General features: G+C 38.0%; 11 protein-coding genes and 2 pseudogenes across 20 annotated transcripts; 4 read left to right on the top strand and 9 right to left on the bottom strand.

Annotated features, from left to right (window-relative positions):
- Nucleotides 1-1,405: 1,405 nt before the first annotated feature.
- LOC110701485 (protein FAR1-RELATED SEQUENCE 5-like) lies at nucleotides 1,406-2,900 on the bottom strand. The gene is made up of 2 exons (XM_021879132.1): nucleotides 2,862-2,900; nucleotides 1,406-2,260 (listed from the first exon to the last, which is right to left on the bottom strand). The coding sequence occupies exons 1-2, from the start codon at nucleotides 2,898-2,900 to the stop codon at nucleotides 1,406-1,408; spliced, it is 894 nt and encodes a 297-aa protein (XP_021734824.1).
- Nucleotides 2,901-4,291: 1,391 nt separating this feature from the next.
- LOC110701369 (4,5-DOPA dioxygenase extradiol-like) lies at nucleotides 4,292-8,177 on the bottom strand. Its single transcript, XM_021879024.1, has 3 exons — nucleotides 7,709-8,177; nucleotides 5,225-5,601; nucleotides 4,292-4,861 (listed from the first exon to the last, which is right to left on the bottom strand). The coding sequence occupies exons 1-3, from the start codon at nucleotides 7,964-7,966 to the stop codon at nucleotides 4,669-4,671; spliced, it is 828 nt and encodes a 275-aa protein (XP_021734716.1). The 5' UTR covers nucleotides 7,967-8,177; the 3' UTR covers nucleotides 4,292-4,668.
- A 1,485-nt stretch (nucleotides 8,178-9,662) lies between these two features.
- On the top strand, nucleotides 9,663-11,063 carry LOC110701484. The gene has a single exon (XM_021879131.1). The coding sequence runs from the start codon at nucleotides 9,663-9,665 to the stop codon at nucleotides 11,061-11,063; it is 1,401 nt and encodes a 466-aa protein (XP_021734823.1).
- A 4,768-nt stretch (nucleotides 11,064-15,831) lies between these two features.
- Nucleotides 15,832-18,561, bottom strand: LOC110701368 (4,5-DOPA dioxygenase extradiol-like). The gene is made up of 3 exons (XM_021879023.1): nucleotides 17,350-18,561; nucleotides 16,548-16,924; nucleotides 15,832-16,294 (listed from the first exon to the last, which is right to left on the bottom strand). The coding sequence occupies exons 1-3, from the start codon at nucleotides 17,605-17,607 to the stop codon at nucleotides 16,090-16,092; spliced, it is 840 nt and encodes a 279-aa protein (XP_021734715.1). The 5' UTR covers nucleotides 17,608-18,561; the 3' UTR covers nucleotides 15,832-16,089.
- A 2,790-nt stretch (nucleotides 18,562-21,351) lies between these two features.
- LOC110701367 lies at nucleotides 21,352-24,689 on the bottom strand (annotated as a pseudogene).
- A 4,601-nt stretch (nucleotides 24,690-29,290) lies between these two features.
- On the bottom strand, nucleotides 29,291-31,841 carry LOC110701366 (4,5-DOPA dioxygenase extradiol-like). 2 transcript variants are annotated; one of them, XM_021879022.1, is made up of 4 exons: nucleotides 31,475-31,562; nucleotides 31,091-31,158; nucleotides 30,112-30,482; nucleotides 29,402-29,644 (listed from the first exon to the last, which is right to left on the bottom strand). In XM_021879022.1, the coding sequence occupies exons 2-4, from the start codon at nucleotides 31,124-31,126 to the stop codon at nucleotides 29,455-29,457; spliced, it is 597 nt and encodes a 198-aa protein (XP_021734714.1). In that variant the 5' UTR covers nucleotides 31,127-31,158; nucleotides 31,475-31,562; the 3' UTR covers nucleotides 29,402-29,454. The 2 variants fall into 2 exon arrangements, with proteins under 2 accessions (XP_021734713.1, XP_021734714.1); XM_021879021.1 differs by lacking the exon at nucleotides 31,091-31,158 and having other exon boundaries at nucleotides 29,291-29,644; nucleotides 31,475-31,841.
- Nucleotides 31,842-32,461: 620 nt separating this feature from the next.
- LOC110701365 (ribosomal lysine N-methyltransferase 3-like) lies at nucleotides 32,462-35,859 on the bottom strand. Of its 3 annotated transcripts, XR_002507342.1 has the most exons (6): nucleotides 35,557-35,859; nucleotides 35,100-35,472; nucleotides 34,203-34,399; nucleotides 33,671-33,947; nucleotides 32,704-33,474; nucleotides 32,462-32,605 (listed from the first exon to the last, which is right to left on the bottom strand). XR_002507342.1 is itself a non-coding variant. In XM_021879019.1 (5 exons), the coding sequence occupies exons 1-5, from the start codon at nucleotides 35,565-35,567 to the stop codon at nucleotides 32,803-32,805; spliced, it is 1,530 nt and encodes a 509-aa protein (XP_021734711.1). In that variant the 5' UTR covers nucleotides 35,568-35,859; the 3' UTR covers nucleotides 32,462-32,802. The 3 variants fall into 3 exon arrangements, 2 of the variants coding, with proteins under 2 accessions (XP_021734711.1, XP_021734712.1); XM_021879019.1 differs by having other exon boundaries at nucleotides 32,462-33,474; XM_021879020.1 differs by lacking the exon at nucleotides 35,557-35,859 and having other exon boundaries at nucleotides 32,462-33,474; nucleotides 34,203-34,403; nucleotides 35,100-35,323.
- A 5,042-nt stretch (nucleotides 35,860-40,901) lies between these two features.
- Nucleotides 40,902-42,775, bottom strand: LOC110701531. The gene is made up of 3 exons (XM_021879165.1): nucleotides 42,252-42,775; nucleotides 41,639-41,921; nucleotides 40,902-41,297 (listed from the first exon to the last, which is right to left on the bottom strand). Exons 1-3 carry the CDS (start codon nucleotides 42,353-42,355, stop codon nucleotides 41,160-41,162), a joined length of 525 nt encoding a protein of 174 aa, XP_021734857.1. The 5' UTR covers nucleotides 42,356-42,775; the 3' UTR covers nucleotides 40,902-41,159.
- Nucleotides 42,776-43,379: 604 nt separating this feature from the next.
- Nucleotides 43,380-44,985, bottom strand: LOC110701364 (4,5-DOPA dioxygenase extradiol-like). The gene is made up of 3 exons (XM_021879018.1): nucleotides 44,608-44,985; nucleotides 43,923-44,296; nucleotides 43,380-43,685 (listed from the first exon to the last, which is right to left on the bottom strand). Exons 1-3 carry the CDS (start codon nucleotides 44,857-44,859, stop codon nucleotides 43,466-43,468), a joined length of 846 nt encoding a protein of 281 aa, XP_021734710.1. The 5' UTR covers nucleotides 44,860-44,985; the 3' UTR covers nucleotides 43,380-43,465.
- Nucleotides 44,986-51,758: 6,773 nt separating this feature from the next.
- On the bottom strand, nucleotides 51,759-58,013 carry LOC110701363 (4,5-DOPA dioxygenase extradiol 1-like). Of its 2 annotated transcripts, XR_002507341.1 has the most exons (4): nucleotides 57,773-58,013; nucleotides 56,099-56,277; nucleotides 54,487-54,562; nucleotides 52,428-52,516 (listed from the first exon to the last, which is right to left on the bottom strand). XR_002507341.1 is itself a non-coding variant. In XM_021879017.1 (2 exons), exons 1-2 carry the CDS (start codon nucleotides 53,160-53,162, stop codon nucleotides 51,956-51,958), a joined length of 813 nt encoding a protein of 270 aa, XP_021734709.1. In that variant the 5' UTR covers nucleotides 53,163-53,386; the 3' UTR covers nucleotides 51,759-51,955. The 2 variants fall into 2 exon arrangements, 1 of the variants encoding a protein (XP_021734709.1); XM_021879017.1 differs by lacking the exons at nucleotides 54,487-54,562; nucleotides 56,099-56,277; nucleotides 57,773-58,013 and adding an exon at nucleotides 52,911-53,386 and having other exon boundaries at nucleotides 51,759-52,516.
- Nucleotides 58,014-91,210: 33,197 nt separating this feature from the next.
- On the top strand, nucleotides 91,211-94,667 carry LOC110701483 (LEAF RUST 10 DISEASE-RESISTANCE LOCUS RECEPTOR-LIKE PROTEIN KINASE-like 2.1). Its single transcript, XM_021879130.1, has 2 exons — nucleotides 91,211-92,039; nucleotides 93,529-94,667. The coding sequence occupies exons 1-2, from the start codon at nucleotides 91,211-91,213 to the stop codon at nucleotides 94,665-94,667; spliced, it is 1,968 nt and encodes a 655-aa protein (XP_021734822.1).
- A 1,277-nt stretch (nucleotides 94,668-95,944) lies between these two features.
- On the top strand, nucleotides 95,945-106,538 carry LOC110701362 (LEAF RUST 10 DISEASE-RESISTANCE LOCUS RECEPTOR-LIKE PROTEIN KINASE-like 2.1). Of its 6 annotated transcripts, none has more exons than XR_002507340.1 (6): nucleotides 95,945-96,351; nucleotides 96,442-96,510; nucleotides 98,947-99,222; nucleotides 99,692-99,724; nucleotides 99,966-102,289; nucleotides 103,663-104,302. XR_002507340.1 is itself a non-coding variant. In XM_021879015.1 (4 exons), exons 1-3 carry the CDS (start codon nucleotides 98,355-98,357, stop codon nucleotides 101,060-101,062), a joined length of 1,998 nt encoding a protein of 665 aa, XP_021734707.1. In that variant the 5' UTR covers nucleotides 98,283-98,354; the 3' UTR covers nucleotides 101,063-101,068; nucleotides 103,663-104,302. The 6 variants fall into 6 exon arrangements, 3 of the variants coding, with proteins under 3 accessions (XP_021734707.1, XP_021734704.1, XP_021734708.1); XR_002507339.1 differs by having other exon boundaries at nucleotides 98,938-99,222; XM_021879015.1 differs by lacking the exons at nucleotides 95,945-96,351; nucleotides 96,442-96,510 and having other exon boundaries at nucleotides 98,283-99,222; nucleotides 99,966-101,068.
- A 102-nt stretch (nucleotides 106,539-106,640) lies between these two features.
- On the top strand, nucleotides 106,641-116,943 carry LOC110701482 (annotated as a pseudogene).
- Nucleotides 116,944-117,780: the final 837 nt, after the last annotated feature.

Here is a 117,780-nt window from a genome sequence, read left to right as displayed (position 1 = left end):
GAATTCAGGATAAATCATTTTTTCTAATTCAGCTGCCAATTTTTTCTTCCTATCTTCAGGTTGATTCAAAATCTCCATAAAATATTGATGTAATACTTTATCAATATCATGTTGACACTCAAATTCAAACTTATCTGATGGCATATCTTGTGAAGAAGCATCATCTATATTAAGCAATTTCCAAAAAGGGTGAATATCAGAAAGTTGAATGCTCCTACCTTCACGTTCCATTGTCATCATCTCATGCGCGCATGGAAGACCATGTGTCTTTCTCAAGTAACACCCACAAATAGTATCATCCACACCAACAGATTCCATCCGTTTATACTCATTATCAAGTAAGCGTAAAGCTTTATGAGTAATTTTGCCTCTTAAAAACATAAAGAGTCGTAAGACTGTGACATGGGGATCTCTGTTTTGCGACCTTTGAAAAGTTGCCTTGATTTCGTGTGTTTGTGACTCTAAAAATGAGTGAATTTTAGGCCATATGGTATCCAAACTCCCAGTCGAGGTCTTCAACCAACATTTTAATGATGCATGCCCACTTTCCCCCCTATATAGTAAGAGAAAAATGATTAAAAAAATATTAATCTACTAGTTTCATGTATTTTCATAAATTAAAAAAAAAAAAAAGCAAGTAATTCTCCACATTTTTCTGAATATGCCTTGTACATAAAAGATGGGAAGAATTGGGAAATACAATGGCAATAGCATTCATAAGAGCCAATTCCCTATCAGTTAGTAATTATTTATCTGGATCAAATAATTGTTTCACATTGTAAGGATTAAAGTGTTCAACTAACTTGCAATCAACCCACAATAGCAATGAACAAACAAGCATAACAATCAAGAACAACTTTGAAGGAATTAAAGCAAGTAAAAAAAGAAGACAATGTTACCGTGGGAAAACCCGAGAACCGGGAGAAAAAAAACCCACCCTTGCACTATGGAGTAATATTGATGATGAATGAACTCAAGAATTACAAGCATGAATTGTATAGAATTCAAATGCTCCTCACAAACCCTCTCAAAACCTCTCTATGTGTTTAAATGTTTGTGAAAATACTCAACAAAGAGGCTTAGAAAAGGTATATATATAGTTTAGGTAGAAAATACAATCCAACGGCTAAGATTAAAGCAAATCGCACAAACCGAAAATGAAGCGACGAAATAGGGAGCAGGGAGGTTCGGCCGAACCTACCCAGAGTTCGGTCGAACCTAGGGTGGTTCAGTCGAACCTCCTTGGGTTTGGTCACTCCTCCTCTAGAAATGAAAACTGGTGCACCTACTGACTTAAAACCGGGTTCGACCGAACTTTTCACAAGTTTGGTCGAACCTTAACAATAAGGCAGCTTCTATGCAATCTCCTTATGTCTCCATGTATTTATCTATCTCCACACTAATCCTAACACACATAACTAAGAGCCCATTCATAACTCCCTCTTTGTTCATCTTTTAACCAAGCAAATCCAATAGCAAAATTTTTACCAGTGGGAACCATGCCAACTATTTCTAAAAAAGGCATTTTATATTTATTTGTCTTGTAGGTGCAATCAACTATCAAAACGTAGTGAAATAAACGCAGCATACTAATTACATTAGGATGTGCAAAAAATATATCCCTTACCACATCTGTGCCTACTTCTTCCCGATGCCACTGAATGTAGCCATTATCAACAATTAGTTTCATAAGTTGTTGCATCACAGATCGACCTCCCAGTGACTCTGTTTTAAACTTTTGACGGGCATTGTATATGTGCTTCACTGTAATCAGAGTCTTTTTATTCACTGTTTTCAAAATATTCATAATTTGATGTGGTTGCACATGAGACTTTGAAAGCTCCTGTACTAATGATAGGTCATCTTTACTCAACTTGCTGATAATTGCACGACCCTCATTATAGTCTGGAAGTTTATGATTGTGTATACCATGGCGGACAAACACACTCCATCCACCACCAACATGCTCTTTTGCTTGAAGTCTGAAAGGACACATCATTTTTTTTGTTCCAGTAAATTTTTCCACATCCACGGGAACTCCAGACTTGCTGAGTCTATATTTTCCGGCTCTCTCACAAGTTAAGGTAGCTTTTATGACCTTAACTTGTGAACGAGCAATGATAATGACCATATTGTGCATTTTACCAACTTCTATGACCCAATCAAGCATGGCTTTTCTAGTAGAAAATATAGTTGTGGTTGTAAAATATTCACTATAGTCAATTGCATTCTCACATACTTTTTCAATGTATGCATCATCCTATCAAAGTTAAACAATTTAAAAAATAGTGTTATATATATGATAAAAATTAAAAAGCCTTTTATTCATGTATGATCTCAAAATTAAAGCATATCATTTCATTAAAATCATATAACATGCCACAACAGATAATCATGCAACTTGTGTCACAACAGATAATCATGCAACTTGTGTTAAAAGAGTACTCATCATAGTTGTTATTCGTCCATAATCTTGATATTTTGGTAATGCATATGAAACAGACAACATGACTTTGTTCAACATGTGCGAAATAAAGTATTATATATTGTTAAATTTATACGAAATTCAGTCAACGGTTTTGATTATCATTCACAATAATTGCTGCTTTATTTAGATTATCATTCACCATAATCTACTCTCACAAACCAATCGTACAACTGAAGTCAAACTTGTAACACAAATTTGTTATTAGGTGATCCAAGAGCTTTCTTAATTGGTCTACATAAACATGTTGTGAAAGTTTAATTTGTACAGTTGTGTAATTGAAAACAGAGTTAGTGTAACCGAAATAGAGCAATTGTTACACTCGTATAGAATAAAGTGTACTCGAAAAAAAATTATTACAAATCGATAAACTTACATTAATTTCAAGATCTTCCAGATCAAATTCATCATCCATTGTAATCCCAATGAGTATTATAAATTGATTTTGGTACTCTTGTGACAAAGAAGGAGAAAAGATAACTTTTTTTTTTTTTTGAAGGGGAGGAGAAAAAGATAACTTTAATATTTCTATTAGGGTTAAAAAATAAGGGAAAAAGGGTGAGGAGAAAAGATAACTTTTATATTTCTATTAGGGTTAAAAAATAAGGAAAAAAGGGTTGCGTCAAGTAAACCTAGGTTGCGTTTAGCATCCCTCTTGTTTTTTTTTACAATTTCAGATTGACTATAAATTATTTTACTCTTTCCGTTCATAAATGATTGATGTGTGTGACTTTTTTCATTATTAGGGTAACTAACGCGAGCGCGTCATAACTAATAATATTTAGGAAACTCTTTCTATTTGACCTTTATTAAAGAGGAAAACTATGTAAAAAATATTAGGGGTATAAATATCCGCACACTGTTCTCAAAAGTTTTTTTTAAAAAGAGCTAATTAACATTAATGGAGACACTTAGGTAAATTAACATTGTAGAGATATAAACATACGCATACTATTTTTAAGAGTTTTAAAAAAGAGTTAATATAATCAACATTAATGGGGAAATTAAAGGGACTGTTCAAATTTACTTAATTTAAGTTCAGTTCAATTCAGCTCCAATAATCATTCAGTTTAGTTCAGCTCCGATCAATTCAGTTCAGTTCAACTTCTAATTTCCTTCTCACATAAAATATTCATTTCAACTGATCAGTTTAGTTCAGTTCAGTAAATATGAACATGCCATTAGTAAACATTTTAGAGGGTATAATTATTCAAGTACTATTAATAAGAGTTATCTCATACTTTTTAAAAAGGTAGGGGTTTATATCCTTACTTTGACCATTATTTGTCACTAACATATAAAAAATAAGTTTTATCGTGAAATATATTGTTAAATAGGTATTAATATACAGTTTTATGATATCAACTATTTATTATATTTTTTTTTACTAATATTTAATCATATGATTTTATGGTCAAACTAATGAATATGTGTCATGTTTGACTGTGCCAATTATTTAGGAATTGTTTATTTATTATCGATTGCAAAATCTTTGGTCATTTTTTAATGTGTTTATCATTAAGCAAATCGAGGAAACATTAATTAAATTTCTAATGGAAAGTAATGTTTGAAGCCTATTAAATGATAGTACATAATAGAGGATTAATGGTTTGAAAACTTGTGATTAAAAGTTCACAAAATGATCATTTTTATTTATATGGATTGTAATATTTAGCGTTCAGGATAAATTTAAAAAGATTGGAGTGTATATATAATTTTTCTTTAGTTAAAATCACTATCAATAGTAAATAGATAGTAGCAGCAGCCAGCAGGTAACAAGTTAATTCAAATGAAACAATAAAAAAATGAAGTAATTACTACGTATTTATTAATACTTGCAACAATAATCCATACACTTTACAGTTGCCCAAATTGTATTTTACAGCATGTTGCTTACATAAGCTTGATTTGTTTACTAAGCTTCAATGATAGAATATGCCCCTAACCTAAGGGCCTGTTCTCATACATTTATTTTCAGTTCAGTTCTATTCAGCTTCTAATTTTCTTCTCTTATAAAATATTCATTTCAGTTCAATTCAATACAGTTTAGCTGAGTTCAGTCGATGAGAACAGACTCTTACATATTATTGTGCTGTTTGTACACTTTTAAGTCAAATTTGTAACAGATAGATAAAAACTGACTGTAAAATTGAGTATTCCGTACTACACATTAAGAATTAGTCTTAGTTGGGGGTGGTGAACTTGTAGGAGGCATACGATAGGGTACCGAGGCTCCAGGTGCGGTGTATGAGCTCCGCTTTTGTATTTCCTCCGGCAGCACCCATGGCTACATGCAGTGGGTAAAAATGATCAGGCGTTGGATGTGCCGTCCTTGCATGGGGCGCCTTTTGTAAGTAGTTATTCACGTCTTCATGCCTGGATAATTATTTTCATATCCAATTTAGAACATGGAAACTTTAATGAAACCTCCATGATAAACACACTAGCTATATTTCAAAAGCATAGTTATGAATTCAATGTGCCAAACTAGATACGTAAGAATTAAATGTGGAAAAAACAAAAAAAAAAATTCTAATCTATTAGGAAACAATTGTCATATATTGAATATCCATATTAAATAGACCATATTTCTACACCATCTTAATCAACCAAGATGAACTATTAAGTAGAGATCAATTCAAGTTTGGATCGGATTAGTGCAAGAAGTTATAACTCAATTTAGCTAGTCAAACCATCACATATCTTAGTTAATGAACCAATATTTTGAGCAAAATTTACCTTCCATTGAGCAAAGCTTCTTCAAGCCATTTATCAAATTCGCCGGCCCATGGAATGACTTCTTGATCTTTAGCATCCCATCTAAGATCACTCAAGTTATGTACGGTGGTTCCGGAACCAATGATGAGAACACCTTCCTCCTTAAGAGGAGTCAATGCTCGCCCCATGTTATAGTGGTATGTAGCATCCTTGTTCATTTGAATAGAGAGCTGTGAAATAGGGATGTTAGCTTCAGGGTACATGAGCATCAGAGGCACCCATGCACCATGATCAAGCCCTCGTTCCTTGTCTATGTGCACGCGATTGAATCCAGAGCTTGTTAGAAGCTCTTGCACACGCCTTGCCAAATCTGGAGCCCCAGGAGTAGGATACTTGAGCTGTGAACTCGTAAGAAGTTGATATTACTAAGAGCACTCACATTAGTGAGCAAAAAAAAAAAGTTCATTCTCTCTCTAGCCACTTTCTCACTCTTCCCAATCAAATTTGCTCATGAACATTTTTGGTGAGGAAATTTTTATCCCACTAGTGATCAAAGAATAATTGAATTGCTCATGAACATATTTTATTTTGCTCATTAATGTAGTAACATTTCTACCATTTTTGCTCATCAATTTTGCTCATGAGCAAAAAAATGCTCACTTATGTGAGTGCTCTAACACTAGCATATATAATGCCTTTCATTATTTGCGTAAGGATAAAATTCCAATTTACACGACATTATATATTATAAATTGTGTAGTATTTATGCTTTTAGCTTCTTATTATTATATATAATTGTAATACAAACTAATGTACATAATTATATATTATAAATTGTGTAGTATTTATACTTTTAGCTTCTTATTATTATACATAATTGTAATACAAACTAATGTAGCTAAGCTAGTTACATATTTATTATATAAAATCCGATCCAATTGTTTATATCTTGATAGCAATTGGGTGATGAATACACCTCAAAGTCTCAAGTCTCAACAAATCTCACCAAACCCTTGTATGAGTATGTCCTAAACATACCAAAACAATAACCTTCGGAGAAGGGTACTTGTAAGTTGTAATTATATTATTGGAGCAAGAAAAGAAGAAAAACATTCCAGCAGTCCATTTTATTATTTAAGGGGTAACTATGAACTAAACGGTATATAAACATTTTTTTTTTAATATTCTAAGGACTATTTAAGAGAAACTATGTAATAAAATCCAAATTTTGTGAGAAACTACCTAATTGAAAAAAAAATGTTGTAAAAAACTACCTAATACTTCCTCTGTTCTTTTTTACTTGACCTGTTTCTTTTATCACGCTTGCAATACAAAACTTTAACGATCAATAACTTAAATTCTCCATAACTAAAAATTATAAAAGTTATATAAAATGATAGTACTTATTGAGACGAATCCAAAAAATCATACATGAATATATTTTTCCTTACATATTATTCACAAAAGACGGTCAAAAGAGGGGTGATGAATAGTGTAAAAGTCAAAGCGGGTCAAGTAATAAAGAATGGAGGAAGTAGAAGGTAAAATGTTGTAAGATATTACCATTGACCGAACTTCCACCGTTGACTTAAATTTACAACGTTGATCCACCTTAAAACACCACTGAAACCTTTGTGAGGATTGGTTTTCAAGGTTGTGTGGTTATTGGATGATATTCCGAGTTGGTGAGGGTAGATTTGCGTCGGGATGATGGTTTGGGGTTGAAAGGTGGTGGTTTTGAAGTTGGAAGGTGGTTTAGATGTGGTGGAGGCGATTTCAAGCAAGTTGTGTCAGTTTTGGAGTAGTTTCGAGAGTATTTTGAGGTCGGGTCGTCAACAGTGGAAATCAATCCGATATAGGTGGTATATATATTACAACATTTTACCTTTTCTTAGGTAGTTTTTGTTATAACATTTTTTTTATATAGTTTATTACAATTTTTTTTTAGGTAGTTTCTCACAAAACTGGGTTTTATTAGTTTTTTTTTTATATAAATCATGCAAGATTATTTCAAGCTACTTTATATTTTGTACATATATATATTGTAATAGCCGGTAATTAAATTAGTCTTAATTACTTGTTAATTAAGATAATAACAACTATAGTCTATAGAAATGAACTAATTGAAATGAAATGAATGGAGTTGATGAATTGATGAAATTAATTGAATTGAAGTGAACTGAACTGAAGTGAACTTACTTTACCTGAATTATAACGGAGCTGGGCAAAGGAACTGAAATTTTGAAATATATGTACGTCTAATGAACTATGTAGTGCTTACTACTCTGAAACTTCTAAAAATTACAAGTCTCAGCCTAAAACCATTAAATTTTGCTCGCTCTCTAATCGATCGAGTTGCATTTAACATTTTCCTTTTGATAACGATTCAATACGATCCCATAAAATTCGAAAGTACCTTATATAGATTTATATATGGAAAGTACAAAGATAGTCGTCCAAACAAAATTATAGAAGCAAGTTCGATTGAGGAGATCGAGAAAGTACCTTATAGAGATCAAGAGGAGCAGGAAAGCCATCAAAATCATAGATGGTATCACAAACATCAACAGAATTAACAGTAGGTTCATTAGTTTCCCAATGACCAGAAATGATAAGGATAGATTTGGGTTTTTGATCAAAGATTTTCTGTCTCCAACTCTTTAAAAGGTGTTTTAGAGGTAGTGAATCCTCAATAGGAAGCGTCGGTGGTCCATGAGATATGTAAAACGTCGGGTTTATTTTATCGGCGCTTATTGTTGTCATTTTTTTTTTGTCGAAAATAGAAAGGTTGGAGGATTTTGGATTTGTTTGAAAATCATGAGAAATAATATGAAGAAGAAGATGGTAACATATGTATGAGGCTATGACACTATGAGCTGACCTTTTAGAAGTGGATAGTTGAGATTTCGCACTATAACGTAGTATTATTGCTTGTACATTGTATGGTTACAATTACACCAAACTAGCAAAGTAAAATAGTTATGAAAGTTATTTTATTTTTAATAAAGATTGATCTATAAATAAATATAATATATAGTATATAGATTATTTTTATCAATTTTATGGGTATCAATGTGCTTCATTTGAAATGACATTAACAAATTGCTAAGTGGATGATTTAACAACTCCCACAGTCCCACAATCCTCCAATTACATGATGAAACCAATTTAATACCCTTTTCCTTCATAAAGTTATTTATTAATAAATAAGTTTATAATCAAAGTTGTTTAATACGGAGTGTAAGTCTTAATTCTCCATTCAAAAATGATAATATATATATATATATATATATTCCTTTTCAAATAAAAAATGTTATCAATTATATCATTATTGATTATTATTTTTATACAAAAAAATAATGTGACAATCACAAACTATATTCTATTGTCTGGTCTAAACATAGATCAAAATATTTATTTTTCGTTACCATTATAGATTGCCCGCTTCTCTCTCCTCTCTTAAATCCTCTGTTCTCTCTCCTCCCATTTCAAGTCCCCCGCCCCTTTTAAAACCCTAGGAGCTCGTCGGAGTTCCGGCGCCGCGGCCGTACTCCAGCGGCCCCTTCATCTTCTTTCCTATTTTTCTACCTCTCTTCTCCTTCCTTTTCAAGTTTCCCTTATCTTTTCATCTTTCTCACACTCGAAAATCCAAGATTCACCTTCTTTATTGAGGATTTTAATCCCTTTGTGAGGTGTTTGTGTGAGCCTAATTATCGAAGGTTTTGAGAGAGTTTTCAAATCATGTCCGACGCCGTCTCCTACCTTTGCGTGAAAGGTTAGTGGTAGTTCAAAGGGTCTCCTGTCGGTGAAACAAGGCCTAAGGACTAGGCCTAACGCCGCCGTCATTGGTCATCGGTAATTTTGACCGTGACGGAAACGGTAAAGTTAGGGTTAGGGTTTCGTGGGTCCTTGCGCTGGAGGGCTAGGCCTAACGTCGCCGTCAAGAGAAGGTTCGTGATGGAAACGGTGAAGTTAAGGCTAGGATTTCGAGGTTCCTTGTGTTCGTGGTCTCAGGTTTCTTGGTTTGAACGGTGCTCTCCTCCGGTTCGTTCTCTTTCCTAAGTATGTTTTTTCTTGTTATTTATCAGAGTTTACTTTTTTTAGTTTGTTTTATGGTAATTTTTTTAGCCCCCTTTGGTCGTTTTCTGGGCTATTAAGTTGTTTTGGCTATAGTATTTTGGATGGTTGTGTGCAGAGGGAGTTAGGATCCTTTGTTAAGGATCGTTGTTAGGAATATTATCATATCTTTGTGATATTTATCGTATATTTAGTTTCCTAGTTTATAGGCACAAGATTTATCTTGAGAATATTATTTTGCTAGACTTTAGGAAACTATGTACTCTATATATTGAAAGATCAATCAATGAATGAGGCTTAAGCTTTGAGCCCTAATTACTTTGACATGGTATCAGTCGCTCAGGATTTCTAAAAAAAAAAAACACAAAAATCTTAAATCACCATGGCTGTCGATGATGTTCCGCCGCCGCCACCACCAACACGAATTGACATCACCTCTCCATACTACCTAGGTCCTCATGACAGACATGGTGATTTCATAACCCCGACTCGGCTTCGTGGTGAAAACTACGATGAATGGGCAGGGGATATTCAAACCGTGTTAGAGGCACGACGTAAATTTGTTTTCCTAGATGGAACGATCTCCTCGCCTTCCTCTCTGTGTACTCAAACAGATTGGAACACCATTCATGCCATGTTGATTTCGTGGCTTATGAACACAATTGACCCCGAGGTCAAGGGTACTCTGTCAAAATACAAAGATGCGAAGCGCTTATGGGACACTCTCAAAATGCACTTTGCCACCGTCAATGGTCCTCGAATTCAGCAATTGAAGGTGTCAATTGCAAAGTGTGAGCAAACGAAGACTATGTCAGTGGCCTCCTATTTTGGAAAATTGACGGCTCTATGGGAGGAATTAAACAACCATGAGCCGCTCATTACTTGTGCTTGCTGCCAGACGTGTACAGCAGGTGTGGAGCATGAAAAACGTCGTGAAAATACTCGACTCCATGAGTTCTTGATGGGCCTATGTACCGATTATTATACTCAGACTCGTACTAATATATTATCTCAAGACCCTTTGTCGACTCTTGATCGGGCGTACCAGTTGGTTGTGCAAGACGAACGTGTACGGATCGCCAAGCAAACCCCTGATGAGCAGGCATCCGAGGCAGTGGGGTTTGCTTTTCGAACCAGCACCGGAAAACAGAGGACAACAGCCTCTGATGAGAAGGCAGATAAGTCCGGTCTTCACTGTAACCATTGCAAGAAACATGGCTATGTAATTTCTGATTGTTTTGAACTTAAAGGGTACCCAGATTGGTGGCCGAACCCTTCAAAACGTGGCAAACCGCAACAGACCAGCTCTAAAGGTCGGGCTCCTCCTCGTGCGAATGCTACAGCAGCTAATAAGGCAGATTCAATAGGGGGTTCCTCTCAGACTTTCACGGCAGAACAGTGGAGGGCAATTGCTGGTTTTATTGGTAACACTCAAATTCCCGATGAACGTTTGAACGGTGAGTTTGATAATACCTTGTGGATCGTTGACACAGGGGGTTCTAGGCATGTAACTTGTGATGACATATGGCTTTTTGATACGAGTCACATCTCACATTGTCCGGTTGGTCTTCCGAATGGCAAAACAGTGAATGCCACGAAGGAAGGCTCAGTTCGTCTATCATCTAAAATTGTTCTTAAGCATGTCCTATTTGTTCTCGATTTACGTTGCAATCTAATTTCTGTATCACAATTAATTGATGATGCTCATTGTACTGTCCAATTTAACTCCAATATGTGTGCTTTACAGGATCAGTCGAGGGAGCTGATTGGAACGAGTGTTTAGAGGGATGGACTGTTGTATTTCAAAGGACGAGCTTCGGTGCAACATGTGGCTGTTTCTGAATCTTCAACATTGTTAGAATTATGGCACAAGCGTATGGGTCATCCGTCGGAAAAAGTTGTGAAACTTCTCCCTCCCGTTCATAATTGTAAGGGTAGTTTAAATAAAGCATGTGAAGTTTGTTTTCGTGCTAAACACCCTAGATCTAGTTTTTCTTTAAGTGAGAATAAAGCCTCTAGAATATTTGAAAAAATTCATTGTGATTTATGGGGTTCTTATAAACATGCATCGTCTTGTGGCGCTCGTTATTTTTTTTACTATAGTTGATGATTTCTCTCGTGCTGTTTGGATTTATTTGCTAGTTGATAAAACAGAGGTTTTTCGTATGTTTATGTCTTTTGTGGCAATGGTGGATAAACAATTTTCACAAACAATTAAAATCGTACAAAGTGATAATGGTACCGAATTTAATTGTTTGCGTGATTTCTTTAATGCAACTGACATCTTATTTCAAACATCTTGTGTTGGCACTCCGCAACAAAATGGTCGGGTTGAGAGAAAACACAAACATATTTTAAATGTAGGTAGAGCTTTGAGATTTCAAGCTAATTTGCATATATATTTTTGGGGTGAGAGTGTTCTTGCGGCCGCACATTTAATAAACCGAACTCCTTCTCCTTACTTGCACAATAAATCTCCCTATGAAATTTTATTTGGCACAAACCCATCCTATTCTACAATATGTACTTTTGGGTGTCTTTGCTTTGCTCACAGTAAAAAAGCTAAGGGTGATAAATTTGCAAGTCGGAGTCGTAAATGTGTTTTTGTTGGCTATCCGTTTGGGAAGAAAGGTTGGAGATTGTTTGATCTTGATTCAAAAGAATTTTTCGTGTCTCGTGATGTTAAATTCTTTGAAGATGTTTTTCCTTTCCTTGATCCAATTTCCACAAATATCATTCCGGAAAAAATTGTTCCAATACATATGGATGTGTCGTATGACGTTGATGATGTAAGTATGGGGTCTCACGAGGTTGGTGAAGGTTGGGGTAATGTGCCTCAAGCAACTCCGCAACAAGTACATGAGTAGCCCTCATCACAGCACCCAGCAGCAGGTACCCACGGACAGCAGGCAGACCAGTCCTCAGGTAGCCCGCGGCTGGATGGTGCTGGCCGCGAGGAGGCCGCGTAGCCTTCTGCTGGGGTGCGGCAGCACACAGCAGGTACCCAAGGCACCAGCCAACAACTTGATGAATGCAGGGGGGGCACGGAGCCCTCTGCAATACCATGGCAGCAACAAGACACACCCCAGCAGCCCTTGAACACCGAGCAACAAGCAGAAATGGGCCGGGGTATGAGGCAAAAATTTCCCAACGTGAAACACCGAGAATTTGTTACTCATACAGTTATTACAAACAGTCCATCTTCATCTCTTTCCCCTAACACTCCGTCTCCACGGCATCCCTCAGGTACTCCTTATCCTATAGCTCATTATACTAATTGTGACAGTTTTTCTCCACATTACAGAAATTATATTGCAGCTATTACTTCTGGCAAAGAGCCTCGGTCTTTTAAGGAGGCCATGAAAGATGCAGGTTGGAGACAATCAATGCAAAATGAAATTCAAGCTCTAGAAAAAAATGGCACATGGACAATGGAAGATCTTCCTCTAGGCAAACGACCTCTAGGTAGTCAGTGGGTGTATAAGATCAAATATAACTCCGATGGAAGTATTGAACGACTCAAATCCCGATTAGTCGTCTTCGGAAATCATCAAAAGGAGGGTATTGATTACACTGAAACATTTGCTCCGGTTGCTAAAATGGTAACAGTTAGAGCTTTTCTTGCTATTGCAACTTCGAAAAATTGGGAGCTACATCAAATGGACGTCCACAATGCCTTTCTTCATGGTGACCTTGCAGAGGAAGTCTATATGAAACTTCCCCCTGGTTTTGAATCATCCCATCCGAATAAGGTATGTCGCCTTCGAAAATCTTTGTATGGTCTAAAACAGGCTCCTAGATGTTGGTTTGCAAAACTAACAAAGTCTTTGAAGGCATATGGCTTTCGGCAATCTTATTCTGATTATTCATTGTTTACTTATACAAAGGGTGTTGTGCAAATTAATATGCTTGTATAATCTCATTATTTCTGGTAATAATTCTGCTGCGTTAAGGGCTTTCAAAGCATATCTTAGTGATTGTTTTCACATGAAAGATCTTGGTACTCTAAAATATTTTTTAGGAATTGAAGTGGCTCGTAGTTCTTCGGGCTTGTTCCTATGTCAGAGAAAATATACTCTTGACATTATTTCAGAAGCAGGTTTATTAGGATCAAAGCCAGCCGGCTTTCCTATGGAGCAGAATCACAAACTTGGTCTAGCAAGTGGTCCTCTTCTTGATGATCCAGAATCGTATCGTAGACTTGTTGGTCGGTTGATATATCTTGCTGTCACTAGGCCTGATTTGGCCTATTCGGTTCATATTTTGGCTCAGTTCATGCATGCTCCAAGAACTGAACATTGGGAGGCAGCTCTACGAGTTGTCAGGTACTTGAAAGGGACTCCGGGTCAGGGTATTCTGCTACGATCAGATAATGAATTAACCTTCAGGGTTGGTGTGATTCGGATTGGGCCGCGTGTCCCTTGACACACAGATCTTTGACAGGGTGTCTAATATTTCTTGGTAAGTCACCTATCTCTTGGAAAACCAAAAAGCAAAAGACTGTCTCTACAAGTTCTTCGGAAGCCGAATATCGTTGTATGTGCGCTACCACAATGGAGTTGAAGTGGTTGAAACGGCTACTTTTGAGCTTGGGAGTGAAACATCCTAAGGCTATCAAATTATTTTGTGATAGTCAATCTGCTTTGCACATTGCAAAGAATCCGGTTTTTCATGAACGGACGAAGCATATTAAAGTAGATTGTCACTTCGTCCGAGATGTAATTACAGAAGGTTTGATTGATCCATCTTATGTTCCTACACATGCACAATTGGCCGATATCTTTACCAAGCTCTCGGCAAATCCCAATTTGATCTTTTACTTAGCAAGTTGGGCATCTTCACTCCACATGCTCCAACTTGGGGGGGGGGGTGTTAGGAAGATTATCATATCTTTGTGCATGATATTTATCTTATATTTAGTTTCCTAGTTTATAGGCACAAGATTTATCTCGAGAATATTATTTTGCTAGACTTTAGGAAACTATGTACTCTATATATTGAAAGATCAATCAATGAATGAGGCTTAAGCTTTGAGCCCTAATTACTTTGACAATTGTGGTGTGGTTTTAGTGGTAAGAGAGTTTACAGGTTTGGTTGTTGGGGGTTTGAACAAGAAGTTGGGCTTGGCTAAGGTGAAGTGTGTGTTTTGTTGGAGTGGTATTGGTTTGGTTTCTTTTCCCTCGGTTGTAATGATTCTTGTGATCATTACTCTTGAAATTTGTTATCTGAAGCAGGGGCCCAAACTTTGTTTTGGGATTTCTCGAGCCTAGACGTTGTCAAAGCTTTCTTGCCAACAAGGAAAGTTATTGATTGGAAGGTCATTAGTTCAAGTGACCCGTTTGATGACCTTACTTGGTGATGAGTTGATCCCGCCAAGTAAGGAAAAGCTAGCCATGGTCAAACAGTTTCGATTCTCTCCGTTGCTCTCTTTATGGTGTGTAGTATGTTTTTGCTCCTTGGTTTGTAAGGAGTCCATTATCTGCGACAGGTTCGGCAAACTCAAGTTTATTTTTATTTTTAATGTCAAAAGTTGTTGTAAAGGCTTAAGTGTTAAAAGCCATGCTTTAAGTTTTAGTTCTTATTCTGTATTTTGTAAACTCTAGCTTTATAAATACATTTGCTCTTGTCAAAAAAAAAAAAAAAAAAAAAAACATAGATCTATAATTCTATACTAGTTTAGTTTAGGCTTACTCCATATTTCTATCTAGTCAAATTCAAGGTGATGGATTGATGGTGTATGTATGTAGATGTCAAGCGTAATTGGTTAAAGTAAGGCTTGATGACTGCTTGAGGAGGATTCGACCAGCTTGTTTGATGGAGATGATTTAGCATGATGTCTCACTGATGGTTCAGTAGCAAATTTGTAGGAGCCATATACATATTGATCATGAGCTCTACCTCCAACTTCAAGGATAGTGTCTTATTAGGGTTCTTAGTTACGTAGACTATAAAAATAGACTTGTTAATATCGGTAGGTACTTAATTATTTGATATCAAAATTTCACATAAAATCTACTTGAAATTACAATAATGTGATTTGACCTAACCAAAAGATCATAATAATTATTGATTAATTAATATTTTATGAGAGATACATTATCTACAATAAAATCGCCCAAGTTGAATTTAAATACAAACCAACTTATCAATCAAATAATATTGAGCTCTAATACAGAGCATATTATTATCAAATAAGAAAAGTTACACAAATTAAAACATTACCAAAAGGAGTAACATGTGTGTAAGACATATCAAGTTATCATACCACCATAATAAGATTACTTTTCTTGCTAAGTTAGTGTCATTTGGAGTTGAACAAGTTTAGATCAATTATTGTGCTAAAGAGATTTCTCCCTATGTACTCTCAAACTTTTTGTCCCTTAATTAATGGATTCACTAGCTCGGCATTTTTCTTTTAAAAAAAATCACTTTTGTGGGTGAGTCTCTCTCCCTTGGGCTAGTCTTATGATACGAGTAGCACATATGATTTTCTTATTCAAATAATTTATTAAATTTAAGAAGGATTACGAAAAAAAAAAAAATCCTTTTTATTGGTTCGTGGTATATTATACTCCATAGTTTATACATAATTCACACTTCACAGTCGCTCGAATTAGTTTTGTTTACGCTAATGCTCAGATGATAACAATTATCTAACCTTGCAAATTATTGTACAATAGAAAGACAATTTTGTACCAACGTAACATGCATAAATGAAACAAGAACCATACTATGGTACATTTCAAAATGAAATGTGACAATTTATTGAGTAATAATATAGCTATTGTAGTACACATTGAGAATTAAACTTAATTGATGAGGGTGGCCGGGGTGGTAAACTTGTAGGAAGCAAATGAAAGGGTACCGAGGCTCCAGCTGCGGTGTATGAGCTCCGCTTTCGTAGTTTCCCCGGCAGCACCCAAGGCTACATGCAACGGGTAGAAATGATCAGGTATTGGATGTGCCTTTCTTGCATTAGGCTCCTTTTCTAAGTAGTTATTCACATCTTCATGACTGCAAGGTTATTTTTTAAGAAGTAAAAGTTATCACATCAACATTGGTAATTATTGAGTTAACATAAATTCCAAGATATAAAATATAACACATTATTTGAAAAGTAGATATGAATTCAAAATGCATGCAAATTAAAACATTTTCAAAACGAGGTATATATAATTGAAGAAAAATGATCCTTTTAATCCGTCCAAAAATAATAGCCACATATACTTAAGGCATTAGCGTTATAGAAGCCTAAAACAATAGTTACCTTCCACTAAGCAAAGCTTCCTCTAGCCATTTATCAAACTTGCCGGCCCATGGAGCAACCTCTTGATCTTTAGCATCCCATTCGAAGTCCCTCAAGTTATGTGTGGCGCTTCCAGGACCAATGATGAGAACACCTTCTTCCTTAAGAGGAGCCAATGCTCGTCCCATGTTGTAGTGGTACGTCGCATTCTTGGTCATTTGGATAGATAGCTGACATATAGGAATGTTAGCTTCAGGGTACATGAGCTTCAGAGGCACCCATGCACCGTGATCGAGTCCTCGTTTCTTGTCTATGTTCACATTCTTGATTCCGGAGGTTGTTAGAAGCTCTTGTACTCGCTCCGCCAAATCTGGAGCCCCAGGAGTTGGATACTTGAACTGTCAACCAGTAAAGATGCCCACGTTATTATTACATCTCTGTAACTCTGTTCCATAATAATGTTTGTACGGTAATGCTGAACTTAACTTATTTTTACTAAACTAACACTGTAATATCTTTACCAAACTTAAATTTACTAAAAACATTATTTTAAATTTTGAACAAGGTGAAGAGATGCGGGCCTAAGTATAGCTTAGGTTACTAAAACAATGTGAACTAAAATACTAAATATAGCCTTAGTGACTTAACTATCTTGAAACTTAAAAAAAACTGTAAGTAAGTCCTTATCTACTACTGAAGTAACGATTATGTTTAACATTTACCTTACGATAAAGACAATAGTTATGTTATACACTCTTCAAAACGATATTTCAAACAAAGAAATACAATAGAATTGAATGAAAGTAAGAGAAGAGAAAACTACCTTATACATATCAAGAGGAGCAGAAAATCCACCAAAATCATAGATAGTATCACAAAGATCAACAGAATTAACAGTAGGTTCATTAGTTTTCCAATGACCAGAAATTATAAGAATAGATTTGGGATTTTGATCAAAGATTATTTCTCTCCAACTCTTTAAAAATTGCTTGAGATAACGTGCACCGTAGAGAAGAAGCGTCGGTGGTCCATGAGATATGTAAAACGTCTGGTTTATTTTTTCGGCACTCATTTTCGTCATTTTTTTTTTTTGCCAAAATTAGAAAGGTTAAAGAATGTTGGATTTGGTTGAAATTTCCACAAATAAATAGGATAATACAAGTAGTCAAGTACGTAGTTGTGAATAGTGAGGAGAAGAAAATGATTAGTGTTGAACTGTTGATGACATATGAGGTGAGTGGCTACCCTTTGGATGTACTCGTATTAGTTAAGCTACCGAGTATATGCATTTCTACCTTCTCTTTTATGGAGTTGTTGCAATAATTTAATGTATAATTTCAATATTTATATAATTATATCTGTAATATATGAAAATATAAAATACAAGTAAAACTTTTTGATATTTGATGTAACAAAACTCTGTTTTGACTAATTTTGAATCTTTGATGATTTAAACTACTCAGTATGTAATTTTAAAAACATTTAATCATATAAAATAATCTTGTTGAATTTGCTTCAATCAAAACTTTTATAATATCACATTTTTATAATATTGATAATTAAAGATACAAATATTTAAAATGATGCATTGGCAATCATATGAAAAGAAGTGTTGCTATTAGAAAAAAAAATGAGATAATATTATTTTACTAATTTTATGGGCTTCATTGCGTTTCATGTGATATGGACATTGGCCACATCGCCAAACTGGTTGATTACGACTAGTACACAACTAAACTACTCCCCAATCAAAAAAAAAAAAAAAAAAAAAAAAAAAAAAAAAAACTTTATATAGAATAATAATTAAATAAAGTTGTACGTATTTTGTGTGCTTGACCACATCATGTAGCCACTTATATAAACAAACAAAATAACCTCTATAACACCGACTGAGTAATTTTTATTGTAATATTGAATGGGTAATCCTTATAACACCGACCATGTAACTCTCATAACAATACCGAAATAACTCCAATAATACTGATCGAGTAACCCCTAAAACACTAACGCATACAATAACCCCTATAATAGCTGTTCACACCCCATACACATATAGGAATTGGCGTTAAATTGAGCTGCTAACCTGCTTCCATTGCTAACAAAGATTTTGCCTCTGATCCATCCTCCAATTATTACACTTTGATAATTACATTCCCTTATTTATTTATTTATTTATTTATTTATTATTATTATTATTATTATTATTATTATTATTATTATTAATACTACTACTAGTTTAGGTCCCGTGCCACGCACGGTAATTTATTAAAAATAATACTACATATCAACTTTTATATATAATTGGTTATTTTACAAAAAATTAATTAATAAATATACACTACTTTGATATGAATTCTAATAATAAATGAAAAATTATTTTTATTAGAGAAAAAATATGAATACTTCCTTGAAGTAGATTAAAATATGTCGCAAATTATGTTAATATTTTCTACTCTAGTCATAAATGTTGGTGTGGCCTGGAAAGATATATTAAATCTTTTTTTATTTAAAGTAATTATCTTTGTTAACTTATAAGATATTAAAGTATAAGATATTGTTTTTGTTAAGATTTTATACTATAATTAATTTTAAAAAAAATAAAAAATTGAGGACACACCAGAAGATGACACGTGTCATTACTGGTGTGTCTTTTAGTATATAGTTATTGATTGATTGATGATTGATTGATATCTCAAAAACAAAAGTCATACAACCTACAATAAATTGGTGGAAGTCGAGATACAATCTTGGCCCCCACTCCTCTAGCTATAGCAAAATCTACCCTAGTAAAAATATGAGCTGCAACATGTCCTCCAATGTCTTGCGTCGCCGAGAACCTCTGAACTCGCTTAAGCAACGCAACAGCCTCATTCTCTAATTCACCAAGTGAAGAAATTAAAAGGAGAAGGGAATGAATCCATATCCAATCGCCCGACAACGAGCCTCATACTTAACCCGCTTCCGATGAGCTGCATCAACCACAACCCGTTCAGGAATAAAGTCAGATAGCCTTGACTGTGTCAAAGGAGAAGATCCTGTCAAATCTACACAGACATCGTGACCACGATCCCAAGAATAAGATAACACATCAGCAGGTCTGAGGGCATCGTCGTTCTCTCCAGACAAAAATAACAAAATAACAAAAACCTACAAAATCTCTTTAAAAAAACAAAGAAAACCTACAAAATCAATTAATTTACAAGAAATTAGTGAGGAGCCGTATACAGGGCCCTTAGTCCTTTAGCTAGAGCAAAGCTAATCTTAATACGTAGTATATTATTATTGTTATTATGTTTGTCATATAGATTTTATTTCCATTTGCACCATCTATTAGACGTATGCACGATCCTATAACATATCTTTAATGTCGCAATAACAAAACTATAAAAGGTGAGATCAATTATGAAATATTAATGTGATTATTTGGTCGAACTTTTTAACAATTCAAGCTGAAAATTATAATGAAAATGAAGACCATATTATGAGAAAGAGGAAGCATTATTTATCAATTTTATTTCAATGCGTTTTCATGTGGAATGGACATTGCTAAATTGCTAACAAGTATACAATTTAACTACTCCCCTAATCAAAAAAGAATATTAAACTTCCATTATTGCTAACATAATTGCTAACTGCTTCCATTAGTTCCATTATCGCTAACAATAATTTTGTCTACCTTCATCTATCCTTTGATTACACATTGAAACGAATTCGATGCAATGCATAGTTAGTTTTTTGTCTGTACCAAGCATGGCACAGACTCTTAATCACCTATGCTTTAAATTCAATATCATCTTCCTTCATAAAGTTATTTATAATAAATAAAGTTTTCTATCAAAGCTGTTTAAGTTTTTAATTCAAAAAATACAAACTAATAATAATAGGACAGGGTATACTCTCGCTTACTTTAGTGGTAAAATGGGATAGATACTAATAGCAGGAAAGCGATGAATATATATGGTTTAAAATGTTTTCCCCAAAGTCTTATGAGATTGGATGGTCTTGATTTGATCTACTACGTAATAAAATAACATGCTGGTATTCGACTTGTTAGATTTTGTGTTGATGCTAAGCCTACTTAGTTAACTTGAGGTGAAACTAAAGATGCTGAATAATTAGGTTAATTCAGAGTAAGATTTTATCTAACGTTTTAAGTTTTTATCTCATATCAGAAAAAGAGTTATACGGATAATAATGGATAAAAATAATAGTGTAACTCTGTGTAAGGGCTTGTTCACATTTACTTAATTTCAGTTCAGTTTAGCTCCAATCAGCTCAGTTCAGTTCAGCTCCAATCAGTTCAGTTCAGTTCAGCTCCTAATTTTCCTCTTTTAAAAAATATTCATTTCAACTCAGTTCAGCTTCAATCAGTTCAGTTCAGTTCAGTTTAGCTCCAATCAGTTCTATTCAGTTCAGTAAATGTGAAGAGACCCTGAGCGTAAAACAATGTAAAAGGCATATGGAAGAGAATTTGTAGGAGCCATTTTATAGTCCATATGATATGCAGATATGTTGCCATAGTCTAAGCTAGGCCTTCCAAATTTAAGAAAAGGCGGATATCCTTAGGGTTCTTAGGTAAAACGGTAGGTACCCCGTACCTAATTGTAAGGCCTCAATGTTTTACCGAATTTGAAATGTACTAGAAATTATTCTCGTATAATGACTTGATTTTGACCAAACCAAAAGATCAAATGATTATCCTATGTATTGAATTTCACCTTAATCAAAGTGTCAACAACAAAATTGTTGAGGACCATAATTATTCAAAATTACATAAGTCAACATATTTATAATCAAAATTATGTATTAGAATAGTAATTAAATTTATAATGTGAGACTTATTTTTATTATACTGCAAAGCATGTAGCTCACATAAGTGTTGTTACACTAAATTTCAATTCCAATGATAGAAATTAATCAGCAAACTTACAATGCAAATTATTGTACAACTGTACTGATCATTGAAAGAAAGAAAGAAAAAAAAAGACACGTAAATCAAAATACATGAAGCAAGGAGCAAACTAATAATAGTACATGTCAAAATAAAATGTGACAGTAATTGAGTACTAGCTAGCTTAGTGGTGTTGCACATCAAGGATTAGACTTAGTTTGGGGTGGTAAACTTGTAGGAGGCGTAAGATCAGGTACCAAGGCTCCAACTGCGGTGTATGAGCTCCGCCTTCGTGGTTGCCCCGGCAGCACCCAAGGCTACATGCAATGGGTAGAAATGATCAGGTGATGGGTGTGCTTTTCTTGCATGAGGCGCTTTTTGTAAGAAGTTATTCACATCTTCATGCCTGCATAGTTTTTTGAAGAGAAAATAATCCCATCAACATTGGTCTAAATACACTAGTGTTAGAGTGGACTAGTAACACTTCCAATTTAACAACACGTACAACATTTGTACAACATAATCACGAATTCAATGTGCAAAACATTTGCCAAACAAGGCATGAATGTGCAAAGATGCTCCCTTTAATTTGTCCAAATATAATTGTCACATTATCCCAACAGGTATGTAAGTTAAAAGCTATAATCCAAGTTTACGAGTATGTCCTTTCAAACTCGAGCCAATTAACATTCCTACCATACTTTAATTCAATCAATCAACATGAACTATTAATTCGAGATGCAGGGTATCTTAGCCTCAATACATACCAAAAATTAGTGCATTAGAATATGAAACACACATTTATGAAAAATGCATATAAGAAGCCTAGAATAATAGTTACCTTCCACTGATCAAAGCATCTTCAAGCCATTTATCAAACTCGCCGGCCCATGGAACAACTTCTTGATCTTTAGCACCCAGTTTGAGGTCCCTCAGGTTATGTGTGGCGCTTCCAGAACCAATGATGAGAACACCTTCCTCCTTAAGCGGAGCCAATGCTCGGCCCATGTTATAGTGGTACGTAGCATCCTTGTTCATTTGGATAGAGAGCTGACAAACAGGAATGTTAGCCTCAGGGTACATGAGCATCAAAGGCACCCATGCATCATGATCAAGCCCTCGTTTCTTGTCTATGTGCACGCGCTTGATTCCTGAGGTTGTCAAAAGCTCTTGCACTCGCTTTGCTAAATCTGGAGCCCCGGGAGCAGGATACTTGAGCTGTGAACACGTGAGGATGTTGATGTTATTAACACTAGCATAAAGCGCTTTTTTTTTTTATTTATTTATTTGCATTATGACAAAATCACACATCATTCGATACTATAAAATATTTAATATAAAATCGAATCTTGTCAAGTAATGTAGGTACGGAGTATTATTTTAGAATCCACTTGTTTATAATTGGATAGCAATTGATTGAATGTCACACTTTACACGAATAATACCATAAGAGTCGTGTCTCAAATCTCACCAAATTCTTATAGGAGTGCAATCTAAACAAAGTTACAAACTATTACAAACTATAACAATTGAATTTAAGAAATTAAGAAAAATCTCACCAACCCCCCAAAGGATATAACACAATGGCCGACCAACATCGATTATTCATTTCTTTTAGGATTGCCACCACCATAATTTTTTGTTATCACATATCCACCAAGTTTCCGCTGAAATTATTTCACTCTAATAATTGGGAGTTTGGAACAAGAAAAAGAGAACATCCCACCCATATTTTTTGTTTGTGCTATTCCTAGATATGAAAATGTGGATGTGACTATAAGTTTGTTTGTAAGAAGATTATGGGCCTATTCACATTTACTTAATTTCAGTTCAGTTTAGTTCATCTCTAATCAGTTCAGTTCAATTTAGCTCTAATTAGTTTAGTTCACTTCAGCTTTTAATTTCCCTCTCTCATAAAATATTCAGTTCAGCTCTAATCAGTCCAGTTCAGTTCAGTTCAATAAATATAAACAGGCCCTAAAAACAAATATTAAGAATTATTAAGCGTTAATAATGTTGATTAATGCTTGATTTTGTTATGAATTCTCAAAATTGTATACTGTATCATTTTAGAAAATATAATATAAAGGTCAACAATTTAGGAATGAAGTTCAAGTTGATGACAAGAAACAGGTATCTAGAGTCTAGACCCACATAATTTTTATTCCAAAGTTTTTATCTTTATTATGGACTTTATTTTGTTAGGAAAAATATAATTTGAACTTATATTTTCCACAAATTATTATTAGAGTTGTTTATTTGTGGAAAATTCCTATAAAAAGTTGACCAACCAATCAAAATTAAGCATAAGAAATATTATTACATGTAACATAAAACTTTCTAGAAAACCCATTTCCAGATTTCCTACATTCACTAAATTAGTATGAGTACTCTAATACATTAAGTTTTTACTATAAAAATAATATCACGTCTTATTCTATACTATCATTGGTCCAATAGTTAAATTCTACAATATTCCAAAAGGGTTGCGTGTAACATATTCCTTTCAACAAAGACAGCAATTCCACAAATATTCACATAAAAAAAATACTGGTATGCCAAATTTCCAAACAAAAGAAAAAAAAAATTAATTAATTAAATGAAAAAATGAGATTTATTACCTTATACATGGGAGCAGGAAAGCCATAAAAATCGTAGATTGTATCACAAACATCAACAGAATTAACAGTAGGTTAATTTGTTTCATAGTGACCCGAAATAATAAGAATAGATTTTGGTTTTTGATCAAATATTTTTTCTTTCCAACTCTGTAAAAAGCGTCGAGCAGGTAACGAATCGTCGATAGAAAGCGCCGGTGAACCATGCGATAAATAAAACGTCTGGTTTATTTTATCGGCGCTCATTTTCGTCGTTGTTTTTATTGAAAAATTGGCTAGTAAAAAGATGGTGAAGGAAAAAGATATGAAATAAATAAGGTGATGAAATTTGGGTTTGAGTTTGGTTGAAAATATTGAGAAATAAAAAATTGAATATGAAGAAGAGTAATTTGGGTTGCGAAACTTGCGTTGTGGAGTCATAGTTTTATAGCTAAAAGAGATGATGACATATAAGCTGACCTTTTCGATATTGCTTTCATTTTCACACTTCATTCATTTGAACGTTGATTTTTATTTTTATTTTTCCTTTTTTTTTTAATTTCTTTTGAAAAAAAAATACATTTTTTATAATCTTAGGTATGCGTTTTCATGTGGAGTAATTTTATATTGACTAGACAATCAATTATTCTCCCAAACTAAATATATATTGCGGTATGCCAAACTTTATTTTTATGGTTAATGGAAAATATATGGAAAAAAAATATATATAAAAATATAAAATATCCTCATTTTGCGTAACATATAAATCATTTTACATGATCAAACAAGTGTGATGAATAGTGCAAAAGTCCAGTTGTTGCAATAATTTTGGAACGGAGGAAATACTGTAGTCCCCATATTATTAAGTACTCCCTCCGTCCCCTTTTGATAGTCACTTATGTCACTTTTGGTGACCCAAAATGTTAGTCACATTTAGAGTTGTCAATTCGGGTAAACAGATCAGGTTAGGGTCGGGTCAACTCGGGTCGGGTCAATTCACATTAATTCCATAACCTATGCGGGTCGGGTTTGGGTTGGGTCATGCTTGAGTCGGGTCACGTCGTGTCATACTTCTTATCGGGTTTGGGTGGGGTTTAGGTCAGGTTAATAACAGGTCGGGTTACATTCAATTCGGGTGAACAGTAGGTAGGGTTTAATTTGGGTTTTAACGGGTTAAAACGGGTTAGGGTAATTCTCGGATTCAGGTCGGGTTTGGTTCAAGTTAATAATTTACGGGTTAGAATCAGGTCAGGTCAATCTCGGGTTTGAGTCGGGTTCGGTTCAAGTCAATAATTTGCAAATTATAATCAGGTTGGGTCATTTTCAAGTCGGATCATTCTCGGGTTCAAGTCGGTTTCAGTTCAAGTCAATAAATTGCGGATTATAATCAGGTCGGGTCATTTTCAAATCGGATCATTCTCGGGTTCAAGTCAAGTTCAGTTCAAGTCAATAAATTGCGGGTTATAATCAGGTTAGGTCATTTCCAAGTCGGGTTATGCTCGAATTCAAGTCGGGTTATGTTCAAATCAATAATTTGCAGGTTACAACAGGCCGGGTCATTTCCAAATCAGGTCATGTTCGGGTTCAACTAACTATAAATAGATAATTATCATTTTTATCAAGCTAATTATTTTCTTTAACTTTAATATATATGGCAATATACTAGGAAACTATAGTCTATAATTTAGGAAGATAATTATCTACTTTGACCATACAATAAATATATACTATATTTAACTCTTAAATTTGAGGATGATGCTCCTTTCTTTTGTTGGCCTGGAACGACTTGGTCTCCCAAGACAAAATTCTTTGATCAATAATAATAAGGTGGTCTAAATTGCATTTAAGGTGATTTGAAATCGGGTCAGGAACAATTTGGGTTGAAATTAGGTCGGGTCAATAACAAGTCGTCTTAATTTCGAGTCGGGTTAGTAACAGATCGGGTTGAATTTTTGGGTTGGGTAAGTAATAGGTTTGGTAAAATTCGAGTCGGGTCAATAACAAGTCGGGTTGAATTTGTGTCGGGTCAATAACAAGTCGGGTTGATTTCGGTTCGGGTTTATTACAGGTTGGGTTAAATTCGGATTGGGTTAGGAACGGGTCGGGTTGAATTCAGTTCAGGTTAGTAACAAGTCAGGTTAAATTCGGGTTTTGACGGGTTAAAACGGGTTTGGGTCAATTTCGATTCAAGTCGGGTTCGGTGCAAGTTAATTGAATTGGTCGTTGTAAGTCGGTAAATCGGTGCAAGTTGTAAACCGGTAAGTTGGCCGTTTAAAAGCAAATTGAATGGTTCCACACACCCAATTGGACTCCCGGAGAATATTAGGGACCATGGTAAACATTTCAGAAATTTTTATTTCTGAATGAAAAAAAAACAAAAAACAAAACAAAAAATTCAAAAATTGAAGACTAATATCCACGCTTTTTGAGAAATTTTGGAGGTTTCGAGACCCGGTGTCGAAAAGTCTTGAAATTCTATAAGATACATCTCGAGGTCATATAATGCCGTTTGGAACCATATATGATCATTATATGTTGTCATAAATGTTCGTCGTAGGCTTGAATTAATGAAATCCGTGCAACTTGTAAACCGGTAATTAAATTGGTCGTTTAAAGGCAAATTGGATGGTTCCACCAACCTAATTGGACTTCCGGAGGGTATTAGGGACCATGGTAAACATTTCGGCAATTTTTATTTCCGAGGGGAAAAAAAGTCAAAAATTTTCAAAATTAAAGGCTAATATCCACGCTTTTGAGAAATTTTGGAGGTTTCGGGGCCCGGTGTAGAATAGAAATGAGATTTTATTAGATACATCTCGGGGTCATATAATGACGTTTGAAACCATAAATGACCATTATATGTTGTCAAAATGTTCGTGGTAAGCTCGAGTTAATGAAATAAGTGCAAGTTGTAAACCGGTAAATTAACCGTTTAAATGCAAATTGGATGGTTCCGTCCACCTAATTGGACTACCAGAGGGTATTAGGAACCATGGTAAAAATTTTGGCAATTTTTATTTTCTGGCGAAAAAAGTCAAAAAATTCCAAAATTAAAGGCTAATATCCACGCTTTTTGAGAAATTTTTGAGGTTTCGGGGTCCGGTATCGAAAAGCTTTGAGATTTTAGGGGATACATATCGTGGTCATATGATACTGTTTTAAACCATAAATTATCATTATATGTTGTCATAAATGTTCGTGATAGGCTTGAGTTAATGAAATCGGTGCAAGTTGTAAACCGGGTAAATTTACCATTTAAAGGCAAATTGGATGGTTCCACCCACCTAATTGGACTCCCGGTGGGTATTTGGGACCATGGTAAACATTTCAGCAATTTTTATATCCAGACGAAAAAAGTAAAAAAATTCCAAAGTTGAAGGCTAATAATATCCACGCTTTTTGAGAATTTTCGAACGTTTCGGGGCCCAGTGTCGAAAAGTATTGAGATTTTAGGGGATACATCTCGGGGTCATATAATGCCGTTTGGATTCATATATGATCATTATATGTTGTCATAAATGTTCGTGGTAAGCTTGAGTTAATGAAATCGGTTCAAGTTGTAAACCGGTAAATTGGTCGGTTAAAGGCAAATTAGATGGTTCCACCGAGCCAGTTGGACTCCCGGAGGGTATTAGGGACCATGGTAAACATTTCGGCAATTTTTATTTCCGGGTGAAAAAAAAGTAAAAAATTCCAAAATTGAAGGCTAATATCCACGCTTTTTGAGAAATTTTGGAGGTTTTGGGTAGAGCTGTCAATTCGGGTAAATGGTCGGGTTTGGGTCGGTAAGAGTGGGTCGGGTCAATTCGGATAAATTCCATAACCTATGCGGGTCGGGTTTGGGTTGGGTCATGCTTGAGTCGGGTCACGTCGAGTTATACTTCTTATCGGGTTTAGGTCGGGTTTAGGTCAGGTTACATTCGGGTCAGGTGAACAATAGGTCATGTTTAATTCGGTTTTTCACGGGTTAAAACGGGTTTGGGTAATTCTCGAGTTTGAGTCGGGTTGGTTCAAGTCAATAGTTTGCAGGTGAGAATCAGGTCGGGTCATTCTCGGGTTTGAGTCGGGTTCAATTTAAGTCAATAATTTGCAGATTATAATCAGGTCGGGTCATTTTCAAGTCGGGTCATTCTCGGGTTCGGTTCAATTCAATAATTTGCGGGTTATAATCAGGTTGGGTCATTTCCAAGTCGTGTCATTCTCGGAGTCAAGTCGGGGTATGTTCAAGTCAATAATTTGCAGGTTACAATCAGGTCGGGTCATTTCCAAGTCAGGTCATATTCGGGTTCAACTAACTATAAGTAGATAATTATCATTTTTATCAAGCTAATTATTTCCTTTAACTATAATATATATGCCAATATACTAGGGAACTACAGTTTATAATTTAGGAAGTTAATTATCTTCTTTGACCATAGAACAAATATAAACTATATTTCACTCTTAAATTTGAGGATGATACTCCTTTCTTTTGCTGGCCTTGACCGACTTGGTCTCCCTAGACAAAATGGTTTGATCAAAAATAATAAGGTGGTCTAAATTGCATTTAAGGTGATTTGAAATCGGCTCAGAAATAATTTGGGTTGAATTTAAGTTGGGTCAATAACAAGTCATGTTGATTTTGAGTTGGGTTAGTAACAGATCGGGTTGATTTTTTTTGTCGGTTTAGTTCGGGTCGGGTCAATAACAACTCGGGTTGAATTTGGGTCAGGTCAATCAAGTCGAGTTGATTTCGGGTCGGGTTTGTAACAGATTGGGTTAAATTCGGGACAGGTTAGGAACGAGTCGGGTTGAATTCAAGTCAGGTTAGTAACAAGTCGGGTTAAATTCGGGTTTTGACGGATTAAAATGGGTCTGGGTCAATTTCGGTTCAAGTTGGGTTCGGTTCAAGTCATTAATTTACGGGTTACATTCAGGTCGGGTCATCTCCAGGTCAGTTTATGTTTGGGTTCGGGTCTCACATACTCGGGTCTAGGGTTGGTTTCAGGTCGTGTCAGATCGGGTTTGGGTCACCATTTTTTCGGGTTCAGATGGGTCGGTTAATAATCGAGTTTGAGTCGGTATTTCGGGTCGGGTCAACTTTTGACAGCTCTAGTCACATTTGCTTTTTTCAAGTACCATTAATATTATTATTTTTACCAAAATTCTCTTCTATTTACAAAAATATTTGTGCAAAGTAAACTTTCCCATGTACTTTAATTATTTTTTTCCTTTTAGTTTTTTGCATACTCAATGTACTTTTACTACTTCTTACTTATGTTTATTAATTCCCATGATTTTCTACCAAAAATGACTATCAAAAGGGCAGGAGGGGTATATATATATAATCCCATAATCTGCAGAATTTTACACTCAGTTTAACCGTTGTTACAGATTTATACGCTGATGTACAGAGTATCAATGGGCTAAAAAAAACAACAGTAGTGTAACAAGGTAAATATCAGCTGGATGTAAACATGTAGGAGCCATATGACATGGTGCCATGATCCCAGCTGTTATGAATGAGCTCTGCCTTCCAGTTTTCACCGGCGGCTCCCATGGCTACATGTAATGGATAGAAGTGCTCTGGCCATGGATGCGCCAATTTCCAGTTAGGTGCTTTGGTTTCACATTTATTCACTTCTTCATACCTGAAAAACAGAGCGAATTATAGTTATATACTCATAGTAAAGACCTATGTTTCGATAGTAAGGTTTTTCATCGAATCTCTGTCTAAGCGAAAGGTGTATTATGCAGTCCTAGAGAAACATACCCTCGGATCCCTAATCACTATGCTCACCAAAATGCTTCTTATTGAGTTACTAAATTTGCACTCATGAAAGAACAATGACATTATAGTTTACAGTCAAGACAAGAACAATAAAGATTGACTCAATTCCTGAGAGGTTTCCACTTTCTACCTCATAAAGCATCATGGATAAAAAAAAAAAAGGCAAGATTCGAGCACAGAACAGGTGCAGATGATGTGCTAAACCGCGACACCATAGCATTTCTGAACATTATTGAATAAACCATGTATAAAATCGTGCCATATCATGCACAACATTCTGTACATGTAGAATTTCAATTAAAAAAGACTGAGAACTAGTGAGGTTACCTTCCATTTGTTATAGCTGTTTCAAGCCAGCGATCAAAATCTGTAGCCCATGGAGCAACTCCGTCATAAAAATGAGGGGTACTGTTCGAAGGGTGTGTTGCACTTCCAGAACCAATGATGAGTACACCTTCATCCTTCAGAGGAGCCAATGCTCGTCCCAATTCGTAGTGGTATGCTCCATCCAAATGCGATTGAACAGAGAGCTGACAAACAGGAATGTCAACCTCGGGATACATGAACATCAGAGGCACCCATGCACCATGATCCAGCCCACGTTTCTTGTCAATGTTTACAGTTTTGAACCCTGATGTAGTAAGAAGTTCTTGTACCCTCTTTGCCAAATCTGGAGACCCTGGAGCTGGATACTTGAACTGTAAACCAAATGAAGGTATGTTAACATTCTAATTCCTCACTCTGTATTGTATTAAATGCTCAGTAAAATATTGCTAAAATAAAACTTTTCACCCTAATAACTGCATTTGTGTAAGTATGCAGTACACGGACATTTGAGTGCATACTAAGTTACTAACACGCGAAATTTGACAAATATAACACCCCGTTTCAGAATGATATATAAGATTTCATGCTCATAACTCTTAAGCCTCATTGCAGTACACAGACAACACAGTATTGAACATTACATAATTTTCATTCCCATTTGAGGTTCGACTGTTGACCATACATTGAATTTACCTTACATAGTTACATGAAACTACTAAGTACAACAAAAATTAGCTAGGGGCAATCTTTACAATATTCCTAACGAATTTATAGAACTTTTTTGGATTTTCTTGACTAGTTGGCCCTTGGGGACATTTGAATACAAACAAGTGATAAACGCGAATTACTAACTAGCATAAAATTAAATGATCATATAAAATCATTTGCAACATAACCCGGTAAATTCTATTGTACAACCAGTTGATAAATGAATAAATCATACAAGAGATTTGGTTCTTAGTACTCCATAGTTTCTTACCGTACACATAATAATAACCTTTGGTTGATCTTTCATCCATTCAGAAATGAAATTTTCTGTCAAATATCCTACTAAAAACAGTTGAATGATACCCTTGAAGAAGTTACTACAAACAGATAAAACTCTAATTTGAGATCCCCATCTTTCACAAATTCCATTTATAACTACCCTGATAATTGCATTATCCAATCTTTTTCCCAAAATTTAAGAACTCACACATTTCAATAACCTAGACAATATTCATTGTAAAATGAAATTATTTCCTTTTATAGAAATAAATAATAATAAACCAACTGCAAAAATTAATAACCCAGAAATTAAAACCCCACAAAACGAAAAAAATAAATAAATCCAACTATAAAAAAAGGGAGGAGAAAGAAGGACCTGATACATGCGAGCAGGGAAGCCATAGAAATCATAGATGGTATCATTGACGTCCACAGAATTTACAGCAGGTTCATCAGTTTCCCAGTGAGCTGAAATTACCAAAATAGCCTTTGGTTTCTTGGAATACACTTTCTCTCTCCAACTTTCTAAGAATTTTCTTGAAGGTTTTGACTCTTCAATAGTCATCATTGGAGTTCCATGAGATACAAAAAACGTTTCTTTGATGTTTTCTTCTCCACCCATTTCTTTCAATTTGGAATTAATCAAGAATTTTAGTGAAGATTTTCTTTTGATTTGTGCAAGTGTGCAACTGTTGAAAATGAAGGAATTTTAAGAAGTTTGGGTGGTTGTTGATATTTATGGCATAAGAAGAGGAACATGTTAGAAGATCATCATTTATCATAAAATCCTGTTGAAAATGATATTTCGCTATTATTATAAATGACAAAGTATTTTGCCAACAAAGCATTCAAAAGTCCACCAATAATCCAAATTTATATGGGTTATAGACTTATGGGTCTTATTATATATGCAGGATAACAAGCATTATTATTTTAGATATTAATATTGTATACAATGTATATTCATTTTTCTTACAATTAGTTTTCTTTAAAATTTCCTCAGTAAATAAAATATCCAATATATGAATAAAATAGAAGAAGAAAAAAAACTAAAAATGGCAATATTATTCTTATTCTATATTAATTTTTTAAAATAGATTTTTGATGGCACAATTAAGTTTGGAATAACATCTTTATACATAGGATTGGACTAAGAACTTGGAAGGGAAATAAAAAATAATTTGAGAGAGATTAGAAAAGGATGGTGACAGGAAATCAAAACTATTATTTCAAAATTAAAATAATTAATCAACCATATTCAACACGATACAGTTTCTTTCTAACAGGAAGACAAATTTAAACTAGCAAATATAGTTGGAACAAATAAGTAATACACAAAGCATGGAATGAAAAACAGAGAACATACAAAATTAACAGGGCTGCTGATATAAATTGAGCAAAATGAAATATCTGAAATCAATACACATCAGGATCACCGGATTTGTCAACCTTCAAAGGTAGGAGTCACATAAGGCTCAAAATTTCACCATTGGTGTGTTCACAAAATCTGCAAGGGCAATTACTTGACTTTCCATTATGCTTCCTCTTAAGTTTGAATGATCATTCACCATAATTTTCAAACCCTTACACAAAAAGAATGCTTACCTAGCTGAAATCAGAATCAATCAAACAATGTATTCAGAAAAACCTTTTCTCTAATTTATGCAACTCAAAATATTCTTCACCCAAGATCAGTGAACCGTATCACGATTTCAATTTCTTCCGCAAATGCGGCCTTGGGGCCTTGCTAAGCGACTTAGCACCCGCTTCAGCATAATTCCTAAGCTTTTGTATGATCCTTCTTTCACTAACACGAAGGACCAACGAATGGTACAACTTCCTATCTATACTACAGTCACATTTACTTAAGCTCTCCATATCATGTTCCAATGAGCTAGTGCCATACAAGCCCTCTCTTATATCAGCAAGGGACATTAGAGCCTTGCGGACACTCTTTGTCAATAACATATCAGTGCTCATTTCAGATATTTTCCCCTGCAGAATTTTTCCTGCCTTAGATGTATTTGAATGATCAGACTCGCTGGGATTTCCTTTTGAGGCTAAGGTGAGATCCAACTTAGTATATGTTTCTTCAGGCAATAAGACTATATAAAGCAAAATTAATAGCTCGAGTTGGGGTTCCCCTTCATATGAAATCTCAAAGTATTCTGAGTTCTGGCTTTCACAGCCAGAATACCCAAGCTTTCTCCATAAAGACAGTCTTGCTCTGCTGTGACGACCAGAAAAGAGAGATGAACTCCATTGAAGCACAAGTTCTAAGTCAATATTGATAATGTCGAAAGGATTATCTAGTTCTGTAAATCCATATCTATGCAGCAATGCTGCATTGCCCACATACCCATACGTGTTAAAGACCTGAAAAATTAAGAGAAGTCAGAAAATCCATGTTTTCATCCATAAATCAATAATGGTCAAAACTTCTCCCTTCATAACTCATTGACAAGGATATTGCCACACATTCAAGAGTGAAAGAGGGCGGGGGGGGGGGGGGGGGGTATTCCAGATGGCAATGCATTATCTAGTGAAAGATATTACTATACAAGATGCTAACCTCTGAACCAGCTTTGACATCCTTCACAAGAATCATTTCTAATACCAAGGGATTGTCTGGTGTCTCTTCAGAATCTAATTTCGGGCCATCTGAAGAACTCTGTACCACTGAAGTACCCGACAAACCATTCTCTTTAAACAAAGATTTTCCACTTGAGATTTTATCACTGCTATCAATCTCATCATCATCAGTCACACTCGAAACACTGTCATCAGATTCATCAGGTGACGAAGAAGTGGTGAAGTGCACATCCTCAGCTCCAGTCTTGTGATTAAAACTATTTATCAGGAGAGAATTTCGCATTCTTATTCATTAAAACTTACAAATATCTAAATTTCTTGTATATATGTAATTGTAATTGAAAATGAGAGAAGATGGATGAATGAGTGAATTTGATTAGCAAGCAAGCGAAGCAAAATGTTATCATTGATTTTGCAATAATATAAACAACTCTCCATTGTCACTCAATTTAGATAACTGCAATATGTCAGAACCAATCATTCATTGGGTGAAGAGGAAGTGCATAACTTACAGGTCTGCTAAAGGAACCATACCAGCACCATGGTAATCATCTATTTGAAAGGATCGAGATGCAATAAGACTTTTTGCAGCAAAGTAATCTTCAACACCAAAAAATCTTGAATCAATAACAAATTTTTCTGAGTGAATCAAAGGCAGAATGCATTCTTTCCAGTCCTCATAGACAAGAGCCTTGTCTTCTTTCATTGTCTGCCTACATGTGACAAAAATCATCACAAACCGAAAATACACCATCTTCAAGCCATAATAGACAGATTTAGAAAGACAAACCAAGAGCTTCAACTAGATTGTATTAAGCAGAAATAATCTATCAGAAGCAAAGTTTCACATAAGTAGAGAATACAGTTGAACTTATCACTCGAAACTAAATGATTTTGTTATTAGAACAATGAGCTTTCCCAAAGAATCTCTAAAGGAAGCTGAATTTGATTAACTATCACTCTAATTAAACAATTCCATTTTCTTATTTCCTTGTTTTCACATACTTGAACACAAAACCATCACAAGTTCTTAAAAACTACCTATTTCATACAGTAACATAATTATGAAACCCAAAGATTCAACACAATTTGATAATGTAACTCAATTAACTAAACAAAAACCAACTTAAATCAATATGTGATCAAATTAGACAAACCCTTAAACATAGCAAACACAGCTGATTAAAAAAAAACGAGCCTTGATAACTCGCTTAGTAGGTTAAAGTCTCGTGGTACAGATACTTTTAATCAAACTCCGTCTATGTAAAAATGTTTGATCCTAACACATTTATATTGCCAAAATACAACATTTCTGAAAACAAATTAAAAACTGAAACATACATTATAACCATTGTAATAATAAATTGACAAATGAAACAAAGTAAGAATAGAGGAGAGAGAAAGAGGACCTTATGAAGCTCAGTACCAGAAAGAAGACGATCAATATCATCCAAACTCCAAACCAAAGGCAACGGTTCAAACTTAGGCAACAATTGAAGGTAACCATCCCAATTAGAGTTGGAACCCAGGCTTCTCTCATACATAACCGCAACACAAAGCCCTAAACACCCATCAAAATCAGCGTCTTCAATAATCGGCGAAGCGGAGGAAGTTCGAATGGTTAAGCAAGCATTCTTAGGGATTGTAGCAATGAGGTCGCCTTCTTTGAGTTCGGATTTCGATTTCACGCAGATTCCGGCGCTTTCTGTGTCGAGAAATTCAAGGGCGTCGCTGAATTGAATGCCGTTTGAGGTCATCCATCGCTTGAATGCTCGAAGACGCCTGTTGAGAGGAGAGAGAAAGTGTTATAGAGGAGTGTGAGAAGGGGAGTGGTGATGGAGAAGGAGAAGGAGAGAGAAAGTTTACCTGGACGCCATTGTTGCAGAGGATGGAGGTTGTCTTTGTCGTCGGCGGGAGTTTTCAGAGCGCCGTTAAACGGGATTGCATGGGTTTGAACTTTAGAATTAGGTCTTTTTCAAGCCCAATTCTATTGAATTTATTTTTTTATTTTTTTAATAATTTCTTTATCATGGCAAATACAAGTTGAAATGCTAGATTAACAAAATTGTTAATCTGGTGTCATTTTTCGTAAATATGTTCAAATATAGTGGTCATTAGTTCACTGATTTTGGATAGCTGTCCATCCATTCATGCAATTATTACTTTACCGTAGTTAGTTGGTCATCCAACGCAAATGACGCATTTACCCTTATAATGCCACTTGAAAAGACTATTAAGCCCCCAGATTTTGTTTATCTGAGGAATGAATTGGGCAGTGCTAGAGGTGGCCAGTGGGCCGGGTTGGACCCAGCCCACCCTAACTCGCACGGCTGGTGGGTCACGTGGGTCCGACCCGGTTTCAATCCGGCACAGCCCGGTACAGCTCGGATTTAATCCGGGTTGTGTCGTGGGTCCAAAATTTTCGACACAACCCATTTCAACCCAGCTCAATTTAACCCGTTTGATTCGACCCAAATCGCACAACCCGTTTTGACTCATTTAATTCGACACACCTAGCCCGTGAACCCACCTAACCCGACCCACCTGGCACAACCCAGCCCGCACGGCCCACCCGCACGAATGACCCACCCAACCCGCACGAGCCAACCCACCTAACCCGCACGCATGACCCACCCAACCCGCACGCATGACCCACCCAACCCGCACGGCCGGCACAACCCGCACGGCCCGCACAACCCGCACGGCCCGCACAGCCCGCACAATTCGCACGACCCGCACGGCCCGCACGGCCTAACATCCATTTTAAAAAAAAAAACGGCTAGTTTTTTGTATCTAACGGCTAGTTTTTTGTATCTAACGGCTAGTTTTTTAAGTGTATGATCATCCATTCTATTTTTCCTATAAATACCAATTCCATTTCACTCAAATTTCCACACAAATTCAAGCTTTCTTTCTCTCTTACTTAAAAATTCTTATTGTTCTCAAATTCTCAAGTGTTATATAGAGTTATATTTTTGTTAAAAAAAATCTCCTTAATATTATTATTAGTATTCTTAAGATTCTAAAAAAAAAAAGTTCTTCTCCATATTATAATTAGTAATCATACAAAAAAAAAAATGAGCTCAAGAGGAGGAATGGGAAGGAGTCAAAGTGGTGGTCGAAGTGGTAGCCAAAGGAGTGGTGGTGCAAATTTTTCGTATGAAATTAATACGGAAAATTTAAACCAATTTGTCAATGAATATGGAGATTATGGTTTAGGAGATAGGCAAAATATTCAAACGTCTCCACCACAACATTTCTCCCACGAGTCCCACCAATCATCAAGTTCAACTATGCCACCTCCATCGCAACCAACATCTCAACCTTCATCTCAAGGTAATTTCTAATTAAATTTTTATTGTTATGAATATTTAAAAAAACTATTATTAATGATTATAAAGTTAGTTTAGTTTCCAATTTTCTATGATTTACAATTAGTTAATTACCATGAAAAATGCGTTTAAATAAGTATAATTAAAATATTTAAAATTTAAAAGCTTATTTTCATGAATAGCATTTAAAAATTAATTTTAATAATTTGATTTATGAAAGGTGGTGGCGGTGAAAGTAGAGGTCGAGCACATTTTTCTTGGGTGTGGAAACATTTTGAACGAGTTGAGGTCACACCCCCGGGATGGCAACCTGGTCAACCAAAGAGGTTCAAGTGTACATGCCTAGTTTGCAAGGCGCTAGGTGCAAATGTCAAGTCATATAATTGGAAAACGGGAGATGGAACCGGAACCTTGAGTCGGCATTTGCAAAATAAACACGACTTGTTCGAAAATGGCCCCCGTCCTTCGGGGGGTGGCGTCCAAACACAATTGGGTGGATACATGAACCAACCCGACGGAGGTACACCTTTCATTTATAATAAAGATAGAATGATTGATGAAATGAGTACTTTAGTTATTGCTAATGAATACCCTTTTAGTTACGGTGAAAATGCAAACGTTGAGCATTTTAATAAAGTTGCATTACAACCTGCATTTACTCGTGTCCCCCGAAATACCCTAAGACGTTATACACAAACTTCTTATTATAAGTATAGGAGTGGTTTGATTGAATTATTTCGTACTTTTGATGGTCGTGTTAGTTTTACAAGTGATACATGGACTTCTAGTTTTGGCGAACCTTTTCTTTGCATTACTGCTCATTGGGTGGATGATGATTGGTTTATTCAAAAACGTATACTATGTTTTCAAGCTATGGAAGAAAGGCATACCGGTTTTAACATCAAAGTTCGTATTTTGGATTGTTTAAAAGAATTTCACTTGAATAATAAAGTTTTTTCTTTGTCTCTTGATAATGCAACTGCAAACACAAAGTGTATTGACTATTTGAAAAATGACTCCGAGTTGAATTTGTTGTTGGGTGGTAGTCTCTTGCATGTTAGATGTTGTGCTCATATTTTGAATTTGTCTGTTCAAGAGGGTCTCGCTGAGTTGCAACCATTGCTAAACCCAATTAGAACAGTTATAAAATGGATTAGGATTACTCAGTCAGTTAGAAGAAAGTACATAGCTATGTGTAAAGAGAGAGGTCTTAAGAAAAGACAATGGTCTATTGATACCCCTACCCGTTGGAATTCTACTTTCAAGTTGTTGAGTGATGCTATAAAGTATCGTGATATTTTGACCCAACTTTACAATGAGACTCGTGTTGATCCTACTGAGTTAATAACCGAAAGTCATTGGACTAATGCTTCTTTTGTTCGTGATGTTTTAAATGCTTTTGATAGTGCAACTCATATTTTCTCTTATATTTATGAGCCTAACGTTCATTTAGTCATAATTGAGTGTGTTAAAGTTGTTCACACCATCGAAGAGCATATGAAGATTGATGGACTTCGTCCCGTTCTTGATAGCATGAAACGTAAGTGGCATACTTATTTTAGTGAATTTCCAATCATTTATGGAATTGCTGCTATTCTTGACCCCGGTGTCAAAGCTGAAGGTTTGGAAAATCTTTTAGAATTTTATTATACAAGTTTAAGTATCGATTATGATGTTAGTGAATATATTAACAAATGCAAATCTGTTTTGGGAGACCTTTATGATCATTATGCATCTATTTATGGTTTTGATTTGGCAACACCAACTACTACTAGCACTTCCGATTCTAGATTTGGTTTTCTTGATAAAGTTATGAAAAAAAAACACAAAGCATCTACATCATTCTCATCATCATCTTCTTCAACACTTGCTATTAATGATTATTTGTCATATCAACATGAGACCAACAACAACTTTCAAATTATAAAATGGTGGCAAGAACATAAAAAAAAGTTTTCCTATATTGGCGAGAATTGCAAAAGATATACTTGCAGTTCCCGCTTCATCTGTTGCTTCCGAGTCTGCTTTTAGTGCAGGTAGAAGAGTGTTAGATGAAAAAAGATCTCGCTTAACTCCGGAAAGCATTCAAATTTGTGTTTGTAAGAAAGATTGGGATCAAGCTGAAAGAAGAACTCAAGGTTTAAAGGAAGACGAAGACGATGAAGATGATCCTGTGATGATATTGGAGTCGTCAACGGATGATGCAGCTTCCGGGGATGATGATGCAACAAACATGGGTGGCTAGAAAAGTCTAAATCAGGTACGCTAAGAACTACGTGGGCTTTGATTCTTTCGGGATACGTAGGCAACTTATTTTTCGAAAATTACAATTTAATTGCAAAATTAAATTTTAGTTTTCTAAAGATAGGTCCAAGCCCCCCCCCCCCCCCAAATTTCAAAAGAAGTACAATATAAGAACTACGCTGGCTTTGATTCCTTATTTTATAATATAAGGATACGTAGGCATCTTAATTAAGAGCAAGCCATCAAATTGTTAATTTTGTAAAAATTAAAACACCACACAACCCACCCGACCCTAACCCACGAACCCACCCGACCCTAACCCACAAACCCACCCGACCCTAACCCACCTAACCCACAAACCCACCCGACCCTAACCCACTAACCCACCCGACCCTAACCCACCTAACCCACAAACCCACCCGACCCTAACCCACTAACCCACCCTTCGACCCACCCTAACTCACTAACCCACCTTGACCCGTCTAACCCACGAACCTAGCTCGACCCACCCATGACCCGTCTAACCCACAAACCCAGCTCGACCCACCCACGATCCGTCTAACCCACAAACCCAGCTCGACCCACCCACGACTCGTCTAACCCACGAACCTAACCCTGGTGTGTCCAACTTCTCCGACCCAACCCACGACCCGGCCCACCCTACCCTACGTGTGTCGTGCCGTGTGTCATGAAACCCCAACCCGCGACCCACCTAACCCTAACCCAGCTCGCACGACTCGCACGGTGGACACCTCTAGGCAGTGCTCATTGGCTGAATGACTAGTAGTATTGACTAGGTGCGTTAAATGTTTAGCGCCTCTTTATCTATTTTCTACTCCGTAGTTTCTAGCTTAATTTATTTCAGCTCTACTTAGTTCAGTTCAGTTCAATTCAGCCCCAATCAATTCAATTCAGTTGTTCTCAGTAGATTGGTACTAGCCCTTAAAGTTTCTAAACTTGTAAACTGCACTAAAAAATGGTCAAGGACTCAAGGTATAAGATGGTAACATGTAAATAAACAAAGGATGTACTTCCTCTGTCTCATAATACAGTTCCTGTTTTCCTATTTTAGAGATTCAAAATATTGTTTCGGTTTCTATTTTTGAATAGTATGAAAAATAATATGTAAAATATCATTATACCCTTAATTTTTTTAACTTTATTTATTGTACTCCCTAATTTAACCTTAAATATTGCATGCCCTGTCAAACTCTCCATGTGGTTTACAATTTACACAACTCTAAGCTTTGTCATACAATGCAGCAGACATGGGTACTAATAAGACGCTATTCAATCTTACCTAAACTCTGCAACTGCATATATCTTCAAATTGACCGAGCTTAAGCACAAATCCAAATGTGCAAGCTTTAAGTTGATCTTGAACAAAAGATGCATGAACCGTGTATACAAAATATTAGATTAGTCCAAACATAGTTTACTCCAAACGTATGGCCAATTAGTATAGCATTCCATTTTGATAAAAAATAACATTACCAAAAATATAAGTTTATAAATCCATTATCATGAGATCAATTTGGTGGCCATTACTCTGTAGTATGACAAGATGATTTTCTTAAAATTACCATGAATAAGAAAGTTTCCGTATATTGCAATTAGGCGAGAAAATTTTCACTGTGAGAGTGATGTGTAATTTTAGCACTTCGATGCTTGTCTTAGTAGTAATTTTAGTATTTATCAGCAGAAATTCATCAACCCCTCAACATCTGAAACCAGCCAATCTGCCATACTATTGTGATATGCATAAATGCATAATACCTACAAGTAACTTGCTATACCTCTTTACAGTTTCTTTATACAAGCCATGATAACCCAAAAAACAAGAAGATGATATCAGAATGTTAAAACTAACCCTAGGGAAAACCACCAAAAACATCACTCGCCTTGCTTCACCGGGAGTGTGGTCTCTCCTTCCAACAGCTCGATCACAGTTTCTTTTGCCAGAAGCCCCAAACCTCCGAGGTACATCACCACGCTCCCAACAACACCAACCCAAACAAATACGACAGGACCCTGCATACAGTTTAGACAGACTTCATTAATAACAAACATTGTTGTATCTTGTTTCTTACATATTGTAAACCAGCAACTAAGGGCTTGTTTGGCACTGTTTTTTGTTTTCACTTTTTTGTTTTTTTTTTTTGCCAAAAACAGGAAACAAGAAAAAGGTGTTTTCACTTTTCAGTTGTCAGTTTTCAATATTATCATAATTTTAATGGGTTTGTCTAATTTTTGTTTTATTACATGACATATATCATGTGAGTTTGAAAACCAAAAAAACCAGAAAACAGAAAATCACAACGATGTCAAACGAACCCTAAGCAATCCAATGGCACAATTCGAAACAAAATTACCTTGGTGACATTGATTGAGAAGTCACCCACAAAGGCAAGAATCGTGCCAAAAAGGCGAGCCACATTAACAGCCACCTCGAAAACATGTAATTCCTTGTAAAACGGTGTTTTGACAGTGAGCATATACACATACCAAAAATTCACCATTGTCATCAGGGCAAAACCAAACATAATCCAAACCATCCCATCTTCTGAGTAAGATGTAAATTGAGCAAGAAACCCCACAAATATCAAAGAAGAACTCCACATATAAGCAAATGCAGCAATTTTCTGACTTAACATCCTGCTCAAACAGTGGGATCAATGTCAATTACAGCAACCAAGAATCGAGTTAAACAAACAGAGGAATCATATTGTTTGTATGAGTTGCAGCAACTAAGAATGATCAAAGACACTAAAGATTAAAGTTGAATTGAAAACAAAAACAAGCATCGTCGTCAAAATTTCTGATGAAACTTGAAAAACTAGGGTTTAACAACATTGTTGATGAATTAAATGGCGTAAATTCAACATTGTTGAAACAATTGAACGTAAAATAAACAGTATATCAGTAATTTCTGATTAAAGCATAATAAAAAAAACCCTAGAAACTATAGAGAGAGAGAAAATGTACCTCAAGTTGATGGCCGTCGTTGGTCGAGCGAGTGATATGATCTCTGCTCTGCTTTGTATTTTTTTTAAGTACAATATTGCTTTTGATGCTTTTGTTATGAACATCTAAAAAAAATTCGGTTTGTTAACCATATATATCCCTGTTTTTTTTTTTCTTTTTTTTTTTCACCAAAAATTTCAAAATCATTATATACCCCTGAGTTATTACTACAATAATTCATCATCACTCCTAATGACAATAAGATAGGTGAAATTTGGTTAATTATTCATCGAAACCACATCCCTCCCCCATCCTCGAATTCACTTCTCTCTGTTTTTCAACCCCCGAAACCATGGTGAATTTATTGATATATGTTGAATAAACAAAAAACTCAAGGGGATGGTGAAAAAACCAAAAGTAAATTATATAAATGCAAGCCACAAGGTTCAATTTTAAAAAAAAATAACTCAAAAAAACACAATTTTGGTATGAGACAATTTCAGTTTTGAAAAGTCTTTTTAAAAAATTTATTGATTGCATGTCTACAACAGGATCAACCCGGGGCAACGAACGCCTGGACTACTCATTAGTTTTTACCTCAAATCATTCATACGTTCAATAATATGGAGTAACACTTCTCATATAACTCACGATCTATTGTTATATTTCAAACAAATGTGCTTCTGAGCATGTATATGGTGGTTGATCGCACATGACCAAAAAGAGGCCCCAAATTTGATATTTACTAATACAAATTAAAGAGAAAACTTGTTAATTAATCATCTATCTTCATATTTATCATAAAATTGCTAATTTAGTAAAATAATTTTGTTAATATCTTTAATAATGATTTAGGGCCCAATTTTACAAAGTTGCGTCGGGTCAATGTCATTGTTAGCATTTGTAGCCCAACCTCTCCTTTCGAAATGTACGTTACCATTGAAATTTGATTTTTTTAGAAAGTGAATTTCTAAAAAATAAAGATGTTTTCCATCAAAACTAATGGATACTTAATGATTGATTATCAAACACCTTAAACCAAAGTACCTAACAATTAAGATTAAGTTCAATTTTGTCTCGAACAAGTGAGATGTATTGCTGACACTTCAATATATTGTATATCCAACATATGCAATGACAAGCAATCTATATATTTCAATGCTTTTGTGATTGAATATTCATTACATATATTGAAGAAAACAACAACAAAGATATTACAACTACATGTCATAAATTTAGCTGGAAGTGAACTTGTAGGAGCCATGTTTTAAGGTACCACTAGACAAAATACCATTAGTCAAGACACCAGAGTACCAACTGCTATGTACAAGCTCTGCCTTACAATCTTCTCCAGCTGCACCAATCGCGACGTGTAATGGATAAAAGTGATCCGGCATTGGATGTGCTAGTTTCCAATTTGGTGCTTTCGTCTCACATTCATTCACTTCTTCATACCTTAAAATCATAATTGTCCAAACCATAGCTAAAAAATATTAGAAGACTAATTATTTAGCATAATCAGATAACTAAATCAGTTCCATAACATGGTATGTATTATCAAATATGTAATTGTATAAGCTTATTAAGCAACATACATAACATATCATAATTAGTACACTAGGTTAGCTAAAAGTACTTAATTTTGTACATGTTGATATTAAACTTATAACTTTGAAGTATCTATTAAGTTACCTTCCATTAGTTAGAGCAGAATCAAGCCAAGAATCAAACTCTGCAGCCCAAGGAGCAACACCATCACCATCATGAGTGGTATCCCATGAAGGATGTGTTGCACCACTACCGGAACCAATGATGAGTACACCGTCGTCTTTCAAAGGAGCTAATGCTAGTCCTAAGTTGTAGTGGTGCATTCCATCCAAGTGTGGTTGAACTGAAAGCTCACATACAGAGATGTCAGCTTCAGGATACATCAGCATGAGAGGTACCCATGTTGCATGACTAAGAACGCGTTTTTTGTCAATGTACACGGATTCGAACCCGGATTCATTGAGAAGTTTCTCTACCTTTTTTGCCAAATTTGGTGCTCCAGGAGCAGGGTACTTTACCTGGTTTTTAATCAATTTAGCAACAACTATATGTTATGCTTCCTATTTAATTATGTACATTAAGTCAACATGGGTAGTGATTAGGAACATAAACTTGCTTGGTTTAAAACGAGCTAACACGGGTAGTGATATAAGATTATATAGACACGGTCTACTTTTGGGAGACTTTCTTTGATGTTGATCTAAATAAGATTTTACCAACTAAGTTAGGTGACATCTACTTACCAATAAAAAAAAAACATATATATATATATACACGCAGATTAACTGAACCGATATACTAGTATTGAGAAGAGAGTGAGAAAACGGACCTGGTACAAGGAAGCAGGGTAAGTAACACCTTCATAATCATAGATTGTATCATTGAGATGAACAGAATTAACAGCAGGTTGATCAGTAATCCAGTGAGATGAAATGACCAAAATAGCCTTTGGTTTCTTAGAATAGACATTTTCTTTCCAACTTTTAAAGAATGAATGTAGTGGATGTACCTCTTCTATTGTCAACTTTGGGCAACCATGTGTTATGAAGAACGTTTCTTTCATCTTTTCTTCTTCACCCATTTTTCCACTTGAAATTAATTGAATTCACTAAAAAAAATTCTTCAATTCCTTTGATTTATGAAGCAAAAATTGTACTAACTCATTAATTTGTTTTGTGTATTAGTTCAAATTAATTTTTTTCAAGTCTTTTTAAATTTGGTTTAAGTGGTAATTATTGTTGGAATGTTAACATCAATTTTATAGTTCTATAATTACATGGAGTCAGTATTCTAGATATGAGCTGTAGAATATTGGGGTGTGTACTATGACAACTAAACAATAATATTGTAACACTTTCCTACTTAAAGTTGACCAAATAATTGTTGGTTTTAGGTAATCAGAAAACTTTAAAACCAAATATAAATCAACAATTATTGGATGCATTATACATTTATACTCCATAGTCTATACGAGATATGAGGCTACAGCAATTAGCTAGTTCGTAACTACCTCGTTTTAAGTTATACAAGCTAAGAGACGCACACAATGCGTGCGTGTGCAATATAAGTAATCTACCAAGCTCGATTTTTTTTTTCCACAATATTTAAAAAAAAAAAAAAATATTAGTAGGTTTAAGAATTGTTGATAAAATATAATTAAAAAAAAATTCTGTTGATGATGTCATGTAGGCTAAACAATAGAATTTGATTTTTCTTGAAAAATAATTTTTTTTAAAAAAAAAAGAAAAAAGAAAAGATGGAAGTTTTTTTTTTTAAAACTAAAGATGGTAGTTTTTTTTTTTTTTTTTTTTTTTTTGAAACAAAAGATGGTAGTTTTTAAAGATAGTAGTTACATTTTTTTTTTAAAGATGGTAATTTTTTTAAGGAAAAATTACCCGGATTAATCCGACCTTTTGCCCGTCCGCTGAAAATAATCCCACCTATCGATTATTTTTTAATAATCCCACCTTTACCCCCCGATCTTTTCTATTGCTCCCAGTTTACATGAAACCGACTAACAGGGTAAACAGTTGTGACGTGGACTTGGGTATTTAATTTTCCCTCTCTTAAACATGACAGGTCATCTCTCTCCCACCCACCCTCTGTTATTTCTGAACTTTCTCCCTCCCTCTTCATAACTTCTTACACAGAGCAATTAAAATTGGGTTTGAAGTAGATCAAAAGCCATAATTGAAGCTTCAACAACTATCGTACCTTGCAGTAAAGTCTGAAACTTCCATTTTTGGCGGAATTGCGACAGTTAAACCCTAAATTTCGCCATTTTAGGTAAGGTACTAAACCCTAACTTTTTCCTGTAATTTGCGATTCATTGCGTCTAAATTTGGAAACCTAATCAATTGAACTGGAAGTTGATGAATTTATGCTTGTAATTGCAATGTATTTGTTCAATATGGTTGTGAATTGTTGTTTTGTTGGCTAAAAATTTGCGCATTATGTGTTTGTTAATGTTAGTGGTGTATGATTCTTAAAGTCTGGGTTTTTATTGCGTGCTTTTGGTGGTTGTTGTATGTTGATTGTAATTTAGTGCATGTTAATTTAGGTATGGGTAAGATTACCTTGAAAATGTGGCATGGAGGTGTGTTTGAGACTGGTAACAATGGGCAGTTGCGCTATAGGAATGGGGAGGGGAGAACATTTAGCATAGACCCAGATGAACTTTGCTCCTTTTATTTGGTTGAGTTGGTTATGAAGTGTGCTAAATATGATGGGAGGATAAAGGGGTTTTTATACTTGGTTCCTGGGTTGAGTATGGTGGATGGTTTGAGGAAGGTGACAGATGATGAAAGTATGAGGGATATGATTCAAGTTGCAGAGAAGTACAGGGGGGTGGAGGTATATGTTATGCATGATGACAATGACCCAATACCCTTCCCCCCACAGTTACAGGCTTCTGCCAAAAAGAATCAACCCAAAACAGTCATGCAAAAAAAACTACCAATAAATAGGGGACCACAAATTAGATGTAGTCCAAGAAAGAAAAGTCAGCCTTTGACAATTAATGAACCTACCCAAAAAGCCCCTGACAGCTCACTAAAGCCAAAAACAGATGAGTTTAAAAAAGATTCCCCCACTGTTGAGTTAAACAAAGATGCTCCCACTGAATCTGTTCCCACTCCACCCACCAACACCTTATCCAACCAAAGCTCTTTTAGAGTTAAATATGTTATAAACCCTAGTTCACCAACTGCAACAACTCTCCCCACTCTCTCTTCTCTCATAGCACCCTCAAACACCCAAACTGACCAGTACAGTCATATGAGTGGGAAGATTCTAGGCCAGATAGCCCCATCCCAATTAATGACCTGATTCCAGATTATAGCACTGAGAGTGACCATGAAGACCCTCCATACAACCCACTGGTTGACAAGGGCAAGGGAGTGAGCTCAAAGCCTTTCTTTGGAGAGGTTTACTCAGATCATAGTGATGAGGATGTGGAGTCAGATGGGGAGCAGGGAGCAGATGTTGATGGTGATGATTTAGAATTAGAGGTTGAAGGTTTAGAGGAGTTAGAGGAGGAGTATGAGAGGGAACATGAAGAGATCTTGGATGAAGATCTACAATATCAGTCTGATAGTGGAGATGAGGAGTACAATATAGCTAGGCAGAGGGTTAGGGATACAACTGCCCAGCTAGTTGACATTGCAAGGAAGATACAATTGGAGGCTGCTAGGGGTTTGAGCATACAAGAAGTTGCTGAGAACAAGGAAGAAGCTGGGGAAAGTGCAGCAACTGGGGCTCAGAGTGATTATGAAGAAAGTGATGAAGAAATTCATACCCCTCCCAACAGTGGTGATGAAGAAGAGTTGATTCCAGGGAGGAGAAGAAGGTTAGGGCTTTTAGTGTCTAAGCATACAGAATTTAGCACATTTGTTTGGAAGGTTGGGCAGAAGTTTGCCAACAGAGAGGACTTCAAGGATGCAGTTGCTAAATATGGAATACTTCAGGGCAGAGATATGTTTTTTGTTGTGAGCAACAAGCAAAGATCTCAGAGATTGGGTGTAAGGTGCATAGAGAGCTGTCCTTTTTATGTGTATGCATCCTGGGATACAAGAAGAGCAACATTTGTGGTGAAGACAGTGAAAGGGGAACACACCTGTCAGAGAAACATGAAGAGAAACAGGCAGCTCAAATCTAGTTGGGTTGCAAAGCAGTTCCTGGATGTCTTCAAATCTAGGCCACATTGGCCTGCAAAGGAGATACAAGAGTGTATAAGGAAAGCTTACAAGATGTTGGTGACCAGAGACTTTGCCTACAAGGTGAAGTACAATGCTCATAGGTTGTTACATGGGTCAATGCATGACCACTACAACAAGCTTGGAAGGTACTTGAAAGAGATTGAGAACTGCAGCCCAGGGACAGAGATTGAGCTTGTAACTGAACCATCAAAACAAGGAGACCAACCTGTATTTCAAAGGTTGTTCATTTGCTTTGAGGGGCTTAAAAATGGGTGGATACAAGGATGCAGGAAAGTGTTGGCAGTAGATGCATGCTTCTTAAAGACTTTCTTAGGGGGTCAGCTGTTGGCTGCTGTTGGAAGGGACAGCAATGACCAAATGTTTCCTGTCTGCTGGGCAGTGGTTGAAGGAGAGAATAAATCCTCTTGGGAGTGGTTCTTTAGGAAGGTAGCAATGTGCCTAAGTCTGGGAGAAGGGGAAGGCATCTCAATCATTTCAGATGAGCATGTGGTATGGACTTAACTTTGTACTCATTTATTGTTAAATAGTTTACATAGGCTAGTTTATGTTGTGTGCAAACTTTGACTTGGTTTTTATATTTTTTTTTGGCTTTTTTTTGTGCAAATGTAGAGTATTGTGAGTAGTGTCTCAATTGTCCTACCTAGGGCAGAACATAGACACTGTGCCAGACATATATTTGCTCACTGGCACAAGAAATATAGAGGAGATGAGATTAAATTGTTGTTCTGGGCTATTGCAAAGAGCTACAATGAAGCTGATTATGAAGAGAACATGGCTAAGCTTAGTTCTCTCAATGTTGATGCTGCCAATGACTTCAAGCTGCATAGGCCTCAGTTGTTTTGCAGAGCTTTCCTCAATCCTGCTATCAAAACAGATGCAATAACTTCCAACATTGCAGAGACATTTAATGGTTTCATCATTCAAGCAAGGACCAAACATTTGCTATACATGTTAGAAGAAATCAGAACTTCACTGATGCAAAGGCTGGTAGTGAAAAGGCAGGCCATGATGAAAGCTACTGGTGTGCTCTGTCCAAGGATTCAAGCCAAGTTGGATTTTGAGAAGACAAAGGCTGCTGAATGTGAAGTGTAGCCTTCTTCTGAAAATAATTTCAATGTTAGCTACATATTGGATCAATTGGTGGTGAGGTTGGAAGAAAGGAGCTGTACTTGTAGAAAATGGGACATGACTGGCATCCCATGCTGTCATGCTGTTGCCTGCATCTATTTTGTGGGAAAGGAGCCTGAGTTGTATGTGCACTCATCATATTTCAAAGACACTTACATGTCAGTTTATGCAGGTACAATAACTGAACCATTTCAACATTTGTGTATTACTTTGTTAGTGTATGTGTATGTGTCACATGTTACTTGTGTATGGCAGGCTCAATTCGCCCAATTCAAGGTGAAAGACACTGGCCTAAAGTGTCCAAATCAATTGCTCCACCACCAATCAAAATTGGCCGAGGAAGGCCAAGAAAAAATAGAATCAAAGACCCCCATGAGAACCCTAAGAAATCTGGTACAATGACCAGAGCAGGGATTGAGATGACTTGCTCACTCTGCCAGCTTAAGGGACATAATAAAAGAAAGTGCCCCAACAAGGACAATGTGCAGCCAACTGAACCTGCTCCAAAAAGGGCTAAAGGAAGGCCTAGAAAGGATGCTCCACCACCAACTCAGCCCTCAATAGCTAGTCAGGCTGTGCCATCTACACAAGCTAGTCAGGTTGTGCCATCTGCACCCCAAGGACCTAATACAAGTCACTACAATCAAACAGCTCAACCCACCATACTAGGTAGAGGGGGAAGAATGATAAATATGAGAAGGGGCTCTAGGGGTGGAAGGGGTAGCGGAGATGGTGCTGGGAGAGGTGTTGTTACTGGTGGGAGAGGGGCTACTGCTGCTGGTAGAGGAGTGGATGCTGGGAGTGGTGTTGCTGCTGGGAGAGGCTCTGCTGGAAGAGGTGTTTCAAGTACCGCAGGCTCCAGCAGTGGTGGTGCAAGTGGGAACAGGGGTGCTGCAAATGGGACCAGAGGAAGGGCAAGGGGTGGCTCAAGGGGCAGGGGAAGGAACCAGGTGGGTTTTTGTTCTCATACATCCCTCAATTAGATCCTAAACTTGTTTATGGTGTGTACTTATTTCCTTGAATTTTTTGTGTTTTGTTCAAATTCCACAAGGTGTAGGTATGTACATTGCACCTGATGGATCAGCCCACACTAATCAAAGAAGGACAAGGTCAGCCATGGACTAGTTTCAGTGCAGTCAAACAAGCCAAACCTCCACTTTGCAACAAGGACCAACTCAATAGTTTCATGTCACTCATTAGACTTAACTATGTTTATATTATACATTTGGATACAGTCTTTTGATCATGTTGGGTGTGCTAATTCCTACAGCAATTACACCCAATTCATGATGTATTTTGTGTATGAATGTTAGGCCAGACAATGTCACCATCTTTTGTTGAACTTATGCAGCTATGTGATTATGCTACATGTCTGAATTTCAAGTATTGTGCAAACAATTGTCAAAATAACTTTCATTAACTCATCAATGCATTGCTCATTACATAACAACTTGGTCTTTGCTCAATACATGTCACAAATGACCACAACACATTACTTAACCAAACTAAACTGACTTCACTTTTAACTACCTACAATCATTTGCAATACATCACAGTCATGCCTTCAAAATCACTATCATGAAAGCAAAGACAATCTAAGAAACCAACAGAGAAATGGAAAAATTCTTTTCATTCCTTGTAGCCTTCATCAATTCAATTCGAGTGTGGCAAAGCTCCATTTTGGTGTCATCTAATTCATCCTCTTTACTTCCCATTTTCTTCTCAACCTTCTTCAATTCTTCTTTAAGGAAATCAATCTCCATTTCCTTTTCAGCAACTTGAGTATCTCTTTCAAACACTTGAAATCGTAGGTCATCAACAACTTTGGGGTTAACATGAGCCCACTCAAAGAAGCCACAGTCACCATCCTGCAAAAAAAAATTAAAAAAACCCCAATTCAATTAGAATGAAAACCCTACATTCAAATCCCCAATTTAATTGGAGCAATTAACCTTAATTAATCACACACATAATGTCGCAATACACCTGGAACTTACAGGCCATCTAGGGCATCCATGGAACTTCAACCCCACGTTCTCACCATTCTTAACCGTGCGTGTAATTGCTTCCAAACCACACCTGCACTTCATTTTTGACGCAACCAAGCTGTAATTCCTTGACGAAGTAGAACTACTTGACCCATTATGCCTCCTACTAGCCATTTTAGATAGATTTAACAAAGAAGAAATTTAATTAAGAGAAGAAAATCAGAGGGGGAGGTGTTTTTTTAGAACAGAGAACGAAGAAGGAGAAAGCAAAATTGTTGACCTGGCAATTTTTAAAAGGATTGTAACCGTTGGTAGCCACGTCATCCCAAAACCGGCTACAATAGGTAAGGTAACCTGTAGGGACCAATAGAAAAGATCGGGGGGTAAAGGTGGGATTATTAAAAAATAATCGATAGGTGGGATTATTTTCAGCGGACGGGCAAAAGGTCGGATTAATCCGGGCAATTTTTCCTTTTTTTAAATGAGAGGGGTATTTTGGAAAAGTAAAATTTATCACCAAAACCCCCTTTTTACGTCCACCATTGAACAAGAGAGTAGTTGTATTAATCTTGAACTAAACTATGTTGAATAATGTGAGAGTTCGTGATGGATCACTCAAAACAACAAATTGATTCAATTCCAACTAACTCGTTATTGATATAAATTACTTAGGATTATCTTCATGCATCAAGAAATACACATAATTTTCTTGTATGTCCAACAATGTGCACCAATCTACTTTGGAGCAAAGTCATGCACTAATTTTATTATTTTTCAACATTGAAGAAAATAGCCAACAAAATTAAAATAAAAATTACAATTACTAAATATTTATACAAGAAAGTTAAATGGAAGTGAACTTGTAGGAGCCATGTTTCAAGGAATTATCAGAAAACCAACTGCTATGAATAAGCTCTGCCTTACAATCTTCACCAGCAGCTCCAATTGCAACATGTAATGGATAAAAATGCTCCGGCATTGGATGTGCTAATTTCCAATTTGGTGCTTTGGTTTCACATTCATTCACTTCATCATACTTTCCATTTATTAGAGTTGTTTCAAGCCATGAGTTAAACTCTGCAGCCCAAGGAGCAACTTCATCATAATGAGGTGTATCATATGCAGGGTGTGTCGCGCTCCCAGAACCAATGATGAGTACACCATCATCCTTGAGAGGAGCCAGTGCGCGTCCCAAGTTGAAGTGGTGTGTTGCATCCAAACTCGGTTGTACTGAGAGCTCACATACAGGGATGTCAGCCTCAGGGTACATCAGCATGAGAGGTGCCCATGTTACATGATCAAGTCCACGTTGTTTGTCAATGTGCACAGATTTGAACCCTGATTTAGCTAGAAGTTCCTGCACCTTTGCTGCCAATTTTGGAGCTCCAGGAGCCGGATACTTCAGCTGATAATTGAATGAAGAATTGTGTTATTTTCCTTACAATATATAACTTTGTTTATAAAGAACAATGAAGAGCATTGTTATCTTGTTACAAATATTTAAAGTTGCCTATATAAGCTTATAACATGACAAGTTTTTTTCATGTTAGATTCACATAATATTCAACAATTTTACCTTTGAGATGAATTTAGTCCAACATTAGCTAAAAGAGAGATGAATTTCTTTAGTTGTATAGCCCTCTAGGAAGAGCTAAGTAGTAACATAGACGAGGTTTGACCATATGTCTTATTCATAACGACTTCATCTAGTATTCAATAGTTTAACTCTATTATCGAAAATAGAGAAAAATAAAACACAAAAATGAAAAATAAGGCAAAAATAGAGAATTGAGAATGACCTGATATAAAGGAGCAGGGTAAGTAATGCCTCCATAATCATAGATAGTATCATTGAGAATTACAGAATTAACAACAGGATGATCAGTTAACCAGTGAGCTGAAATGACAAGAATAGCCTTGGGTTTTTTGGAATACACTTTTTCTTTCCAATTTTTGAAAAATGGGTGTAATGGGTGTAGTTCATCTGTTATTAACAATGGGTTTCCATGAGTTATGAAGAAGGTTTCTTTCATCTTTACTTCTTCACCCATTTTTCCAGATGAAATTATATGATTGATTTTCAGTTTAGTTATGATTTATATACAATAGCAAGTTTTTGATGCCTTCCAAATTATAAGATACAAAATTACAAATTAGCAGGTGGATTAAATGGAATCAGTCTTTAATTTATTTTTTGTTTGTTAATTTTCTTATTTTAATTTGAAATTAAATGTTATTTTTTGCATTCGTTCCTAATTAAATCATACTTTGTATGAAACTTGAATAATACTTTTTCCTTAAATAATAATAATAATAATAATAATAATAATAATAATAATAAAAAAAAAAAAAAAAAAAAGAAAGAAAGAAAAATCTTGAATAAAAACTATTGGAATGTTAACATCAATTCCACAGCAGCATATCATATCAAGCTAGTTGTATAATTCAACTTGATCTTTTTTACTTTTTTAGTAAAGATCGAGCAATTTAATATTGGAGTATGATTTGGACAAGTAATCATCTTGGTTTTGAATAATTATTTCATTGTATTAAAAGGTACCAAATTGGTTAATAAACAAATTCAACGACCATAGTTTTATAAATACAAAGAAAAAGACTTGTTATGAACAACTATCATTTTTATATCCTCTTAATTCAACATTTATTTTCAATTTTTGTAAACAAGGATTCAGTGATTTCAGTCTACTGTATTAGCAGTCATATCTAAACGGCAGAATTTCACTTCAAGGAAAACCCTTCAGATAATCAGATCTATTTACAGCAAACACAGATTGATGGCTCATGGATGAAGAAAACGATATACTCCGTACTTCATACAGGATAATAACAGTTCAAGCTTAAAGAAAGCTATTGTGTACCTAAAATTTTATAATCAATGAAGAATATAGTGTATAAAAATTGAGGAGCAGCACACTGCATAGCTCAATCAACATTACCAGCCAAGGTATTGGCAGTGGTGTCTCTAACTCTAAGGCATACAACGGACCTTTTCTCAATTCACGGTCAATCTTGTAATGGTTATTGATGTGTGGACTGTGGTTGATGTGGACTGTGAAGGGTAATAAGACTACTGCTAAGCAACTTAATGTGAAATGAAGACAAGTCATTCATATCAAGAACTAACTGGGAAGAATACAGCTTAAATACCTATAAATGAAAATCATAAATCATACAGCATGTACCGGAGCACTATTATATCATGATTCATGAATTTTATTCGGAGTAAAATGCCAAACTATAATTTGCTGTGTATAATCCATTTTTTCTCTATTATATTTTGTTGTGTTAGTACTTAGTAGAGTTTCTAACTTCCTATATTATAATGAAGCATCTGTATGGGTTTTCGATAATTACGTATGTACTTTCATACTTCGCATCAAATATCTCTCTCAATCATCTCGCCTTATTTCTGAACCTTCTCATGTAATAGCTGCAAAACAAATATGAAAACCCAACCTTAATGACAACATATAAATGCAATAATCAGATGCATTGCAATGATAGCTTTTATAGTTAACTATGCAACTTCCACTAAAAAGATATGCAAAAGTGAAACTAGGGGCAAAGAGGAACCAGGAGATAGGTTTCAAAATTTCCTATACTCCAACAGTCCAACAGCTCCAAATGCATAATTAACAGATAATATGAACTTGTATTATAATCATCTCTTATATGTATACACACTTTAACTTTCCATTTCCTAATTCAACACATCAACTACTTCAGTAGAACTGAAGACAATATGAAAGTGGTGCCATTATTGACACCTAACATTCCAAGGCATACATACGGCAACCAAGACCAGCAGAAATGCATCTGATTGTTTTTTAAAGTATTGGCGATCCTGTTAGCTAGAGTTTACAGTAACTTATCAAAAATCTAAATCACAAGTATTCCTGCATGCACAGAAAGCATTACAGATCTGTAAGATAAGATGTGTGTGACAAATCTTTTCATATTTCATGTTCCATATACTTTAATAGAACATACTGATAAAAGAGAAGGCACATTTTAATGGAATAATCATGAACATGATGATCCTGCATTCTTTACATAGAGAAGTCATCACTTGAGTGAAATTATGCTAGGGAAAAAAGGTGAGATGAACTGAGGTGAGGGATTGTCCCCTCGATTATCTGCTTTTGAGATGAAGATGAGATGAGAATAGATGTTAACCCCCTAGGTTAAGGACTAATGGATGACCATAGACCATCATACTTTTGGCTTTGATAGCCACAAGAGAGAGATAAATAATCATTTGAAATTTTGAATCCTAGATGTATAGATTTTGGCCAGAGCCCTTGCTTGTAAGAGGAGCAGTCGTTCACATTCCTTAGAGCTAATGAGGGCTGTGAGTTATCCTAGCTTAGGTGCCTCAGGGAGTAAAGGTTATGTGTCTTAAGCATGCCATTCTAATTCAGCTATTTAAGTCGGACTACGAAATGACTAGAGAGTCGGGTCTTCAACACATGACTACAGAGTTCAGAACTAAGAAATGTGGCATCTAGGCTTTGAAGCCATGCACTGCATACGCTACCACTACATTACTACACAAAGCATAAGGCATAAGCTTTGGCTCAACCAATTAACCCTAGAAGTTAGCAGATCCTCTAAAGAAACAACATAAGCTTAGCTCTATGCAAACCCTTTCAGCAATAATGCAGAATTTGAGGGTGGTGGCGGCAGCATTTTAGGATTTCATCCAAGGTAAGCACACGCATTTATAATTCTATGCTAGTTAATTTGACAGTACATTCAATTTTCAAATTCTGAAGCAGCACAACTGTACAAGTTTTCCTCAGCAATGTACATGAGTAAATTTTGTTCTTTAGATTGTATGGTTTAAAATGTAAGTCTGAAGTATGAATTATGAGTAATGCTGTCCATTTATCAAATGAAAAATCAAACCTTATGTATTATTATGGAGAGTACAATTATGGATCAAGCATTGGACATGCTCACTAACCAGTTAACTCCAGGCAAAAAGCAAATCTGAATTGTGTCAAAACTTCTTCACCAACTTGAAATGCAGAAGCAGACTAAACTAATTGAACGCAAAGAGCTGATAATTGCAACAAGAACATAAGCCATGCACCATATGACAGCTGACAAGATTCTCGAAACATCTGAATGTGCCATGCAAATCTGACATGCAAACAGCATACAAAGTGGTCAAGTAAAGCAAATGAGTAAACAAACATGGACTGCTATCCATCACCCCCCCCCCCCTACCAAAGAGAGATAAAGAATGACAGCTTGATTCTATGAAATCCATATAGTCCCTAATTCAATTATGTTAGGCAAATCCATATTCATGAACTGCAATTCTTTCATGTTACGCAAAACAAATTTCATGAATTGCAATTCTTTCATTTGGATCTAGTCAGACCAAGTAAATGGAAGAGGGAGGGGAAACATCAGCACATCACAATTTCAGAAGTAAGTGATGCTGAAATGAGAAAACAAGATCTCCTTTGAAATGAAGAGTACACTCTCTCCAATTTTTTTCACCCATTAGAATATTAGATTACCATACTTCCATTGATTGGCCCAATGATCCTCACGACCCCACTCCATAATTTCTCCGTGAAATAGATATCCTAACATCACCATCAACTCATCCATTCCCAGTATAACCAATTCTTCATTCCCTCTACAGTACATGTAACCTTGAATTGTGTCTTGAACTCTTAAAGATCAAACAGTAGAATGTTCAAAAATCAAGGGAATGGTAATGTGCTAATCAGCTAGAGTACCCAACGCAATTCATCCTCACTACCAGATTCAAAGCTACATTCCCTATATAACTAATTCCGCTCAACTCATAGAATATTCAGAACTCAAGGAAATGGTAATATGCTCATTAGCTAGAGTCCCCAACAGGCAAACACAATGTATCCACACTACCAGAAAGCTCTTTCCTACATAACTTTCGTCAACACTAACAGCCACACCACATAGTAGAACCATAGCCACCCAGTACTCGAAATCCATTAGCAGTGGCAAACATAACATATTCTACACACTATACTCACATACAAACTCATTATCATTTCCGTAGTTTCGACCACACAATACTATTCTAACTCTACAAAAAAGGCAATTAAACTGGGTCAAAAAACTTAAGAACAATGCCAACTTCCACCATCAACTTTACAAGGGACTAAAAACACACATTTCCCAAACAAATAAAATGTGCAATTACTAATCTACAACTCTTTCCAGGATATCTTATTGTCACCCTACATCAATTGAACAACCACCAATCAACTCCCAAGCTTTTCAACACTTCAAAATAATGCTAAGGATCCTAAATTTCCAGAAACAGACTTAAATTCAATTCAATTAATGGCATTTCATCACAATAATCAATCAAAAAATAAACCCCAGATGAAAATACCAAAATCTAATTCATAATTTTTTCTTCAACATTAGAAAAAATCGCCAAATTTTTCCCTTGTTCTTGTTTTGACTATAGTCAAATGCCAATTTCAGGCCTCCATTGTTGAATTAAACAACAAAAAAATAAAAACCCAATAAAATATGAGTGAGTTGATAATTATACATCCTCAATTTAATGTAAAAAAAATACCCAAACATGAAAAATAAAAGAGCAGAAAAATGAGGAGAGAGAAAATACCAGGGGTTTAAGAAAAAGACTGAAATCTGAAAGAAATCAGAGGCAGCAAACAAAGCTTGAAAATCGGCATTCACACATCCTTTACTACGCGATCCCTTCCTTTGGTAAGGTAGCCCAATGCCCATACAAACAAAATTAAAATAATAGGAGAGAGAAACTCAAGGAAATTTCGGCGATGAAGTAGACTTTATTATTCTATCATAAAATAATTGGAAATTAAACACGATGTTTTTTTTTTTTTTTTTTTGTAAATCTTCAACCAACACTATTAAAAACAAAATCCTCAACAAAACAAAGGAAATTTTATGCACTTACATTTTTTTTTTCCCTTCTATTTTTAAATTTGAGTACGTCATACACAAATTCTTGATTAAAACGGATTTTCATTAATAATACTATGAAACAAATAAAGTGTAAGTTATGATAAAACGGGTTAAAGTTATCATAAAAATACCTTTTTATACTACAAAAGTTACTATTTTTATAACAAAACTTTCTCGTCAAAAAAAAAAAAAAAAAAAAACTTTACCCTTAAAAAATATTTATAATATATTAGATTAATTATATTCCGTATTAGTTTTCAAAGCATTTATTTATTAGAAATTACACATTAACATACAATCAAACTTAAACAAATTTAAAGTTTCCCTTAACGAGATTAAAGTTAACATAAAAAATTTCAAAGTTATCCTTAAATCGTACTCCCTCCGTTTCATATATTAGTCTCATATACTATTTTGGGTGTTTTAAAAAGATCCACCCATATTGAATATATTTCATTTATAACTTGATTTGTTTGGAATTAATTGATTTTGGATTGATGACATGACTCCAAGTAAGGAAATTTTTACCTTAAATTATGCAATTATGACTTGTGCTTTCCTAATAAAAAATCAAAAAAGTTAAATAAAGTAAATTAATTATGAATTATGCTGTACTTTAATGTTAGATTCCAAATATATTTCTTTTTTTATTTTATGTGATTAATTCCATACGGAACTAATATTATAAAACAGAGGGAGCATTACAATAAAACTAGTGTAAGCCCATCTTACACAAGACTTATTGCTTGACAAATTATTGTGTCTATATGAGTTGAAATTTAAATTAAGTATTTTTCGGATCTTTTTTTTATTCAGCTTAGATCGAGTGACGTTTTGACACTACTCTTGTGGGCATACACGTGATTGGCATTATGGGCTTTTGCTTCTACTATGTGGTGCAACCAGCTTGGCCCATCTATATCATACAGCCCTTATTTTTAGTGTTTATAAACTTATAAAGTACTAAAAAAATCCTACAAAAATATATAAGTCTCTAAAATGTGTCTTAGGGGTTGTTCACATTTATTTAATTTCAGTTCATTTCAGCTCAGCTCTAATTATTTCAGTTCAGTTCAGCTCAGCTCTAATCATTTCAGTTCAGTTCAGTTCAGCTCCAATCAGTTCAGTTCAGTTCAACTCTTAATTTTCCTCTCTCATAAAATATTCATTTCAGCTCAATTCAGTTCAGTTCAACTCCAATCAGTTCGCTTCAGTGAATGTAAAAAAGCCCTTATCCATTCTCCGTTCTTCTTCATTTAATCTGGTTTGACTTTAATATTATTTATATACTCTATTTATGGGATGATTTTACAGTAGTCGTTTGAAAAATGACTACCATATTATTTTAATAGTATACAATATGATTGGTTTATTTTTTTCACCTTATAAAATGGTCACAATTAGTCTTATTAATTATTATATCTACTATGCATACATATTTATTGAAAATTTTTATCCAATATATAATAATTTTTTTCGAGAAACTATAAAATAAGAATAAAAATTACATAAATGTTACTAAAATTTTGATAAATAAAAAAAATGTTGATAATACTATTTTATACCTAATATTAAGTAAAATAATTAATTATCCGGAAAAAAATATATCAATTATAAACTTTATAATCATGAAAACATTATGGTAGTCATATTTCAAATGACTACTGTAAAATTTTCACTATTTATGTTTGACTATCTAATGTGATTTACTTATTTGGTTAACTTGAGAGTTGAGAGTTATATTTGTAGGATATTTTTTTTTCATGAAATATTATACTAACTAAAGGCCTGTTCACATTTATTGAACTGAGCTGAACTGAACTGACCTGATTGAAGCTAAACTGAACTGATTGGAGCTGAACTGATTGGAACTGAAATGAACTGAACTGAAATGAATATTTTATGAGAGAGGGAAATTAGGAGCTGAATTGAACTGAACTGATTGGAATTGAACTAAACTGAACTTAACTGAAATTAAGTAAATGTAAAAAGGCCCTAAGTAGTTCTTTAGTTGTCATAAAAAAAACTTATTCATGAAAATTTTGAGTGACCAAGGGAAAATTAGGTAATTTCTCATATTTTCTGATATGTTCTAATTTTCATGAATTTTCAATTTCTTAACTATTTTTTGCTAACCAAAAAACTACCCGACCTGAAAATAACCCTAGACCCGAGTTGACCCGAATATTTGAGACCCGTACCCGAACATTAATCGACCTAGAGACGACCCGACCCGAATGTAACCCGTAAATTATTGACCTGAACCGAACCCGACCTGAACCGAAATTGACCCAAACACGTTTTAACCCGTTAAAACCCAAATTCAACCCGACCTGCTACAAACCCGACTCCAATTTCAACCCGACCTGTTACATACAAACCCGACCCGAATCAACCCGACTTGTTATTGAATCAATATGTATAGGTCGTTATCTCATGTTGGTATTGGAACGGAAATTGAATCCTAACTCTATTCCTTCGATATTTCACTTTGAATTTTAAGAGGTTAGTTTCACAACATGTTTTTAGGGACGAATTTCAAGGACAAAACAATTGAGAAATGTGACATACGGTTTTCTATGAAATTAAAATTCAAGATGGGCATTGTGCCACATGAAATAACTAAAATTGAAAAAAATGGTTATAGAAATCAAGAAACACTAAAATTACTAAAAATTAAACACACTTTCTTAAAATTGTTTTACTAAAAAATAATCCAAAAAGAGATTATAACCCTCAAATTATTGGCTTGAACCCGCAAATTATTGGCTTGAACCGTCGACTCGAACCCGAGAATGACCCGACTTGATTATAACCCGCAAATTATTGACTTGAACCGAACCCGACTTGTACCCGAGAACGACCCTAACTCGTTCAAACCCGTAAAGGCCCGAATTTAACCCGACCTATTTTTCACCCGACCCGAATGTAACCCGACCCATTTTTCACCCGACCCGACTCAAGCATGACCCAACCCAAACCCAACCCGCATATATTCTGACATTAACCCGTATTGACCCAACCCTAGATGACCCGACTCACACTTACCCGACTCAAATCCGACCCGTTTACCCGAATTGACAACTCTATGCAACACTATGTCACTATGTGTTATTTCTGTCTCTATCTTTGTCAATAAATGTGTAAATTGATGTGCACAAATCTGACTTGGTGTCTTAATAAAAGTAACTTGAAGAATTTGGGACAATTATTAGACACGAATACCGAATGTGCTTATTTGGAATACCGAATGTGCTTCTTTCTCCTTGTGTTCTTGAGGAGTTTCTCAATAAGTAGCTTCATATTTGCTAATTCCTCGATGGTGATTGCTTTAGTCGTCATACCATTTATAACGACAGTCTACTGCTTCATTCGTTTGCTCTTGAGAGAAATCTTGGAATGTGTTAAACCTACAACAAGCTAGCTCAAAGTATAAATAAAGATTTATTTTTTTTAGTATTGAAGGTTTATTAAAAAAAAAAAAAAAAAAAAAAAAAAAAAAAAAAAAAAAAAAAAGATTGAAGGTTAAACACTTAAACTATGGGCAAGTTATTTTTATTTGATTATATACTAGTTTTTAAGAAATAATTGTTAAAAATAACTCGTTTACCGGTCTTTTAAAAATAAAACAACCTTTTAATTACTCTAAAATAAAACGATAGAGAGTATTAGAAATGCATCTGCTCAATAAAAAAATCCGCAACAATAATATATAGGAAAAATTGTCAATAATAACACAAATTGAGCGGTCCGCTAAAAAATAAGTCAATTTTTTAATTATTTTTGAATAATACAAACTTTGAGGGTTATCCGCTTTAAATAAGTATTTTACCTACAACTTAATTATTTGGCTGGTTAATTTTTTATTTATTTATTTTATGAAGTTGTTTAATAGTTTTAAAAAATTATACAATGTTACGAGTTTCATATAACAGGTTCATAAGGTAACTAACCAGTTTTAATTTGTTTAAAGCATATACCCCTCAAAGTTTGTATTATTCAAAAATAATTAAAAAATTGACTTATTTTAGACGGATTGTTCAAAGTTTATATTATTTTTTACAAGTTTGATTATAAGATCAACTTTTCAATCTTATTGACTATTACTTCTAGATAGCCTTGAAAATACATCTTATTTTACAACAGTATTAAATTAGCACCCATTTTTCTTTCATCATAATAATCCTCGTCAATTTCTTATTTGCTGGCCTGTCAAATGGTGAAGATACAAACTATATATAAAGTATTCTCGGCTCCATTCTCTTGCGGCCAAATTAAAAACGTCCCATACCCGTTTTGGGGAGGGAATCGGCCTCAAATTTGTGGTATCCCAAACTTCGGGCTCAATTGTGGTAGCGATGATAAAAAAAAATAAATAAAAAAAAAATACCCCACTATGAATTTTGCTCATAACTGATATATTATGTTTAGTGTACTTAATATTGTTACGTCTTCACACACAATGTTGGTTTCCCTAGATAATTTAATTGAATATTGTTATTTGTTTGACACAAAAGAGTTATCATTGCTTCCCAATTTATAGCTAGCCAAAAATTATACGGAGTAAGATAATATACTTGTACTATGGTTAAGCTAGTTGCGTCTCTAGGTACCATCCTTACCACTCTTTTAATTACTCCAACGATGAAGACGGTGCCATTCGTAGTGTTTACTACTTTGCAGGCCCTTCGGTGCCTTCGGTGCCATCAGACACGGGTAAATCACTAAATCGTTGTCGTGTCGTGCTCGTGCTCGTGAAGCAACAAGATTTATGTTGCGGTAAGCGAGAGAGGGTTAGACGAGCTTAGTAGCACAAATAATGTCACTATACGAAGTATTTTAACCACGCCAATTAAGATGGAGTACATGGCCAACTTCACTGCTTGTTCTAAATGCCAAGAGTCTAGTGGAAGATGTGGTTCATCGCCTTCTTTAGACGAGTTTGTATGTTATTGCCCAGATGGACCTTGGTCGTGAGGTCGTTAGCATGTTCACAATCAGGTACGTGCCACCTGTTTCAAAATAAATGCGACAATTATCCTATTCACATACGCTAGTTTAACACTTTAACCAATAAGCATATATAGGAACTAAATTTAGGTTATTGGGTTACTTCAAAAAAAAAATTTAGGTTATCGAGTATAGGAGAGACCACAATAAAATATGGGAGACAACTAAAACATTTTTATCTACGTGTGTCAATTTAACCAAGCTCTCCTCTTATTTAGTTTATGGAAGTAGCTAAATAACAATAGAGAATAAACTTGAAAGAGATGAATATGGCCCGGTGAACGTAGCATATAATATTAGTGTTGTCCTTGATGTTTTGATGATAACACTAAGTCAAATAAATGAACTAATGCCTCGATAAGTTGTGTAGTTGTTTACTATAAAGTTGCAGGACTAATTCGAGGCAAAGGAACAGGAGTGTTTAGGGTAATTTTACCCCACCACGTGGTCCAATCAGAGGATGACACGTGTCAGCCTCGGGATGGCCCAAAGTGGACCAATCCCCGCTTGACACGTGTCACTCCAGAAATCAAGGGAAAAGGCGGCCTTCAGGCCCAAATCCCGAGAAAGCCGGAAAACGGCACAGCCCACCAATGATTAGGGTTCAGTGACCTAATCAGGGGCACAAATCCCAAAGACCCTATAAATAGGGAGATGTCCCTCTTCTTGAGGGCGCGTTTTACCATTTATTACACATTTTACTCTTTGATAGAGACATCCTGAGCTTGGAATCTGAGCAGAACCCCACCTAAATTTCCGCACCTTTTTCTCCCTTCAAGTTTCTAACTTGTGCGTTGGAGGCGGAGCACCACCCAACCGGTGTCTCCGTTTGTTTTGCAGGTACAGCTCACTCCGGATCAGTCTTCGTGTTGTAACTCTCCCGAGGGACAAAAACACCCAAAACATTTGGCGCCGTCTGTGGGGAGAGTACCTCGAAGATGGTTCAAGAGTCTGTACCACCCCCTAACCGTCTGGGCGAAGACCCAGAAGTCTTTACAGACCATGAGGATGAAGATCCTCAAGTCGAAACCTTTACAGCCGAAGACGACTCTCTCAGAATCAAGCGCATCCGGCCCAGAGTGACTCTGGAGCGGGGTGCCTCCCAGGCGGGTGCAAGTAGACCCCCTGGGCAGCCGGAAGGGGAAACCCATGCGGCAGCTGGATCAACGCCTGTCACCCGAGATGAGCTCATGAGATTCATGACAAGTTTCAAGGGTGAAATTAAAGAGCTGATCACCCAGAGCCGGGCTGGCCCAAGTAGAGGTCATTCGGCCAAGAAGACTCCTCTGGAAAAGGGGAAGTCAGTCAAAGATCGGCAGCCCACTCCTCATCCAAAGGAGAAGGCTGTCGGGACCATTGATTGGTCTAAAATTCTTTTTCCTAAGGGGAATAATAATAACCCCCGCCGGCCTCAACAGCCGGTGAGAAGTAAGAAGTCATCTCTTGATGCCCGGGAGATCATCAACCGGAAGAAAAATCAGCAGCTGTCTGAGTCGGCTTCCACGTCGAACTTTCCTGACAGCTTTAACAATACCTCTGTCGGGAATGCATCTTCCTTGCATGAGAGTCAGACAGGCGGTAATACCGTCCATTCTAGCCCTCATATGATTGGAGCTGTACCGTATGTGCCTACTCAGGTCTACGACCAGTATCCCCCTCATTTCATGCAGCCGACCCTCTTTGGAGGTCAGGCGGCATACTAAAATGTCCAACCACTGGACTGGCAGCTTCGTCTGCTTCGCCTGGGTGAACAACCTTCTGCGTTCACCCGGGAGATAACCGAGGCGGCACAACCGTCCAAGGTTAAGAATGTGTTGGTTGGTACCTATGACGGTACCACCAATCCGGAAGACCATCTCATGGCTTATACCAACCTCATGTATCTGCAGGGGTTGGATGATGCCACTTGGTGTCGTTGCTTCCCGACTACATTGAAGGGCATCGCCCAACAATGGTTTGGTAATATGCCAGCCGGGTGCATTGAAAGTTTTAGGAAGCTTGCCTTCCTATTTGCTTCCAACTTCTCAATGAACATCCCTGCTAAGAAAACAAGCTTGGACTTGAGCACCATTAAGCAGGGGGAGAGAGAAGGGCTACGCTCTTATGTCAGGCGGTTCAATCTGATTAGAATTCAGATTCAAGGACCGTCTGATGAGGTAGCTTTTACAGACTTTTTCAAAGGTCTGAGAGACGGGTCAACTTTTAAATTCGACCTAGTCAGAAAAGGGGCTTTCACCTTACAGGCGACCCTGAGGGAGGCGGAAAGCTACATTCAAGCTACCGACCTCTGCTCGCTTGGCAGCCAGTCGGACTCAAAGAGGTCCGACAAGCAGAAAGACAGTCGGCCTGCCCAGCCGGCCAAAAAGAAAGAAGACAGCAAGAAGAGAAAAGAAATCTGGGCGGTTAGTGATTCTGATCAGCCGTCCTAGAAGAAGAAGAAAGAGTTTAAACCGTACGTCCCCAAGTACGAGTTTAACAAGGACTGCAATTCCATCCTCATGGAAATTAAGGACCGGCTGTCTCTAAAGAAGCCGAATCCAATGAAAAGTTCCATTCAATCAAGGAACAAAAATAAATTTTGCCAATACCATGAGGAAGTTGGCCATGACACCAACGACTGCTTCAGCCTTCAAAGAGCGTTGGACCGTCTGGCTGACAAGGGAATGCTGAAGTCCTACATTTCCAAGTCCCCAGCCAGGGCAAAGAAGAAGAATAAGGGTTAGTCCTCCAAGACTACCCCCCAGCCTGCTAGTAGCTCGGATACCGACAAGGAGCCGGTCTACACAATAGCAGGCGGGTTCTCCTGTGGTGGCCTTACCATCTGGAGCACCAAGAGCCATCTTCGAAAGATGGACAAGGATGATGATGAGCAGGCGTCTGCAAGCACCTCCTTCCCAGACGTCTTGATCACTGAGAAGGACAGGGGCAGTGTCCGCCGTCCGCATGATGACCCGGTCGTCATTGAATGTAAGGTCGCCAACCAGCTGGTTGGACGGATCCTTATTGACACCGGCAGCTCATCCGACATCATCAGCCTCCGGTGTCTGCAAAAGCTGAAATACAATGTCAGCAGCATGCATCCGGTCACCCACCCCTTGGTTGGTTTTGGGGGTGGGATGGTCTACCCAGCCGGAAGAATTGACTTACCCATCCGGCTGGGAGAGAAAGGCCAGGGACGACATATTGTCGTCAGATTTTTGGTCGTTGAGGAGTTAACCGCCTACAACATTATCCTTGGCCAGCCGACCCTCAACGTAGCCAAGGCAGTAATCATCCCGTATCTCATGCTCATCAAGTATGAGAGGGATGACAGCACTGTTGGTTCCCTAAATGGGGATCAGAAAACGGCCCGAGAGTGCTATCTCTCAGCCGTCAGAGACACTGTGGCCCCAGGCGGTCAGGAACCAATAGACCTTGACAATGTCAAGGATGCCGACCCAGCGCCTGCCTCACCAGCAGCCGGGAAGAAAAGAAAGGCACCTCTGCTGGTGGAGGTAAAGAAAGAGAAGAAATAGCAATCACTGACCAGTGAACGGTCAGATGAGCTCCGTCCCCAACCGGCTGGTGAACATATTGATATACCTATGAACGACAGCCGTCCGGAGCGTACCGTGAAGGTTGGGACGGTTGCTTATGCTAAGTTGGGTGCAAACTTGCACCTTCTGCTAAAAGAATTCAAAGACATTTTTGCCTTTGAAGTGGAAGAGATGCCACGCGTCAGCCCGGATCTTGCTGTCCACAAGCTCGCCGTGGATCCTAAAAAGAAGCCCATCCGGCAAAAGAAAAGAAACCACAGTGACGAAAGAAGTCAGGCGGCAGCTGCCGAAGTCAAAAAGCTGCTAGACGCCAGGTTCATTCGGCCTTGTAACTTCCCCGAATGGGTGGCCAATGTGGTTCTTGTTAAGAAACCGAATGGGACCTGACGCATCTGTGTTGATTACACAGACCTCAACAAGGCGTGTCCAAAGGACAGTTACCCACTTCCAAAGATCGACAGTCTGGTCGATTCTACAGCCGGTCATGCCTTGATGAGCTTTATGGATGCCTACTCCGGCTTCCATCAGATACCTCTGTGGAAAAAGGATCAAGATAAGACGACCTTCGTCACTGATCAGGGGTTATTCTGTTATACTGTGATGTCGTTTGGTTTGAAAAATGCGTCTGCCACTTTCCAACGGATGATTAATACGGTCTTCATTAATCAGATAGGGAGGAATGTGGAGGCGTACATTGATGACATGATAGTCAAATCCAAGCTACAGACGGATCACCTTGCTGATCTCCGAGAAACATTCACCACCCTCAGGCGGCATAAGGTTATGTTAAATCCTAAGGAATGCGTTTTTGGTGTTGAGTCTGGGAAGTTTCTCGGATTCCTGATTGATCAAAGGGGGATAGAGGCTAACCCTGAAAAGATACAGGCGGTGATAAACATGAAGTCACCCCGTTCTGTCAATGAAGTGCAGAGACTCACCGGCTGTCTGGCCGCCTTGGGGAGGTTCCTCAGCCGGTCAGGCGACAAGTGCCTCTACTTCTTCCAAGCAATCAGGAAGAAGACCAGATTTGGATAGGGGGATGATGCTGAGGCGGCATTCCAGAGGTTGAAAGAGCATTTACATTCTCTACCTAGGTTGGTCAGTCCTTTACGTAGGGAGACGTTGTACATGTATTAAGCCGTCTCAGATCATGCCCTCAGTGCTGTTCTCCTTGCTGAGCGAGACGGCGTACAGCTTTCGGTTTACTTCATTAGCCATGTTCTTAAAAATGCTGAACTCCGGTACCCCATGGTTGAAAATTTTGGCCTTGCTTTGTATATGGCTTTCAAAAAACTGAAGCCCTACATTTTGGCACATCCGGTGGTGATTTACACCGACCAGCCACTCAAGCGGCCAATGTCTACCTTGGACTCATCTGGGAGAATGTTGAAATGGGCTATTGAAATGCAAAGTCTTGAAATCACTTACGAACCAAGAAAGGCAGTGAAAGGTCAGGCGTTTGCCGACTTCATTGTTGAAATGACCCGTCCGGTGGCTCCGGATAATTTTGATCAGGTTTGGAAAGTGTATGTAGACGGGAGCTCTACAAAGAACGGCTGTGGTGCAGGCGTAATCTACGAGTCTCCTGAAGGGGACAGATTTGAGTATGCACTACGCTTCAAATTTCAAGCCTTTAACAATGAGGCGGAATATGAAGCCCTGCTGGCCGGCATTTGCATGTGTAAGGCGGCAGGGGCCGTGAAAATTGACGCCTACTCTGATTCTCAATTGGTTGTTAGCCAGTATGAGGGAAGCTACGAGGCTACTCATCCGGCTATGATCAAATATCTTCAGGCAGTCAAAGAAGAGACCAAGACACTTGAAGAATTCCGGAAGAATTCCGGATGAGTCAAGTGCCTAGGTCGGAAAACAATCAGGCGGATGCATTGTCAAAACTGGCGTCTTCCGCCTGCCATGATACGCCTCGGTCAGTCTTTTGGGAAGTTCTTGAAAAGAGAAGCATCTATGAGGATCCCATTGGAATTCTGGACCGAAGCTCTACCTGGATGGATGGCATCCGGGCCTATCTCTCAGACGGTACACTTCCTGATTCGCCACAGGAAGCAGCCGTCCTGAAAAAGCGAGTTGTAAGCTTCGAGTTGAAAAATGGAGAATTCTTCAAGGCGGGGTTTCTGAAGCCTTTGTTGAAGTGCGTCACCCCAGAAAAGGGGAAGGAAGTTCTCGAAGACTTGCACTCGGGATTCTGCGCCTCCCATATAGGCGGCAGGTCCCTAGCCGTCAGAGTCAGACGACATTATTTTTGGCCCACTCTTGAGGCAGACGCCAAGGAGTTGGTAAAGAAATGTGACAAGTGCCAAAAATTTGGCAAACTTATTCATCGTCCAGCTATTGATCTGACGGCCATCCACAGCCCAATCCCGTTTGCATAATGGGGCATGGACATTCTAGGTCCTTACATGCCTGCTCCAGGCGGAAAGCGCTACATCTTTGTGGCTGTGGATTATTTCACCAAGTGGGTAGAAGCTGAGGCGGTTAAAAACATCAAAACCTCAGACGTGATTTCCTTCATCTGGAAAAACATTATCACCCGGTATGGGGTACCTATGTCTATGGTTTTTGATAATGGTCCTCAGTTTGAGACGCCTCAGCTAAAAACATGGTTGGGAGATCAGGGGATCTCAAGCTATTTTGCATCTGTTGGCCGGCCCCAAGCAAACGGCCAAGTTGAAGCCTTCAATAAACTCATCTCAGACGGCATTAAGAAGAAAATAGAAAGAGTCGGTGGCTTATGGGCAGAAGAGTTAATCCATGTCCTATGGGCCATCCGGACAACAGCAAAGGGGGCAACCGGTGAAATCCCGTTTCTCATGGTTTATGGTGCTGAAGCCGTCTTGCCCATTGAACATTACGAGCCGACTCTCAGAGTCATGCTATATGATGAAGAGGAAAACTGGGAAGCAATGCGCCTGGCATTGGACTCACTCCCGGAGCGCAGGGGCAATGCCGCCTTGCGTCATGAGATTTACCGTCTGAGAATGACGAGAGCCTACAACAAAAAAGTACACAAGCGTCCCTTGAAAGTTGACGACTTAGTGTTACGAAAAATGGAGGCAACCGATAGGGCCAATGAGCTGGGGAAGCTAACTCCAAATTGGGAAGGCCCCTACCGGATCTATGAAGAAGTAAGGGACGACACCTACCGCCTAAAAACTCCAGACGGCAGGCGCCTGCCTAGAACTTGGAATGTAGACAATCTGAAAAAGTACTACTTCTGAGAATGTAAATTTTTTGTAAACAGTGAGTCAGTTAATGAAGGTTCAGACTTTGTTTGCAAAATTGATTTGTTTGATTATCCATCCGGGTAATACCCAGACGGATTCTTCATTTACCTAACTAAGTTCGATACTTAGTAAAGGTTACATTTGTTCGACCGCTTGGGTAATACTCAGATCCCTTGTTTATTTAAGTTTGATACTTTGTTTATTTAACTAAGTTTGATTATCCGCCTAGGTAATACTCAGACGAATTTTTCATTTACCTAACTAAGTTTGATACTTGGTATGATTAAATAATTGCCTGTCCGTCTGGGTAATACCTAGACAGACTCGTTTGTTTAAACAACTAAGTTTGACACTTGGTGTAAATTGGCCAATGCTCCGATTAAAAACTAAGCACAAAAACGCTTAGTGGTTATACAACCGGTCCTAAACAAGACCAGAGGCTGAAATGGCCGGATGGTTGCTCATTTTATAAAATCGCCTGTCCCAGCATGGACAAAGGTGTCCGGCGACTTCCCTCCAGGTGCAATCGTCGCTGAGAACAGATTATTTTTCGGTTCTACGTACCCATGCAGACGGCAAAAATTGAACGACAGGATTGGTCAACTCATAGCCGTCTGACCAGAATGATCTATGATGAACAATCAAGTTACCAAATACCGGATGCCCTGGGGAATCAATCGGTCTCCGGCTGAAGTTCTCACAGGTTATTTATTCCAATATTGCACTCTCTATCCCAATCAGGGCAAAAGAGTTGTTCAATGGCTATGAAATCTCTACCAGGACGGACAAAACGCCGCCTAGGTAGTACCTGGAACGCCTGTTGGTGAACGGATGTGCACTTGGTTTGGGGCAATCACTATTGTGATTGATTGACTTACAAAACGTATCATACTCTTTGCAGCATCAGACGTTTCCAAGTCAATCAACCAACTCCACTTGAAACCAATCACACAGCCGTCCAGGGGCAAGGACAGCCGGACTATTCATTAGTTAGGCAAAAAATCGCCGCATGATTTTGATAAGTTAGGCAAAAATGAAAAATTAAAACTCGCAAAAATTGAAATTCAAACGCAAACGCAAAATGATCAAAACTGACTCAGTCGGTGCATTCATTAAAGTCCACCCAACCAAACGGTTGTAGTGGATTAAATGTTAACCAGACCCCGTCCGGGAGAAAGAGAAATTGTTAATTAACCCGGCTCCTTAGCCGGTAAATACAAATATACTCGGCACGCAGGCCGGAAAAACAAGTTTTGGCATACTGCCGCTGAATAAACAAAAGAAAAGATAAAAAACAGAGATTGGCATACTGCCGCTGAAAGGTCACTTCTTGCCTGCAGACGGTGCCTCCTGGTCCTCCTCCTCATCATCTGAGGGTATCTCCTGTGCTTCACCCGTACCAGGTAACTGAGGCGCGGGGGGCTCATTGTTGGCGTTAACCCAGGCGTCGAAGGACTCAGGCTCTGGATCACCCTTCTCTCTCAGGTACACCACGTCCTCGGCATATCTGTGAGCCAGTGCCCAGATGCTGTAATCCGCGTCTGGGTACAAGGCAGCCCAGGCTATCTTTATACGGGCGTCATTGTCAGCGTCACTCTCAGCAACCAGGCGGTTTTGCTCCGCCTCCAGGGTTGCTGCAAAGTTTTTCTGAGCCTGAGCAGCCTCCTTCTCCAGCCTCGCAACCTTTGTCTTTATCTTGGTGTTCTCTTCAGAAACACCTTGAAGTGTGCCAAGGTCCGTCTGGGACTTCTTGAGCTCCTCATTAGCCTTCTTGAGGCTCTCATCTGCTTTCTTCTGGGCCTCCTCCGCCTTCTTCTGAGCCGTCTTAGCATCACCCGCCCGCTGTTTGGTCGTCTCCAGATCCGCCTCCAGCTACTGGATTCTAGACGCCTGTGTCATTATGATTGCTTTAGCTTCAAGTTCATTTACGATAGTTGAGTGTAAAGCAATATTATCAGCGTCTATGGAGGACTTCTTGGCCCTTTTTACCTCTTCCCGTTTGCGGGAATAAGGACGTTTGAGCCCGTCCACCCGCAACATGGCCTGCAAAAAGCAGGCGGTATAAGTATTGCATGCAGGATAAACGCTTGGAAAAAATAAATTGAATTGACAAGTTTTTTACTCAGCCAGAAGGGATAGAATGCGTTCCAAATTGAACGTCTCTATCCCAGGGATGTTGTCTTTATCCCTCTTCCGGACGGCGTCAAGCATGGCCTTGGCATGCTTCTGGACGTCTGGCCAGCGGGGAGATTGATCTGCACCACAATCAATACGTGATGAGTGCGAAACTAAGGCAGCACCTATTTGTTGCCGACCGTCTGAAGATGACGTCTGTTGAGAGTGGGATTTCACCCGCAAAGGCCACCCCAGCTCAAGCGGGGATTCAAAAGGGTTCTTACCTTCAGAGCCGGCCAAGCGGGAACCGCTTGCAGGCATGGTGAACCCCGCGGCTGCTGATAAGGGATTGACGAGATCAAGGCACAGGCTGCCGCCTACCTTCTCGTTTCGCCCCGCTATCCGCATCTGCTGATGCCCGGCTGAGGCGCCAGGAGTTGACGCAGAGGTGGATTTTTTTATTTTGTTGAGAACGGAGGGGGTCTCTCCCCTAGCCCGTTTGAGTTGTTTCTCAAACGTCTTTCCAACCTCTCCTCCCTGGAAAAAATAACCAAGTCAAAGTTAGCATCCGGGAAAAATAATTGTTAAGATCAATTTACGTAAGGGTCAGGCGTTTATTACCTTGGCTTTGACCTCAGCCGCAGCTTTCTCCGCAATCTCCTTGCGGATGACTGCAGAGGACCGCTTGGGAGTCTTCTCCTTCTGCAACATTTTTAATGCTTCTTCTGCAAAAAGAGAAATTGATCAATATCATAAATCAATTCTGATAGAAAGATACTACAGACGGATATAGACTCAGGCGCATACATTTGGTAAACATGTGTCCTAGCCCGCAGGCGGCTAGGAAACACTCGTCCCTGAACCAGGCGCTCTTGGGGATCCAGTTCTTGGGGACTTTTATTGTTTCCCCGGTTGGCAAGGTCGCGTCTGTGAGGCCAAAAAAGTTTGCCTCAATGATTTTGTGAAAATCTTCCTCTGGGATCTGGGGAAGAGCACACTTCCGGCCCATCAAGTCGGGCTTCTTATTGTACAGACGGAACTCATAATTCTCCCGTCTGGTTGGAGCTGACATCAGGTAGAACCTGTGTTTCCAACCGTCGAATTTTGAGACCTTGTCCAAGGTCATCATGTATTGGGGATGCGTGATTAGAGTATACCACGCCCTCCAGCCGCCTGAGCTTCTGCTAAGATAATGCATACTAGCAAAAGCCTCCCAGCCGGGGTTAAGCCCCTGGAACTCGCAGGCGGCAACATATCCAAGAATGTTTGTCCAAGAGTTGGGGGTAAGTTTCCAGACTCCGAGGCCGTAGCCTCTCAAAATTGCCTTCACCGCCTGGTGAAGGGGGAAGCGAAGACCAACCTTGAACGCCGCCTCATAACAGCCAAAATAGCTGTTGGCGTTCTCTTGATCGTCCTCACAGGCGACAGTGCCATTCTCAGGCGGCACCCGGATCCTATACCTGTCTCCTAACGGGTGTATTTGAGTAAAATTCTTTATGTTTTCCTCCATTTGGATCCAGTCCTTGGAGGAGACGTGGATGTTGAAGGGATCGTCCTTCTCATTCCATTTTTTCCTTTCTTCCTCCTCGCTATCTTGAAGCGGGGGTAAATCGTCACTGCTCTCGGAGATAGAGGCGGAGCTGTCGCTCTCCGTCTCCCCCTCATTTTGGGTCAAGGGGGCAGAGACGGCCTCATCACCGCCTTGGTCACATTCCTCCAAAAAGGAGTCAGCGAGAGTTGAGGGGGCGCGCGGAGGGGATCTCTCCAGAGCCGTGTGATCTCCCTGACCAGACGTTTCTCCCTCAGGAGTTTGGCCGCCTGAGCCTTCGCTTCTGTAATTTGGATCAGTTGTCGTCTGCATTATCCGAGCCATTGTGTCCTGCACAGACACGTAACTGGTCGGAATCCAAGGCAAAGGGTGGTTCCAACACCCCGAGACGGCACTCCCAATCCTAGACTCAGCCGTCCCTGGTGATCAGATGGACTCTAACCTAGGCTGTGCTGTGTGTGTTGGTGATGCATCCATTTATTAAGAAATATGTACAAGAGGTGAAAAAAGAAAAAGAGCTGAGAGAGGCAGAGACGGTACCTTTTGATGTAATATCTGGAACTAGGCGGGTCCGGCTGGGTCGATGGAAAACGAGCTTTCTTGCTTGCGCCTGACTCAAACGGATGACTTCTGCTCTCTCAAAGTTCTCTTTAGAAATTTTTTTGTAAACGTACAAAATTATGAGGGTAAACCGGCTATATATAGAGGGTAAATACGGGGGCATTTCCGTAATTTACCCGGAAGGTGAACGGTTACTTCTTTATGGTAAAATTACCGCCAATCGGAGCGTGACACGTGTCACAGATGCCACGTGGCGTGCCACGTCACATCTGTGAGGGGCAAATGGTTAGGGTAATTTTACCCCACCACGTGGTCCAATCAGAGGATGACACGTGACAGCCTCGGGATGGCCCAAAGTGGACCAATCCCCGCTTGACACGTGTCGCTCCAGAAATCAAGGGAAAAGGCGGCCTTCAGGCCCAAATCCCAAGAAAGCCGGAAAACGGCACAGCCCACCAATGATTAGGGTTCAGTGACCTAATTAGGGGCACAAATCCCAAAGACCCTATAAATAGGGAGATGTCCCTCTTCTTGAGGGCACGTTTTACCATTTATTACACATTTTACTCTTTGATAGAGACATCCTGAGCTTGGAATCCGAGCAGAACCCCACCTAAATTTCCGCACCTTTTTCTCCCTTCAAGTTTCTAACTTGTGCGTTGGAGGCGGAGCACCACCCAACCGGTGTCTCCGTTTGTTTTGCAGGTACAGCTCACTCCGGATCAGTCTTCGTGTTGTAACTCTCCCGAGGGACAAAAACACCCAAAACAAGGAGCATACATAATCAAAAGGCATGTTGTAGTGTTCCTGAAAAGGAACAGAAGCTTCGGAGTAGAAGCTGGGGAAAAGAAGACTCGGAGTAGAGACTTCTTAGAGAATTATAAAGTCTAAAATATTTTATGTTTTAGGTTTTATGTAAGTGAGAATAATTAGGAGTTGATCCTTAGATGAATGCGATTTTAATTTTGCTAAAAGATAAGAGTTTTATTAATTGCTAAAAATTAGGAAAGTTGATTTTGAAAATATCTTTCTGATTTATCTTCAAAATAATATCTTTTTGGTTCCGGAAAGTTTATGCAACTAACTCCTAAACTTGCGCTACAGGTTTTGAGTAAGTCTTTGCCATTAAACAAGGAAACTACTTCATGTCAGTTTAACGTGTCCTGAGTTTTAGGACATGCATGATTGAAGTGCTGTGAGTAGTGGAGATTGGTGGCGTTGATATGCAGCACTAGTGGCACAAGTGGAGGAAGTAATGGCGTTTTCTCTAAGCCAAATTTTCCTATAAATATTGAAAGTGATTTCTGGAAAAACTTTACCTTGCTCAATCACATTTTTCTATCTTCTTTGTTTTCTAAAAGAGTCAAGAGTCGCATTCTACTTAAGTTCTTAATTTCCTAATTTCTTTCACTAAAGTATTTTCTTTCGAGTTGTATTTGGGAATTGGGAGTTTGAGTGAACTCTAAGAGAAGTCAAAAGAGAAAGAGAGAGAAGAGAAAGAGAAGAGAAGGGAAGCACGGACTTGCTGCTGGGAACTTCAAATTCATTGAGGAACTTGAAGCTAGACTTTTTAGCTTGTAATAGATGATTTGTTGTAAGAAACTACTTATAAAAGCTAAATACTATAAGTTGCTACCATGTGTTTGATTCAACAATGAAAGAGAATGAGAATTAGGGGTTATAAGGGGCTATGGAGAAATTGGGTGCAAAAAGGAGAAAAAAATGATTGAAATGGGTCATTAAATGTCTCTTATTCAATGCAATGATTCGGTAAATGGTAGCTTTTTACAACATTAATTATTTAACAAGATCTTTTTCTTTCTATTGTTTTAAAAGTGATTTCCAGCAACATTTTATTTAAAAGGTAGTTTTTCACAAAAACTAACTTGTATAAGGTAGGTTTTCGCAAAAAATCCTAACAAAAACATACTTTTTCTAAGTTTACTACAAATAAAATTAATAGCATGTGCGTCGCACAGGTAAAATGCTAGTTTAACATCAAGTCTTTTCATTTTAGCTCATTTTATCTAATGAGAGGAATCACAACTTATTATGTTTGCTTAGATTATTTATATTACACACGCACATACATACAAGCAAAATTTTTAGTTGTCAAAATCATGCATTGCACCTAGAGGTGATCAATGGACGGGCTAGGAAAGTCAAAAAAATTTCCCAGACATCGGGTTGGGCCTGACCGGGCCATAATTTGGGCCGAAAAATGTGTGCCCAAATTAGTGCGGGCCATGCTGGCTATTTGGGGCAATTTTGTGCTGGGTTGAAAAAATCAACTAAAATTGCATAAAATTGATTTTCCAAGCCCGTTCAAAAATTTTGAAAATCGGGTTGGGCACAACCCGATTTTTCCTAAAAAAACTACCCTAAATTGGGTCGGGTCGGGTCGGGTCAGGCTCAATTTGATCAGGTCTTGTTTCGGGGTTTTCTGATGTCCTGCGGGAGAGTTACAATTCCGAGACTGGAACCGGACGCCTGTACCTGCAAAATAACGGAGACTCCTGAGAGCTCCGCCTCCAACGGTCAAGTTAGTACCTGATTAAGGAGTAATTAATACAGAAATTAAAGTAATAAGGTCTCTCTAGGTGAGAGTATTTAATGTAGGTAATCTGCTTTGCTAGCGAGATCAGCCGGTTATTAGTGTGTTCCGTAATGTATTCGGTCCCTTGATTAATGAGGATTAATCGAGTATTTATAGCCTTGGGAAGCGTGCAACTCTCTAGGTTTAAGGTAAACCTAGGGCCGAACGGGCTTCTAGACTGAAATGGGCCTTGATGGCCGGTTGTCCCATTTGGCATGGGTGGACACGTGGCGTGTCTTAAGTGGTCCGTGGAGGACGCGTGGCGGAACCTGGTTGGTCCACTTGTCAAACGGCGCTTGGTGGATAAAAATCCCCTAATCATTTGCCCCTCACAGGTGGCACGCGACTGGTCACGTGTCGCCTGTGACAGGTGTCGCACGGTGACAGGCGACGGCCCGTTACAGGTGTCACCTTGCAGACGGCCGGGAGACTCTCCCGCCCAAATTTGAATTCGGAGGCGACCCTTCGCCTTCTCATTTTGCCTATAAAAGGAAGTGCTGACTTCGGTCATTTTCACATTTGAGAATTTTTGCGAGAACATTCGGACCCCTGAACTTGCTCTGACATTTTCGGACTTTTTCTGCCTACCGCCTGTTCTGACAAGCCGACTGACCCGAACTTTCAGGACTTCATCAACTGTCATCCGTTCAGGTAACTCAGTTCTCTTACTCTTAATTTTCTTTTTATTTTTTGAAATGGCACCATGGAAGCACACGACACGCCCTAAGTTAGTGATCAGCCGGTCACCGGGGACGGCTGAATCTAGGACTAGGAGTGCCGCCTGCCCTTTTCTGGACCCATCTTTGCCCTTTATACAAAGTCCGACTGAATCTGTGTCTATGCAGAACGTGATGGCCAGAACAAAAAAGACTGCTAGAATATCAAACTCAGACGGCTCCTCCCAAAGGGTACTCCTTAGCGAAACATCTGACCAGGCGCCAGATGTGGAACGAGGCAACTGTCAAGCTGACAGTTCTGAGAGAGGGACCAAGGTGTTCCCTTCTCATCTAACCGTGGACATGTCTAATTTACCTTCTGCTCCTTCTAAGGGAGAGGAGGCGGGCCCCTCTAGGAGAGGGGAGGAGTCGTCCTCTTCGGACTCGTCAGGGGACGAGTCCGATTCCAGCTCTTCTGACCATAGTTCTTCTGACCATAGTTCTTCTGACTCAGAAGAAAAACATAACCGCCTACAAGAGGCGAGAAGTTCCCATGCAGTGGAGAAGGGGGATAATTGGGCAGAGCCGTCCGCCTCTTACAGAGAGGAAAACACCCCCTACTACTGCAGGGTGCCCCGGGGCCGGATCGCAACCATGCGAGACAACGTGGCGAGCTTTATTGCTAACCACAAAATGAGCCCGGAGTATTTACTGTTTGTGCCGGATCCAGAAGATACTGTCGTCTGGCCGGCTGGTACCAGCTATGGTGACGGCTGTTTTGGCTGCTATGTGGCGGCCATCAAAGCTGGTCTGCGCTTCCCATTACATCCGGCTGTTCAGCGGATTTTAGATGGGTATGATCTGGGGTTATGGCAGTTAGCCCCCAACTCTTGGGTAAACGTACTCGGCTATGTGGCCGGGTGCGAACTGAACGGGGTGGAGCCAAGTTTTGAGGCTTTCGCCCACATGAACTATCTCAGCCGGACCCCTAAGTCGGGAGGTACCGGCTGGTATCAACTAACAAGCCACAGGGGTTACCTCATGACGAGAGGTAAGGCAAACAAATGGAAGGATTGGCGGAACACCTTCCTTATTATCGAGAGTTCAGACACGGAGCTGAACAAACGTTTTAACAAGTGGAACAGGGATCCGCCTCTTCTTGCAGGCGGCCGCAGCATGCCGCCTGTTCCCCCAAAGGCTAAAAGAGAGATCCTAGACAAAGGACTCTTCAAAGTAGAGACTAGGGTGAACTCTACTTCAGGGGTACGAGAGCAAGTACCCCTACACTGCGTCCCGAGCTTCAAGTGGCTCTATGATGAGTACTTCTTGGCCGCCTGTGGCCTCGGCAGTCGGTGCTCTAGAGGTAGCCGGCCTGACGAATACTCTGTTTTTTCACGCCTTGTTTACTTGGGATTTTTACTAACTTTGCTGTTTATTTCTTTCAGCCGACGCCATGAGTAAAATAACAGCATCTAAGACTGCGGCGGCCATGCTGCGGGTTTCGCTAATGAAGCAGTCGTACGCCGACTCCCCCAGCAAGGAGGCACCCTTGGTAAGCTTTGAAAACTCTTCCCCTTTAAGTTGTATTATGCATATACTAACTCTTTTTGTTTTCAGTCTGGCACTCCAAGGGCTTTTTCCTCGCAACAGCCGGACCCCAAGGCCCGGAGAACGACTGTTGCAAGCTCTCCTGGGTCTTCCAGGAAAACAGTGGCGGCTGAGAAGCAGCCGGCCACTTCTTCAAAAACCCAGGCGGGGCCGCCTAGATGTATGGACACTTGCTTGTAAAAACTCACTCTTGCTTCCTTCTTGATTAGGTCTAACTTGTTTTTCCTTCTGCTTAATGCAGCCGGCCCCAAGGGACTTGACTTGGTTGAGGTAGCCAAGTCAATGGTTAAAGTAGTTCCTCCCTCTGACAGGGAGGCGGTCAAGGGTGCCGGCACCCTTGACCTCGATGGAATTTCGGGGATCCTAGCTGAGGTATACCCTTTTGAAGTTCCAGGACGCCTGTTAACCCTTATGATTGGAAACTGACGCCTGTTTTTCTTTGTACTTAGGCCCTGCTCCGAGTCAACAGCCTTCGCAAGCCGATTGATCGGAAAAACAAAGAGGTAAAGGCCGCAAAGGCTATGGCCGCCTCCAGCTGTGATAAAGCAATGTTTCAAATTGCCCAAAATGAAGTACTGACCATTGATCTTCTTTATTATCAGGCGCAGGCGACCGCCGCTGTTCGGGCTCAGCTAGAGGCGGCCCAAAAGAAGGTTGACGAGCTGGAGGGGACCGTCACCAAACTTAAAGCCGAGCTGAAGCCCCTTCGTCAGAAAATGCACTCTTACGAAGCCATGGAGAAATCTTTGGCTAACGTAAAAGAACGCCTGGTGAACCAGGAGAAGAGTCTTACCCAAGAGCTCTCGGACAAGGCCGAGCAAGAGAAACAAGAGCTCGTCCGGGAGATGGTGGAAGACTCCGCCCAAATCCAACGCATGACCTGGGAACGACTGTTCCCCAGTGCCGACTTTGCCTCATGGGAAAGAACGTACCGCCAGTGTTCGGAAATATATAATCAACAGATCCTGGCGGCTGCTGAAGAAGAGGCGATGGACGTTGCGTTGGAGGAGGAAGAGCCGGTTGTGGCGCTTGTGCCACTTGGGGGTAAGGCATCAAAAGATGATGCAGCTAAGGCCGAGTCCAGCAAGAAGAGTGCTGACCAGGCGGCTGCTGCTGATACTGAACTGCCCCCTTCTTAAGCTTTAAGTATATTTTTTCTTTTCACGGCCTGCGTGCCGTTTGCTTTGTAATTACCCGGCCAGGGGGCCGGGGTTTTGAATATTCTGCTGGTCTTTTATGGCCGGCTCATTTTAATCAAATTTTTTGTTTTTGTTCAAATTTGTCTAAGTATTTGAAATTTGCTCACTAGACAGACTGTTGTGTATGGCCGAACGTTAAGACAGGTACAAATAGTAAGTATGCCGCCTATGCCCCTGGACGACTGGTTGTCTGTTTCCAGGATAGATGATCAGTCGGCCATTTAATCAATCGGTATTCGAACTCTTTATTCAATTTGACCAAGTGAATAGAATTACCAAGTAGCCAAGGAATTTAAGTAGGAAAACAAGCGGCGGGTACCGGTTGTTTCCCTTTATTGCCAATGTTGGCCTCTAATTTGTTATTTGTTAACCTAGCAAGAGTATTGGTTGAGAGCCTTTGTTTATTAAAAACAAGTGGACGACTCGTACCTTTTAGGCTCAGTACTAAGTTTGAGTGACTATTAAGTTAACATAGGAGTTACTTAGTCTTCGTCACAATCTTGATTGAGTAGTAAAGGTATCAGGCGGCGTAGGCCGGCTAGACCCCTTGATTTACCAATGTTTGTTGGCTATTTACTCAATAGGTTATCCAGTAGGAATAGGGGTTCGAGTGCCCTTGTTTGTATAAAACAGGCGGACGACTCAAACTTTTTAGGTTCCATACCAAATTTGAAGGAGTGACTATGAGTTAACTTTGGAGTTACTCAGTCGCCGTCACTTTTGTTTGAGAAGTAGAGGTACCAGGCGGCGTAGACCGGCTAGACCCCTTGATTCGCCAATGTTTGTTGGCTATTAACTCAATAGGTACCCCCTGCATTTATCCCAAGTAATACAGGCGGTCATCTGACTCAGATGTCAACTGCTACCACTGGTTTGGTTAGTGATAGAGTTATCCTTGTCTCAAAAAACGGCTACGTGGTTGCCCTTTGGGACAGTCGTATAGGTGCCGTGTAATTAGTTTATAGAACAATGTTCCACCCAAAAGGGAGCTGCTCTCTGCGACGAATTTCATCCGAATGGATGCCGCCGGACGCCTGCTATAATGTTGGGACAGGTCGGATTAGTTTTTTAAAAGTTAGATCAGTTGACTAGGCGCCTGGTCTGATCATTCGGCCAGTGGCCTTGGTACGTTCTTGGTGAACGTATGTGCTAAGTAAAAGAAGGGTAGCCGCCTGTTAGTTACAGGATCGGCCAGGCCCTAAACTTTTTAGCTAAGTATTGTGAGTAAAATACTCGAGGGAGAGTAGCCGACTGTAATGGAACAGACGGCATGCCCCTGTAAAGATAAAGAGTGAAACTCAATGGAGAGTAGCCGACTGTAAAGGTACAGACGGCATGCCCCTCGTAATACAAAATTGAATAGTAAGTGCCAACTTATTAAGTAGCTCTTTACTTTACATCATTCAAAAGAAATATTTCTTAAGGTTATCTACATTCCAAGTTCGAGGCAACGGTTGTCCGTCTGGTGTTTCCAGACGGTAGGTACCGTCCCTGACTTCCGCATAGATTCGGTAGGGTCCTTCCCAGTTGGGAGTTAGTTTGCCAGACTCGTTAGCCCTACCAACTGCTTCCATTTTTCTAAGTACAAAGTCCCCTACTTTGAGTGGACGCCTGTGCACTTTTTTGTTGTATGATCTAGTCATTCTCAGGCGGTAGATTTCATGGCACAAAACAGCATTGCCCCTCTTTTCAGGAAGTGAGTCTAATGCCAGGCGCATAGCTTCCCAGTTTGCCTCTTCGTCATATAGCATTACTCGAAGAGTCGGCTCGTAGTGTTCTATTGGAAGAACAGCTTCTGCACCATAAGTTAGGAGGAATGGAGTTTCTCCAGTCGCCCCTTTTTCAGTCGTCCTAATGGCCCAAAGAACATGTGGTAGTTCATCTGCCCATAGGCCGCCTGCTCGTTCAATTTTTTTCTTGAGACCGTCTGAGATGATTTTATTAAAGGCTTCTACCTGGCCGTTTGCTTGTGGACGGCCGACAGATGCAAAGTAATGTCCAATTCCTTGGTCTCCCAACCAGCTTTTGAGAACAGGCGTCTCAAATTGGGGACCATTATCAAAAACCATAGACATGGGAACCCCGAACCGAGTGATGACATTTTTCCAAATGAATGAAATTACATCTTTCGTCTTGATTCCCTTTACAGCCTCCGCCTCTACCCATTTAGTGAAGTAGTCAACGGCAACAAGTATATACCTTCTGCCGCCTGTAGCAGGCGTATATGGACCCAGAATGTCCATGCCCCACTTAGCAAACGGTAGTGGGCTGTGAATGGTAGTGAGGTCAGTAGCCGGACGGTGAATTAATTTGCCAAACCTTTGGCACTTGTCACATTTTTTCACCATCTCCATTGCATCTGCTTCCAAAGTAGGCCAAAAGTAGCCCTGCCGCCTTGCCCTTTGAGCAAGCATCCTACCACCTATATGGGAAGCACAGAAACCAGAGTGAAGATCATCTAGTATCTCTCGTCCCTTTTCAGGAGTAACACACTTTAAGAAGGGTTGAAGGTGCCCCCTCTTGTGCAGTTCCCCCTGTATCATTTCAAAACAGGAGGCTCGTTTTTTCAGTGATGCCGCCTGTTGAGGATCATCCGGCAGTGTACCGTTTGTCATATATGCCCTGATTGAATCCATCCAGGTTGAGCTTCTGTCTAGAATTCCAATAGGATTTTCCTCGATGCTTCTCTTCTCCATTACTTCCCAAAACACAGTTCGAGGAGTATCGGAGGAGGCGGATGATGCTAATTTCGAGAGTGCATCTGCCTGGTTGTTTTCTGATCTCGGTACTTGGATCAGATGGAAATCCTCAAGGGAGCCGACTGCTTGTCGGACCGCCTGTAAATATTTGATCATGGCCGGATGTGTTGCTTCGTATTCGCCATTGTACTGACTCACTATCAGTTGTGAATCAGAACAGGCGTCTATTTTCCTTGCCCCGGCCGCCTTACACATGCGGATCCCGGCTAGTAAAGCTTCATATTCTGCCTCATTGTTTGAAGCCTGGAAACTGAAGCGTAGAGCATACTCGAACCTGTCGCCCTCTGGAGATTGACATACGACGCCTGCTCCACAACCGTTTGAAGTAGAGCTTCCGTCCACATATACCTTCCAGACTTGGTCTGGAACTTGAGAGTCAGGAGGACGAGTCATCTCTACAATAAAGTCAGCAAAGGCTTGCCCCTTCACTGCTTTTCTAGGCTCGAAAGTAACTTCGAGACTCTGCATTTCTATGGCCCATTTGATCATTCGTCCGGAGGACTCCATGGTGGTAAGGGGCCGTTTGATCGGTTGGTCGGTATACACGACGACTGCATGTGCCAGAAAGTAGGGCTTCAATTTTTTAACAGCCATGAAGAGTGCAAGACCAAATTTCTCCACTAGGGGATACCTCAACTCGGCATTTTTCAGTACGTGACTGACAAAGTAGACCGGAAGTTGACAGCCGTCCCTTTCAGCAAGGAGCACCGCGCTTAACGCATGATCAGAGACGGCCAGGTACATGTAGAGATTTTCTTTGGGCAAAGGGCTGACCAGCCTCGGCAAGGAATGCAAGTGAACCTTTAATTTCTGGAAGGCGGCCTCAGCATCCGGCCCCCATTCAAACCTTGCCTTTTTCTTAATTGCCTGGAAAAAGTATAGGCATTTGTCGCCTGATCGGCTTAGAAATCTTCCCAAGGCCGCCAGACAACCTGTTAACTTCTGAACCTCTCGGACGGTACGAGGCGACTGCATGTCAATGACCGCCTGTACCTTCTCAGGGTTCGCCTCTATTCCTCTCTGGTTGATAAGGAATCCGAGAAATTTCCCAGACTCAACTCCAAATACACATTTCTTGGGATTGAGCATGACATGGTGCCGCCTGAGTGTGGCGAAAATAGACGCCTGCTCCACAACCGTTTGAAGTAGAGCTTCCGTCCACATATACCTTCCAGACTTGGTCTGGAACTTGAGAGTCAGGAGGACGAGTCATCTCTACAATAAAGTCAGCAAAGGCTTGCCCCTTCACTGCTTTTCTAGGCTCGAAAGTAACTTCGAGACTCTGCATTTCTATGGCCCATTTGATCATTCGTCCGGAGGACTCCATGGTGGTAAGGGGCCGTTTGATCGGTTGGTCGGTATACACGACGACTGCATGTGCCAGAAAGTAGGGCTTCAATTTTTTAACAGCCATGAAGAGTGCAAGACCAAATTTCTCCACTAGGGGATACCTCAACTCGGCATTTTTCAGTACGTGACTGACAAAGTAGACCGGAAGTTGACAGCCGTCCCTTTCAGCAAGGAGCACCGCGCTTAACGCATGATCAGAGACGGCCAGGTACATGTAGAGATTTTCTTTGGGCAAAGGGCTGACCAGCCTCGGCAAGGAATGCAAGTGAACCTTTAATTTCTGGAAGGCGGCCTCAGCATCCGGCCCCCATTCAAACCTTGCCTTTTTCTTAATTGCCTGGAAAAAGTATAGGCATTTGTCGCCTGATCGGCTTAGAAATCTTCCCAAGGCCGCCAGACAACCTGTTAACTTCTGAACCTCTCGGACGGTACGAGGCGACTGCATGTCAATGACCGCCTGTACCTTCTCAGGGTTCGCCTCTATTCCTCTCTGGTTGATAAGGAATCCGAGAAATTTCCCAGACTCAACTCCAAATACACATTTCTTGGGATTGAGCATGACATGGTGCCGCCTGAGTGTGGCGAAAGTTTCTCGGAGGTCCGTCAGATGATCTTTCTGAAGTTTAGTCTTAACAATCATATCATCAATGTATGCCTCGACGTTTCTCCCAATCTGATCAAAGAACACTGTGTTTATCATTCGTTGGAATGTAGCCGGGGCATTCTTAAGACCAAACGGCATGACCGTATAACAGTATAATCCCTGATCAGTGACGAAGGCCGTCTTCTCCTGATCTTTCTTCCACAAAGGAATTTGATGAAAACCAGAATAGGCGTCCATAAAACTCATCAAGGCATGGCCGGCTGTTGAGTCGACCAGGTTATCAATTTTGGGCAGAGGGTAACTGTCTTTGGGGCACGCCTTGTTCAAGTCTGTGTAGTCTACACACATTCGCCAGGTGCCATTCGGCTTTTTAACAAGTACCACATTTGCAACCCAATCTGGGAAGTAACATTGCCGAATGAACCCTGCATCAAGTAATTTTTTGACTTCGGCGGCGGCCGCCTGACCTCTTTCTTCACCATGGTTCCGCTTTTTTTGCCGTACCGGCTTCTTTTTTGGATCCACAGCGAGTTTGTGTACTGCCAGATCAGGACTAATGCCTGGCATTTCATGGACTTCAAATGCAAAGATGTCCTTGTATTCTTTCAACAGGTTGTGAAAGTCATCACCAAGGTTTCTCAGAGCAGTCGTCCCAACTTTGACTGTTCGGTCAGGGCGGGAGTCGTCTAATATCAGGTCCGTATGCTCACCAGCCGGCTGAGGGCGGAACTCATCCGGCCGGTCCTCTGCCAATGATTGCTATTTTCTTGCCTTTCTGGCGGACTCTGTCTGGGACGCCTTTCTTTTTCTGTCGCCTGTTTCTTGAACAGGCGCACTTTCCTTGACATTGTCAAGGTCTGTTTTTTCTCCACTTGACCCAGTGGCCTTAGCAGTGGGTTTGACATCCGAGAGATAGCACTCTCGGGCCATCCTCTGATCTCCCCTTAGGGAGCCGACTGTTCCATTGTCCCTTTCAAACTTAAGCAGCATAAGTGACGGGATTATAACAGCCTTGGCACTATTCAGGGTTGGGCGACCCAGAATCATGTTGTAGGCAGAGAGTTCCTCTACAACTAGGAATCGGACTACCATGTGTCGTCCTTCCCCTTTTTCGCCCAGGCGGACGGGTAGATCAACTCGTCCCAGTGGGTGGACGACTCCTCCTCCAAACCCTATTAAAGGGTGGGAGGCCGGATGTATGCAGTCCGTCTGATATTTCAGTTTTGACAGACATTTGCTGCTGATGAGATCTGAAGAGCTCCCAGTATCTATGAGGATTCGACCAACTCTCTGGTTGGCCACTTTACATTCAATAACGAGAGGGTCGTCATGCGGCCCCCTTATTCCTCCTAGATCCTCTTCAGTGATGACAATCTCAGGAAATGTATATTTGGACGGTCGTTCTTGGTGAACGGAATTTACATCTAACCGCCTTATATTATCTTTGTTGCCCCTAATAGTGGGGCCGCCTCCTGAGAAGCCGCCTGCAATGGTGTAGACGACTGCATCATCTGTATCGGAACTGTCGGCCTGTTGATTCTTTTTGGCCGACTGCTTTTTTGAGGAAGTATTCCCCGTAGATTTCTTGACATAAGTGTCAAGATCACCTTGATCAGCCAAGCGGTCTAGGTACCGCATGAGACTAATGCAGTCGTTGGTGTGATGACCAATGTCATCATGATAAGCACAGATTTTGTCTTGGTTCCGGTTGCTCGCAGAACCCTTCATGGGGAGCGGTTTCTCAATTGAGAGCCGTCCCTTTATTTCTTTTAGGATAAACTGGTTATCCTTGTTAAACACATACTTTGGGGAGTATGGTTTGAATTCCTTTTTCTTCTTGGCCGGCTGTTTAGAGGAATCAGCCGCCCAGACCCCTTTTCTTTTTTCATCTTTGTTGGACGACTGTTTCTGTCGTCCTTCTCTATTGTCGAACCTCTTCCCGTCCGACTGTTTCATTGTACACAGATCAGTCGCCTGTATATAGGCTTCTGCTTCAATCAAGGCCTCTTGAAGAGTCGCCACCCTTTTTCGAACTAAATCAAATTTGAAGGTAGACCCGTCTTTGAGACCTCTAAAAAAGTCAGTATAAGCTACCTCATCCGGTAACCCTTGAATCTGTATTCTCATCAGGTTGAACCGCCTGATGTAGGAACGAAGCCCCTCCTTTTCACCCTGCTGAATTGTTCCCAAATCAAGGGTCGTTTTCTTCGCAGGGATGTTCATTGCAAAGTTGGAGGCAAATAAGTAAGCAAGCGTCCTGAAACTGTTTACACAACCAGTCGGCAGGTTGCCGAACCATTGCTGTGCAATTCCCTTGAGAGTTGCTGGGAAACACTTGCACCAAGTGGGATCATCCAACCCTTGAAGGTACATCAGGTTGGTGAATGCCATCAGATGGTCTTCCGGGTTAGTAGTGCCATCATAGGCGCCTACTAAAACATTTTTTACTTTGGCCGGCTGAGCGGCTTCAGTAATTTCCTTGGAGAAGGCCGACGGCTGTTCACCAAGTCTAAGCAGCCGTAGCTGCCAGTCCATAGGTTGGACGTTTTTTGCTGCAGGTCCACCAAATGGAGGTGGCTGCATAAAATATTGTTGTTGCGGCACAAATGGCAAATTTGGTACCGCCTGCGCACTATGAAAGCCAGACTGTCGGGAGGTGCCGCCTGACTGACTCTCATGGTACGACTGAGTTGGCCTCATCGAGGCATTTCGCAAACTGTCCTGAAAATTTGAAGTAGAAGCCGACTCTGATAATCGGTCACTCCTCTTCTGCTCTAGCAGGTGCCGAGCATCTGTGAACGTTTGCTTTGACCCGTCCGCCTGAATATGACGAACCGGTTTCCTATTTCCCGTAGGATAACGGAGTTTTGTGAAATCAAGAGCAGACGGCTCCCGCTTCTTAGATTTAGGATGGGGAGTCGCCTCTCGCCCTTGAACTGGCTTCCTCTTGAGTGAAGTGGAAGGTTTTTTGGCCGCCTGCTCTTTGACTGAAGCAGGCGGTTTTTTGTTGATCAACTCTTGGATCTCTCCCTTGAATCCCCTCATGAAGGTCATGAGTTCGTTCCTTGTGATGGGAGCAGACCCATCAGTCGGCTGTTGCCGAGCAAGCGGTGCGCCTGCTGGCTCGCTTCCTGTTTGAAGATACTCCCGTTCCCTTATTTCAGTATGACGGGTACGGCGGGCCCTTAGGGTCCCGTCTGGAGCTGTATGAGTTTCAACTTCAAATTCACTTTCGGTATCATGGTCCGACTGAACTTGAGGGTCGTCTAGGGGACGCTTCTCTTCTGGGGTCGGTACAGACTTGGATGCCATCTCTGAAGTACTCTCCCCACAGACGGCGCCAAATGTTTCGGGGTTTTCTGATGTCCTGCGGGAGAGTTACAATTCCGAGACTGGAACCGGACGCCTGTACCTGCAAAATAACGGAGACTCCTGAGAGCTCCGCCTCCAACGGTCAAGTTAGTACCTGATTAAGGAGTAATTAATACAGAAATTAAAGTAATAAGGTCTCTCTAGGTGAGAGTATTTAATGTAGGTAATCTGCTTTGCTAGCGAGATCAGCCGGTTATTAGTGTGTTCCGTAATGTATTCGGTCCCTTGATTAATGAGGATTAATCGAGTATTTATAGCCTTGGGAAGCGTGCAACTCTCTAGGTTTAAGGTAAACCTAGGGCCGAACGGGCTTCTAGACTGAAATGGGCCTTGATGGCCGGTTGTCCCATTTGGCATGGGTGGACACGTGGCGTGTCTTAAGTGGTCCGTGGAGGACGCGTGGCGGAACCTGGTTGGTCCACTTGTCAAACGGCGCTTGGTGGATAAAAATCCCCTAATCAGGTCTAATTACACCTGACTAACCTACACACTTGCTAAGTTGCCTTTGCATTATTTCAATCATTATATTTTTTATTACTAATATGTAAAAATTATAAAGATTTTAAATCAATAAATTATAAACCAGGGTCAAATATAATAATATTCAACATAATTATTATATATTTTTTAATTTTAAATTATCAAAGCTAGTAAAATTAAAGTATATAAATTAGGGTTGTTCATCGGTCCAAGGCCGGACCGGACCAGACCTGGCGGAATCAAAGGCCGAAAATTAGAATTTTAAGAACCAAAGACAGGAACGATTAAGCTAGAGCCAAACTTGGACCGGACCAAAAGAATCAGTCCAAAACCCGGACTGGACCGCTTTGGACTGATTTAAGAATTTTTTACTAATTTTATGGATAACTCGAAAAAAGTAAACGAAAATCTACACTTTAATGTCTTTTTTTTTTGTATATTTAGTACAAAAAAAACTCATAAATTTAAAGTTTTCTACCTTATTAAGGATTAATTTAACCATTATTTAAGGTTTCACACATATTTTTAATTAAAAAATCGATCCAATTCAAAACTAGTTTTTATAGGGTTTTAGATCAGACCAGATCGATTAATTTGGTTTGATCCGATTTGAGGTGGTCCGGTCCATTTTTTCGGTCCAGACCAATTTATAAACCCCCGAATATAAATAGTATAAAAATTAAAGTGTAATACTCTATAACCGAAGAGTGCAAGTCCATCATTTTACAAGGAGGTTTCACCTCAAAACCATATGACAATGAGGGGAGTAGCCCCTTAGCCTAATATTGTGGTGGTAACTCTTGAATTCTTTCAATGTGAGATTCCATTACCACTACAATGCATGATCCCATCATTTGCATAGTTGCATGTTGCCAAATTAAAGTATATAGATAAAGTCAATTAAGTGTGCTCGATCTTTTGTTGCTTTATAACATTCAATTCAATGAAAGCGCTGCTTAAGTAGTTAAGTCTTTTTCGCCCTAGTTCATTTGGTTTCAACTGAAGAAGCAAATAAGAGTGTATTTTGATCAAAAATCAGTTCACACTCACTTAAATGACATTTTCTAAGGAACGCAGCTTTTCCCCTTTCTTATTCTTATTCACACACACACTATTACAATCTTAAAACTCGTATACCACAAAACAAAACTTGCTGTTATTTTTATTGAATCCTTCTATGTCATATAGACATATAGTACTATAGTAGGCATGTGGTCGGTTGTTGTACTGTTCTTGTTATTTATTTATTTATTTATTTATTTTTTGTGGGCATTGTTGCAAGTAAGATCTTAATTATTCTATCATTCTAATTTTCAATTATTTCAGATTAAAAAAGTTTTGAGAAAAATATGTTCAATAAAATTTATAAGTAAAATATAAGCTGGTTAAAAGTTATAAAACACACCATACGCTGGTTACTTTTTGTTAGATACACTTGTTTTTAACTTCTCAATTTTCAAAGCGCATTTTTTTTCTTTTTGGATAAAAGGTAAATACTACGTATATTAATTAGATAAGGCCCAACAGGGCTCAAAGTAGTAGCAACACTAGAAGTAGTAGAAGTTATATGAGACTATGAGAGTTAGGAGTTCAGTATAATTAAAGTTTACAACCAATTGGTTCCATACATACTTCCTCCATTCTTTTTTACTTGACTTACTTTGACTTTTACACTATTCACCACCTTTTATTTGACTGTCTTTTGTGAAAAATAGGTAAGGAAAAACATATTCATGTTGGATATTTTTGAATTCGTTTCAAAATAAATACTATTATAATATATAACTTTTATATTTTTAATTATAGAAAATTAAAGTTATTGATAGTTAAAGTTTTGCATTGGCAAGCGTGATAAAAGAAACAGGTACAGTAAAAAAAAAAAAAACAGAGGAAGTAACATATTAATAATGCCCACATCCCGGCTTTGAATAATAGAACTATCAAGGAAGGGGTTAGCAGCTAGCTTCCACATCAACTCATGCCCACCAGGCACCAGACCAGTTTGGGATGCTAGAAGGTGGGCTTGAATCACCTTGCCTCTTGGGAGACTGAACGTTCATCCCCTCTGATGTCGCTTAAGGGAGGTCTGATAACAAAATTGTAGAAAGTTAAAATTTTGAATATACATCGAAAATTTACGAGCATTTCATGTGAAGTTCGAATCTCATCGAATGCAGAAAACTCTTGTTGGGAGGCTCACCCATCAAATGCCAAGGTGTGCAACCCGGGTCAGGCCCGGATCGGATGTAGTCGGAGTTAAGCTTTGGTGAACCGGGTGGAGCAAACTCTACTTGTTAGCCTTGACTTAAGAGTGCAAAAAAGATTTGGAATATAATTTCTCATGTTTGTTTCGTCTTACAAAAGACATTATACTATGTAATTTTATTTTTCATGTAGGGTACAACTGTACAAGCTTATAAAAGCTAAGACATTTACGTACTCGTACTAGGTTGTTTTAACACACCAAAAAAAATAAAAATGATCTCCTCTGCTTTCTTTAATAATAGCATCCAATTTCCTTTCATCATAATCCTCCTCTTCATATTATTATTTGTTGGCTTGTCAAATGGTGAAGATATAAACTATAAAACTTGCTCGGCTCCGTTCTCTTGCGGGCAAATTAAAAACGTCCCATACCCGTTTTGGGGTGGGAATCGGCCTCAAATTTGTGGTATCCCAAATTTCGGGCTCAATTGTGATAGCGGTGATAAAAAAAATTACCCTATTATGAATTTTGCTCATAATGGATACACTATGTTAAGCATACTTAATATTGGTACGTCTACACATACCATGTTAGTTTCCCTAGATAATTTGATTCAAAAATGTCATTTGTTCAATACGAACAAGGTAATATTGCTTACCAATTTAAAGCCAGCCAAAATTTACAAGATAATATACTTGTACTATGGTTGTGCTAGTCGTTGCGTCTCTAGGTACCACCCTTACTACTCTTTTAATTGCACCAACGATTACAAGGGTACCATTAGTAGTGTTTATTACTTTGGAGGGTCGTCAATGCCTTCTGTGCGGCCATTAGACACGGGTAAATCATTGTCGTCGTCGTGCTCGTGCAGTAACAAGATTTATGTTGCCGTACACGAGAGAAGATTAGACGAGCTTAGAAGCGGAAATGCCTCACTTTTAAGTATTTTAACCACGCCAGTTGGGATGGAGTACATGGCCAACTTCACTGCTTGTTCTAAGTGCCAAGAGTCTGGTGGAAGATGTGGTTCATCGCCTTGTTTAGATGAGTTTGTGTGTTATTGCCCAGATGGACCTTGGTCGTTAGCATGTTCCCAATCAGGTACGTGCAAATTTGCCTACTCCCTCTGTTTCAAAATAAATGTGATTATTATAGAAACTAGATTCAGGTTATTGGGTTGTACTTTTCCTAAATTCTCATATAATTATAAGAGAGACCACAATTGTATATGGGAGACTAATTAGGTTGAACTAAAACATTTTTTTCTACGTATCAATTTAACCAACAGTTCTCCTCTTAATCATGTGTATGTGCAGGTGGACGAAAAAAATCTACTGCCCTTAAATATGGTTAGTGCTCCTTCGTTCTTTAACATCTCATTGATGACCATCAACCTTACTTTATGTAATGTCTTCAAGTAATTCTTCACCATCAAAACAATGGAAAAAGGAAATGTGACATACAATGATACAAATGGTACATAAAATGTGGTACGGAATTATGGATTGGAGTATTTTATAAATTCCTCTTTATTCAGTGTTTTATGCCTTTTGGTAAATTGCAATTGTAATCCGTATTATGTTAAAGCAAAAAAAAGCCTAATTTGGGCAAATGTAGGAAACCTAAGCAATTGCACATTTCAAGCTTGAGAGTTCAATCTCCATTAGAGGCATTCTAAATCTTTGAATAAAGGAATCCCTTAATCTTCTCCCTCACTTTTAAAGTGTCTGTCTCGCAAATATTGAACCAAAAAACTCTGAGAGTTGAGGTCTGATCAGGGTCATTTTCTTTAACTTAAAAATAAAAAGGTAAGTGACCTTAATGTAGTCGTTGTGAGTACAAAGTACGAGCTTGTTATGATCAGTTGACTAGTGTAACTAGCTTGGATGATCGATTAGTGAGAAAAGCTAGTACAGTAGCTAGGGTTTTTCTTCTTTGGAAAAAAACTACTACCTTTGTTCTTGAAAGTTTTTACCATTACTATTTGCACACAAATTAATGTAATTGGTAAAAGTGTTGATGTGGTGGGTGAATGAGTTAATGAAAAATGTGACTAAAGTCTTAGGAATGAACTAAAACAGAAAGCATAAAGAACGTACAGAAATGAAGGTTATGCGTACTCAGTATCCATAATGTTTTTACATACAGCGGTCATTTGAAAAATGATTACCATATTAATATAATGATATACAATATGATCAGTTCATTATTTCACGTTATAAAATGGCCACAATTAGTCTTCTAACATCTACTCCGTACAATGTAAATATAATTTTTAAAAGTTTTAACCCAACATAAAATAAATATTTTTCAAGAAACTATAACATAAGAATCAAAATTACACACCAGTAATTGAAACTAAAAATTTGATAAATAAAAAAAATGTTGATAATACTATTTTATACTAAAAATAAAGTAATATAATTAATTACTTGGAAAAAAATATGTCAATTATGAACTATATAATCATTAAAATATTATAGTAGTCATATTTTAAACGACTATTGTAAAATTTTCACAGTATCTGTATGCATTTGTCATGATCCTGAACGTTCTCTAATCTTCTGTTCTAATTTATGTCATGGTGCAGGGGCTGGTCTAGCTGCTTTATTACTAGGAATAGTGATGTTTTTAATTTTTCTGGTCATTTGGGAAAGCAAAAAACGAAAAACTCATAAAATTTCATTCCTATGGAATAGAAAAGCAATTGGGGATCATAATATAGCAACTTTTTTGGAAAGCTATGGATTTTTATCCCCAACAAGGTACACATACGCTAATATAAGAAAAATGACCAACTCGTACAAAGATAAACTCGGCGAAGGAGGTTATGGAAGTGTTTACAAAGGCAAATTAAACGATGGTCGTGTCGTAGCTGTGAAGAAATTAAAGTTTTCGAAGGGTGATGATGGAAGAGATTTCATCAATGAGGTATTAAGCATTAGTAGGACTAATCATGTCAATGTTGTCACTCTTTTAGGTTTTTGTTTTGAAGGAAACAATAGAGCTCTTGTATTTGAGTTCTTGCCTAATGGATCTCTCGAAAAGTTTATGCATGGTAGAGAGGTTGGCGAATCATTACAATGGAAAACCATGTTTGACATAGTAGTTGGAATCGCCAAGGGACTAGATTACCTACATAGAGGTTGTAATACGCGAATATTACACTTTGATATTAAGCCTCATAATATTCTTCTTGATGAAGAATTCCGCCCAAAGATTTCAGATTTTGGGTTAGCCCGATTGTGTCCACAAAAGAATAGCATAATATCAATGTCGGAAGCAAGAGGGACCATTGGATACATTGCTCCTGAAATTTTAAGTAGATATTATGGCAATGTTTCGCATAAATCAGATGTTTATAGTTATGGGATGATGTTATTAGATCTTGTGTGTGGTAGACAAATTGACAACAATGAAAGTCAAGACAATAGTGAAATGTACTTTCCTGAATGGATATATAATCGACTTGAACGCGTAGAGGACGTGTCAATTCATGGGGTTATGAATGTTGATAATAATAAGGAATTCGAGAGAAAGATGATTATAGTGAGCTTATGGTGCATACAATCATATCCTGCAAATCGACCATCTATGAATCGAGTTGTAGAAATGTTAGAAGGGTCGTTGGAGTCATTACAAATGCCTCCTAAGCCAAATCATTCTTCCCCAACAACATTTGTGTTTGGTTCTTCGCCTATGATAACCACTCGAGACAATTTTTGTTAACCATACATGTAAATTGATGCTAATCAATTATATTATGGTTAATTACCTAAATTAAACCTTTTATATTATATTTCCTGTGGTCAAATTTTTATTAAAAGAACCACTTTAAATCGGGGCGTATATTTTCTAAGGTTTTCTGTTTTTCGCTTTTTTTTTTTTTTTTTTTTCTTTTCAAAATATTGGTTTCCACTTTAAACAAGACAAAGCGGAAGTTTGACTATTTGTACAACTATTATTATTATTATTATTATTATTATAAAATAACAAAAACCTACAAAGTCAAAAGATTTACAAGAAATTAGTGGGGAGCCGAGATACAATCTGGGCCCCACCCCTCTAGCTATAGCGAACCCAATCTTGTTAAAGATGTGAGCAGCCGCACGAGCTCCAATATCTAGAGTCCTAGCGAACGCCTGAACCCGCTTCAGCAACGCAACGACATCCTTCTCTAATTCCCCCAATGAAGAAAAGGAGAAAGGAAGAAAACCATAGCCAATAGCCCTGCAACGCGCCCCATACTTGTCTCGCTTCCGCTGAGCCGCAGCCGACATAACACGACCAGGAACGAAGTCAGACAACCCAGATTGAGTCAATGGAGAAGACCCCGTCAAGTCAACACATACATCTAGGCCTCTATCCCAGGAGTAAAGCAACACATCTGCTGGCCGAAGAGCCCCGTCGTTCCCTCCAGTTAACCCAACGTTGACCTCCTTCCTTGTAGTATCCCCATCAAAAACTCTTGAGCAAGCAGAACAAGGTGCCGATACGGAGAATATAATATTATTATTATTATTATTATTATTATTATTATTATTATTATTATATTCTGTAATAAAGTGAAACTAAAGTAGTATTTCAAGTAGAGGTGTTAAAATTACATCCAACCCAATCCGAAACTAACCCGAAAAAATATACTTCCTCCGTCCCTAAATTACATTCCTCTTAGGGAAATTTACACAGGAATTAAGGAGGAAAGAATAAAACAAATAACAATAATTAGATAATGCAATGGGAAGTACAAAGATAGATTAGTTATTACTCATGACATGTCATCAATCCTTTGCAAAAAAAAAAAGGACCAATCACATGCTCCTAATTGAAAATTTTTTACCAATCATATTCATTGTAATTTGGCACAAGGATTATGAGTGGGATTAGGTAAGGATGAGTGAGAAAACATTAAATATAAAACAGAAAAAGATAGTTGATTTACTAAAAAAAACTTACCAAAAATAGAAAGGAGAAATGTAATTTTGAAATACCAAAAATAGAAAGGAGGAATGAAATTCAGGGACGGAGGGAGTATAACTTTTATTTCAACTCGCAAAGACATAATAAATTATCATGACTCAAGTTCAAATAGATCCAACGTCCCAACCTAATCCGACTTTACCGAACCCAACCAAAATACCCGAATTAACCCCTCTAAATTTTCAATCACAATTTTGTAGAAGCTAGATAACCCTTACAAAACTGAGAAATTTTACTAGGGATTCTCTCTACAGTGTCCAATTTGGATTTTGGAACAAACTTTTACTCCCCTAAAACTTCAGCTTCATTCTATCTCTAGATTCCCTAAATTAATCAAAAATGAACTCTTTTTCAAATCGCCATTTTTATCTTCAATCTTCAATGAGTTGCTCAATTTGCATTCCGCTAGTTCATCAATTTTGCAGTAATCACGGTAATAATTTATCATACACATCAATTTTTATTTATTTATGATAATTCCTTTGTGCTGCTGTTTGATTTGATTTAATGGTAATTTTTGAAGAGGAAAGTGCAGCAAATTTGAAAGCGTCGGTTTTGTTTTCGGCATTTTAATTATCAATTGATTTTGGAGGTAATTTCTCTCACATTTTATTGAATTGGGATTATTGCCACTTGATCAAGTTCTGTGCTTCTTTCGGCCTTTTATATTTTGTTGGACATTTTTAGTTTCAATTATTGTCATTATCATAATTTATAAAGTTTGTTGAAATTATTTGTCTGATTGACTGTACATAATTGGTTTTATTTGGAGAGAGAAATCTTGACTACTTGTATCAGTATTATCAATGCATATATGGAAAAAAAAAACTTCAAACAATGATTCAAATAATTAAACAAATTTAATATTAGTTGAAAATATCAATCATTGTTTTATTTGAATTTATTAGACTTTATAATTCCTCCGGTTGACGTGTTTCTTTGATCACATGTTCTTATGCATAGATTCAACTTTAAATTAATAAGTAAAAATTATAAAAAGTGGTTTTTTTTTTGAAACTTTGAAAGGATTAATGAAATCATACAGTCTTATCTTATCTATATACGTAATCACAAAAGTTTGTAAAGGGTGTCAATTGTTAAAACGTGCTATATACGTAATCACAAAAGTTTGTAAAGGGTGTCAATTGTTAAAACGTGCTATATACGTAATCACAAAAGTTTGTAAAGGGTGTCAATTGTTAAAACGTGTCAACTAATTTGGAACAAAGGGAGTATTATCTTTTCTTTTTTACCGCTTATATTATTTGAACTTATAAGACTTTAAACAAGTGAAATAAAGGCGAGGAGAACAGTGCTTAAATCAATGGAGGCATGTTTTAGGCGAGAAAGGATGTAAGCTTGATGGATTCCTGTGTATCATTTGGTTTCTGATTTTTTTTCTATACTGACAAAATAGTATGTAAACACCATTTTATGCAAATTGAGTGTGTAACTTTTGTAGATCACTTGCTTTGGCTAATAAGTGTAAGTTAAATATATTTAAAGAAAAATAGAGTGTCGGAGAGAGTGTGAGGGTCAATGGTCAAGAAAAGAATAAAGGAATGTTATTAAACAGTTAATGTCCATAAAACGACTTTAAATCAAAAATATGTAGAACTTTATGGAGCAGAGGTAGTACTCATAGTAGTATGTGTTTATTTATATGTTGCATTGTTCATTTTCTAGGAAATGATGTGTTCAAGTCATAAAAATTCTTTTACTATAATAATGTGATGATTTTATGTATTTTGCTTATTTTATTTGTCATTAAACTGGTCAGACGGCTCATATGATTCTTGCTGAGCTAATAATCTAGTTGCAAGCATACAAGTCACAAATAGAACGTACTCAATAGAGTCCGTACTATATAAGTTCCCTGTAGTCCTGTTTCGCAACTGGTTCCATATAATATCAGACCCGGCCCTGCCTAAACAAGAGTAGAATAAATTATTGATTAAAAATTGTTCTATAAATCCAGGCATCATCTACTACACTTTTTTGCAACTCTAACGTTGGAATCATGGCAGCTAGCATTCTAATCATAAACAATACAAAGTAAAAGATAATGTAATATATGCTCTAGAAGTTCCATGCGGGATTCCATCTTAGTATATTTAAATTTATGTACTTAATTCTTTTATAATATAGAACTATCATATGAATGAGAGACAAAAAATAACATCATCACCAAAAAAAGGGAAAACTACTCCCACTAAAAAGTCAAGAAGGGTCCTTATTGGCAACTTTGAATCTAGAGGATTTTAAAGAATTAGGGAATATTTTTCATTTTATGCATGGACGCCTGTTCATTCATGTTACCAAAGTCTTTTAGTCAAATCAAGTCAAATATCTTTGCTAATAAAGACGTTTACCTGCTTAATTTGTTTGGAACTTTCTTACATCCTTTAATCCTTATGCCATCATGGCCTTTATTTTATGTTAATATTCACGCTGACATTCATAAAGATATACATGAAGCACAAAAGCGTTTTGAACACCATCAGAATGATGATCTCAAGTTTCTTTGTTAGCACCCATCTTCCTTACATAACCTTCATTATTTTCCTAGCTTTCTCCTTGGCAAATGGTGAGGATGCAAAGTATGCAGCGTGCTCTAATTTATACTCGTGCGGACAGATCCAAAACATTGGGTATCCGTTTTGGGGAGGGGATAGCAGGCCTGGATTCTGTGGCATCCCAGACTTTAAGCTTAATTGTCTTGCTGGGACAGAGTTCCCTACTATGAATATATATAATAATGGATACCTGGGATTAAATGTGCTTGGCATCAATACATCTTTGCATACCATGTCTATTTCCCGACTTAAGCTGTTGGAAACCTGTTATTTGCAAGATACAAGTAAAATAACCATGATTTCCACATTGAAGCCAGACAGCAATTATAGCTACATAAGCTTATTTTATGGTTGCTCTGATTGTGTCTCTGGATTTCACTCAAAATCTTTTACCTGCTCCAACTCTAATAATCATACTAATGATTTGGCTTATTACTTTGAAGACCCATCAGAGATCAGCAAAATAGGAAAGTTGTGCTCGTGCAAGAACAATGTTACTGTTCCGGTGGACAAGAGTCGGTTAGATGAACTTAGAAGCGCAAACGCCTCACTTTGGAGAATCCTAACAGAGTGGCCAGTTGAGATGGAGTACATGGTGAACTTCACAGCCTGTTCCAAGTGTGAGGAGTCTGGCGGAAGATGTGGATCATCAGTTGATGTCCCATCTTTGGATCAGTTTGTGTGTTATTGTCAGGATGGACCTCATCCATTTTTGTGCTCTCGATCAGGTACATGTCTTTTTTTTTTTTTAATTAAATCAGAAAATTATGAACGTCTCATGTTTGCTCTATCTACTGGGGAAAACGAAGACAATCATGCGAATTGTTCACAACTTTATTTCCTTCTTTCCATGCATAAATCCACCGGAAACTACAAAATCAAACCAAAATAGCACAGGAAAAAGACTCTCCCCTTCACTTATATACCTAATCAAGCATTTGACTCGTGTGATAGGAGTACACAATTTTTTATTTTATTTTAAATGTAGCGTTTTGGGACTTAAGCTTTGTTGTTGTTGCGTTTTGTACTCTGTATTTGTCAGTACATTTACAATCCATGGGTTAATGTTAAGGGGTGTTAAGGTAATGCCTTTTCTAATTTCTGTTATCTGCAATAAGTCATGGGAGACTAAGTTTGGGACGAAAATGTTTGTATTTGATATGCACATACAAACTAATATTTATACCCCTTGTGCAGGTGAACAAAGAAAATTAACAATCCTTGGATCAGGTATTATTATTGTCATGCTGCAGTATATTTGATTTGTATATTACAGTGAAGAGATTTTATGCCCCATGCATGCAAAAAATAAATTTTACATGCACTTGATTTCTAATGTTTTTCCTTCTGAAATGGAGTACATATAGGAGAGGATTCATTTGAAATTCTTTATTCTATGTTAAATTTTCTTTATTGGAAATTCAACTGCATCTACAATTGTGGAATTTTCTCTCTAATTTCCTCTCTACAGGTGTGGCTGCTGTAGTATTAGGGACAGTGATGCTGAGTGCTCTGTTCATATGTGCATATAAAAGACGAGGAACCAATAAATTTCCATTTCAATGGAGTAGAATGACAGGGGATCAAAATGTGGCAGCCTTTCTAAAAAGTTATGGATCCCTTGCCCCAAAAAGATACACTTTTTCTGAAATAAGGAAAATGACTAACTCCTTCAAAGATACACTTGGTGAAGGAGGATATGGTATTGTTTACAAAGGCAGGCTACATGATGGTCGTTTTGTGGCAGTGAAGAAGTTGAAGATTTTAGAGGGTGATGGGAAAGAGTTCATCACTGAGGTATTAAGCATCAGCAGAACTAACCACGTCAACATCGTCACTCTTTTAGGCTTTTGTATTGAAAGATACAAACGAGCTCTTGTATTTGAGTTCTTGCCTAATGGATCTCTTGACAAGTTTATATATGGTAAAGAGATTGGGAAATCATTGGAGCTGGAAACTATGTTCAACATTGCGGTTGGAATTGCTAGGGGCCTTGATTATCTACATAGAGGCTGTAATACACAGATATTGCACTTTGACATTAAGCCCCATAATATTCTTCTTGATGAAGAATTTCGCCCGAAGATTTCTGACTTTGGCCTTGCTAGATTGTGTCCACCAATGAATAGTATGATAACAATGTCGGAAGCAAAAGGGACAATTGGGTACATTGCTCCAGAAGTTTTTTGTAGATATTATGGCAGCATTTCCCATAAATCAGATGTTTATAGCTATGGGATGATGCTCTTAGACCTAGTTTGCGGTAGAAATACCAAAACACATGACACTAGTGAAATGTGTTTTCCTGAATGGATATACAATCGACTTGAGTCCATGGAGGAAGTTGCAGTTAATCAGATGTTGAATGACAATAAAAAGGAGATAGAGAAAAAAATGATTTTAGTGAGCTTATGGTGCATACAGACATATCCGGCAAACCGACCTCCTATGAACAGAGTTGTAGAAATGTTAGAAGGGTCATCAGAGTTGTTACAATTGCCTCCCAAACCAAATCTGTCTTCTGCTACAGGATCCATGATGGATTCCTTGTCTATAACTACCACGTGAGGTCAGGTATGTCCATGCTTTAATACCATGAGAGATATGTCAACTTGTCAAGTGTATTTATATGGCAATGGGACGTGATTTTTGAACATTCAGTTATTGAAGTTATTGTTGTAGGAGATATCAAAATGATATATGTTATCATGTGACTTTAAATATCAATAATAATGATTTCCATTTTCATTAGTGTCCACTTTGTTGTCAGTTTTTTTTTTTTTTTTTGTTTTAATAATCTTGTTAGCTGCTGTCCGCTTATCAAATAATGAAATTGCATATTGTGAAGCATTTTTTTTTGTTTACTGTTGCGGGTATATCCAATGTTATGGGAGCTAATAGGTTTGTGTTGTGGTATTTCAGACTTTTAAGCTCACTTGTCATTATGATCAGAATCACCCTTTTATGAACATATTTCATAATGGATTTGTTGGATCAAGCTTTTGTGGCATGAATCTAACTTCCCACACCATGGTTATTTCTCAAGATTGTTTGTTTATTAATTGTTATTTGCAAGATATGAGTATGTCAACTTTGCTTTCCAAACCAAAGCCAAGCGGCGGTTACTAGGAAATTTGTTTGTTTTATGACTGCTATATTGCTTTTATTACTTTGACTACAATGTTACTGTAGTACTGTATCAGTGGTTCATCTTATTACTTTGTTACTCATCAGGATAGGTAATTCCTGCTCCAGCAAGAGCAATGTCACATTTACAGTGTTTAGCAGTGGATAAGTGAGCTTAACCATAATTGCTGCTTATGAGTATCCAAATGAGTGGCCAATACAGATGAAAAACATAGAAACTGCTGAACTTTTCAGCCTGAGAGGAGTCTGGACTCTGGAGGCAGATTGGGTTTTGGGGATCATCAGGGAGTCCTACACTAGGGTCGTATGGTTTGACAAAAAATTAAGCTCATTATAGTTAGTCTTAAGACTAGCAAGCTAAGTCCAGACAGACAACTCTATTTCCTTTCCTCCTCTCCCAATTTTTGTAGGAGCCCCTTCTGAAGCCTCCCATGCTGCCTCCTCACTATGTGTCAACCCCGTCTGAAATCATCCCCCACCCCAACCCCCTCCCCTCCCCATTTCCATCTTGGAATCTACTGAGCCTCTTTTTCCTCTTAGTTTTCTCTTTAAATGACTTCCTACTTTCAGGCAACACCCTGCCCAAGTCACTAGTTTGATCAGCCATCTGCATCCCCACTGATGCACCAAAAGTCCTTTGGATAAAAGGTACAATTTTTGGCACTCCTTTTGTCCCCAAATAAATGTCTCTTTTGCTTTCTATATGTTTAGAAATATAAATAAAAAGGGAAGATAAAGTAAAGGTGAATAGTACAATTAAAAAATAGTGGGGTTTAGTTGATTAGAAATGAATATAATAAAACCAGATAATAGGATTTGGTTGATTAAAAGGTGAAAATTTAAATCAGGATAGTAGTGTTTAGTTAATAAAAATTAAGACCTATTTAAATACAATTATTATTTTTTGATTAAGTCAGATTTTTATGGGAGTAGCTAAATTAAGTCGTTTTTTTTTTGTGTGTTTGTTTATGAATATGTTTGATTATTTTGTGTTTTAAAAGTTAAAATTGCAGGAATGGGTTATTAAATACAAGACTTGATTTAAATCATTGCAAAGATATACCCCACACACACACATACAAGACTTGATTTATATCATTGCGCTTGTGCGTGTGCACACACACACAAGACTTGATTTACATCATTGCAAAGATGATTTGATTTATATCATTGCGCACAGACAATTTATATCATTGCACACACACACGCACACATACACACACAAGACTTGATTTACATCATTGCAAAGATGACTTGATTTATATCATTGCGCACAGACACACACATAATTAAATGCTATTGCAAAAATATACTTTACAAAAGGAAGAGAAAGAGAGATTTGTAATGCAAGAAGATGATACAGTGAAACTAAAACTCAATTTTTGTCATAAATTCTCATTCATTCACAACTTCAGGCTACCCATATATGTAATCCAAGTCAACTTTGATCAACTCAAATCTTGATGATAAATTGTACCCCTACACGGTTGGAAGATTCTTATGTGAACTTGAGTCTTATTGCTTTTTATGTCTTCAATTCGCTTCATGCGTGCCCTGAATTTTCACATAGAGCTAGGTGTAATAACTAATAATGTGAATATAGAGTATATGATAACCTGTTTTAATTTAATTTTCACATCAATCATTGATTCATTGCATAGAGTTTTGTATGACAAAGTAGTTGTTGATTACTTCATATTTTAAGTTTAAAAGTGTAGTGGTTAAGAAATGTTTGTGAATAGCATAAACGTTTTAAATGATGCAACTTAAACAGAAAAAGGGAACTGTGCTGCCTGCATTTCACATTTTCATACGCATGACTATAATTGTCTTCACGAATATCCACCTGAACCACCTTAAATGAGGCCAAAACGGCTAAACTTCAGTCGGTATGTATAAGTGCTTGTTGAAAGTTAAATTTGACCACTCATATATTGTCCTCTCTAAATATTTTTTTTACAAGAAAAAAAAAAATACTTGTATATTTTTTTAACAATGATCTCTGGTTTCTTTGGCATCAGCTTTCTTCCCATAACCTGCATCATCTTGTTTTTGGCTGTTGTTCCCTTGTCAAATGCTGAGGATGCACGATATACATCATGCTCTATTCCGTACTCGTGTGGTCATCTCCAAAATGTTGGTTATCCATTTTGGGGAAGTAATCGGCCCAAATACTGTGGGATCACAAACTTCTTGCTCGACTGTAAACATTCTAGTTTAAATAACCCTGGTATGATCGTATATCAAAATGCAAAAGCCACCTTAAGTTTAAGAGTGCTTGGCATCAATACATCTTCCCATACCATGGTTTTTTTCATAAATTTTCAGTTCAATAGGTGTTATTTGACTATGCCAGATTTAAACAATATAACCTATCTTCCCGTATTGAAGCCAGAGGTTGGTTATAGATTTATAAGCTTATTCTATGGTTGCGCTAATAACTGTTACTCCAAATACTACTAAAGGACTTTTTCTTGTTCTCACGATGATGGGACTATTGGTACTGCCTATTACTTTGGTAATACATCAGACATCACTTACATCAGCAGGATAGGTAACTCATCATGCTCGTGCAAGTACAATTTTACTTTTCTGGTAGATAAGAGAGCGGTAGATGAGCTCAGTCGTAGCCCAGATGCCTCATTTCTTAATGTCTTAAACAAGTGGAGAACTGTTAGGATGGAGTACATAGTGAACTTCACTATCTGTTCTAAGTGTCAGAAATCTGGCGGCAGTTGCGGGTCAGATCCATCTTCAGATCGGTTCGTTTGTTATTGCCGAGATGGACCTCAGCCATTTAAGTGTATTAAACCAAGTACATCTAAATCAGGTGCATAATTCATTACTTGGCTCTTTGTTTTTTGAAATGCTCACCAGCTTTATTACAATAGATTACAGTGAAATATTAAATACTAAGTATTTGCTTTAGGGTCAACTTGATCTAGTTGATACTTAAAATAGATTATAAAGTGATTATCAAGTCTTCAAAGCAATTACTAACTACTTTTGATTGTTTTAACATATGGATTTTTCAATATTATCATGTTTGGTTATTGGAAGATAACACATCAGGGAAAAAAAAAATGGAAATCTTATACTTGGGTCACTTAGTTTTGTATATTTTTCTTTTAAAATTAACTTTTATAAAAAGTGAATCTACAATTCTACAGTACTCTCAAAATAAATTTTGTACTCCTAATTAAATGAATCTAATTTCCTAAAAAAAAAAAATCTAATAATGGGAAACTAGGAGAATCTTTTCACTCCTAATAATGATCCAACGTCCAATAAGAAAACAAGTCTATCTCAGTTAGGGTTTAAGGAAGAAATGAATGTATAAAAATGATCTCAAAAAGTATTTGATATTGCAAATTATTAGCATCAAAGGTTTGATGCATAAGCACAAAGCAGCAAATTAATGTCTACAAGTCATTCCTTTGTGCAGGTTTACGACGAAAATTACTATTTGGATCAGGTATTATACTTATTATGTGTACTGCATACATTATCTTTTGACATGTACTTGTTAGTTATTACAAATATAAGTTTTAGTAGAGAGGATTAACAGAGAGGGAGATGGATTTGAAAATTGAGGAAACTTCTCTATGATTGTTACTCTACAGGTGCAGCTTCTTCACTCCTAGGGACAATGATGTTGGTTGCTTTGGTCACCCGTGCAAACAGAACACGGGAAACCAGTAGAATTTCATTTCTATTGAGTCGACGAGCAATAGAAGATCAAAATGTAGCAGCCTTTTTGAAAAGTTATGGATCTCTTGCACCAAAAAGATACACATATGCAGACATAAGGAAAATAACCAATTTCTTCAAAGATAAACTTGGTGAAGGAGGTTATGGAAGTGTTTACAAAGGAAGACTACACAATGGTCGTTTCGTGGCAGTGAAGAAATTGAAAGTTTTAAAGGATGATGGGAAAGATTTCATCAATGAGGTATTAAGCATTAGCAGGACAAATCATGTCAATGTTGTTACTCTTTTAGGATTTTGTTTTGAAGGTAACAAAAGAGCTCTTGTCTTTGAGTTCTTGCCCAATGGATCTCTTGAAAAGTTTATTTATGGTAAAGAGATTAGACAGTCATTGCAATGTGAAACTATATTCAACATTGCAATTGGAATTGCACGGGGACTAGACTACCTGCATAGAGGTTGCAATATGCGAATATTGCACTTTGACATTAAGCCTCATAATATTCTTCTTGATGAAGAATATTGCCCAAAGATTTCTGACTTTGGTGTTGCTAGATTGTGTCCACTAAAGAGCAGTTTGATTTCAATGTCAGAAGCAAGGGGGACAATTGGGTACATTGCTCCAGAAGTTGTTTGTAGAAATTTCGGTGGCATTTCCCATAAATCAGATGTTTATAGCTATGGGATGATGCTCATTGACCTAGTTTGTGGTAGGAATAATCCGACTAATGAAGTTCAGGACAGCAGTGAACTATACTTTCCCGAATGGATATACAATCGACTTGAGTCTATGGAGAATGCTGCAGTTGATGAGGTTATGGGCGTTGGCAAAAATGAGTTGGAGAGGAAAATGATTTTGGTGAGCTTATGGTGCATACAGCCATATCCCTCGAACAGGCCACCTATGAAAAGAGTTGTAGAAATGTTGGAAGGGCCATTTGAGTCCCTACAAATGCCACCTAAACCACATTCACCTCCGCCTTCTGGATTTGTGTTTGATTCCTCACTTATGAGTACATCTTAATGTTCAATTCGTCATATGAAGGCTGTCTATCAGATGAGAAGTGTCAGATGCATGTTGATGATGTTGTGTTTAGGTGCATGAATCTGTTATAAACTTTTATTGTACTTCTATGATGCTGAAAGTACAATATTTATCAGAAGCAGAACAATGAATCATTTGGCTGTGTGATTTGATTTTGTAACATGCATTAACAATCAGTACTGATGCAGTTATCTGTTATCTCAAAGATGATGGATATTGCCATCTGTTCAAAAGGAAAAAAAGATAAAGATGATATATGATTGTTTTCCTTTTTTTTTTTTTCCTTCTATCCTGCTGTCTTTTCTTTGTTGTTTTTCAGTTTTTTTTGCTGCTGCTATACTTTAAGTCCATTTCAATTTCCAATCACTTCGTGATAGTCCTGATAGATCTACTCAAGGTGAAGGCAGGGGAGAGTACACAAGGGAATGGCAGTTATCAAGATTGACTACTCGCACCGAATGGCTAGAAGTGTGGTTGCTCTGCCAGCCTCATCAGTTGGACTTCTTCTGCAGTAAGCCAACACGCTGTCTAGTACCATCACTCGATTAAACAACTAGGATAGAGGAATGGGAATTTGGGAGAGATGGATAAAGTACAGTGGGACTGGAATTCATTCATTGCTATATACTTTTCATTCATGTTATCTGATGCCAAGTCTTGAAATCAAGTCAACTGAATGTCTTTTTGCTAGCCAAGCAACAGGTTCCTTTTTTGGGTGCTTTTAGTAGTTTTCTTTCTGACTTTCATGAAGAGTGCCTCAGCGACCTCAGGTATCAATAAAAATGATCTCCAGTTTCATTAGTGTCCGCTTTTTCTTCATCTATAACCTTATCTGCAGTTCACTTACTAAAATAATGAGAATGCAAATTATACAGGTTGCCTTATTCTTTACTCATTCGGGCATATCCTAAATCTTGGGTACCAGTTTAGGGGATGTAATAGGCATATGCCAGTATTTTGTGGGGTTTCAGACTTCATGTTATTGTGTCTCCAGATATCACTTCAAGTCTGTTAGGTGCTCCAACTATGATGTGTACCAATGGTTCTGCTCTTTTACTTTGTAACTCATTGAACATAAGCAGGATAGTCAAGTTCTGCTCCTGCAAGATCATTGTCACATACTTCATATGTAGTGGATGAGAGTGGGGTGAGCGAGCTTGAAGCACAAAAGCCTCGCTTATGAGTGTCCAAGGTCTCCAACAGATAGGATACGTAGCGAACTTGACAGCAGAGCCTGTTCCAACTTCCAAGTGTGAGGAGTCTGAGGCAGTTGGGAATCATTAGGGGATCTATAATTCGTACAGTTTGTTATTGCCAAGGTGGAGGCATGGAGCAACCTTAAGTGTGTTCACAATCAGGTGCGTACTTTATCACCCAGTTCTTTAGGAGTTTAGGGTAGCTACTTAAAATGTACTACTTAGGGTTTGTTCTCATTGAGTGAACTTAGCTGAGCTGAGCTAAGCTAAACAACTGAACTGAAATGAATATTTTATAAGAGAGGGAAATTAGGAGCTGACCTAAACTGAACTGAACTGAGCTGAACTGAACTGAAAATAAACATATGAGAACAGACCCTTAGTACAATGTTACTTGTAAAGAATGATGATTGATAGTATTTGGATCCATTTTCCCAAAGCTGACTGCAAATTGAAATCCAATTTATTGCTCGCCTGCAAACTAACAAGGTGAGCTAAATCAAGTGTGTTCCTAAGAAACCCCCGCTCAGGCTATAATATCAGGTCGAAAATTAGGAGAGATAGCCTAAGTTAGTAGAATAAAATACCTGAACATAATGCATCAACGTGGCCATTTGGAATTTTTAGGTAAATCGTAGTAGTAATAAGTTAGGGCAATTTCGTAACTTCAATTTTAGGGATACTTTAGTAAATACCTTAGTGGGTTCTTAATTTTGAGGGGTAGTGTCGTAGGGACCCAAATACTTTTTGTGACTTTTTGTCCAAGTAAATCCAAGTCTTCTTGATGATATAAGGGGTAGTGTCTTAGGGCCCCAAAAAAAAAGAGAATAGTCATATTATCCTAACCTACAAGCCAGTTTGGAATTTTCATATGTGAAGTGAAAGAATAGCCCCACTTTTCTTTTTTAAATACATCTTGATTTAACTGTTATGGAGTACTATCATCTAATAATTTATGAGTTTATTGCATCACTTTTACCAAAAGTTTAGGCTTTATATTCTCTCGGTTAAGTATCACTTCTTCTCTGTATTCTAATTTTATTACTAGAAAACCTTGGTTCTTTTTATGAAAAATGATCTCTAATGGTTTTATAATCATCCAATTTCCTTTCATAACCTGTATTTTCTTGTTGTTAGCTGTTGCTCCCTTATCAAATTGTGAGAGTGCAAACTATACAGCTGCATGCAATATTCCATACTCGTGTGGACAAATCCAAAATGTTGGGTATCCATTTTGGGGAGGTGAAAGACCCAACTTCTGTGGAGTCTCAGAATTCAAACTAACCTGTAATGGTTTCACTGATAATACTTCTTCATTTACTACTATGAACGCTTTTCAATATGCATATATTGGATTATCAGTGCTTGACATCAACACATCTCTCCATACCATCACTATTTCCTCAAGTATACTGTATGACAAGTGTTATTTGCGTAATATAAGCTCTTCAATAGCCTTTCTACCCACTTTAAAGCTAAACCAAAACATAGATTACAGAAATATAAGTTTATTCTACGGTTGCAATAGTAGTTGTGACTCCAGAAATGACTCCAAGACTTTTTCTTGCTCCAACGAAGATGGTTTCAATGGTACTGCTTATTATTTTGACAACGCATCAGAAATCACCAGGTTTAATAACTCGTCATGCTCGTGCCGTGACAATTTAACTCTTCCTGTGGATAACAAAGCGGTAGATGAGCTCAGACGTAGCACGGATGCCTCACTTCACAGTGTCTTAAACAAGTGGTCAATCTTTAACTTTAAGTACACGGTGAACGTTACTGCCTGTTCCGAGTGTGAGGAGTCTGGCGGCAGCTGTGGATCATCAGAGGATCCATTTTCAGATCAGTTCGGTTGTTATTGCCCAGATGGGCCTCATCCATTAACATGTTCTGAATCAGGTGCTAATTCATTACTTTGCTTTTTAATTTTGGAATAGCAAAAAAGCCTTATCTTTATTACAACCGATCACATTGACAAATAATTTTCAAAAGTCTTTGAGGTTAAATCGTTCAAGCTGATTATTATGATGGAAGTTATTAGAATATTGATTGTTAAGTGATTATCGTGACTGCAAGCAATTACTAACTGCTTTTGGTAGTATAATTTTTGAGCTTAGCATAATAGCATGTTTACTTATTGGAGATAACTCAATAATAGAAAGGTAAAATAGTTGACGTATGTATTTAGTAAAAATCTATTTTTGGTTCATTTACATTTCAATAGTTTTCCTTTTAAAATCAACTGATTGATAGAAGAAGTAAAAGTCTAAAACTTTATAATTACAATAGTATTCCTCGACAATTTAATAGACCACCAAGCTGTTATAGACCGTAAATCTAGCTTGTACTTTGTATATTTTAATGAATAAGAGGAAAATATAAGATGAAAGCTTGGAAATTTGATTGATAATGGCAAAAGAGCTTACAAATGATAGTTTGTTGACCATGAACAAACCCACACGTGATTGAAAGTGTTCCCACATTGAAAGAGTGTAAAAATGAAAAGGAGTAATAGGATATGTATTCCATATTGAAAAAAAGAAAGTTATGTCCACTTAATAATTTAAGGTCAAGGGATTACTCCCTTTATTGCCATATGATTTTGAGGTGGAACCTCCTTGAACTTGTGGCCCAAGCTTGTTTATCATAGATTCATAGGTTTGATACTCTCTTTGATAGCCCTGCTTGATGAATTTTTTCTTACTTGTAGTACTATTAAGGATTCAAGAAAGATCTCAATCTATATATGAAAATGAAGAATTTGTATTTATATTTATAGACGTAGCAAAAAAAAACTAGCATCACTCAAGGATTAGTGCTTAAGCACAGACTAATGTCTACAAGTTTTCTTTGTGCAGGTGGACGACGAAATTTAATCTTTGGATCAGGTATTGTACATAAAATTAACTAGCATTACGCAAGGGCTAATGCTTAAGCACTGACTAATGCCTACAAGTTTTCTTTGTGCAGGTAGACGACGAAATTTAATCTTAGGATCAGGTATTGTACATACAATTCTCTTTTTACCAATATAAATTCTGTAGAAAGTGTTTGTAAGAAAGAGAATGAGGGATTCAAAATTGAGGAAACTTCTATATGATTATTGTTCTATAGGTATAGCTGGTTCAGTCCTAGTAGTGATGATGTTGCTTGCTGTGGCCATCTTTGCAAAGAAAAGGCGGAAAACCAGTAAATTTTCATTTCTATGGAGTAGACGAACAATAGGGAATCAAAATGTAGCGGCCTTTTTACAAAGTTATGGATCTCTTGCGCCAAAAAGATACACATATGCGGACATAAAGAAAGTAACCAATTCCTTTAAAGATAAACTTGGTGAAGGAGGTTATGAAAGTGTTTACAAAGGAAGACTACACAATGGTCGTTTCGTGGCAGTAAAAAAATTGAAGGTTTTAAAGGGTAATGGGAAAGATTTCATCAATGAGGTATTGACCATTAGCAGGACTAATCATGTCAATGTCGTGACTTTTAGGATTTTGTTTTGAAGGAAACAAAAGAGCTCTTGTCTTTGAGTTCATGCCTAATGGATCACTTGAAAAGTTTATGTATGGTAAAGAGATTAGACAGCCATTGCAATGGGAAACTATGTTCAACATTGCAATTGGAATTGCTCGGGGATTAGACTATCTACATAGAGGTTGTAACACACGAATATTGCACTTTGACATTAAGCCTCATAATATTCTGCTTGATGAATTTCATCCAAAGATTTCTGACTTTGGCCTTGCTCGATTATGTCCACCAAAGAAAAGTTTGATATCAATGTCAGAAGCAAGAGGGACAATTGGGTACATTGCTCCGGAAGTTTTTTGTAGAAATCTTGGTGGCGCTTCCCATAAATCAGATGTTTATAGCTACGGGATGATGCTCAAGACCTAGTTTGTGGCAGGAAAGTTCCAACTAATGAAGTTCAGCATGACAATAGTGAACTGTACTTTCCCGAATGGATATACAGTCGATTTGAGCCTGTGCAGGAAGCTGCAGTTGATGGGATTGAGGATAATGACATTAACGAGTTAGAGAGAAAAATGATTTTGGTTGGCTTATGGTGCATACAAACATATCCTTCAAACAGACCGCCAATGAATAGAGTTGTAGAGATGTTGGAAGGGCCATTTGAGGTGCTACAAATGCCGCCTACGCCACATTCATCTTCCCCTGCAAGATGTGTGTTTGATGCCTCACTTATGAGCACCACATAAGTTCTGTTTTTGCTTAAATTTCGTATGTCATATTAAGGCTGTCTATCACCATCAGATGAGAAATGTCACAACTCACAAGCATGTTGATGAAGTACAGTTTAGGTTCACGAATCTGTTGTAAACTTTTATTGTAAAATTCTATGACTGCCAAAAGTATGACATAAATGAGAAAAAGAACAATGAATCATTTGGCTGTGGGATTTGATTTTGTAGCAGCATTAACAACTAATCAATACTGTTTTAATTTACGTACTGATGCAGTTATCTCAAAGACTATGGTCATTGTCGTCTGTTTAAAGGAAAAAAAGAGAGATGATATGTGATCATGCTTCTTTTTTTTTTTTGGTCAGTCTTACTGTCTTATTTTGTGCTTCTCTTTATGTTGCTGATTTTCAGCTTTTTGCTGCTGCTATATTTCCCATTTCAGTTACTTCATGATAGATCTATGGTAGGTGAAGTTAGAGGAGGAAATAACAGTCAAGAATTCAAGATTGACCACTCGCACCAAATGGCTAGAAGTGCTGCTGCTCTGCCAGGCTCATCAGTTGAACTTCTTCTGCAGTAAGTCCATCATGCTGTCTAATACTACCATTTGATCAAACAAGTAGGATAAAGCAGGAATTTGGGAGTGATTGATAATGTACAGTGGGGCTAAACTCGTTCACTGCCATACTCTTTACATTCATGTTGTTTGATGCTGAGTCTTGCATCCAGTTCAATCGAATGTGTTTTTGCTAACTAAGCTATCTACGAATTCCTTTTTGAGTGCTTTTATTACTTTTCCTGCTTACTTTCATATAGAGTTCCTCAATGACCTGAGCTACATGAAACACGAGTGCTTCAAACATCAGTAAAAATAAAAAAGAGTTATCTCTAGTTTCATTTGTCTTGTCTTTCTCTTCAATTATTAATAACCTTCACCATCTTGCTAGCACATCCAAAATACTTTGTACATACTGTTAACAGGCACATAATCTGTTTCTTATGAAAACAAAATTACCTGTAAAGAATGATGATTGATCAGGTCCTGGATCCGTGTTCCAATAATTGCCTCCGTATAGAACCTCAAACCTCCGGGTCGAGCCTCTAATGCCCAAGTGCGCGCCCAAATTTGGGGTATATTTGAGGGCAGAGGTTAGAGCCATAGAGGGGAGAGCTAATTGGGGTATTACAGTCGGCCTTTATATAATACCTGAAAATAATGCATCAATGTGACCATTTGGTATTTATAGGGATCCATAGTATGTAACTAGTAAGCCCTGGGATCTGCTAACTTTGAAGTCAGAGATTGGTTTAAGGGGAAATTTAGTAACTTTCTTTATAGGGATATATTAGTAAATACCTTAGTTTTTATTCTTCTTAGGGGGTTGGGCCGTAGGGGCTTAAATACTACTGAGTATATACACTCTCAATTCATTCACAACTTACATGTTACGTGCCTCCAATTCTCTTTAGTTGATACATATGTTCTGAGTTTATATAGTATTCACATAACTTCCTCCAATCTATGCGTATTATATCGTACCTAGTAAATTATTGCTAGTTTATCTGTTACTCTGTACTCTAGAAAAATATATGTGATATAACATACAAGATAGTGGATTTTCTTTCTAAAACAAATGGTATTATGGAGAGTGTGAGACCCAACTTTTGGTAGGCAAAAGAAGGGGCACTTAAAAAGTAGTAAATCTATACCATTAAAAAGAAAAAGTGTAACAATTATATTAGGACAGATGGTAAAAGAAAGGTGTAATCTATGTGACTATTTTTGAAGAAATTAAACTTAAGCAAAAGTTCTTTATAAGCCCCACATAAGAAACTTCCAACCTTGTAGGTTACGATTTATATCATCAAGAAGACTCGACTTTGAATTGGCACTAGTTGCCAAAAAAGAAAAAAGACTTAGATAATTAACTACTTCACAAGTTCATACTTTTCATATTAGTTGACACATTTCATTTAAACACATTTGCTAACACATATTTTTAAATTAAAACATTTTTAGTTACTTATTAGCTTAGCAAAATTTACTCAGTAAAAAACTTATATTTGAAAATTGTGGTTATATTTGAAAAACTTATATCATGCACAAAAATGCTTTCAACAACATATAGAATTCAAAGCTAACTAGCTAATACATTTGAGTTTTTGACAAATCAGTTTTGGATTTTGGCCGGGTTTAATCTCATGTATATACTTCTGTGAGTGAAGAAAGTGTCAAATTTTAGCTGATAAGTTTAATGTTATGTATGTACTTCTGTGAGTAAAGAAAGAGTCAAATTTTGTCTGATAAATATCGTATGATGATATGTACGTGTGGCTTACATTTCATGCTTAACCTATAGCCACCTTAAATGAGACCAAACTTCTCTCTTTTCTAATATTGCTGCAAGAAAAGCTTTTGTTCATTTTATCAAAAATGATCTCCACTGCTTTTCTAAGCATCCAATTTCCCTTCATAACCTGCATCATCTTGCTGTTAGCTATTGTTTTCTTGTCAAATTCTGAGAATGCAAATTATACAGCATGCTCTAGTTCTTTTCAATTCTCGTGTGGGAAAATCCAAAACGTCGGGTACCCATTTTGGGGAATTAATAGGCCTGATATTTGTGGAATCTCAGACTTGTTGCTCCGCTGTAATAATAATACTCGAATTTACCTTACTATTAAAATGCTTCATCAAGATGAATTAGTTAGATTGCAGGTGCTTGGCATCAATACATCATCCCATACCATGGATGTTTCCTTAAATAGGTTGTTTAACAGGTGCCATTTGCAAGGTGCAAGCAGGACAATCTTTCCTCCGTCGTTAAAACCAGCCTCCGGTTATACAGATATTATCTTGTTCTATGGTTGCACTAGTGATTGTTACAACAGATATTACTCTAAGACTTTCTCTTGCTCCAATGGTGATGGTACCAATGGTACTGCTTATTACTTTGGTAACACATCAAGTAGCAGCAGGATGGCCTCATCATGCTCGTGCTACAACAGTGTTACTTTTCTGGTAGATAAGAGAGTGGTGGATGACCTCAGTCATAGCACGGATGCCTCACTTCTTAACGTGTTAAACAAGTGGACAGCTATTAAGATGGAGTACAAAGCGAATTTCTCTGCCTGCTCTAAGTGTCAGGAGTCTGGTGGCAGGTGTGGGTCAGATCCATCTTCAGATCAGTTCGTTTGTTATTGTAGAGATGGACCTGATCAGCCACTAGTGTATTCTGAACCAGTTGCATCTCTGCTACCAAGTGCATCTAAACCAGGTACATAATTCATCACTTTGCTCTTTACTTTTTTGGATAGCTAACCATCCTGACCTTTATTACAAATTACAACAAATCATACAGTGAAAATTGTCTGAGTCCAACTCGATCGAGTTAATTTGAAGTATTGATTGTAAAGTGATCATCATGACTTCAAATGGAAATTCTTCACAGAATCCTTGTGTGGTTATTGGCCTTATTTTAGAAAAAAAGTTTCCAAAGGCAGTTAATTTTCAAATTGCATAGGAAGTTTCTTACAAAAAATATTCCTGGTTTTCCGTTTGATGTGTGAATCTAAAACTATCCTCCAAATTTCAATATTAATATTAAGGCCAATTAAGCCATCTTAGATAAATTTGCAGAATTCCAAAATAAATATTTGACCTTGCAATATTAGATTCAGATAAGTTGTCGGGGATTGATGCATAAGCACAAATTAATATCTACTAGTTGTTCCTTTGTGCAGTTGGACGGCAAAAACTACTCTTTGGATCAGGTATTATACTTGTCATGGATACGGCATACATTTCACTTTGATATATACTTGTTCGTTGTTACAAATATTAATTCTAGTAGAAAGGATTTCTAAAAGAGGAAATGAGAAATTTGAAAATTTAGAAAACATTTCTATGATTGTTGCCTACAGGTGCAGCTGCTTCACTAGTAGGGACAATGATGTTGGTTGCTTTGATCATTTGTGTATATAAAAGACGGAAAACCAGTAAATTTTCATTTCTATGGAGTAGGAGAACAATAGGGGATCAAAATGTAGCCTTCAGTGATAAACTTGGTGAAGGAGGTTTTGGAAGTGTTTACAAAGGAAGACTACAAAATGGTCGTTTCGTGGCTGTGAAAAAATTGAAGGTTTTAAAGGGTGATGGGAAAGATTTCATCAATGAGGTATTAAGCATTAGCAGGACTAATTATGTCAATGTCGTGACTCTTTAGGATTTTGTTTCGAAGGAAACAGAAGAGCTCTTGTCTTTGAGTTCTTGCCTAATGGATCTCTTGAAAAGTTTATATATGGTAAAGAGATTAGACAGTCATTGCAATGGGAAACTGTGTTCAACATTGCGATTGGAATTGCTCGGGGACTAGACTACCTACATAGAGGTTGTAATATACAAATATTGCTCTTTGATATTAAGCCTCATAATATTCTGCTTGATGCAGAATTTCGCCCAAAGATTTCTGACTTTGGCGTTGCTAGATTTTGTCCACCACAGAATAGTATGATTTCAATGTCAGAAGCAAGGAGAACAATTGGGTATATTGCTCCTGAAGTTTTTTGTAGAAATTTTGGTGGCATTTCCCATAAATCAGATGTTTATAGCTATGGGATGATGCTCATCGACCTAGTTTGTGGTAGGAATAATCCAACTAATGAAGTTCAGTACAGCAGTGAACTATACTTTCCCGAATGGATATACAATGGACTTGAGCCAATGGAAAAAGCTGCAATAGATGAGGTTATGGGCGATGGCAAAAAAGAGTTGGAGAGGAAAATGATTTTGGTGAGCTTATGGTGCATACAACCATATCCCTCAAACAGGCCGCCAATGAACAGAGTTGTAGAAATGTTGGAAGGGCCATTTGAGTCACTACAAATGCCACCTAAGCCACATTCACCTCTGCATTCAGGATCAGTGTTTGATGCCTCACTTATGAGCACAGCATAATTTCACTTGTCATTTATGTTGAATTCGTCATATTAAGGCTGTCTATCAGATGAGAAATGTCAGAAGCATGTTGATGATGTTGTGTTTAGGTGCAGTAATCTGTTATAAACTTTTATTGTAATTCTATGATGTTGAAAGTATACCATTTATCAGAAGCAGAACAATGAATCATTTGGTTGTGTGATTTGATTTTGTACCATGCATTAACAATCAGTACTGATGCAGTTATCTCAAAGATGATGGTTATTGCCATCTGTGTGCAAAAGGAAAAAAAAAAAAGATAAAGATGATATTAATTGTGGCTTTTTTCCCCCTTGTCATGCTGTCTTTTCTTTGTTGCTGTTTCTCAGTATTTTTGCTGCTGCTTTACTTTTAAGTGTTGGAAATAGTAATGCAATCGGATGACTCGCGCCCGATCGGGCGGCTCTCGCCCGATCGGGCGAAGGTGGTCAAGGAAAAAACGGAAGCTCTCGCGCCCGATCGGGCGGCTTTGCCCGACCGGGCGACGGACAAGAGTTTTTCTACGAGATCTCTCGCGCCCGATCGGGCGGGCTTCGCCCGACCGGGCGGCGGACTCAAGGTTTTGACGAGCCCCATCGAGCGGATTCGCCCGATGGCTCGCCCGGGATGGGGTTTCTAGATCGCCCGACCGGGCGGTGTTCGCCCGACCGGGCACGACACTACGTCTGGAAAAACCTGATCTCGCGCCCGATCGGGCGGCAGCTCGTCCGATCAGGCCCGCCTTTTTTCCTAGGTCGGTTTGATTACGTGTTTCTTTTTCTAGGACTCATATAAATACGATTCATACCTTTTTCATGATATTCATTCACTTTTCTAGCCAAAAACACAAACCTACCTTTTGAGATCTGAACAGTTCTTGAGCAATTCCACTCTTCGAGTTCAGGTGCACGGATTACGGAGAGAGTTGCGTTAAACTTGGGGGGTGTGCGTCACTAGAAAACTTGTATCGGTGGTGGCGTATTTCGCTTCTAAGGCAGTGGATTATTGTTCCACGGCGCGACTGT

Source organism: Chenopodium quinoa, unplaced genomic scaffold (assembly GCF_001683475.1).
Source record: "Chenopodium quinoa cultivar QQ74 unplaced genomic scaffold, ASM168347v1, whole genome shotgun sequence".
Classification (NCBI taxonomy): Eukaryota; Viridiplantae; Streptophyta; class Magnoliopsida; order Caryophyllales; family Amaranthaceae; genus Chenopodium; species Chenopodium quinoa.
This window is presented reverse-complemented; position numbering and strand designations above follow the sequence as displayed.

What these genes read in the sequence shown, in the direction of transcription:
- LOC110701485 (XM_021879132.1), bottom strand. Translation starts at nt 2,900, where the DNA reads ATGGATGATGAATTTGATCTGGAAGATCTTGAAATTAAT. An exon ending in TGGAAGATCTTGAAATTAAT is followed by an intron (nt 2,261 to 2,861) that starts GTAAGTTTATCG and finishes TAACTTTGATAG; the next exon opens with GATGATGCATACATTGAAAA.
- LOC110701369 (XM_021879024.1), bottom strand. Translation starts at nt 7,966, where the DNA reads ATGACAACAATAAGCGCCGATAAAATAAACCCGACGTTTTACATATCT. An exon ending in CTCCTCTTGATCTCTATAAG is followed by an intron (nt 5,602 to 7,708) that starts GTACTTTCTCGA and finishes ACGAGTTCACAG; the next exon opens with CTCAAGTATCCTACTCCTGG. An exon ending in GAAGCTTTGCTCAATGGAAG is followed by an intron (nt 4,862 to 5,224) that starts GTAAATTTTGCT and finishes ATAATTATCCAG; the next exon opens with GCATGAAGACGTGAATAACT.
- LOC110701484 (XM_021879131.1), top strand. Translation starts at nt 9,663, where the DNA reads ATGGCTGTCGATGATGTTCCGCCGCCGCCACCACCAACACGAATTGAC.
- LOC110701368 (XM_021879023.1), bottom strand. Translation starts at nt 17,607, where the DNA reads ATGACGAAAATGAGTGCCGAAAAAATAAACCAGACGTTTTACATATCT. An exon ending in CTCCTCTTGATATGTATAAG is followed by an intron (nt 16,925 to 17,349) that starts GTAGTTTTCTCT and finishes ACTGGTTGACAG; the next exon opens with TTCAAGTATCCAACTCCTGG. An exon ending in GAAGCTTTGCTTAGTGGAAG is followed by an intron (nt 16,295 to 16,547) that starts GTAACTATTGTT and finishes ATAACCTTGCAG; the next exon opens with TCATGAAGATGTGAATAACT.
- LOC110701366 (XM_021879021.1), bottom strand. Translation starts at nt 31,720, where the DNA reads ATGGGTGGAGAAGAAAACATCAAAGAAACGTTTTTTGTATCTCATGGA. An exon ending in TCCCTGCTCGCATGTATCAG is followed by an intron (nt 30,483 to 31,474) that starts GTCCTTCTTTCT and finishes TTTGGTTTACAG; the next exon opens with TTCAAGTATCCAGCTCCAGG. An exon ending in ACAGCTATAACAAATGGAAG is followed by an intron (nt 29,645 to 30,111) that starts GTAACCTCACTA and finishes TCTGTTTTTCAG; the next exon opens with GTATGAAGAAGTGAATAAAT.
- LOC110701365 (XM_021879019.1), bottom strand. An exon ending in ATGGTTCCTTTAGCAGACCT is followed by an intron (nt 33,948 to 34,202) that starts GTAAGTTATGCA and finishes CCTGATAAATAG; the next exon opens with TTTTAATCACAAGACTGGAG. An exon ending in ATGTCAAAGCTGGTTCAGAG is followed by an intron (nt 33,475 to 33,670) that starts GTTAGCATCTTG and finishes TTAATTTTTCAG; the next exon opens with GTCTTTAACACGTATGGGTA.
- LOC110701531 (XM_021879165.1), bottom strand. Translation starts at nt 42,355, where the DNA reads ATGTTCATAACAAAAGCATCAAAAGCAATATTGTACTTAAAAAAAATA. An exon ending in ACGACGGCCATCAACTTGAG is followed by an intron (nt 41,922 to 42,251) that starts GTACATTTTCTC and finishes CTGTTTGAGCAG; the next exon opens with GATGTTAAGTCAGAAAATTG. An exon ending in TCTCAATCAATGTCACCAAG is followed by an intron (nt 41,298 to 41,638) that starts GTAATTTTGTTT and finishes AACTGTATGCAG; the next exon opens with GGTCCTGTCGTATTTGTTTG.
- LOC110701364 (XM_021879018.1), bottom strand. Translation starts at nt 44,859, where the DNA reads ATGGGTGAAGAAGAAAAGATGAAAGAAACGTTCTTCATAACACATGGT. An exon ending in ACCCTGCTTCCTTGTACCAG is followed by an intron (nt 44,297 to 44,607) that starts GTCCGTTTTCTC and finishes ATTAAAAACCAG; the next exon opens with GTAAAGTACCCTGCTCCTGG. An exon ending in TCTGCTCTAACTAATGGAAG is followed by an intron (nt 43,686 to 43,922) that starts GTAACTTAATAG and finishes TATGATTTTAAG; the next exon opens with GTATGAAGAAGTGAATGAAT.
- LOC110701363 (XM_021879017.1), bottom strand. Translation starts at nt 53,162, where the DNA reads ATGGGTGAAGAAGTAAAGATGAAAGAAACCTTCTTCATAACTCATGGA. An exon ending in ACCCTGCTCCTTTATATCAG is followed by an intron (nt 52,517 to 52,910) that starts GTCATTCTCAAT and finishes TTCAATTATCAG; the next exon opens with CTGAAGTATCCGGCTCCTGG.
- LOC110701483 (XM_021879130.1), top strand. Translation starts at nt 91,211, where the DNA reads ATGATCTCCTCTGCTTTCTTTAATAATAGCATCCAATTTCCTTTCATC. An exon ending in GTTAGCATGTTCCCAATCAG is followed by an intron (nt 92,040 to 93,528) that starts GTACGTGCAAAT and finishes GTCATGGTGCAG; the next exon opens with GGGCTGGTCTAGCTGCTTTA.
- LOC110701362 (XM_021879015.1), top strand. Translation starts at nt 98,355, where the DNA reads ATGTTAATATTCACGCTGACATTCATAAAGATATACATGAAGCACAAA. An exon ending in ATTTTTGTGCTCTCGATCAG is followed by an intron (nt 99,223 to 99,691) that starts GTACATGTCTTT and finishes CCCCTTGTGCAG; the next exon opens with GTGAACAAAGAAAATTAACA. An exon ending in ATTAACAATCCTTGGATCAG is followed by an intron (nt 99,725 to 99,965) that starts GTATTATTATTG and finishes TCCTCTCTACAG; the next exon opens with GTGTGGCTGCTGTAGTATTA.